Source organism: Oncorhynchus gorbuscha, linkage group LG15 (genome assembly GCF_021184085.1).
Source record: "Oncorhynchus gorbuscha isolate QuinsamMale2020 ecotype Even-year linkage group LG15, OgorEven_v1.0, whole genome shotgun sequence".
Lineage (NCBI taxonomy): Eukaryota > Metazoa > Chordata > Actinopteri > Salmoniformes > Salmonidae > Oncorhynchus > Oncorhynchus gorbuscha.
The window spans coordinates 45,018,049-45,162,227 of NC_060187.1; the positions used below are offsets into that span (position 1 = coordinate 45,018,049).

Consider the following 144,179-nt stretch of genomic DNA (forward strand, 5'->3'; position numbering starts at 1 on the left):
ACGATGGAAGAGGGATGGTCGGAGAGTACAGCCTAATGTAAACAGTTCCACAGTGTCATCAATTGTGCAAACATTCCGCAGGGAAAACAGGTAAACATGTACTCGTCCTTTAATTTTGTTACAGCATTTCATTCACAACAATACGTCAACTATTGTAAAGGTAAATGCAAGTCTGAAAATGACAACGTACCGAAAGATATGTATGCGGAATATACAGTAATAGAGTAATACAGTAATACAGTACAATTTGAATACAATGTACTATCTGCAACATGGTCTATTTGTGAATTCTACATGTCATATATAGGACTGCACAACGACCTCATGCTGGGGGCGGAGCAGCAGTATTCAGCCATCAGCAAGATCAAGACATTTGCAACATGGTCATAGCCAACAATTCCATCAGGCTAAGAGAGATCCAAAGTGCAATCATAAGTGACAACAATATTTTCACAAATATATATATATATTTGTAATATATATATTTCCACATTCTTTTTTTTTGTGCGGAAGAGACTGGGTTCAATCTGGCCAAATTGCAGGAGACGTGGCCGCAATCTCATTGGACGCCGAGCCACAATTGGCACACTGGGCCAATGTGGGGGCAATATTACAATGTGTGCTGCCATTTCTGAGAATGCTGTGAGCACACATATTCCACACATTGGGCCCTATAACACCCAATTTCTCCTGGCCTTCCTAAATACACTTTACAGAGACCTAACACCAGAACACGAAAGAGGTTTAGTTAGACCAGATTTGTCAAATCATGTAACTGTGTGGGATAATGTAAGCTTCCACCGAACCAACATTGTTGGGGAATGGTTTGCTGCGCTTGAAAGGAAAACAATGGACTTCCTTCCACCATCCTCCCCATTCCTGAATCGGAAAGAATCGTTTTTTTCAGCATGGAGGTGGAAAGTATATGGAATGGTCCACAAGATCAGATGTCTCTGTTAGATGCCATGAATGCTGCTTGTGAGGACATCACAGGCGATCATTGCAGGGGATGGTTGTTGTGATGTCCCATAAAACAGTTGTGACAATTGCACTTAGAGTTTAGTTAAGACTGTTTCAAAAAATTAGCCAAAGCGATTGAGAAACTGTAACACTACCTACATGTACATATTACCTCAATACCTTGACACCGGTGCAGATTGACCCGGTACTTTCATCACATACTTTTTGGGGGTATTTTCTTAAAACTGCATTGTTGGTTAAGGGCTTGTAAGTAAGCATTTCACTGTAAGGTCAACACCTGTTGTATTCATCGCATGTGACATCGCATGTGACTTGTCATGCATGCGTGCCTTGAAAGCGTAAAAACCAACCGGTGGCTAAACGGGATCTTCTGACAAATTCAGGAATCCAATTCCCATTTAGGTCTCGTTAGCTCCTTGATGGCTGCTTTTTTTCTTTACTCCCTGAGATATAGAGGAACAATACATTTCAATATTGTAAACAGAATGACACTGTGTGATAATCTGGTAGGCCTAACACTAGGTATTGCCATCTGGGTCTCCAATTCCTCAGCAAGTTCTCTTGCTTCTTGAAGGCCATCCAGCTCGGATGATGCTCTGTTCTCTGAAGCCATTGTCTCCACTTCATGAAAGGTACATTTTTTTTTTTTTATACACAAAATCTAAACATAATATGCAGCACTGCATAAGCATACATTGAGGGAAATAACATAAAAAACTGATGTATCAATCCCCAATAAGTGGAGTTTGTGTACGATCTTTATAGAAAATAATGTTTTCACTTCCATGGCGGCAGTAGGTATGTGGTCAGTTGAAACATACAGACAGAGACAGAGACAGACAGACAGACAGACAGACAGACAGACAGACAGACAGACAGACAGACAGACAGACAGACAGACAGACAGACAGACAGACAGACAGACAGGCAGGCAGGCAGGCAGGCAGACAGGCAGGCAGGCAGGCAGGCAGGCAGGCAGGCAGGCAGGCAGACAGACAGACAGACAGACAGACAGACAGACAGACAGACAGACAGACAGACAGACAGACAGACAGACAGACAGACAGACAGACAGACAGACAGACAGACAGACAGATAGACAGACAGATAGATAGATAGACAGATAGATAGATAGATAGATAGATAGATAGATAGATAGATAGATAGATAGATAGATCTGTAAATGCAATGTGCAAAATCAAATTGAAAGTGACGTTTTTTGTTTTCCAACTACCCAATCAAGAATTTTCTTTTTTCAATTTCCATTTTATAAGTGTATGCAAATTGCTTCTTGGATGTGTGAACCACGAGTGCAACACCACACCCCAGTATTAGGACATTCTATCCATGTCCGACTCTCTGTACATTGATTTTAGACTAGTGTAACTAGTGCTTCGGTGACCACGTGATGAGTAACATTATCTAGTGTTGAGTAACTTTGCCTGAAAAGAGAAAAATGTAATTGCCTATGTTGCTAAGCAGGCTAAAATGTTATTCTGGTGTGCAGGACACCAGATAAGAACCCCATGTGTAAAAATAGTCTCAAATCAAGGCATAGAGAGTGTGATATGACTATGATGTAACACTGCATGTTGGTGTTTTTTTTCTTCAAGTTCACGCCTCCAGGAAATCATTTGCATATACTTTGAAAATGGAAATGAAAAGCGAAAATAGAAAATGCTAAATTGGGCAGTTGGAAAATTAAAGAAGTCACTTTCCATAACACTTTACACATTGCATTGACCATTTTCTGTCAACCATTTGCCATGTTCTGTTTACCATTTATCATTTTCACTTAGAATTTCCGTTTACCGTTTCCAATTTTCAATTAGTCATTTTGGATTTAATTTGAACAATTCAATTTCATTGTGGCATGAATCATGGATTTATTTTATCAACGTTTTATCTGTTTTTTTTTGTAGAACCATCTGCAACTGGACAGACATTTATACACTACATGACCAATAGTATGCGGACAGCTGCTCGTCGAACATCTCATTCCAAAATCATGGACATGGTCCCCCCTTTGCTGCTAAAACAGCCTCCACTATTCTGGGAAGGCTTTGCACTAGATGTTGGAACATTGCTGAAGGGATTTGCTTCCATTCAGCCCCAATATCATTAGTGAGGTCAGGCACTGATGTTGGGCGATTGGGCTTTGCTCTCAATCGCCATTCAAATTCATTCCAAAGGTGTTCAATTGGGTTGAGGTCAGGGCTCTGTGCAGGCCAGTCAAGTTCTTTCATTCCGATCTCGACAAACTGTATGGACTTCGTTTTGTGCTGGGGGCATTGTCATGCTGTAACAGGGAAGAGCCTTTCCCAAACTGTTACCACAAAGTTGGAATCACAGAATCATCTAGAATGTCATTGTATGCTGTAGAGTTAAGATTTCTCTTCGCTGGAACTAAGGGGCCTAGCCCAAACCATGAAAAGGAGCCCCAGTTCATTAGTTCTCCTCCACCAAACTTTACAGTTGGCACTATGCATTGGGGCAGGTAGCTCACACCTGGCATCTGCCAAACCCAGATTTATCCTTTGGAATGCCAGATGATGAAGCCTAATTCATCACTCCAGAGAACGTGTTTCCATTGCTCCAGGGTCCAATGGTGGTGAGCTTTACACCACTCCAGCTGACGCTTGGCATTGCGCATGGTGATCTTAAGCTTGTGTGTGGCTGCTCGGCCATGGAATCCCATTTCATGAAGCTCCCAATGAACAGTTCTTGTGCTGACGTTTGGAACTTGGTAGTCAGTGTTGCAACCGAGAACAGACCATTTTTACATGCTTCATCACTTGGCGGTCCCGTTCTAGGAGCTGCCTAAATAGTGACACCTACTGGTATATGAGGGGTTGTGCATTACATTGAGAACACTTCTACCATCCGAATGCCAAATGTATGGAAGCATTAAAAAACCTCTTACTAAGGAAACAAGTAAACTGACAAATCCCAATGGATTTCGACAATACATTTCATTTGTCATTTTGAGTTCCCTTTACATTAGTTGCCGTGGTCCTTTAGAAGAGTTTCGGCAGCTGTCGAAGTCTACTTAGGTCCAAGAAATTTCCCATCGACCCTTCTGGTTGAGGACACTCCCTCTGCATTTCTCCTAAAGATGGCCGCCATTTGGCGCCATTCTCTTTCTCCAGACTGTGTTTGGCGCCGCGGGCCAAAAGCTGCATTTTAGGACGCAAGTCTCTGAGTAGCTGACTTTGAGAGTCTGCATGCAGCTCCTGGGGGTTGACAGGGTCGGAGTGGGGCAACTCGTTGGTGATGTTCTTCAGAACCCTCACTCTTTGCCCTTCTTGTTCCTGTTGAACATGGAACTGTACAGTGTATCCCATCTCCGATTGCTCCTCCTCACTCCCGCTCCCCTCCTCTATCAGCCCGTACCTCTTCATGTACTTGCGGGTGGCAAAGGACATGTTGTTCGGAGACAGAATACTGCTCAGTCCCATGGCGCTCTTCTCCGTTGGGGGGTTCTCTGAGAGCAGTGTGCAGGGGCTGAGCCTGGGAAGGGCCTTGGGAGGCTGTTGCCCTCCCCCTACAGAGAGCCTGGAGAGCTGCTGGTCGCTCAGGTATCGGAGGGCGATGGCGTTGGCCTCCAGGCTGAGATCCACGCTGCCGCCCCACATGCTGGTCGCCGTCGACTCTGGGAGGGTCAGTCTTCTGATGACCGCCTCCGGGTTGATGCCGGCCAGGGTACTGGGGAGAAGGAAACAGGAGCTGTATTTACAATCAAAGCTACAGGAACACCTTCTGCATAAGGGAATGATGTCAAACTTACATGAGAATGAGCCAGAAAGTATGGGAATCGGCCATTGTAATAGCCCCTATTGTAATGTTAGAATGTCTGTAACCATAATCAAGGATGGAAAAAGTACCCAATTGTCATACTTGAGTAAAAGATACCTAAATAGAAAATGACAAGTAAAGTCACCCAGTAAAATACTACTTGAGTAAAAGTGGAAGTACTTAGTTGTAAATATACTTAAGTATCAAAAGTAAATGTAATTGCTAAAATATAATTGTCAAAAGTAAAAAAATATTTCAAATTCCTTACATTAGGCAAACCAGACGGTGCCATTTTCTTGTTTAACATTTTTTTATTTACAGAGAGCCAGGAGCACACTCCAACTCAGACATCATTTACAAACGAAGCAGGTGTTTAGTGAGCCGCCAGGGATTTTCTCTCGATAATTGGACCATTTTCCTGTCCTGCCAAGCATTCAAAATGTACCGATGTAGCGTAAAAAATAAATTATTTTCTTTAGGAATGCAAACTGGACAGTTTTATCTCAATCTTCATTCAAAGACTCAATCATGGACACTCTCACTGACAGTTGTGGCTACTTTGTGTGATGTATTGTTTTCTCTATGGTCTTGCCCTTTGTGCTGTTGTCTGTGACAATAATGTTTGTACCATGTTGTGCTGCAGCCATGTGTTGCTACCATGCTGTGTGTTGCTACCATACTTCTACCATTCAAATGCCTACTTTGATGTAACCTGCTTACCACTGAAAAGAAGCTGTGTTCTTTTCAGCCGACCTATCATAACAACGGATTTAGACATTGATCAGCTTCAATACTCATTTGCCTAGACTACCTAAATAACATTGAATAGTTGAAAGTAAGTCTAACACAAGCTGTATGTGAAAGTAAATTCATAGTGAGGTTGGTTTGATGAAGGTTATATAAACATCTGATTTGCCCGACAAAGGACACCATAATTTAAATGTGTAGCTAGATATACTATCGTTCATCCATGGTTGACTGGATCGTTGGAAGTTTAGAAATAGTTACCATTAGTCTTATAAATAGGATACTAAATCCATTATATTAATAATACACTTTTATCTTTGGATATTGTCTTGTATATGAAGGTTATCTGATTTCAAATGTAATCTACAAGTTATTAATATGTTGGATTCACATCTGCATCTCAACCAAAAATCTAAGTTGAAGAATAGGACTAAATCAAATCAAACTTTATTTAAAGTGCATTTAAAGTTTGATTTGATTTGGTCCTATTCTTTAACTTGGATTTTTGTTTGAGACGGAGCTGTGAATCCAACCTATCAGTAATCTATTTGAAAACAAACTGCTTGGATTGTATATTTACTCAATTTTATGAATAACATAAATCCAAACGTTAAAGTTTATTATTAACTAAATGAATTTGGCATCCTAATTATACGGCTAGTGGTAACTACTTCTAAACTACCAAAGATCCAATCAACCATGCATCATGTTGAAATGATGGTGTCCTTTGGGCAAATCAGATGTCAATGTAGCCTACATAAACCCAACCTTACTTTGAATTTACTTTCACATACAACTTGTACAAGAACAGTTAGAGGAGTTACTTTCAACTAGGCAATGTTTCAGTAGTCTACTCAACTGAGTATGGAAGTTGAGTAATGTCTAAATGTTGACATGACAGCTCAGCTGAATGAAGCACAGCTTGTTTCCAGATGTAGGCATCTGGATGGTAGACTTGTTATGGCTGAAGTATATATATATATATATGTACCGTGGCTTAGAAAAGTATTCAGACCCCTAGTGTTTTTCCTCATTTTGTTACGTTACAGCCACACAATACCCTATAATGACAAAGCGAAAACAGGATTTTAGAAATGTATGCAAATGTATTACAAATAAAAAACAAGAATACCTTCTCTACATAAGTATTCGGGAACCATTGCTATGAGACTCAAAATTGAGTCCAGTTGCAGCCTATTTCCATTGATAATCCTTGAGATGTTTCTACAACTTGAATTGGAGTCCACCTGTGGTAAATTCAATTGATTGGACATGTTTTGGAAAGGCACACACTTCTGTATAAGGTCCCACAGTTGACAGTGCATGTCAGCGCAAAAAACCAAGCCATAGAGATTATCTGGTCTGATGAAACCAAGACTGAACTCTTTGGCCTGAATGTCAAGTGTCATATCTGGAGGAAACCTGGCACCACACGATGGTGGCATCATCATGCTGTGTGGATATTTCCCACAATTCTATTTGGAATTTCAACATATACATAGTTGATTATGTTGAAATTTGATTGATGTAACAACCTGTGAGCAGTGATGGAATAAGTACCCAATTGTCATACTTGAGTAAAAGTATAGATACCTTAATAGAAAGTTACTCAAGTAAAGTCACCCAGTAAAATACTACTTGAATAAAAGTCTAAAAGTATTTGGGTCAAAATGTACTTAAGTATCAAAGGTAAATGTAATTGCTAAAATATACTTAAGTATCAAAGTAAAAGTATGAATCATTTAAAATTCCTTCTATTAAGCAATGCAGGCGGCACCATTTTCTTGTTTTTAAAATGTAGCAATAGCCAGGGGCGCACTCCAACACTCATACATCATTTAAAAAAGATACATTTGTATTCAGTGAGTCCGCCAGATCAGAGGCAGAAGGGATGACCATGTGTTGTCTCGATAAGTGTGTGAACCGGACCCTTTTCCTGTCCTGCTAAGCATTCAAAATGTAACGAGTAGTTTTGGGTGCCAGTTAAAATGTATGGAGTAAAAAGTACATGATTTTTTTTAGGAATGTAGCGAAGTAAAAGTTGTCAAAAATATAAATAGTAAAGTACAGATACCCCAAAAATATATTTAAGTAGTACTTTAAAGTAATTTTTCTTAAGTACTTTACACCACTGCATGTTAGTCAGGTTAAATCAATGTAATTAGGTTAAGTTTTATCCTAAGCTGGACCAAATGAGATGAAAACAGTACCGATTGATGATTTTAAAAAATCCTATGTATTTTCTGTATTTCCACAATATGCTGACAAATTATGTTTTTTTAAAGTGTCCCGGAGTTGAGAATATTAGAGGCATATCCAGAGACCAAAAAGCTGAACAGAGCTGAACCTTTTTGATTTGCAGGAAGGGGAATTGCATTGAATCAAATGATTAATTTACAATTCTTTAACACCATTAAGCGAGGGGTGCCCTAGTGATGTTGATTATGTCATGATGTCAGATGTGGGGTATCACCTTTGGGGTCTGATTTCAGTGGTACAATATTCAAACAAAACTGCAAGAGGAGAATTCTTTGATTAGAACTTAATGTCAACATATAATTCTAATTCTTATCATATCGATGTCACAAAGGTTAAATGATTTGGAATGTTTACCGTTACCGTGCAAACCTGTTTGTTAGCTCCAATTCTAAAAATTTTATGTAAAATTCTCATTATCCTTTTTGAAAATGAAGAAGGCAATTAAAAAATGGTTTCGAGGTTGGTGTTTTTTTTGCTTTGTGTGCTGCTGTAGCACCAACGAGACCAAAACCAGGACAAGAAATGGAACAAAACAACGAAAGAACAAAGAGACTGAATTTATTGAATTGACAGACCTTGGGAAAAACACTTCAGTCAATGGATCATGCAAACGATCTGGCACAACAAAGAAGGACGCACCTGAAACATTGAAAAATGACACTCCAACATCAACAAGCAGCAAGATCTCAAATAATACCTTGAACAAAGAGTCACCTGGTCACCTTTCTGTTGAGGACTGTAAGGCCCAGCCTTTTTACCCAACCAACCATTCTCCGCAAAACGAGAACCCACTTATTCTCCAGTCTGGTCCATTGCTAGATTGCACAGCTGATCATTGGCCATACTTCCCTCCAAACCTCCTGCCCCCACCACCCCTGGAGCAAAAAACAACCATGAACGAGATCTTTGGAGATCTCGCTCTGCTCCAGCCTGGTCAGTCCATGGGAGATGCCTGGAACACTTCAGACATTAGGTAAATATTATTACAGCTAATACTGCATCATGGTACTTGTATGATCTTTTCATTTAATGACCCAACAGAATTCAATAGTTCTGATTTCATTTACATTTACATTTACATTTAAGTCATTTAGCAGACGCTCTTATCCAGAGCGACTTCCCTTGATGACTAGAAGCAAGGTCCCATACTGTACAATGACAGAAGAGTTAGCTACAGCACATAGTTTGGAACCAAACCAGGAACAGGGTGTTATGTCATGTTGTGTGTATCCTATAGAGCGGAAGACCCTCGTTGTCTGGAGGTTGTGAAAAACCTGACAGGCCTGTGGGGCAGCAGTGTGCAACGCCAGCCTCATCCGACGTCACCAGCCAATCACCTCAGCCCCGCCCTGAGCCAGTATCTGGACTCCACCACCACACCGATGATCTTTGACCTCCAGAAACTGGGCCTGACCTCTGATCTCATGGAGGTGCCTGAGGAGATGCTGTTTATGGAGGTGTGGGACCTTGGTGAGGGCGCAGGGGGACCAGCGCTATAAGGCCAAGTGGGAAATTACCGGGACCAACGGCATTGTGCTAGACGAGGGCACCTGGCTGCAGAACGATGACAACTGGTGAAACCACACATGAAAGACTATCCTGTTGGGTGAACAATTATCTTCATCTTACGATTCATAAGTGTGTGAATACATTAAAAGACTATTCTTGCATTCCTTCTCTTCTTTAATCCCTCCAACCTGCATTACTAAATGGAAGAGCAAAACGTAGATCTGGTAAGCAGACGTGGAGAAAGAAATGTGACAGGTGCAGGTATAGGATGACTAGATCTGAGCTATACTCTTACTCTGTGCTGACATGCTGTTTGCATGTGATTAACCACATTTTCCATTGAGCTCAGGATAGTCCATTCCCCCCACAACATATTTATCCAGAGCCCAGCTCCAGCACAGATTAGCAACATTTCACAATTGAAATCACTAGTATTTGTCTGTTTATTCTAGATATACCTGATGTGTGACATGGCAGATTTTTTTGAAGAGCGGTGAGGCGAGGTTAACAGGGGACGTCTATGTCAGAGGGGTGTGAAATGACTTCAGGGATAGAAGTCTGGGTTGGGGAGGGACAGGAGAGGGCTAACTAAATAGAACACTAAAATGTAAATTCACAAAAGAAAGAAACCCATCTGTAGAAAAAGTACAAAACTTATGAATCAGGTACATATTTATTGAGGCAATTTTAAATAGAAAGTTCAAGTTGAGACACTTGAAATAATGCTCAAGGCATGTCATGTACAAACATAAGAAAAACAATATAGCATGAAGGAAACTTAGATATTTACAACATAAAAAAGAAAGGAAAAAGATTTGGCATGAATTTAGTCTGTTTCACCATGTAATCAGACTTTGAAAAAATCCCAACATTGACTAAAGAAATAGGTACACATCAATTACCAGGAGATTGGGTATAGTGGTTATCAATAAACGGCCAAAACGTAAATTAAATAGCTTCAAATGGTTCAAACAATTGGCATCCATTGCATGTTGAAAATCAAAAGCCCTTTAAATTCAAATAGAGAATATGACCTGGCTGCCACCATTGAAGAGCTAAATCATAACACTACACCCAAGTGGTAGTAGAAGGACAAGAATTTTGCTCATAAGACCAAGAGCACTGTCGTGATTCGCTAACAGTCTCTGTACATCAGTGGTCACAAACAAATGTATACATTACAATGAGCACCATGAAGATTAAAATAGAGGCATTAAAAAATCGAAACGTGTAAACAAAAATGTATGGAAGCATTAAAAAACCTCTTACTAAGGAAACTGACAAATCCCAATGGATTTCGACAATACATTTCATTTGTCATTTTGAGTTCCCTTTACATCAGTTGCCGTGGTCCTTTAGAAGAGTTTCGGCAGCTGTCGAAGTCTACTTAGGTGCAAGAAATTTCCCATCGACCCTTCTGGTTGAGGACACTCCCTCTGCATTTCTCCTAAAGATGGCCGCCATTTGGCGCCATTCTCTTTCTCCAGACTGTGTTTGGCGCCGAGAGCCAAAAGCTGCATTTTAGGACGCAAGTCTCTGAGTAGCTGACTTTGAGAGTCTGCATGCAGCGCCTGGGGGTTGACAGGGTCGGAGTGGGGCAACTCGTTGGTGATGTTCTTCAGAACCCTCACTCTTTGCCCTTCTTGTTCCTGTTGAACATGGAACTGTTTTGTTTTTGTTTTTACCTTTATTTTACTAGGCAAGTCAGTTAAGAACAAATTCTTATTTTCAATGACGGCCTAGGAACAGTGGGTTAACTGCCTGTTCAAGGGGCAGAACGACAGATTTGTACCTTGTCAGCTCGGGGATTTGAACTTGCAACCTTTCGGTAACTAGTCCAACGCTCTAACCACTAGGCTACCCGGCTACACTGTACAGTGTATCCCATCTCCGATTGCTCCTCCTCACTCCCGCTCCCCTCCTCTATCAGCCGGTACCTCTTCATGTACTTACGGGTGGCAAAGGACATGTTGTTCGGAGACAGAATACTGCTCAGTCCCATGGCGCTCTTCTCCGTTGGGGGGTTCTCTGAGAGCAGTGTGCAGGGGCTGAGCCTGGGAAGGGCCTTGGGGGGCTGTTGCCCTCCCCCTACAGAGAGCCTGGAGAGCTGCTGGTCGCTCAGGTATCGGAGGGCGATGGCGTTGGCCTCCAGGCTGAGATCCACGCTGCCGCCCCACATGCTGGTCGCCGTCGACTCTGGGAGGGTCAGTCTTCTGATGACCGCCTCCGGGTTGATGCCGGCCAGGGTACTGGGGAGAAGGAAACAGGAGCTGTATTTACAATCAAAGCTACAGGAACACCTTCTGCATAAGGGAATGATGTCAAACTTACATGAGAATGAGCCAGAAAGTATGGGAATCGGCCATTGTAATAGCCCCTATTGTAATGTTAGAATGGCTGTAACCATAATCAAGGATGTAAAAAGTACCCAATTGTCATACTTGAGTAAAAGATACCTAAATAGAAAATGACAAGTAAAAGTCACCCAGTAAAATACTACTTGACTTCATGACTTCGTCAACCATTTTGAAAAGAAGATCGACGACATCCGATCCTCGTTTGCTAAGTCAAACAACACCGCTGGTTGTGCTCACACTGCCCTACCCTGTGCTCTGACCTCTTTCTCCCCTCTCTCTCCAGATGAAATCTCGCGTCTTGTGACGGCCGGCCGCCCAACAACCTGCCCGCTCGACCCTATCCCCTCCTCTCTTCTCCAGACCATTTCCGGAGACCTTCTCCCTTACCTCACCTCGCTCATCAACTTATCCCTGACCGCTGGCTACGTCCCTTCCGTCTTCAAGAGAGCGAGAGTTGCACCCCTTCTGAAAAAACCTACACTCGATCCCTCCGATGTCAACAACTACAGACCAGTATCCCTTCTTTCTTTTCTCTCCAAAACTCTTGAACGTGCCGTCCTTGGTCAGCTCTCCCGCTATCTCTCTCAGAATGACCTTCTTGATCCAAATCAGTCAGGTTTCAAGACTAGTCATTCAACTGAGACTGCTCTTCTCTGTATCACGGAGGCGCTCCGCACCGCTAAAGCTAACTCTCTCTCCTCTGCTCTCATCCTTCTAGACCTATCGGCTGCCTTCGATACTGTGAACCATCAGATCCTCCTCTCCACCCTCTCCGAGTTGGGCATCTCCGGCGCGGCCCACGCTTGGATTGCGTCCTACCTGACAGGTCGCTCCTACCAGGTGGCGTGGCGAGAATCTGTCTCCTCACCACGCGCTCTCACCACTGGTGTCCCCCAGGGCTCTGTTCTAGGCCCTCTCCTATTCTCGCTATACACCAAGTCACTTGGCTCTGTCATAACCTCACATGGTCTCTCCTATCATTGCTATGCAGACGACACACAATTAATCTTCTCCTTTCCCCCTTCTGATGACCAGGTGGCGAATCGCATCTCTGCATGTCTGGCAGACATATCAGTGTGGATGACGGATCACCACCTCAAGCTGAACTTCGGCAAGACGGAGCTGCTCTTCCTCCCGGGGAAGGACTGCCCGTTCCATGATCTCGCCATCACGGTTGACAACTCCATTGTGTCCTCCTCCCAGAGCGCTAAGAACCTTGGCGTGATCCTGGACAACAAACTGTCGTTCTCAACTAACATCAAGGCGGTGGCCCGTTCCTGTAGGTTCATGCTCTACAACATCCGCAGAGTACGACCCTGCCTCACACAGGAAGCGGCGCAGGTCCTAATCCAGGCACTTGTCATCTCCCGTCTGGATTACTGCAACTCGCTGTTGGCTGGGCTCCCTGCCTGTGCCATTAAACCCCTACAACTCATCCAGAACGCCGCAGCCCGTCTAGTGTTCAACCTTCCCAAGTTCTCTCACGTCACCCCGCTCCTCCGCTCTCTCCACTGGCTTCCAGTTGAAGCTCGCATCCGCTACAAGACCATGGTGCTTGCCTACGGAGCTGTGAGGGGAACGGCACCTCAGTACCTCCAGGCTCTGATCAGGCCCTACACCCAAATAAGGGCACTGCGTTCATCCACCTCTGGCCTGCTCGCCTCCCTACCACTGAGGAAGTACAGTTCCCGCTCAGCTCAGTCAAAACTGTTCGCTGCTCTGGCTCCCCAATGGTGGAACAAACTCCCTCACGACGCCAGGACAGCGGAGTCAATCACCACCTTCCGGAGACACCTGAAACCCCACCTCTTTAAGGAATACCTAGGATAGGATAAAGTAATCATTCTCACCCCCCTCCCCCTTAAAATATTTAGATGCACTATTGTAAAGTGGTTGTTCCACTGGATGTCATAAGGTGAATGCACCAATTTGTAAGTCGCTCTGGATAAGAGCGTCTGCTAAATGACTTAAATGTAAATGTACTTGAGTAAAAGTGGAAGTACTTAGTTGTAAATATACTTAAGTATCAAAAGTAAATGTAATTGCTAAAATATAATTGTCAAAAGTAAAAAAATATTTCAAATTCCTTACATTAGGCAAACCAGACGGTGCCATTTTCTTGTTTAACATTTTTTTATTTACAGAGAGCCAGGAGCACACTTCAACTCAGACATCATTTACAAACGAAGCAGGTGTTTAGTGAGCCGCCAGGGATTTTCTCTCGATAATTGGACCATTTTCCTGTCCTGCCAAGCATTCAAAATGTACCGATGTAGCGTAAAAAATAAATTATTTTCTTTAGGAATGCAAACTGGACAGTTTTATCTCAATCTTCATTCAAAGACTCAATCATGGACACTCTCACTGACAGTTGTGGCTACTTTGTGTGATGTATTGTTTTCTCTATGGTCTTGCCCTTTGTGCTGTTGCCTGTGACAATAATGTTTGTACCATGTTGTGCTGCAGCCATGTGTTGCTACCATGCTGTGTGTTGCTACCATACTTCTACCATTCAAATGCCTACTTTGATGTAACCTGCTTACCACTGAAAAGAAGCTGTGTTCTTTTCAGCCGACCTATCATAACAACGCATTTAGACATTGATCAGCTTCAATACTCATTTGCGTAGACTACCTAAATAACATTGTATAGTTGAAAGTAAGTCTAACACAAGCTGTATGTGAAAGTAAATTCATAGTGAGGTTGGTTTGATGAAGGCTATATAAACATCTGATTTGCCCGACAAAGGACACCATCATTTAAATGTGCAGCTAGATATACTATCGTTCATCCCTGGTTGACTGGATCGTTGGAAGTTTAGAAATAGTTACCATTAGTCTTATAAATAGGATACTAAATCCATTATATTAATAATACACTTTTATCTTTGGATATTGTCTTGTATATGAAGGTTATCTGATTTCAAATGTAATCTACAAGTTATTAATATGTTGGATTCACATCTGCATCTCAACCAAAAATCTAAGTTGAAGAATAGGACTAAATCAAATCAAACTTTATTTAAAGTGCATTTAAAGTTTGATGTGATTTGGTCCTATTCTTTAACTTGGATTTTTGTTTGAGACGGAGCTGTGAATCCAACCTATCAGTAATCTATTTGAAAACAAACTGCTTGGATTGTATATTTACTCAATTTTATGAATAACATAAATCCAAACGTTAAAGTTTATTATTAACTAAATTAATTTGGCATCCTAATTATACGGCTAGTGGTAACTACTTCTAAACTACCAAAGATCCAATCAACCATGCATCATGTTGAAATGATGGTGTACTTTGGGCAAATCAGATGTCAATGTAGCCTACATAAACCCAACCTTACTTTGAATTTACTTTCACATACAACTTGTACAAGAACAGTTAGAGGAGTTACTTTCAACTAGGCAATGTTTCAGTAGTCTACCCAACTGAGTATGGAAGTTGAGTAATGTCTAAATGTTGACATGACAGCTCAGCTGAATGAAGCACAGCTTGTTTCCAGATGTAGGCATCTGGATGGTAGACTTGTTATGGCTGAAGTATATATATATATATATGTACCGTGGCGTAGAAAAGTATTCAGACCCCTAGTGTTTTTCCACATTTTGTTACGTTACAGCCACACAATACCCTATAATGACAAAGCGAAAACAGGATTTTAGAAATGTTTGCAAATGTATTACAAATAAAAAAACAAGAATACCTTATCTACATAGGTATTCGGAACCATTGCTATGAGACTCAAAATTGAGTCCAGTTGCAGCCTATTTCCATTGATAATCCTTGAGATGTTTCTGGCTCTGTTCTAGGCCCTCTCCTATTCTCGCTATACACCAAGTCACTTGGCTCTGTCATAACCTCACATGGTCTCTCCTATCATTGCTATGCAGACGACACACAATTAATCTTCTCCTTTCCCCCTTCTGATGACCAGGTGGCGAATCGCATCTCTGCATGTCTGGCAGACATATCAGTGTGGATGACGGATCACCACCTCAAGCTGAACTTCGGCAAGACGGAGCTGATCTTCCTCCCGGGGAAGGACTGCCCGTTCCATGATCTCGCCATCACGGTTGACAACTCCATTGTGTCCTCCTCCCAGAGCGCTAAGAACCTTGGTGTGATCCTGGACAACACCCTGTCGTTCTCAACTAACATCAAGACGGTGGCACGTTCCTGTAGGTTCATGCTCTACAACATCCGCAGAGTACGACCCTGCCTCACACAGGAAGCGGCGCAGGTCCTAATCCAGGCACTTGTCATCTCCCGTCTGGATTACTGCAACTCGCTGTTGGCTGGGCTCCCTGCCTGTGCCATTAAACCCCTACAACTCATCCAGAACGCCGCAGCCCGTCTAGTGTTCAACCTTCCCAAGTTCTCTCACGTCACCCCGCTCCTCCGCTCTCTCCACTGGCTTCCAGTTGAAGCTCGCATCCGCTACAAGACCATGGTGCTTGCCTACGGAGCTGTGAGGGGAACGGCACCTCAGTACCTCCAGGCTCTGATCAGGCCCTACACCCAAATAAGGGCACTGCGTTCATCCACCTCTGGCCTGCTCGTCTCCCTACCACTGAGGAAGTACAGTTCCCGCTCAGCCCAGTCAAAACTGTTCGCTGCTCTGGCTCCCCAATGGTGGAACAAACTCCCTCACGACGCCAGGACAGCGGAGTCAATCACCACCTTCCGGAGACACCTGAAACCCCACCTCTTTAAGGAATACTTAGGATAGGATAAAGTAATCCTTCTCACCCCCTCCCCCCTTAAAATATTTAGATGCACTATTGTAAAGTGGCTGTTCCACTGGATGTCATAAGGTGAATGCACCAATTTGTAAGTCGCTCTGGATAAGAGCGTCTGCTAAATGACTTAAATGTAAATGTAAATGTAATGTTTCTACAACTTGAATTGGAGTCCATCTGTGGTAAATTCAATTGATTGGACATGTTTTGGAAAGGCACACACTTCTGTATAAGGTCCCACAGTTGACAGTGCATGTCAGCGCAAAAAACCAAGCCATAGAGATTATCTGGTCTGATGAAACCAAGACTGAACTCTTTGGCCTGAATGTCAAGTGTCATATCTGGAGGAAACCTGGCACCACACGATGGTGGCATCATCATGCTGTGTGGATATTTCCCACAATTCTATTTGGAATTTCAACATATACATAGTTGATTATGTTGAAATTTGATTGATGTAACAACCTGTGAGCAGTGATGGAATAAGTACCCAATTGTCATACTTGAGTAAAAGTATAGATACCTTAATAGAAAGTTACACAAGTAAAGTCACCCAGTAAAATACTACTTGAATAAAAGTCTAAAAGTATTTGGGTCAAAATGTACTTAAGTATCAAAAGTAAATGTAATTGCTAAAATATACTTAAGTATCAAAGTAAAAGTATGAATAATTTAAAATTCCTTCTATTAAGCAAAGCAGGCGGCACCATTTTCTTGTTTTTAAAATGTATCAATAGCCAGGGGCGCACTCCAACACTCATACATCATTTACAAAAGATGCATTTGTATTCAGTGAGTCCGCCAGATCAGAGGCAGAAGGGATGACCATGTGTTGTCTCGATAAGTGTGTGAATTGGACTCTTTTCCTGTCCTGCTAAGCATTCAAAATGTAACGAGTAGTTTTGGGTGCCAGTTAAAATGTATGGAGTAAAAAGTACATTATTTTTTTTAGGAATGTAGCGAAGTAAAGGTTGTCAAAAATATAAATAGTATAGTAAAGTACAGATACCCCAAAAAGATATTTAAGTAGTACTTTAAAGTAATTTTTCTTAAGTACTTTACACCACTGCATGTTAGTCAGGTTAAATCAATGTAATTAGGTTAAGTTTTATCCTAAGCTGGACCAAATGAGATGAAAACAGTACCGATTGATGATTTAAAAAAATCCTATGTATTTTCTGTATTTCCACAATATGCTGACAAATTATGTTTTTTTAAAGTGTCCCAGAGTTGAGAATATTAGAGGCATATCCAGAGACCAAAAAGCTGAACAGAGCTGAACCTTTTTGATTTGCAGGAAGGGGAATTGCATTGAATCAAATGATTAATTTACAATTCTTTAACACCATTAAGCGAGGGGTGCCCTAGTGATGTTGATTATGTCATGATGTCAGATGTGGGGTATCACCTTTGGGGTCTGATTTCAGTGGTACAATATTCAAACAAAACTGCAAGAGGAGAATTCTTTGATTAGAACTTAATGTCAACATATAATTCTAATTCTTATCATATCGATGTCACAAAGGTTAAATGATTTGGAATGTTTACCGTTACCGTGCAAACCTGTTTGTTAGCTCCAATTCTAAAATTTCTTATGTAAAATTCTCATTATCCTTTTTGAAAATGAAGAAGGCAATTAAAAAATGGTTTCGAGGTTGGTGTTTTTTTTGCTTTGTGTGCTGCTGTAGCACCAACGAGACCAAAACCAGGACAAGAAATGGAAGAAAACAACGAAAGAACAAAGAGACTGAATTTATTGAATTGACAGACCTTGGGAAAAACACTTCAGTCAATGGATCATGCAAACGATCTGGCACAACAAAGAAGGAAGCACCTGAAACATTGAAAAATGACACTCCAACATCAACAAGCAGCAAGATCTCAAATAATACCTTGAACAAAGAGTCACCTGGTCACCTTTCTGTTGAGGACTGTAAGGCCCAGCCTTTTTACCCAACCAAACATTCTCCGCAAAACGAGAACCCACTTATTCTCCAGTCTGGTCCATTGCTAGATTGCACAGCTGATCATTGGCCATACTTCCCTCCAAACCTCCTGCCCCCACCACCCCTGGAGCAAAAAACAACCATGAACGAGATCTTTGGAGATCTCGCTCTGCTCCAGCCTGGTCAGTCCATGGGAGATGCCTGGAACACTTCAGACATTAGGTAAATATTATTACAGCTAATACTGCATCATGGTACTTGTATGATCTTTTCATTTAATGACCCAACAGAATTCAATAGTTCTGATTTCCCTTGATGACTAGAAGCAAGGTCCCATACTGTACAATGACAAGAGTTAGCTACAGCACATAGTTTGGAACCAAACCAGGAACAGGGTGTTATGTCATGTTGTGTGTATCCTATAGAGCGGAAGACCCTCGTTGTCTGGAGGTTGTGAAAAACCTGACAGGCCTGTGGGGCAGCAGTGTGCAACGCCAGCCTCATCCGACGTCACCAGCCAATCACCTCAGCCCCGCCCTGAGCCAGTATCTGGACTCCACCACCACACCGATGATCTTTGACCTCCAGAAACTGGGCCTGACCTCTGATCTCATGGAGGTGCCTGAGGAGATGCTGTTTATGGAGGTGTGGGACCTCGGTGAGGGCGCAGGGGACCAGCGCTATAAGGCCAAGTGGGAAATTACCGGGACCAACGGCATTGTGCTAGACGAGGGCATCTGGCTGCAGAACGATGACAACTGGTGAAACCACACATGAAAGACTATCCTGTTGGGTGAACAATTCCTCATCTTACGATTCATAAGTGTGTGAATACATTAAAAGACTATTCTTGCATTCCTTCTCTTCTTTAATCCCTCCAACCTGCATTACTAAATGGAAGAGCAAAACGTAGATCTGGTAAGCAGACGTGGAGAAAGAAATGTGACAGGTGCAGGTATAGGATGACTAGATCTGAGCTAATTAAATCAAATCCAATTTTATTTGTCACATACACATGGTTAGCAGATGTTAATGTGAGTGTAGCGAAATGCTTGTGCTTCTAGTTCCGACAATGCAGTAATAACCAACAAGTAATCCAGCTAACAATTCCAAAACTACTGGTCTTATACAGTGTAAGGGGATAAAAAATATGTACATAAAGATATATGAATGAGTGATGGTACAGAGCGGCATAGGCAAGATACAGTAGATGGTATCGAGTACAGTATATACATATGAGATGAGTATGTAAACAAAGTGGCATAGTTAAAGTGGCTAGTGATACATGTATTACATAAGGATGCAGTAGATGATAGAGTACAGTATATACGTATACATATGAGATGAATAATGTGGGGTATGTAAACATTATATTAGGTAGCATTGTTTAAAGTGGCTAGTGATATATTTTACATAATTTCCCATCAATTCCCATTATTAAAGTGGCTGGAGTTGAGTCAGTGTGTTGGCAGCAGCTACTCAATGTTAGTGGTGGCTGTTTAACAGTCTGATGGCCTTGAGATAGAAGCTGTTTTTCAGTCTCTCGGTCCCAGCTTTGATGCACCTGTACTGACCTCGCCTTCTGGATGATAGCGGGGTGAACAGGCAGTGGCTCAGGTGGTTGTTGTCCTTGATGATCTTTATGGCCTTCCTGTGACATCGGGTGGTGTAGGTGTCCTGGAGGGCAGGTAGTTTGCCCCTGGTGATGCGTTGTGCAGACCTCACTACCCTCTGGAGAGCCTTACTCTGTGCCGACATGCTGTTTGCATGTGATTAACCACATTTTCCAGAGCCCAGCTCCAGCACAGATTAGCAACATTTCACAATTGAAAATCACTAGTATGTGTCTGTTTATTCTAGATATGCCTGATGTGTGACATGGCAGATTTTTTTGAAGAGCGGTGAGGAGAGGTTAACAGGGGACGTCTATGTCAGAGGGTTGTGAAATGACTTCAGGGATAGAAGTCTGGGTTGGGGAGGGACAGTAGAGGGCTAACTAAATAGAACACTAAAATGTAAATTCACAAAAGAAAGAAACCCATCTGTAGAAAAAGTACAAAACTTATGAATCAGGTACATATTTATTGAGGCAATTTTAAATAGAAAGTTCAAGTTGAGACACTTGAAATAATGCTCAAGGCATGTCATGTACAAACACAAGAAAAACAATATAGCATGAAGGAAACATAGATATTTACAACATAAAAAAGGAAAATAATTGGCATGAATTTAGTCTGTTTCACCATGTAATCAGACTTTGAAAAAATCCCAACATTGACTAAATAAATAGGTACACATCAATTACCAGGAGATTGGGTATAGTGGTTATCAATAAACGGGCAAAATGTAAATTAAATAGCTTCAAATGGTTCAAACAATTGGCATCCATTGCATGTTAAAAATCAAAAGCCCTTTAAATTCAAATAGAGAAAATGACCTGGCTGCCACCATTGAAGAGCTAAATCATAACACTACTCCCAAGTGGTAGTAGAAGGACAAGAATTTTGCTCATAAGACCAAGAGCACTGTCGTGATTCGCTAACAGTCTCTGTACATCAGTGGTCACAAACAAATGTATACATTACAATGAGCACCATGAAGATTAAAATAGAGGCATTAAAAAATCGAAATGTGTAAACAAAAATGTATGGAAGCATTAAAAAACCTCTTACTAAGGAAACAAAATGGAAATCCCAATGGATTTCGACAATACATTTCATTTGTCATTTTGAGTTCCCTTTACATCAGTTGCCGTGGTCCTTTAGAAGAGTTTCGGCAGCTGTCGAAGTCTACTTAGGTCCAAGAAATTTCCCATTGACCCTTCTGGTTGAGGACACTCCCTCTGCATTTCTCCTAAAGATGGCCGCCATTTGGCGCCATTCTCTTTCTCCAGACTGTGTTTGGCGCCGCGGGCCAAAAGCTGCATTTTAGGACGCAAGTCTCTGAGTAGCTGACTTTGAGAGTCTGCATGCAGTGCCTGGGGGTTGACAGGGTCGGAGTGGGGCAACTCGTTGGTGATGTTCTTCAGAACCCTCACTCTTTGCCCTTCTTGTTCCTGTTGAACATGGAACTGTACAGTGTATCCAATCTCCGATTGCTCCTCCTCACTCCCGCTCCCCTCCTCTATCAGCCCGTACCTCTTCATGTACTTGCGGGTGGCAAAGGACATGTTGTTCGGAGACAGAATACTGCTCAGTCCCATGGCGCTCTTCTCCGTTGGGGGGTTCTCTGAGAGCAGTGTGCAGGGGCTGAGCCTGGGAAGGGCCTTGGGGGGCTGTTGCCCTCCCCCTACAGAGAGCCTGGAGAGCTGCTGGTCGCTCAGGTATCGGAGGGCAATGGCGTTGGCCTCCAGGCTGAGATCCACGCTGCCGCCCCACATGCTGGTCGCCGTCGACTCTGGGAGGGTCAGTCTGCTGATGACCGCCTCCGGGTTGATGCCGGCCAGGGTACTGGGGAGAAGGAAACAGGAGCTGTATTTACAATCAAAGCTACAGGAACACCTTCTGCATAAGGGAATGATGTCGAACTTACATGAGAATGAGCCAGAAAGTATGAGAATCGGCCATTGTAATAGCCCCTGTAATGTTGTAATGTTAGAATGGCTGTAACCATAATCAAGGATGGAAAAAGTACCCAATTGTCATACTTGAGTAAAAGATACCTAAATAGAAAATGACAAGTAAAAGTCACCCAGTAAAATACTACTTGAGTAAAAGTTGAAGTACTTAGTTGTAAATATACTTAAGTATCAAAAGTAAATGTAATTGCTAAAATATAATTATCAAAAGTAAAACTTTATTTCAAATTCCTTACATTAGGCAAACCAGACGGTGCCATTTTCTTGTTTAACATTTTTATTTATTTACAGAGAGCCAGGAGCACACTCCAACTGACATAATTTACAAACGAAGCAGGTGTTTAGTGAGCCGCCAGATTAGAGGCAGGGATAACCAGGGATTTTCTCTCAATAATTGGACCATTTTCCTGTCCTGCCAAGCATTCAAAATGTAACAATGTAGCGTAAAAAAATAAATGATTGTCTTTAGGAATGCAAACTGGACAGTTTTATCTCAATCTTCATTCAAAGACTCAATCATGGACACTCTCACTGACAGTTGTGGCTACTTTGTGTGATGTATTGTTTTCTCTATGGTCTTGCCCTTTGTGCTGTTGTCTGTGCCCAATAATGTTTGTACCATGTTGTGCTGCAGCCATGCGTTGCTACCATGCTGTGTTGTCATATTCTTCTGCCTTGCCATGTTGTCGTCTTACGTCTGTCTCTATGTAGTGTTGTGGAGTCTCTGGTCGTGTCCTATACTTAAAATACTATATTATTTTATTCATTTTTAATCCCAGCTCCCGTCCCCGCAGGAGGCCTTTTGGCAGGTCGATGTAAATAACAATGTTCTTAACTAGCCTAGTTAAATAAAAGTGAATAATTAGTGAAGTTAAAGTTGCCAAAAAATATATACACTAAAAAACGACTTAAGTAAGAAATACTTTAAAATACTACTTAAGTACTTTACACCACTGATAAAAACAGGTCCATGTTCCGTGACTGAAACTTCCTTCCCAGCCCTACTGCTAGGTGGCACTATTGTTACACCATAAGACTACTACATCTATGACCTATGTGCAAAGATAGTCAAGTTACCCTGAAACGTCAAGGAAAACATACCTGGCACTCTCGACAGAGCTGCGCCTGGTCTTTCCCTCAGGGTCAGCAGAGTCCAGGTCCACGTTGACCCCTAGCTGCTGCAGCTGGCGCAGCGTGGCGTGGAGCACCTGGTCCCTTCCTTTTGGCTGCTCCCCTCCTTTGGGCTCCGGCCTCCGGGAGCTGACGGGAACCGGGCTAGGGGACGACTGCTGGGACTGACAGTGGGACACTTGTCTAGGGGACAAGCTGTGGCTCTCCCGCCGTGGGTACGAGGTCCTTTGGTCTTCTTCCTCGTCGACCTCCTCGTTCACTGATCCCTGGAGGCGGCTGTTCACTTGGCCCTGTGGAAGGATGAAGAACGTCAGATCTTTATTGGTAAAAGCACCTCTCGTAAAAGCGACAGAGTCAAAAAAGGGATCTCACAGGACGGAGGCTGGAAACATAACATGTTGGATTAAGCATTTCACTGCAATACTAGATTCTGTTGAAACATTCCCCCAAAATAAAGCATACCAGAATGAAAGACTGTGCAAATACAAACACAGACTAATCACTTGGGGCCGTGCTCATAAGTGTTTCACGGAGAAAGAGCCTATAAAGATGACTCTTACCAGTAGATCCTGATAAAACCGCTGATCGTCCATCGCCCTGGACTCCTCACTCTTAGTGTCGTCTCTCTGTGGAGACTGGGACTGGTAGTACATGCTGGCACTCTCCCCCAACACTGGACTCTGGAAAGAACAGTCTCCAAATGTTGACTGAGTCCTGGAGGAAATGCACAATAAACACAATGCGGTTCATACTCCGGTAAAAATAAATTCACTGAAATGGCCACGAGGTGGCTCCAGTGTTCAGATGGTAAGCCGTCACAGTTGGTGGGATCCCACGTCTGATGCCAGTTGTGAGGGCTCACCCTATCGTGGATATTTTCACATCGCCCATGTTCTTCGTGGCTGGGTTTCAGATTGAAACTCTATTCCTCTCAATCATTAAAGCCACATTCTTGTGAAATGAAGGGAGTAAAAATGGTGTCAAAATCCTCTTTCAGAGTTCTTGGTGGTGAACTACGACCATTACTTTCTTGCATTCATCCAGTCAATTCAAATTGAGGGCTGGGCCAATGTAAAAAAACAAAAACAAAACAAGCGCTCAGTTTGAAATGCAGCCAACAGTTTGCTTACCTCGGGTGCGTTGACTGATTGGCTGGTGAGCCTGGCACCCGTCCCTCCCGGACCCCGCTCTCTTCTTCCGAGCCACCTATGTGCCTGCTGTGGGTAAGGTTGGCACTGCCAGAGCTCCGACTAGAGGAGGCCCTGCTGCCATCAGGAGCGCCAGGCCCTCTGTGCCACTCTGGCCGTGGGCACTCCTCGTCATCGCGAGCGGGGGCATCGACTGGGACGCCCCAGAACAGACTGGCACCTGAAGAGGAGGGAAGAGATGAAGTTAGTCAACTAAGGGTGTGTTCGTAAATTCACTCTGGCCATCTCGTCCAATTTCAGAGCACTCTCGTCTGAGTGTGCCAGAGGGAGAATGCATTTACGAACACACAACACCGGCTGAATATTACCGGGGTCAGTAAATGTTGGTAAAAAATATTTTTAAAAGCGTAATTCAATTGTTGCCAGCAGCAGTTAGTCACTAACACTCTAGATAACCAGCTCTGCTAGGGCAAGTAAAATGGATAGACTAGAGTTTCTCTCATTTATGTCTGGAAGTAGCTAGCCAACATTAGCCAGTTAGCTTGGGTGCCGTTGTGAGGAACGCTCGGATCAACCCTACTCCTCGGCCAGAGCGTCCAGTGGGCGCACCAAACGCAAAACACTGAATTTACGAACGGACAATCTGAAAACACTGAATTTACGAACGCCCAGAACGCACACCAGAGTAAATTTACAAACATACCCTATATGGTATAGTAAAACAAACAAAAAAACTCAAACAGTTACACAACAAAATAGTAATCATAGGTGTATTGACACTGAAGTCCAAATTCACTTTTTCTATTCAGGAAACTTGAAGAGAAAAGAAAAGGCCATGTTCTCAGCAGATCTCGAATTAACCATAAGTGAGAAATACGATTTTCACAGTGTTTCTGGAGACTAGAGCGTCAGTCTCGCAAAAACGAGTGACAGACGTAGTATTGGATCAAAATGCAGTGGATAGACAAACTATGACTATCCACCATGTATAAGCAGTGATGAATGACTCTCGTACCTGTGCCGACAGCAATGCTAACACTTCTCTTGGTCTGTTGTCCAGGGGAGGTCTGTGTCTGGATGACTGCCTGCTGGGTGGATGGAGATGAGCTCCCCCTTTTCCCTTGGGCCTCAAGTAGCTTCTGGATCTGAAATCAACAGGTTAAGAAAGATTGAGAACCCCTGTTCTAAAGCTTTAAGATTGTGTCATTTGATACAGTGTCTGATATCCACAATGACACCGTGGAGAACCTGACCTGGGCCTGCAGTAACTTGAGCTGCCGGTCTTGGTCCACCAGGATTCTATAGGCGTCAGAGGCTAGGAGGTTCATAGGCCCGTCCAGGGGAGAGAGAGAGGGGGTTGCCTGGGCCTGGCAACAATGGTTCTGACAGGCGGGGGCTTGAAGCTCCAAGCGGCCCCTGGGAGAACAGGGCCCCTGAGAGGGGAAGTGGTGTGTGGTGGGGGGGCCACCGGTGAGGCACGCTGGGCTGTAGTGAAGGTTTGTTTGGCGAGAGGTGGGGGGGTTACTTTCAGAGTTGGAGCAGACGTGCCCACCCGGGGTCCCTGAGGCCCCCTGCCAGTGGTTGGGGTGGTACAAGGGGCTATGGTCATGTTGTTGGAAGGAGCAGCACCCGCAAGGCTGGTTCAAGTTGGGATTGGGGGTGCTGTGGAAGTGCTTGGGATGGACTGGGGGCTGTTGGTGAGTGGGCATGAGGGCTGGGGTTGGGGGGGGACCGGGGCTGTGCCTGGGGATGGGTTGTGTCGGGTTTCCGACAGGGGAGGCCCCTCTGTGAGAGGGGTGACCTGGGGTTTGGTGGAACTGCCTGGCCTGATGGACTGATCCGTTAGGAGAGGAGCCAGTCTTTGGAGAGGAGGAGGATGAAGTAGAGGCAGACGACCTCTTCCCAAACTGCGGAGGGGCTGATTTCCTGCTGGAGGAGGGAGGCCAGATTGGTGGTGGCTGCTGCCCGGGGGTGAGGGAAGCTCTTCTGCTGCCTTTGCCCTGGGAGGCCATGGCAGGGGTCAGGGGCCTTCTAATGGGAGGGGGGCCCCCGAGGATGGTGGGACCCTGGTCTGGGGGTCTGGCAGCCCAGGGGTGGAGCTGGTGGGAGGGAGGGGCACTTCCTCTGTGCTGCAGAGCTTGGAGGGGAGGTTGAGGGCGACCCATGGTCTTTCCATCCAGGAAACTGCCGTCCATCACTAGAGAGAGCTCCGGCACAGAGGGGTGGACCTGCTTGGTCTGAAACAAAAAGGTATAACATTTACAACAAACCCTAAAGTATAAATAGACTATGCTTCAAATGACAAATAGAGCAACCTCCTCTGGTTACAGCATTCCAAAGAGGGAAAGGAAGAAAAATAAGGAGACAGACACCAAGAGACAGAGAGAGAGCACTGACCTGCTGGGTGAGAGGGTGTGGGTTTGGGGAGGGCCTGGGGGAGAGGTCCTCATCCTCCACTCCAGAGTCATGGTCGCTGATTGACAGCCTGTCCTGCGGAGAAGCTGCCACTGACGCAGGGCTGAGGGAGAGAAGAGGACAGACACCGTCAAACACTGGTGAGCCCATTGTCTAATCTAACACACAACAATTCCTGTGAAGTCATAAAATCCTGTTAGAGGATCATTCTCATGAGTTTAGTTAGTAGTTAATAACAAAAGACTAATGATTGTCACCCAACACACAGACAAAAAGCCACCACACACACTGAGACGGCATTGAGTCCCAATCCACTGCTCCAGTCGAGGTAATATTGTTACAGCAGATGCTTGAGAGAAGAGCTTGTATACCTTGTTAAGGAGACACGGGACACCAGTTCCCTGAAGAACTCAGCCTCACGGTTCTGGGTCTCGGCACTGAGCTCAAACTTCAGAGTACGGCCCTCGGACATCTCTACATTCTGCACAGACAAGGAACAAAAGAAAATCAAGTCTCATTTTGACGTGGATTATTCACCTTGTATAAATTATGTAATCGCCATCCTTAACACCTGCCAGCTTAACCCGGAAGCCAGCTGCACCAACGTGTCAGAGGAGACATCGTTCAATTGGCAACAGCCTGCAGGCACACGGCACGCCACAAGGAGTCGCTAGGGCGCGATGAGCCAAATAAAGCCCCCCTGTCCAAACCCTCCCCTAACCCGTACGTACGGTGGGCCAATTGTGCACCGCCCTACGGGAGTTCCTGCCACGGCCGGTTATGGCACAGCCCGGGAATGAACCCGGGTCTGTGGTAACGCTTCTAGCATTGCCTTAGACCGCTGCGCCACTCAGGAGGCCCATAAATGACTATTGTTGTAATAGTGGGTAAAGGCCACTAGAGGGCTTGTCATACTACTAAGCTGAGCCAAAACAAGCTGAACTGCACCGACCTCCTTATGCATCGACAATAGTTGTTGGAACCATGTTGGTAAGCTCGATGTGAAAGGGAAATGTCCGAGCATGGTTCAGGTTGGAGCGATAGAGTGAGTCAGGCATAAGTGTGCCTACCTGGTAGAGAGTGAGTGACTCGGTGCTGGTGAGCAGTTGAAAGGTCATGTCCTGCTGCTGCCCACTGCAAGGCTGAACCTGGTAGAACTCTGGCTCCCTGTGGGTCAGTGAGTACAGCACCACAAGGAACGCACCACCCTCAGACATCACCCTGGAACACAACAATAAAATCAGGGGTGTGTTCATTAAAACATTTTGAAGCGAGAAGGTTGCCCAACTGAACCAATAAGAACACTGATTGATGTATTCCATTGAAGTGCAACGGTGTGAAAATGTTGTGTAACGTTGCAGATAGAAATCTCATGAATAGAGCTGTCTGACAAATCCCTATTCTACACATGTACAGTGCATTCAGAAAGTATTCAGACGCCTTGACTTTTCCCACATTTTGTTACATTACAGCCTTATTCTAAAATGGATTACATTGATGGGGGGGGACACATTATACACACACAACATCTGATAACGACAAAGAAAAAGCAAGTTTAGAATCGTTTGCAAATGTATCAAAACACAGATATCACATTTACATGTCTTCAGACCCTTTACATAATACCTTACTGAAGCCCCTTTGGCAGAGATTACAGCCTCGAGTCTTCTTGGGTATGACACTACAAGCTTGGCACACTTGTATTTGGGGAGTTTCCCAGTCTTCTCTGCAGATCCTCTCAAGCTGTTCGGTTGGATGGGGAGCATTGCTGCACAGCTGTTTTCAGGTCTCTCCAGAGGTGTTTGATCGGGTTCAAGTCCGGACTCTGGCTGGACCATTGACGGACATTCAGAGACTTGTCCCAAAGCCACTCCTGCATGATCTTGGCTGTGTGCTTAGGGTCGTTGTCATGTTGGAAAGTGAACCTTCACCCCAGTCGGAGGACCTGAGCGCTCTGGAGCAGGTTTTCATCCAGGATCTTTCTGTAGTTTGCTCTGTTCATCTTTCCCCTCAATCCTGACTAGTCTCCCAATCCCTGCCGCTGAAAAACCATCTCCACAGCATGATGCTGCCACCATGCTTTACCATAGGGATGGGGTCAGGTTTCCTCCAGCTGTGACGCTTGGCATTCAGGCCAAAGAGCTCAATCTTGGTTTCATCAGACCAGAGAATCTGGTTTCTCTCAGTCAGAGTAATTTAGGTGCCATTAGGCAAACTCCAAGCAGGCGGTCATGTGCCTTTTACTGAGGAGTGGCTTCCGTCTGTACACTACCATAAAGGCCTGATTGGTAGAGTGCTGCAGAAATGTTTGTCCTTCTGGAAGGTTCTCCCATCTTCACAGAGGAACTCGGGAGCTCTTTCAGAGTGACTATAGGGTTCTTCGTCACCTCCCTGACCAAGGCCCTTCTCTCCCGATCGCTCAATTTTGCCGGGCATTCAGCTCTAGGAAGAGTCTTGTGCCTCAACACAATCCCGTCTCGGAGCTCTACGGACAATTCCTTGGATAAGATATCCATTATTTATTTGTAATAAATTTGTCATTATGGGGAATTGTGTGTAGATTGATGAGTAAAGAAAATTATATCTTCCATTTTAGAATAAGGCTGTAATGTAACAAAATGTGGGAAATGTCAAGGGGTCTGAAAACTTCGACTGCACTGTACAGCTGAAGCTAACCTTCATGAATAAGCACCGATGGACTAAAAATATTTCATGATTTGGTAAAAAAAAACATCTTAAGCATAGAAACCATAATTCATAAACATTTATAATAATTTAGAAACACTTGAAATAATTTATGCTTATTCATGAACGTTATTACAAAGTGCCTAGCCTGCAGGCCCACATCAGTTGTGCTTCAACCAACGTCTGTGTACGTTGCTGTATGTCTGGGATAACAACCATAAAACAGTTGGCTACAGCACAGTATGGAGCCAGACTACCTTCAGCCAAGTGAGAAATGACAGTCAGTGCTATTTGCAATATCTGAACAGATGGGCATCCCACTCACTTGTCATGGAGGGAGGAGCTGAACAGGTACCTCAGACACCACGCCCACACCTGGGGGTTGTAGATGTGGGTGACCCCACTCAACCATCTGCCACAGACAACACCACAAGCACATCAACCAAACTGTACCCTACTGCTAATGAGGTGGCACACACACACGCCCCCCAACAGCTTGAGTACTATAAGGAAGGATAAATCCTTTTGTGGATCAGATTATCTCCAATGAATGGAGTCCCCCCCAAGCCCGCACATCCAAAATAATAACATATGTTGGCCGAAAAATATAATGTCAATGGAGGGCATTCTCACACTCCAACCAGTGGAAGAGTGTAGGCCTTCGGGTCAGACTCCAGTAGTAGCAGCAGTTTCCGGGTTTGATCCATGGTCAGAAAGCTGAACAAAATGTAGACCAGAGGCATTAATCAATAACACAGCGATAAAATAAATGATTGGCATGATTTGTTTACAATGTTATGGCCTTAATCCTTACCCTTGTTTGCGGCTGGCGCTGCTGTGTAGCGGCTGGGTGAGGCTGGCCGTGCTGCTCAGGTTCCTGGCCAAGGCGGTGGGGATGATGGGCACAGGCCGGACGGGCACAGCGTCCAGCGTGTTGCCGGGGGCAGTGGAGGCCCAGCGCAGGCAGAAGCCCAGGCTGTCACCTTGTTGGAAGCAGCTGAGGTGGGCCCGTAGGGCCAGCAGCTTAGACAGGTCCAGGGACTCCCGGCTGCTGCAGCAGTGCTGGAGCATCTGAACAGGTAGGGTGGGAGGGAGGATGGCGACATGGTTTAGGGCTGTTTAAGTTGAGCACATTCCACGGTCGCAGTTCCAGGGCACTGGATTAAAGGATTCAACTGGTGGCACTGGTGCCACTAACCTTTTCAGTTATATTGGTGGCACTAGCCCATGATTTGGTCGCATAAATAAATAAATAAATATATATATACATATATATATACATATATACATATATACACACACATTTGGTGGCACCACGGAATAGGAAGATGAGTAGTGATCTTATAAAGTCATACACAATGCTTTATTAAAGTGTAATAGATTACTGAGATGTTAGTAACTTATTTATTGAATACAATGTCCAAACAGGAACGCACGATTCAAGATATTTTGATATGCAACCTAATCCAGTGATTGACATGAATTTGGTTGACAATTAGGTTAATATTGTTATACTTTACTGTCAAAATAGGGCTACAGAATATTATTTTTTGTTCAATAGAGGCGAATTTGCCTTCATCTTTATATGTGCACTAATATTAAATACAGGCCTAATTAAATTCATGCCAATTCACCAGCTGCGGAAGTGGGACCTCAAAACACATTAGCTAGTTAGCTCATTTTAAAGTGGGTCGTTCGAGCCCTGAATACTGATATGAGCCATATATCACAGGTATGACGCAAAACTACTTGTTCTAATTACTAGGGCTGACCCCATTTAGTCGACTGGTCGATTGTTTGGTCGACAGGCTGTTTTTCGACAAAGATTTCTTTAGCCGAGCATTTAGCTAAAAAATAGAATCATGGTGTACAAGACACCGGTCTGATTCGCACATGGGGATGGCACAGTCCATCACTAAAACATGCACTACTGAAATTGTACATGGTTATACTACATAAGAACACTAATCAAAATTATATTTTATAACAAATGCACTTTCTCCCGCGTTGGATAGTGGTCTGTCAACAGTTCCAAAACATCAGCGCATTGTTGAATTGCCGCTTTTTCCTAGACCATGTTGCTATGTGCATAATGGCAAAGTTACCCAGCATATTGGTGTTGAGAACAATGTGGCAGAGGCAGCAGTGGAGTTAGGAGATGAGAAAACAGCTCTTGCTTTAATTGTCTAAGAATAGCAAGGAGAGAGGAAACTAACTTAAATACACAGAACAAAAATCTAAAAAAACACAACATGTAAAGGGTTGGGCCCATGTTTCATGAGCTGAAATAAAAGATCCCAGAAATTGTCCATCTATTCCTCGTAGGGTAAGTTGAATACCCCTGCACCGGAGTATCTTTTCAATAGAATGGATCATCTGTGGAATAATGCACTTCACGGTTGGACCAAAACATGGCTTTATGGTTGTTTTGATTGAGGTGACCAGGTAGAAAGTGCAGCTTGCACCAATTTGACCAATTAAAAGCTAAAGTGACTAAATGGTCACAGTCTGGAGCCCTGGGTTCAGTAATAAGCAACACCTGTTGCTGACAGGTTGCAATAACTGCCAACTTAGGAGTAGAGGGAGTATGCTCCTTCTGTTATCCAGGCAACAGAAGAGGTGGGCCATCTCGTTAGGCAGTTAAGAGGGTGGGTTGAACTTAACATACAGTTGGGACCAATGTAAATTCCAGTTAGAAAACACAGCATTGTAAGAAAATACGGTAACTAGTGGTTAGAGCGTTGGGCCAGTAACCGAAAGGTTGCTAAATTGAATCCCCGAGCTGACAAGGTAAAAATCTGTCGTTCTGCCCCTGAACAAGGCAGTTAACCCACTAGGCTATCATTGTAAATAAGAATTTTGTTCTTAACTGACTTGCCTAGTTAAATAAAGGTTAAAGTTTTTTTTTAAGTGTATGGTTATTGCTCGCATTCTGGTAAGCATAACCTTCATTTCATAACATCCTCATAAAACCAACTTCTTCATCATACTATTCACACAATACATAGTTGCACAGTGTTATATGAGTGATAAGAGGACATTTACTTTCAGTGCAGACACGAACATACTCATGTTACCTTAAAAGAGATGTGGAAGACTTCTGCCGAGTGAACCATGGTGTCTGTAGCAGAGAGCCCCTGTGTTTCCAGCACACAGGGCACCAGGACGTCCCCGGGCATCAGGGCAGTGGGCACCTTTCCAGAGGAGCCAGGCTGCCCCCGGCCTGGGTCGAACCGGTCCAGTGTCAAAGTCACACCCTCTTCATCTTGGAGAAAGAGTGGAGAGAGAACAGAGGGGCAGTTTAAATATAAAATAGTCAAACTTAAAGAGTACTTACTTAGCAAGCATATCCATGCAATCATTATCATGAGTAGAAAATAATTATTTTCAAATCTAAAAACGTGTTTGCTCTTCTCTCTCATTTTTTCAATATTTGTCATGAAAAAAAATAATACTTCTCACCAGAATCCACAGCAATAGTCCCCAGCAAGTAACAGCTGAACTCAGGCTTGTTACTCTGTCGAGCATGGCGGTGGGCCAAGCGAAGAGTTTTCTCCACAAGTAGCAGCCGGGGATTTCTGTTCAATAGAAGACAGGTTTTCAAGTAGTGAAGGCAGAACATGACCAAATAACAATCACAGGTTGTGTTTCAATAGTCTCCCTCGTATCCTTTCTTTCAACTGAACTGATTGGAGAGAATTATGCAGATGAAAGCAAGCCAGACATATTGCTTACATCCGGCCAAGATTTCTCAAATCAGTACAGGCTGGAGATGAGAAAGCCACTGTTCACTACTGTGCTGCATCCTAAGTAGTCACTGTCAAAGAGAACCCAGTAGACTACCTGTAATAGGAGAGGTGGAGGCTAACCACATCCCCATTAGGTGTGGGGTCCCATAGAGCTACTTTGGATTTGGGGAAGGTGAGGGCAGCAAGCGCATTCTCTGGTGACCTGTGGTATGGTTAACAATGTCAAATACTGTCAGACAAACTTTCCAGTGGGACATGTAATTGTATTGGAATTATTAGGAAATAAATGAGAAATGTACCAGGTTTGATATATGCAAAGGAAACATGTACATACCTTGTTGCCATCTTCAGATTATCTGGTTTGTAAACATTGTCCAAGACGTGAGATGTTAAGCCTTTCAAATTCACCTGAACACTCGTCTGTGGACAGGAAAGGCGTTGTTCTGTCAACAAGAACTGGCTATGACTCCGAGACCAACACTTTGACATCGTTATGTCAAGGCCAAACACCGGGTGAAATCTAAATGTGTGTGCATGACACCATGCACATTTTCAAGCAATTCACTGACACCAAAATACTAGCTGGCAACGTAACATTAGCTAGCTACTGCAGTTAGTTAGTTAAAAGGACTTTAGCCACCTGGCAAGTTTAGTAAATGGCACAGCTAGCGAACGTTGCTGTAACTACCTAGCTAACGTTAGCTCAAACACCCCGTTACCTATGTCAGTCCAATTTGTGACCATAGCACATAAGGTAATATTATTCACCAAACGTAGCCAGTTAACGAACTAGCGATCTTATGGGTTGGCGTGCCACCGAGTCGTGATGGCTGTCTGAAATGTTCGGAGAACTGTCTTCAAGCCGCTGTCCCTCAACTAAGACTTCCTCGGCGACAACATCAAAGCAGTCATATCCGCGGTAAATCCACACTTTCTCGGTTTTGTTTCGTTTTTTACTTCACCTGGCAGCGACCTAGCGTCGCATCGAATGAATCCCTTTCCGCATTGCTAGCTAAACGCAGAACACAAACGTCCTTTGCGATAAATCAAACGTAATTGATTATGGCGCTGTTTCCAGGTTCCAATGGCGGGGCATGAAATCCAGCCAATAGAAAGCTCCGTTTCATGGCTGCCATGGCTCCAATCAGAGGAGCTGACAATATCACCCGCTCAGCCCATCCAGTCCTTTTATCGTAATGGCGATGCAGTATACGAGTCTTGTTGAGGTCGCAAAGAATATGAAATAGCGATAATGCTATATGCTACACCGTACATCAAGTCTTGCAACGATGAGCTACGTTTTTGATACTGACAGCCATTTGAATTAAACAAAAACAAAAACACAAGGGGGCGCAATTATACCAGGTTATACAGTAATACACACAGGCATTTTGCTATGCCACAAACATCCCAACTTTATTGACAGAAGCACGGCAGGGAAACAAAATTACTATGCCACATCAAATCAACCACAAACATCAGTATCGTTTTCAAACCTAATCTTTCACACAATGCTTTTGATTTGTAGATTAGTACCAGTCACAGAAGGGCTTTTCCAACATGACCACCATTCACAGATGCACAGTGATGCTCCATCCCGCTTGAAGGGTTGTCATGATGGTATTCAGGAAAGAGCAATGTAATATTGACTTTGCACAAGAGCTTGGTCTGGCTATTACAGAATTGGCCGTAAGTAATCCTGCTCCCCTGTACACCCAAACATCAGCTGGAATCAGCAAGGGGTTTGACATGACAGCATCACACATTTGACTCAGTAGAACTCATTTTGACCCTGATAGAAATAATCTCTAGTCCGTCCATGCCTCATTCACTCATGCTGGCTGAGACCAATGGGTTCCAGGTTGAAGTGATTGCAACAGCGTCTAGCCAATGGCTGGCCGTCATGGATTCATTTTTCCCTAATCCATTTCAGTTCAGAGGAGATTAACAATCCAAACCAATTGTTGATATGCCGAGAGAGACTGTGTGACAGAGAGCGGGGGACAGGAAGGAGTGCTGTGAGGAATTTCACATGTGAAGATGATTGAGGTACCCCATTCTGTTTAGTGAGATATTTGGGGAATTTAGACAGTCATGGAGCCTGAGGATTTGAACCTGCATCTCATCAGGGAAATCAGCACACTGAAGAAATGCATAAATAGGTAACTTCTCACTTTTTTCACATTATTAACTGGATGTACAGTATGTATTGCCTCATCCTTTTTTATAACTATTTTATATTTCACTTTGATATTTTTGTCTAGAATTTGGCCTAAATTGCTCAGTGAGTATAAAGAGTATAGTAGATGATTGTTGGGATCCAGAACACCTGTTGTCATCAATGTGTAATGAAAAAGTAAGGATTTGAGAGGTCAGGTTTGTAACAATGTAAGGGGATCCTAGATCTGTGCTCAGGGTCAATCACTTCTTCAGTCTTGATGAAAAGCTCCGATATCAGAGCATCCTCGACTGTCTACTCCCATAGGCATTTTAAGGCTGTCAGATGCATACAGTTATGTCTGGCTAGCAAGGCTTTTAATATCATCTCTGCAAGGCACTGCAATTCTGCTTTTCCTTGAAACCCCCACAATCTGAAAAGCAGTGTTTCAACATGAAAGCTTCAGACACCGTCGACTACTTTTTCTCTGGCTAAACTGGACTATTTCTCCAGCCCACTGGCAGAAATGAGCTCATAGTCTTGCATTACTCAGAGAACCCTGTCAACTCAGGAAACACAGGCATAAACTGTTGCTTTAAAAAAAATACTGAGATAGTCGCCATTACACTACCAGTCCGGTACTCAGACTGACAGTGTGTAAACAAACACCAGACACATATGTTGGCTTTATCCCAAGGTGGAGATTCATCTTTGGGCCATACTTACAGTACTTATGAGGCATAGACATAGCCCTGGGCCAATTCATGGTGGTCCTAGATGTGTATGTTACAAATGGGAGTTACAGCACAATAGAGGTCTTGTTCAAAAGGAGGAAGGGGTGGATTGAGCAAATCACATTTCAGCTCTGAAAATAGGGTAACTTATTTGGGGGGGAAGGAGAGACATTTTTCATACGGCTGTGAGTTTGTGATTACATTCCTCAGTTTCTGAGCTTGACTTTCTCAGGTCTGGGTACTTGGATCTAGCTTGGCTGACGCGACCCACTTGACCGCTCAGCGAGGGCAGAGCTGTGACTCACTGATCTGGACAGGAGGTTGTTTGTTAATACAATATTCGATTAGAAATTGAGCAGACTCATTGATTGGTTCTCTCAAATGTTTTTTCCCTCTGGGGGGGGGGGGTTAACACTTCTTGTTGTTTTGATTTGAAAATCCAACAGCTGTAATGGATGTGTGTGGATGTGCCTGTGAGTGTTTGAGCAGTGGAGGCTGCTGAGGGGAGGACAGCTCATAATAATGGCTGAAATGGAGTGTAATGGCTGGAGACAACATAAAAACAGTCTTTCCAGACTCTGAAGTCAGGAGGACTTCCAGTTAGACTAACTTGGATCTAGCAGTGTATGAAGTTAAATATCTTCCCCAATGTTTCCGATTATTATGGCCCTGTTTCATAACAGGCCTGGGAGACCTTGGGGATTCAAAAATTCCCCATGAAAGAAAAATAAACATGAGAACACAATTATTATCTAGTGAACCTTTTTGCACGTTAAAAGATATCTTTAAATGTCAAAGTATTCCTTTATTATTTTTGTTATCTGACAATCAGTAACATATGAGGTGGAGGGCAGAGAGTGACGAATCAACCGAGTCCAAATCGAGAATCAACAAAGAAAATTCCTGAGCCAGCTGGAATATGAGCCTGGAGACTCGTGCATTTCCTCTGCTCTCTGCATTGCATTTAAGATTCCTTTGCTACCTTTCTTTTTCTCTCTCTCTCTCTCTCTCTCTCTCTCTCAAATTCAAGGGTAAAGTTACTAGACTCCACCCACAGTGGGCAGAGTTTCAGCCCCTCCACCAATAGAGCTACCCTTGTGTTGCGTTTAAGAATGTCTGTGTCCAATCCTCTACCAGCTGCTCAAGACTGTCTCCTGAAGCAACCCTGAGGTTTCCACACATGTGGATCACCTTTTACAGTCAGTTGCTGCCCACTGCCTGCTGTAGATGTTTTATCAGAGGAAGGAGGGGAGAGGAACTGGATACTTGGCAGCAGGGACTGTTGAGGGGAGGAGAAGGTTGGTGAAACTCCCAGATTTGTGTACTTAAAGGGAGAGTGAGTGCTCAGTAGAGACGAGACCCACACTTGAACTGCCCCAACACAGCTGGAGAAGGACAGAGAGGGAGGGAGGGAGGGAAGGGGAAGGTTGTTTCAAAATAGAAGGCGTCGCTGAAATAACAGTGAGAAAATTTTGGGCTGAGCTTTCACAGATTTTAGGATGGCATTTGGGAGAGGAGGCCAGAGCAGGCAGAGCTACCTCAGTCTCTGAACACCAATGGAGGGAGAGAGGTAAGAACTTTTTCCTCTTCACACTCTCAGGGACTATTCTCTCTCTTACCTAAACAAAGGAAGAAACCAACTATAATTATTTCAATGACAATTGGAACTTAAGCATTCAATGTAATTTATTGATCATGGCATCTGGGGTGTCATCTATTGTCCGAATTCAAATACAGGCAGGAGAGGCCAAAATCTATTACATCCTTTGTGGCCACCATATTTGCATGTGAATTAGAAACCTAGTAGCATTTCAGTAGAGGTGAGGTCGGCAGAGGAAATTCAGATAAATTACCGTATTCTAAAACAGCTCCTTATAGAACAAACCCAGTCTCGCAGAAGCAATTGGTTTCCTTCTCCCCTTAGTCTCACATGTTGACCTTGTTGCATTGCGGTTCAGTGACTGCAGGCATTTCAACACAAGCTCAGTGGTTGTGAAGTGCAAAGTTGGTGTGGAAGTGTAGCCTTATAACCTCTAACATGCTCTCTACGTCCCTTAGTCACTCCCTGGAATTTGGAGACAGCAGCTGCATTCCTGACTGAATCTGTGATGATTAAAACCCTACGGCGTAGTATCCATTTCATGAAGTGTCTCTGAGTGCTGATCTAGGATCAAGCCCCCGTCCGTCCGTCCGTGTAATATTATTAATTATGCTCAAAAAGTGAAAACTGATTCTAGATCAGCACTTGTACTCTGAGGCTATATGTGAATATGGGCTCTGGTCTTTCTTGATAGGCAGTAGAGAGTTGAAGGGGTTTAAGACCGGTCTGACAAGACACCTTTAATAAGTTACTATTTTTAAAGACTTTCAACACAATCCCAATCAAAGCTGTGTGTGACTTTTTATGTCAGGTTCCAGTTAATCAAGTGCATGAGGGCATTTCCATGTAAAAAGCCCCATGAGCATTTACATGTGAAGTTTGTGGGGCACAACAAATGGTGTCAAATACAGTCTATCATTTTTTTTTTTCAATTCTTCGGGGTCGGTGTCCTGTCAACGGGACGGTTGAGCTAACGTAGGCCAATGCGATTAGCATGAGGTTGTATGTAACAAGAATGTTTCCCAGGACATGGACATATCTGATATCGTCAGAAAGCTTAAATTCTTGTTATTCTAACCGCACTGTCAAATGTACAGTAGTGATTACAGTGAAAGAATACCATGCCATTGTTTGAGGAGAGTGCACCATTTTGAACATGAGTTATTAATAAAGTTATTGATAAACAAATTAGGCACGTTTGGGCAGTCTTGATACAACATTTTGAACATTAATGCAATGGTTCATTGGATCAGTCTAAAACTTTGCACATACACTTCTGCCATCTGGTGGATACAATCTAAATTGCACCTGGGCTGGAATTATACATTATGACCTTTCTCTTGCATTTCAAAGATGATGGTACAAAAAAATACAAACGAACGGTTGTTTTTTCTTTGTATTATCTTTTACCATATCTATTGTGTTATATTCTCCTACATTCCTTTCACATTTCCACAAACTTCAAAGGGTTTCCATTCAAATGGTACCAAGAATATGCATGTCCTTGCTTCAGGGCCTGAGCTACAGGCAGATAGATTGGGGTATGTCATTTTAGGCGAAAATTGAAAAAAAGGGCGGGATCCTTAAGAGGTTTTAAGGCTTACTGTATATATATTTCCCAACCATTTTCCATCCAAAAAAATAGGAATAAGCAGAGGCCTTGATTTCTGGTCAAACAGATGGAAAAGGGGTCTTAATCATCAAGCATAAAACGTCTTAAAAGGTGTTACATAAAAACACAATCATGTTGAAGCAAAGACCCCTGCCAACTGATATCGACACTTATATTTAGTTTTGCAGAAATTATTGGCCTTCTGTAAAGTTTTAAAGGGGCAATCAGCTGTTGCTACATCTTTCTTTGTACCCATTGATTCTTGAAGAATATAACTTATAAATGCTTCATGAGCTTAGTTCAACATTTGTACCCAGCAGAACCCCAAATATAAGCTTGTTTTACTCCAAAGCATGTAAACAAACACTATACCCTCTAAACATGGTTAAAACTATCATTTTGATATCATGGGTGGTCCGTCCTTACATTAATGGCTCTGTTTTTGAATTTGAGAGTGGTTGCATTTCTCCTGTCCCATCCCTCAGCTTTGTTCAGAAACAGAGGCTGGTACTAACGCTTTGTTATGGTTTCTACTGCTGATTGCCGCTTTAAGAAATATTACTGCAGATATATACAGAAATGATAAAAAATCCTGTCTAGCACCTTTAAGATATATATACGTGTATCACCTTTTACAGTCAATTGCAGCTTTAATAAATAATATCTAGTGTCTTGTTATTCTGTTACCAAAAAACGACATATCTTTAAAGGCACTACACCTAGAATTTATCCCCTACGTGGAAGCTAGATTAATTACAACAGCACTAGGCTGCATTCAAAACTAATTTCCCATTCCCCTGCAACCTTTTTCCTCTTAACATGACGAAGACTCACGCTTGAGCCTTTTACTTTCGGTTGAGGTCAACCAGCTTCAAACCGCTTGAAAAAAACTATATTTTTTGTTGTTGAAAATATATTTCACATCAATTTAGATGGTACAATGATATCCTACACTTTTCAGTGTTTGTTTTCTCACATAAACTGAAATTGAGCCAACAGTGTAGAATTTCAGCAGCAATGAAATGACAGAGCCACTTCTACATTGGCTGCTTGACCCAATTTCCAGTAGATAACACAGCCACAAAGTCAAAACAGCTTTTCACATTTTGAACACAGATGCCACTCTGGCGGGAGAAATCAAGAGGTTAATATCACAGCCAAACACAACACTGGCAGGTAAGTAATATTGTGAAACACTATCATTCCAATATTACTGGAGATATATTATGGACATTTTCTGAAATTACAATACAAAAATTCAATGTGTAGCACCTTGAACATATTTTTGAATTTCTCTCCATCATGAGGAGGGAGGAAATCAAAGTTCACAGAAGTAACAAGTAAAGGTAGACCAACCAAGTTGTTATATTGTATTAATAACAATTTAGTTTATGATTTATTAAGTGATTCAAATGTGTCATTCTGTTAAATCGGTAACAGAAGGACCCCCAAAAAATCTGTAACAGAATGACTGCCACTCAATTTGCTACAATGGGAATTTATAGTATTCACAAACCACAGTTGGGTCTCCCGCTACTGTCCTCCCTCCTTTCCACTGGCATAATGTTGCGTTCAACTCATAACTGTTTTCTGTCTCTTTCTGTCGTCTGGTGGTTAAAGCAAGAGTGTTTAAACAGTCTGGACAACCCCTCCCTCTCTCTCCCTGTCTCTCTCTCTACTGACACCTACCCATGAGCCCCCTCTCTTTCCATTTCCTGTAACCAGCCCTCTCACCCACTGAGCACCAACCGACACCGGATATCCATGGATGTTGAAATTTGGTCAGTCCAAATCTGAACCAATCATTAGACGTCTGTTTCACAAGTTTGGACAGCACCGTACAGTAGAGCATGGTACATTAGAGTTAAGTACAGTGGAGCACACTGGAGTAGAGTATAGTATAATTTACTGTATTGTACTGTACTAAACTATACTCTACTGTGCTGTACTGTACAGAGTTGTATGGTTTGTATAACTTTGCAATCAATGGTTTTTGTTTGGCATACTTTTGTGAAAAATCAGAGTCAGCATCGATCTGTTACCGTGGAATTGCCTATAACAAATATTTTCCTGGTGGTGTTGTACTGTGCTATATGGTATCCTACATTATAGCCTTGTGGCATTGTGTACGGTCCTTCTGTCAAGCTTCCCTAATTCTTCCCTTTCCCTTGATGACTCTCTCGCTCTCTCTCTCTCTCTCTTGCTTTACACGATATTAAATTAAATTAAATGGGTTAATAATAGTGAGTGTGGTTAAGAATGGGGATGTTTGTGAGTACTTGACAGTTGAGGCTTGCGGGTGGTGTTAACTTGGCAGGGAGCCTTCCTTACTAAGCACACACTAATTTAAATCAAATGACTTTCTCTGCAAAGCCCCTCACGAGGAAACCTTTTACATCTGTGTAAACCTCCTTCACCTGGTTTCTCAGTCATAGGGGCAACACAGTGAACTCCAAAAGTTGTTTTGACTCTGTTCTCCAGTGTTTTGGATTTGAAATGATAGAAAAGTATTGGGACAAATTCACTTGTGTATGAAAGTAGTATTAAAGCTTGTGACAGCAAACTTGTTGGATGAATTTTGCTGTTTGCTTTGGTTGTTTCAGATTATGTTGTGTCCAATAGTAATTAATGGTAAGTAATCTATTGTGTCGTTTTGGAGTCACTTTTATTGTAAATAAGAAAAGAAGATGTTTCTAAACGCTTCTACATTAATGTGGATGCTACCATGATTACGGATAGTCCTGAATAAATCGGGAATAATGATGAGTGAGAAAGTTACAGATGCACAAACAGACAGAAAATGCAAGTTTGTAGTCAAAAGCTTGATGTAATCATTGTGTGCTAGGAATATAAACTTTTGACTACTTCAATACACATACTGTATAAGTGAATTTGTCCCAGTACTTATGGTCCTGTTACGATAAATGAGTGAAGAGGTGTGGAGTCAGGCGCAGAGAGCAAAAGATGTGGGAAAAACAACACGCTTTAATGTCCCGGAAACATAACATGTACAAAAGTGGAAACACAAATGAACAGAAATATAAACGGACAGCGTGAAACCCAAATGCCAACAAAAATACACTCAAACAACAAAACAGACAAACAAGCCCGCACGAAACAGAAGCGGGCTGAACAGACTATATATAACCCTATCCTAACAACCAAACTAGAAACAGGTGCTACCAATTAGACAAAACTAAACGAACACAGAACAACGGATCGGCGATAGCTAGTAGACCGGCGACGACGACCGCCGAGCGCCACCCGAACAAGAAGGGGAGTCACCTTCGGTAATATTCGTGACAGTACCCCCCCTCCTGACGCGCAGCTCCCGCAGCGCGCCGACGCCAGCCTCGGGGACGACCCGGAGGCCGAGGCGCTGGGCGATCCGGACGGAGGCGATGGAATTCACTCAACATAGATGGGTCTAGAATATCCCTCACCGGAACCCAGCACCTCTCCTCCGGACCGTACCCCTCCCAGTCAACGAGGTACTGCAAGCCTCTCACCCGGCGTCTCGAGTCCAGAATAGCTCGTATCTTGTACGCCGGGGACCCCTCGATGTCCAGAGGGGGCGGAGGAACCTCCGGTACCTCATTTTCCTGCATGGGACCAGCTACCACCGGCCTGAGAAGAGACACATGAAATGAGGGGTTAATACGATAATACGAAGGAAGTAATAATCGATAACAAACCTCATTTATTCTCCTCAGGACTTTAAATGGCCCTATACACTGCGGACCCAGCTTCCGGCAGGGCAAGCGGAGAGGCAGGTTTCGGGTCGAGAGCCAGACCCTGTCCCCAGGTGCAAACACGGGGGCCTCACTGCGGTGATGGTCTGCGCTCTTCTTCTGCCTTATACTCGCTTGGTGTAATGACTCTTGGACTGCCCTCCAGGTCTCCTTAGAGCGCTGTACCCAGTCCTCCACCGCAGGAGCCTCAGTCTGGCTCTGATGCCACGGTGCCAGGACAGGCTGGTACCCCAACACGCACTCAAATGGTGACATGTTGGTAGAGGAGTGGCTTAGTGAATTCTGGGCTATTTCTGCCCAGGGAATATATCTCGCCCACTCCCCTGGCCGGTGCTGGCAATACGACCGCAGAAACCTACCCACCTCCTGGTTAACTCTCTTCACCTGACCATTACTCTCCGGGTGATACCCTGAGGTAAGGCTGACCGAGACCCCCAGACGTTCCATAAATGCCCTCCAAACACGGGAGATAAATTGGGGGCCCCGATCAGAAACTATATCCTTGGGCACCCCGTAGTGCCGGAAGACATGGGTGAAAAGAGCTTCCGCAGTCTGTAGGGCCGTAGGGAGTGTCATGCAGGTGAATGAGGACCCAAAAGCGACTTGGCGAAAACAGAGTTTTAATCCAATAAAGATACTTTACAAAACAAAAAGCATAATACTACTCGTAAAGACAAGAACAGACTGGAGACTTGATCAAGAACTGCAGGTTGCCTCGGGAAGGCACTTGAACCTAGCAGACTCAGACACCTGCTCACCACGCAGCATCTGAGGGAAACACGACACGACAGGGCAATACATAGACACAGCACGGTGAATATAGACAAGGATCCGACAGGGCAGGTACGGAAAACAAGGAGAGAAATAGGGACTCTAATCAGGGAAAAGGATCGGGAACAGGTGTGGGAAGACTAAATGATTGATTAGGGGAATAGGAACAGCTGGGAGCAGGAACGGAACGATAGAGAGAAGAGAGAGCGAGAGAGTGAGAGAGGGAGGGGAGAGAGAGGATAGAAAGAGGGAAAGAACCTAATAAGACCAGCAGAGGGAAACGAATAGAAGGGGAAGCACAGGGACAAGACATGATAATTAATGACAAAACATGACAGTACCCCCACTCACCGAGCGCCTCCTGGCGCACTCGAGGAGGAACCCTGGCGGCAACGGAGGAAATCATCAATGAGCGAACGGTCCAGCACGTCCCGAGACGGAACCCAACTCCTCTCCTCAGGACCGTAACCCTCCCAATCCACTAAGTATTGGTGACCCCGTCCCGAGAACGTATGTCCATGATCTTACGTACCTTGTAAATAGGTGCGCTCTCGACAAGGACGGGAGGGGGGGAGGGAAGACAAACGGGGGTGCGAAGAAAGGGCTTGACACAGGAGACATGGAAGACAGGATGGACGCGACGAAGATGTCGCGGAAGAAGCAGTCGCACAGCGACAGGATTGACGACCTGGGAGACACGGAACGGACCAATGAACCACGGAGTCAACTTACGAGAAGCTGTCGTAAGAGGAAGGTTGCGAGTGGAAAGCCACACTCTCTGGCCGCAACAATACCTTGGACTCTTAATCCTGCGTTTATTGGCGGCTCTCACAGTCTGTGCCCTGTAACGGCAAAGTGCAGACCTCACCCTCCTCCAGGTGCGCTCACAACGTTGGACAAACGCTTGAGCGGAGGGAACGCTGGACTCGGCAAGCTGGGATGAGAACAGAGGAGGCTGGTAACCCAGACTACTCTGAAACGGAGATAACCCGGTAGCAGAAGAAGGAAGCGAGTTGTGAGCGTATTCTGCCCAGGGGAGCTGTTCTGCCCAAGACGCAGGGTTTCTGAAAGAAAGGCTGCGTAGTATGCGACCAATCGTCTGATTGGCCCTCTCTGCTTGACCGTTAGACTGGGGATGAAACCCGGAAGAGAGACTGACGGACGCACCAATCAAACGACAGAACTCCCTCCAAAACTGTGACGTGAATTGCGGACCTCTGTCTGAAACGGCGTCTAACGGGAGGCCATGAATTCTGAACACATTCTCGATAATGATTTGTGCCGTCTCCTTAGCGGAAGGAAGTTTAGCGAGGGGAATGAAATGTGCCGCCTTAGAGAACCTATCGACAACCGTAAGAATCACAGTCTTCCCCGCAGACAAAGGCAGACCGGTAATGAAGTCTAGGGCGATGTGAGACCATGGTCGAGAAGGAATGGGGAGCGGTCTGAGACCACCGGCAGGAGGAGAGTTACCCGACTTAGTCTGCGCGCAGTCCGAACAAGCAGCCACGAAACGGCGCGTGTCACGCTCCTGAGTCGGCCACCAAAAGCGCTGGCGAATAGACGCAAGAGTGCCTCGAACACCGGGATGACCAGCTAACTTGGCAGAGTGAGCCCACTGAAGAACAGCCAGACGAGTGGAAACAGGAACGAAAAGGAGGTTACTAGGACAAGCGCGCGGCGACGCCGTGTGCGTGAGTGCTTGCTTAACCTGTCTTTCAATTCCCCAGACTGTCAACCCGACAACACGCCCATAAGGAAGAATCCCCTCGGGATCAGTAGAAGCCACAGAAGAACTAAACAGACGGGATAAGGCATCAGGCTTGGTGTTTTTGCTACCCGGACGGTAAGAAATCACAAACTCGAAACGAGCGAAAAACAACGCCCAACGAGCTTGACGGGCATTAAGTCGTTTGGCAGAACGGATGTACTCAAGGTTCTTATGGTCTGTCCAAACGACAAAAGGAACGGTCGCCCCTCCAACCACTGTCGCCATTCGCCTAGGGCTAAGCGGATGGCGAGCAGTTCACGGTTACCCACATCATAGTTGCGCTCAGATGGCGACAGGCGATGAGAAAAATAAGCGCAAGGATGAACCTTATCGTCAGACTGGAAGCGCTGGGATAGAATGGCTCCCACGCCTACCTCTGAAGCGTCAACCTCGACAATGAATTGTCTAGTGACGTCAGGAGTAACGAGGATAGGAGCGGACGTAAACGTTCTTTTAGAAGATCAAAAGCTCCCTGGGCGGAACCGGACCACTTAAAACACGTCTTGACAGAAGTAAGAGCTGTGAGAGGGGCAGCAACTTGACCGAAATTACGAATGAAACGCCGATAGAAATTAGCGAAACCTAAAAAGCGCTGCAACTCGACACGTGACCTTGGAACGGGCCAATCACTGACAGCTTGGACCTTAGCGGAATCCATCTGAATGCCTTCAGCGGAAATAACGGAACCGAGAAAAGTAACGGAGGAGACATGAAAAGAGCTCTTCTCAGCCTTTACGTAGAGACAATTCTCTAAAAGGCGCTGTAGAACACGTCGAACGTGCTGAACATGAATCTCGAGTGACGGTGAAAAAATCAGGATATCGTCAAGATAGACAAAAACAAAGATGTTCAGCATGTCTCTCAGAACATCATTAACTAATGCCTGAAAAACAGCTGGCGCATTGGCGAGACCAAACGGCAGAACCCGGTACTCAAAATGCCCTAACGGAGTGTTAAACGCCGTTTTCCACTCGTCCCCCTCTCTGATGCGCACGAGATGGTGAGCGTTACGAAGGTCCAACTTAGTAAAGCACCTGGCTCCCTGCAGAATCTCGAAGGCTGATGACATAAGGGGAAGCGGATAACGATTCTTAACCGTTATGTCATTCAGCCTCGATAATCCACGCAGGGGCGCAGAGTACCGTCCTTCTTCTTAACAAAAGAACCCCGCCCCGGCCGGAGAGGAAGAAGGCACTATGGTACCGGCGTCAAGAGACACAGATAAATAATCCTCGAGAGCCTTACGTTCGGGAGCCGACAGAGAGTATAGTCTACCCCGAGGAGGAGTGGTCCCCGGAAGGAGATCAATACTACAATCATACGACCGGTGAGGAGGAAGGGAGTTGGCTCGGGACCGACTGAAGACCGTGCGCAGATCATGATATTCCTCCGGCACTCCTGTCAAATCGCCAGGTTCCTCCTGAGAAGTGGGGACAGAAGAAATGGGAGGGATGGCAGACATTAAACACTTCACATGACAAGAAACGTTCCAGGATAGGATAGAATTACTAGACCAATTAATAGAAGGATTATGACATACTAGCCAGGGATGACCCAAAACAACAGGTGTAAAAGGGAACGAAAAATCAAAAAGAAATAGTCTCACTGTGGTTACCAGATACTGTGAGAGTTAAAGGTAGTGTCTCAAATCTGATACTGGGAAGATGACTACCATCTAAGGCAAACATGGGCGTAGGCTTGTCTAACTGTCTGAAAGGAATGTCATGTTTCCGAGCCCATGCTTCGTCCATGAAACAACCCTCAGCCCCAGAGTCAATCAAGGCACTGCATGTAGCACCCGAACCGGTCCAGCGTAGATGGACCGACATAGTAGTACATGATCTAGATGAAGAGACCTGAGTAGTAGCGCTCACCAGTAGCCCTCCGCTTACTGATGAGCTCTGGCCTTTACTGGACATGAATTGACAAAATGTCCATCAAATCCGCAATAGAGGCACAGGCGGTTGGTGATCCTCCGTTCCCTCTCCTTAGTCGAGATGCGAATCCCTCCCAGCTGCATGGGCTCAGTCTCTGAGCCAGAGGAGGGAGATGGTTGCGATGCGGAGCAGGGAAACACCGTTGATGCGAGCTCTCTTCCACGAGCCTGGTGACGAAGATCTACCCGTCGTTCTATGCGGATGGCGAGAGCAATCAAAGAGTCCACATCTGAAGGAACCTCCCGGGAGAGAATCTCATCCTTAACCACTGCGTGGAGTCCCTCCAGAAAACGAGCGAGCAGCGCCGGCTCGTTCCACTCACTAGAGGCAGCAAGAGTGCGAAACTCAATAGAGTAATCCGTTATGGATCGATCACCTTGGCATAGGGAAGCCAGGGCCCTAGAAGCCTCCCTACCAAAAACTGAACGGTCAAAAACCCGAATCATCTCCTCTTTAAAGTTCTGGTATTTGTTAGAGCATTCAGCCCTTGCCTCCCAGATAGCTGTGCCCCACTCTCGAGCCCGGCCAGTAAGGAGTGAAATGACGTAAGCAACCCGAGCTCTCTCTCTAGAGTATGTGTTGGGTTGGAGAGAGAACACAATCTCACACTGGGTGAGAAAGGAGCGGCACTCAGTGGGCTGCCCGGAGTAGCAAGGTGGGTTATTAACCCTAGGTTCTGGAGGCTCGGCAGGCCAGGAAGTAACAGGTGGCACGAGACGAAGACTCTGGAACTGTCCAGAGAGGTCGGAAACCTGAGCGGCCAAGTTCTCCACGGCATGGCGAGCAGCAGACAATTCCTGCTCGTGTCTGCCGAGCATGGCTCCTTGGATCTCGACGGCAGTGTTACGAGCGTCTGTAGTCGCTGGGTCCATTCCTTGGTCGGATCCTTCTGTCATGCAGGTGAATGAGGACCCAAAAGCGACTTGGCGAAAACAGAGTTTTAATCCAATAAAGATACTTTACAAAACAAAAAGCATAATACTACTCGTAAAGACAAGAACAGACTGGAGACTTGATCAAGAACTGCAGGTTGCCTCGGGAAGGCACTTGAACCTAGCAGACTCAGACACCTGCTCACCACGCAGCATCTGAGGGAAACACGACACGACAGGGCAATACATAGACACAGCACGGTGAATATAGACAAGGATCCGACAGGGCAGGTACGGAAAACAAGGAGAGAAATAGGGACTCTAATCAGGAAAAGGATCGGGAACAGGTGTGGGAAGACTAAATGATTGATTAGGGGAATAGGAACAGCTGGGAGCAGGAACGAACGATAGAGAGAAGAGAGAGCGAGAGAGTGAGAGAGGGAGGGGGGAGAGAGAGGGATAGAAAGAGGGAAAGAACCTAATAAGACCAGCAGAGGGAAACGAATAGAAGGGAAGCACAGGGACAAGACATGATAATTAATGACAAAACATGACAGGGAGACCGGGCAATGGGATAAGACGGCAGGACTTAGAGAACCGATCCACAACGACCAGGATAGTAGTGTTACCCTGAGAGGGGGGGAGGTCAGTAAGAAAATCCACTGAAAGATGGGTCCACGGCCGTTGTGGAACGGGAAGAGGTTGTAATTTACCTCTTGGCAGGTGTCTAGAGCCTTACTCTGGGCGCACACCGAACAGGAGGAAACATAGAATCGCACATCCTCCTCAAAGTGGGCCACCAGTACTTCCTCTCAAGACCTCTCACTGTCCTATAAATACCTGGGTGACCCGACGAGGGTAGACAATGAGCCCATCGAATCAATTGATCACGGACAGCCAGCGGCACGTACCTCGACCCTCCGGACACTGTGGAGGCGCAGGTTCCCCCTTAGCGCCCCCCGATGTCAGTGTCCACATCCCATACTACCGGTGCCACCAGCTTAGCTGCCGGAATGATGGGAGTAGGATCGATGGACCTGTCCTCAGTGTCATAGAGTCTTGACAGCGCGTCAGCCTTAGTGTTGAGGGAACCTGGTCTATACGAGATAGTGAAACAAAATCTGGTGAAAAACATGGCCCACCTTGCCTGACGAGGATTCAGTCTCCTAGCTGATCGGATATACTCCAGGTTACGATGGTCAGTCCAGATAAGGAAAGGGTGCTTAGCCCCCTCAAGCCAGTGTCTCCACACCTTCAGGGCCTTAACCATAGCCAACAACTCCCTATCCCCCCACATCATAATTCCGCTCCGCTGGCCAGAGTTTCTTAGAAAAAAAAGGCACAGGGCGGAGCCGGTGGCACACTCGAACGCTGTGAGAGCACCGCTCAACCCCAGCCTCGGATGCGTCCACCTCTACTATAAACGCCAAAGAAGGGTCCGGATGTGCCAACACCGGCGCCTTAGTAAACATCGCCTTCAACTTATGAAAAGCTCCGTTCGCCTCTGCTGACCACTGTAAACGCACCGGCCCCCCTTTCAGCAGTGAGGTAGTAGGGGCAGCTACCTGACCAAAACCCCGGATAAACCTCCGGTAGTAATTTGCAAATCCCAAGAACCGCTGCACCTCCTTTACCGTGGTCGGAGTCGGCCAATTACGCACGGCCTTAATGCGGTCACCCTCCATTACCAAACCAGAGCTGGAAATGCGATAACCCAGGAAGGAAACTGATTGTTTGGAAAACTCACATTTCTCCGCCTTCACATACAGGTCATGCTCCAGCAGTCGTCTAAGAACCTTGCGCACAAGAGATACATGCGCAGTGCGTGTAGCGGAGTAGATCAAAATATCGTCAATATACACCAATACACCCTTTCCGTGCAGGTCTCTGAGTATTTCATCCACTGAAGGATTGAAATATAGCTGGAGCATTCTTTAAACCGTATGGCATGACGAGGTACTCATAATGGCCCGACGTAGTGCTAAATGCAGTTTTCCACTCATCTCCCCTCCCGAATACGCACCAAATTATAAGCACTCCTGAGATCCAGTTTAGTGAAGAACTGCGCTCCGTGAAATGATTCCACTACCGTAGCAATGAGAGGTAGTGGGTAACTAAAACCCACTGTGATGGAATTTAGACCTCTATAATCAATACACGGACGCAAACCACCATCTTTTTTCTTCACAAAAAAAACTTGAAGAGACAGGTGACATGGAGGGCTGAATGTACCCCTGTCTAAGATGGAACAATCTCTCACCCGCCGCTCGACCCTCTGAAGGGTGATCGAACACGGCCCTGAAACGGCGGATGAACTCCGGGTAGTTGTCCTTAGCCGAGTCGGGCCCGTTCCAGACCGCATTAGCCCACTCCAGGGCTCTACCGGTCAGGCAGGTGATGAGGACCCCTACTCTCTCCTCCTCCGAGGGGGGCCGGCCGAACGGTGGCCAGGTAGAGGTCTAATTGCAGCAGGAATCCCTGGCACCCCGTCGCTGCTCCATCGTATTTCCTCGGAGGCGTCATGTGCAGAGCGCTGGAACCGGATCCAGATGGGGGAGATGGTAGAGTTGCTGGTGGGAGGGTCGGTGGGGTAGTAGGGAAACCATTCCTCTCCCAACGATCCATCCTCTCCATCATCTGATCCATCGCTGATCCTAGGCGATGGAGGATGGACGTGTGATGATGGACTCTCTCCTCCATAGTGGGAAGAGGAGTGGTCGCTGCTCCTGCTGACCATATCGTGGTGCGGGCTTCTGTTACGATAAATGAGTGAAGAGGTGTGGAGTCAGGCGCAGAGAGCAAAAGATGTGGGAAAAACAACACGCTTTAATGTCCCGGAAACATAACATGTACAAAAGTGGAAACACAAATGAACAGAAATATAAACGGACAGCGTGAAACCCAAATGCCAACAAAAATACACTCAAACAACAAAACAGACGAACAAGCCCGCACGAAACAGAAGCAGGCTGAACAGACTTTAAATAACCCTATCCTAACAACCAAACTAGAAACAGGTGCTACCAATTAGACAAAACTAAACGAACACAGAACAACGGATCGGCGATAGCTAGTAGACCGGCGACGACGACCGCCGAGCGCCACCCGAACAAGAAGGGGAGTCACCTTCGGTAATATTCGTGACAGGTCCCCTAAAATGGGCGGACTATGTACAAAAAGTGCTGCAATTTCTAAATTGTTGGATGAAAATACCCTCAAATTAAAACTGACAGTCTGCACATTAACCTCGTAGTAATTCAATCAAATCAATCAAATGTATTTATAAAGCCCTTTTTTTTACATCAACCGATGTCACAAAGTGCTGCACAGAAACCCAGCCTGAAACCCCAAACAGCAAGCAATGCAGGTGTAGAAGCACGGTAGCCAGTTTTCTTCTGGCTGTGCCGGGTGGAGATTATAATAGTACATGTCCAAGATGTTCAAATGTTTATAGATGACCAGCAGGGTCAAATAATAATAATCACAGTGGTTGTAGAGGGTGCCACAGGTCAGCACCTCAGGAGTAAATGTCACTTGGCCTTTCATAGCCGATCATTCAGAGTATCTCTACCACTCCTGCTGTCTCTAGAGAGTTGAAAACAGCAGGTCTGGGACAGGTAGCACGTCCGGTGAACAGGTCAGGGTTCCATAGCCGCAGGCAGAACGTTTGAAACTGGAGCAGCAGCACAACCAGGTGGACTGGGGACAGCAAGGTCAGGCCAGGTAGTCCTGAGGCATGGTCCTAGGGCTCAGGTCCTCCGAGAGAAAGAAAGAAAAAGGGAGAGAGAGTTAGAGACAGCACACATAAATTCACACGGGACACCGGATAAGACAGGAGAAATACTCCAGATATAACAGACTGACTCTAGCCCCCCGACACAAATTATTGCAGCATAAATACTGGAGGCTGAGACAGGAGGAGTAATTGTATAATTTCACAACCAAAGTGCTGGAGGACAGAGCAAAAACAAACAAAAAAAGTGTCACTGTGCCAGTACTTTTGGAGCTCACTGTATATCTTGTCAGGTAACAGAACTGTGTTTTTCTCTAATGTGAGCACACTGTCTCGTGAGCTGTCAGTGTTTGCAGGCTACCTGCGTCTTGAGAAGCACGGTACTGTTAGGGTTTGTTTGGTGAACCTGGATTGAATTTCATGATGTCACCTTGCTCACAGTAATAAACACTCCTGTGGACTGAATGCCTAAAAACTGTACACTGAGTGCACAAAACATTATGAACACCTGCTCTTTCCATGACATAGACCACGTGTCCAACTCATTCCATGCAGGGCTGAGTGTCTGTGGGTTTTCGTTCCTACCTTGTTCTTGATTGATTGATTAATTAAGGACACTAATTAGTAAGGAACTCCCCTGACCTTCTTGTCTGAGGCTGAATTGAAAGGAAAAAACAAAAACCAGCAGACACTAGACCTGTTACGTTCGTTTTAAGATGAATGAGACCAAAGCGCAGCGTGGAAAGTGTTCATGATTTTTAATACTGAACTCCGACAAAACAACAAAATACAAAACCGAACGTAAAGTTCTGCAGGACTAGACAGCAACTATGCAAAAACAATATCCCACAATCAAAGGTGGGAAAAAGGGCTGCCTAAGTATGATCCCCAAACAGAGACAACGATATACAGATTGGGAACCATACCTGGCCAACAAAGAAATAGAAAAACTAGAATGCCCACTCAAATCACACCTCGACCTAACCAAATAGAGGAATAAAAAGACTCTCTAAGGTCAGGGCGTGACAGTACCCCCCCGCCCCGAAATAGTGCGGACTTCGGCCGCAAAACCTGACTCCATTGGGGAGGGTCCGAGTGGACATCTAGCCTCGGTGGCGGCTCCGGTTTGGATGTACACCCCGCTCCGCTCGCTGATCCTTCCGCTTCCGTGGAGCCTGACCGTGGATCATCGCCGGAAGAATCAGACCGTGTATTGTTGTGGACTCCGGACCGTAGATCGTTGTCGCTGGAGTCTCCAGGCAGGGGACAGTCGCTGGAGTCTCCGGACTGGGGACCGTCGCTGGAGTCTCCGGACTGGGGACCGTCGCTGGAAGCTCCGGACTGGGGACCGTCGCTGGAGGCTCCGGAGTGGGGACCGTCGCTGGAGTCTCCGGACTGGGGACCGTCGCTGGAAGCTCCGGACTGGGGACCGTCGCTGGAGGCTCCGGAGTGGGGACCGTCGCTGGAGGCTCCCGGACTTGGGACCCTCGCAGGAGGCTCCGGACCGTCGCTGGAGGCTCCGGACTGGGGACCGTCGCTGCAGGCTCCGGACCGTCGCTGCAGGCTCCGGACCGTCGCTGAAGGCTCCGGACTGGGGACCGTCGCTGGAGGCACCAGACTGGAGACCGTCGCTGGAGGCTCTGGACTCTGGACCCTCGCAGGAGGCTCCGGTCTGGGGACCGTTGCAGGAGGCTCTGGACTGGGGACCGTCGCTGGAGGCTCCAGGTCTTGAATCGTCACTGGAGGCTCCGGGCCAAGGATCGCCACTGGAGGCTTCGGGCCATGGATTGCCGCTGGAGGCTTCAGGCCATGGATCACCACTGGAGGCTTCGGGCCATGGATCATCACTGGAGGCTTCGGGCCATGGATCATCACTGGAGGCCGCGTGCGTAGAGCTGGCACAGGACGCACCGGGCTGGAGAAACGCACTGGAGACCTGGTGCGTGGAGCTGGCACAGGGCTTACCAGACTGGGAAGACGCACAGGAGACCAGGTGCGTGGAGCTGGCACAGGATATACTGGGCCGTGGAGACCCGCCTTGGCTGGATGCTCACCCTAGCCCGGCAACTGCGGGGCGCTGGCACAGGACGCACCGGAGACACAGTGCACTGTGCACACTGTGAAGGCGCACCGGAGACACAGTGCACAGAGCCAGCGCAGGATATCCTGGGCCGAAGAGACGCACCGGAGACCAGGAGCGCTGAACCAGCACAATCCTTCCTGGCTGAACAGGCACAATCCGTCCTCACTCTAGCACGGCAAATGTGGGGAGACAGCAACTATGCAAAAACAATATCCCACAATCAAAGGTGGGAAAAAGGGCTGCCTAAGTATGATCCCCAATCGGAGACAACGATAGACAGATTGGGAACCATACCCGGACAACAAAGAAATAGAAAAACTTGAATGCCCACCCAAATCACACCCCGACCTAACCAAATAGAGAAATTAAAAGGCTCTCTAAGTTCAGCGCGTGACAAGACCCATCCACGGAATGTGTTTGACACCCCTGACAGACTGACCAGGTGAATCCACGTGGACGCTATGATCCTTTATTGATGTCACTTGTTAAATCAGTGAGGATGAAGGGGAGGAAACAGGTTAAAGAAGGATTATTAAGCGCTGAGGCAATTAATACATGGATTGTGTATGTGTGCAATTCAGAGGGTAAATGGGCAAGACAATAGATTTAAGTGCCTTTGAACGGGGTATTGGTAGTAGGTGCCAGGCACAACGGTTTGTGCCAAGAACTGCAACACTGCTGTGTTTGTCACACTCAACAGCTTCCCCTGTGTATCAAGAATGATCCACTACTCAATAACTCAATATTAGGAAGGTGTTCTTAATGTTTTGTACACTCAGTGTATGGTTACAGAGAAAGGTAGCTGAATATGGGTATGGTGAGTAGCAAGTAATTTATGTTCCCGGAAAATTGGACATGCCTCTCAGTCCCTTTTTTCATTGGCTAAACTAACCCGAGTTGTTATGAAAAGCTAACACAGCAACGGACACTGTATTTATCAGAACCCACGAGGATGATGTCAGAACACAAGGATGAAATGTTCTGTACAAGTGGCCCCAGCCATTGAGGCCCTCATACTGTTGAAAAGTGTTTTATCAAATATTACTGCAGAAATTTTTTTTTTTAATGTAGTGGTTGCAACACCGTTGACCTCTACCCAGTAATAATAGGATTGAGATGTTTGTTGATGTGTATCTAATTCTGTTTGGCTTTGAGTTAGAGTTAGAGGTCTCCTGTGGATTTGAGGCTGCATAGTAAGTGAGGAAAAACAAGCTGTGAATGCCAATAGAGAACACTCCTCGAGTTGAGAGAACATTTGTCAATCTCTTTTGGAAAGGGGTACTGTAAAACTTTTTTTTTCCCGCAGTTCTCTATAGCTTTGAGTGCCACATAATTTATCTCAATACGACACATTACCCTATTTGATTTCTCTTTTCACAAAAAAACTTTCCACAGTTTCTGGGATGGCGGTCACAATTCACACTGTTCATGTTGTCTAGGTGGTAGTTGTCCTTTGCTCTCGGTCTGTTTTGTGACATCCTTTATTGGTTGCTGGGGCACCTCTTTAAAGATGCTAGCTAGCCTTTGTGCCGCCATTGTTTTTACCCCTATGCGACCAAAGTGGGCTCCTCAACGTGAATATCAGAGAGGGTTGCCAAAGTAATTAGCTGCCAGGCAATGTTGTACGTCTGCCCACCATGATACTTAACAGAAAGGCCCGGTCTGTCTTAAACCTCTAACAAACCTTGTACAAATACAGGAAAAAGACAAGTCCTTTGTGGCGATCTCCTTTTTATTGAGGGATAAGTAAGTTTCCTCTCAGGGTGTATGCCTTTTTGGATTCTAACTTGATTTAACATTTATTTGTCATATGAAAGTACAGATATGATTTTGAAAGGCATTTAGAAAAACTGCCATTTCATGCATCCTTAAAATTACAATTATTGTTCATGAACTATTTATTTGCTCGCTAAAGTCAGCAAAAGAAAATGACACCAAAATCCCTTGTATCTCTTCTCTTGTCTCCTTCACAGCTCTGACGCTCCCCTGACGGTGTGACGTGGCCATGGAGAAAGTAGCCATGGCAGACTCCTTTCTCCCCATGCCCTGTGTGCCACAGAGAGCCAAGCCCCAGACCCTGCAACCTGGCATGGAAGACCAACCCTCCTCCAGCCCCAGCCCGGAGCCTGCCACCTCAACCCCTACCCCCACCTCGCCCTACCCTTGCCCCCTTAGCCAGCTCCTGTTCCAGCAGCAGCCCGGGCCCCCGGGCTCAGCTGTGTCGGCCCTGCAGTCCAAGGTCAAGGCCCTGTCTGAACGCAACAAGGCTGCAGGGAGGGAGGCTTTCAAGGCAGGCATGGATAAGAAGGCCTTTCCTGTGTCCTCTTCCCTACTCGGTCCTGTCCTGGTGAGCTGGGGCTCAAGTAGTAGCGACGAAGATGCAGAGTCCCAGGGTTCCATGCTGCACCCAGTGGTGCCAGACAGCATGATGGAGGGGGTGGGGACGGGTGGGTTGGACTTCAGCCTGCTTGTGCTCCCACATGAACAGGGTGAGGGCTCCAGACTGGAGAACCTGTCTGATGTTAACGCCAACTCTAGTCCCCTGGCGGATAATGTTAGAGCTTCTAATGCGGCTAAACCCTGCGTCTCTCCCAAGGGGTTCTGGAAGGCCACCAGGCCCGAAACGCTACTGTTGAACGGAGACGCGTCTCCGGTCCCAGACAGGTCTTTGGCCGGGGCCCCTGGGGGCCAGCAGAGGAAAGCCAGGGCCCACGGCGGGGTGGGCAGGGAGCTGCTACGCCGTGACAGCCTGGAGGGTCTGAGGCGGTGTATGGGCGAACTGGGTTCCCAGGGGCCAATGGGGGGCCTGTGGAGGGCTGACAGCCTGGAGAGTCTGTGCAGCAGTGGGAGTGCCATGTCTCTAGCAGAGAGAGTGGAGATGAATCGGGGCGTCCTCAAGCAGATGCTGAACAAGAGCCAGGGACCAGAGCCAGTGAGCCTCAGCCCTCTACTCTCTGAAGCCTCGACCCTCTGCTCTCTGGAGAGGGAGCAGAGGGCCGAGGAGGTGACCCAGTGCAATGGGAGAGGTACAGTAAAGAACTCAAAGTGTGAGAAAAACTTGTCAATAATCAACTGACTGGCTTTCTTGATGTCTATAGTATTCTCTCTGGTATGCAATCTGGTTTCCACTCAGGTTATGGATGTGTCACTGCAACCTTAAAGGTCCTAAATGATGTCACCATTGCCCTTGATTGTAAGCAATTGTAACGGTTTTCTAGGTGTGAAGGAGAGTCGGACCAAAACGCAGAGTGTAGATTGCGATCCATGTTTAATGAACAAAACGTAACATGAATCTAAATACAAATACTACAAAACAAAGAACGTAACGAAAACCGAAACAGCCTATACTAGTGTAAACTAACACAGAGACAGGAACAAGGACACTAAGGACAATCACCCACGACAAACTCAAAGAATATGGCTGCCTAAATATGGTTCCCAATCAGAGACAACGATAAACACCTGCCTCTGATTGAGAACCACTCCAGACAGCCATAGACTTTGCTAGATACCCCACTAAGCTACAATCCCAATACCAACACCAAAACCCCAAGACAAAACACACCACAATACAAAAACCCCATGCCACACCCTGGCCTGACCCAATACATGAAGATAAACACAAAATATTCGACCAGGGCGTGACAGAACCCCCCCCCCCCAAGGTGCGGACTCCCGAACGCACCTCAAAACAATAGGGAGGGTCCGGGTGGGCGTCTGTCCATGGTGGCGGCTCCGGCGCGGGACGTGGACCCCACTCAGTCAATGTCTTAGTCCCCTCTCCTCGCGTCCCTGGATAGTCCACCCTCGCCGCCAACCATGGCCTAGTAGTCCTCACCCAGAACCCCACTGGACTGAGGAGCAGATCGGGACTGAAGGACAGCTCGGGACTGAGGCAGCTCGGGACTGAGGGGAAGCTCGGGAGTGAGAGAAAGCTCGGGAGTGAGAGAAAGCTCGGGAGTGAGAGGAAGCTCAGGAGTGAGAGGAAGCTCAGGAGTGAGGGGAAACTCAGGAGTGAGGGGAAACTCAGGAGTGAGAGGAAGCTCAGGCAGGTAGATAGATCTACCAGAGCCTGGCTGGCTGGTGGTCTTAGCAGATCCTGGCTGACTGGCAGATCCTGGCTGACTGGCAGATCCTGGCTGACTGGCGGATCTGGCGGATCCTGGCTGACTGGCGGATCCTAGCCGACTGGCAGATCCTGGCTGACTGGCAGTTCTGGCAGATCTGGAAGAGTCTGGCTGACTGGCGGATCTGGAAGAGTCTGGCTGACTGGCAGATCTGGAAGAGGCTGGCTGACTGGCGGATCCTGGCAGACTGAAAGATCTGGCTGCTCCATGCTGACTGGCGGCTCTGGCTGCTCCACGCTGACTGGCGGCTCTGGCTGCTTCATGCAGACTGACAGCTCTGGCTTCTTCATGCAGACTGAAAGCTCTGGCTGCTCCATGCAGACTGGCAGCTCCTTGCAGACTGACAGCTCTGGCTGCTTCATGCAGACTGACAGCTCTGGCTGCTTCATGCAGACTGACATCTCTGGCTGCTCCATGCAGACTGACAGCTCTGGCTGCTTCATGCAGACTGACAGCTCTGGCTACTTCATGCAGACTGACAGCTCTGGCTGCTCCATGCAGACTGACAGCTCCTTGCAGACTGACAGCTCCTTGCAGACTGGCAGCTCCTTGCAGACTGACAGCTCCGTGCAGACTGGCAGCTCCTTGCAGACTGACAGCTCCTTGCAGACTGACAGCTCTGGCTGCTCCATGTAGACTGACAGCTCCTTGCAGACTGACAGCTCCTTGCAGACTGACAGCTCTGGCTGCTCCATGCAGACTGACAGCTCTGGCTGCTCCATGCAGACTGACAGCTCCTTGCAGACTGACAGCTCCTTGCAGACTGGCAGCTCCTTGCAGACTGACAGCTCCGTGCAGACTGGCAGCTCCTTGCAGACTGACAGCTCCTTGCAGACTGACAGCTCTGGCTGCTCCATGTACACTGACAGCTCCTTGCAGACTGACAGCTCCTTGCAGACTGACAGCTCTGGCTGCTTCATGCAGACTGACAGCTCTGGCTGCTTCATGCAGACTGACATCTCTGGCTGCTTCATGCAGACTGACAGCTCTGGCTGCTTCATGCAGACTGACAGCTCTGGCTGCTCCATGCAGACTGGCAGCTCTGGCTGCTCCATGTAGACTGACGGCTCTGGCTGCTCCATGCAGGCTGGCAGCTCTGGCTGCTCCATGCAGGCTGGCAGCTCTGGCTGCGCTGAACAGGCAGGAGACTCCAGCAGCGCAGTAGAGGAGGAAGGCTCTGGCTGCGCTGAACAGGCAGGAGACTCCAGCAGCGCAGGAGAGGAGAAAGGCTCCGACAGTGCTGGAGAGGCGAGGCGCACTGTAGGCCTGATGCGTGGTGCTGGTACTGGTGGTACTAGACCGAGGACACGCACAGGAAGCCTGGTGCGGGGAGCTGCTACCGGAGGGCTGGGGTGTGGAGGTGGTACTGGATAGACCAGACCGTGCAGGCGCACTGGAGCTCTTGAGCACCGAGCCTGCCCAACCTTACCTGGCTCGATGCCCACTCTAGCCCGGCCGATACGAGGAGCTGGAATATACCGCACCGGGCTATGCACCCGCACTGGGGACACCGTGCGCACCACTGCATAACACTGTGCCTGCCCGGTCTCTCTAGCCCCCCGGTAAGCACAGGGAGTTTGCACAGGTCTCCTACCTGGCGTAGCCCTACTCCCTGTGAGCCCCCCAAAGAAATGTTTGGGGCTGACTCTCGGGCTTCCTTGCCAACCGTGTTCCCTCATATCGCCGGCTCCTCTCTCCGGCTGCCTCTGCTCTCCTCGCTGCCTCCACCTGTTCCCATGGAAGGCGATCCCTTCCCGCCAGGATCTCCTCCCATGTGTAGCAACCCTTGCCATCCAATATATCGTCCCATGTCCAATCCTCATTGCGCCGCTGTTGCTGCCTTTGTTGCTTATCCTGTGGCTCCTGCCTGTTGACACGCTGCTTGGTCCGTTTGTGGTGGGTGATTCTATAACGGTTTTCTAGGTGTGAAGGAGAGTCGGACCAAAACGCAGCGTGTAGATTGCGATCCATGTTTAATGAACAAAACGTAACACGAATCTAAATACAAACACTACAAAACAAAGAACGTAACGAAAACCGAAACAGCCTATACTAGTGTAAACTAACACAGAGACAGGAACAAGGACACTAAGGACAATCACCCACGACAAACTCAAAGAATATGGCTGCCTAAATATGGTTCCCAATCAGAGACAACGATAAACACCTGCCTCTGATTGAGAACCACTCCAGACAGCCATAGACTTTGCTAGATACCCCACTAAGCTACAATCCCAATACCAACACCAAAACCCCAAGGCAAAACACACCACAATACAAAAACCCCATGCCACACCCTGGCCTGACCCAATACATGAAGATAAACACAAAATATTTGACCAGGGCGTGACAGCAATGTTTTTCTGCTATTTTTATTGACTTGTCCAAAGCTTTTGATACGGTGGACCATTCCATCCTCGTGGGCCGGCTAAGGAGTATTGGTGTCTCTGAGGGGTCTTTGGCCTGGTTTGCTAACTACCTCTCTCAAAGAGTTCAGTGTATAAAGTCAGAACATCTGCTGTCTCAGCCACTGCCTGTCACCAAGGGAGTACCCCCAAGGCTCAATCCTAGGCCCCACGCTCTTATCAATTTACATCAACAACATAGCTCAGGCAGTAGGAAGCTCTCCCAGCAGGAGGCCTTTTTGCCTTTTGGTAGGCTTCATTGTATGTAAGAATTTGTTCTTAAACTGACTTGCCTACGCCACCCACTAGACCTAAAACCATGGATTATTTTAGCGAATGTGTGAGCGGTGGTGCAGCTCGGGGTTAGGGTGATAACCGTAGTAAAATCACAGCGTGTAGACCCCTTAAATCCTCAATGATGTAAAGGGGTTTACCTGAGAAGGACCTGTTCTATTAGAGAAGAGTACATTTCCCCAACACTCAGTTCACATTCAACACATAGCTCAAGGTCAAGATGTGTGACGAGTTGGGAAAAAAACGTCAACATAATGTGAGGACGTAAAAAGAAAAATGACAACGGAAAGTAGAGAGAAAATCTTGAGAGGAAAAAGAGGGTAGGGAGATAATAGGCTATTTCTGACTGCTGGCCAGATGTTTAATGAATGTAATGCCTGTCTAATTGCAACTGTCTCACAAACAGAAGTTGTCTTCCGCCTGTGGGTTGCTTTGTCCCTCACTCTCATGGCCTCAAACATCCACAATGCTAAATGAATCATGCTTTATATAAACAAAGGGAAAGTAAACAAATAGTTAAACTTAATACGGTTCTTCCATATATTTTGCTCATGATTTTTTATTGTAGTTTCCAGAGAAATAAGGAAATCAACGCCATTTCAATACTGGAGGGATATTATACTTATGTCTGCCTGGTTACAGTGTCTATTTATGTCCCTATAGGTTCCATTGCGCTGAATGACAGTGACTGGGATTCAGGAATCTCCCTCCAAGACAGCGAGCACAGCCAAAGGTACAGTAGAAACTCCTGGAGAGCTACTGGGTATGCAGCCTTTTGCTCCAGCCCTGCTTTAAAACACCTGATTATTGTGTTAGAGTAAAGCTGGAACTGGGTTTACCAGCTACGCCACTACAGTATAGCTTAAATATGAATGTATCACAAACAAATGTCATTTGGGTACCCAAACCCCCAACCTAAATACTGCCGCTCTAATACATCTAGAAGATACCGCAGATGCTTTCACGACACCAGCAATCACCAATGACTCTACCGCTTTGCTCTTGTATCTCTCCGCGTTAGAGCCCCAAGCTGCAATTAGTGACAGGGACACAGTGTTTATAACAGCTGTTACTAAAAGCTCCACCCTCCTCACCAAAGAGGATTATGATCATATCTCTCTTCTCTGTACCCAGTCACAGACTCAACACAGGAGAAAGGCTTTCCGGTGAGGCACCTAGTATTTGAAACGCACTCATTTGTTTTCCCATTGAGTGCCTGTTAAGCAGGTGTTGTGTTGAAATTGAATGGGCAGCTGTGTGGTTAAAGCTCTGAGCACTGTGGGTAATTGTGTTTTTGGTGGTTGGGAAAATGTAACCCCGCTCACAGATAGGTCTACAGGCAAAGGGACTGCTTCACAGTCCCTCATTCCCGCATTCACAAATACACACAAATAAACACAACCAAAGGCAAACAAGATAATAGCTTATGAAAATATACACTCTCTCACGCACATACACACACACACACACACCAGCTCATTGATTCACACACACCCCTTGTCAGCCTAATTAGTAGTGACTGCCTGCTCGGCCTAATCCCCTTCTCTATGAGCGTCTCTCCCGCACAGGCGCTGACGTGTGCCTCTCTACCATCTCTCCTCCTCCTCCCCCTAACCTGCCCGTGTGTGTGTGTGTGTGTGTGTGTGTGTGCGGCCCGACAGGGCCTTTGTGTCCAGCGAGGACCTGCCGCTGAGTCCGCGCCATGAGCAGGCCAAGCGGCTCCTGGAGAGAGCCCGTATGAAGGCCCGTTCCTTCCCACTCAAGGCCGACCACACCATCCTACCCGTCCAGAGGGACAACCCGTAAGTATGCTGCTCCGCAAGTGGGTGTGTTTATGTGTGTGGGTTTGAGGGCCGTCGGTGTGTGTGCGTGTCTGTTTACCAGCAGAGCTTAGCTGTAGCAGACACCTGTAGCATCATAGCCAACCAAACGAGGCCAAAGAAGAAAACGGTTTTTCGTTATTTTCTTTTCTTCCCTTCTGTTCGGTGGGGCCCAGCAGGGCCTGTGAATCTCTGTGGGCTTTTGTGCTGGAGCAACCGGGAAGGCTGTCTTGTGTTTTGCCGGTTAAAGTGTGCTGCGGCTCTCTCGCGATCTGTCTACTGACCGTGTTCAGCGTAGCAAGCTGCGACAGGTGGTAGTGATATGACACATATTGGATTTACTGCTTTAAATGTAGCATGTTCTATTTGCAGTGCCCTCTATTCATTTTTAAATGCCGATATGTCACATATCTATTATGGGTCACACTTTAGTTACACAGATGCTACATTATGTAGTACTCTGTATGTAATATTTACATTTATCTAACTAGTAACTACACAGTAACTATACGATATGTAGTTGCCGTTTCCATGTACAGCTGGGTAAGTAGTTCTAGCAAAAGTAGCTATAGAGCATGTGTATGTCATTAGCCAACTTAACGTAAGCATTGGCCTATATCTCAAATAGTAGTTTTCGGAAAACTATAGTAGTAATTATGGTGTGATACAGTTAAAATAGTAGTAAACGTCAAAATATAAATAGACACTTTTACATTGCTCTAATTTCAAGGCTTTTTAATTAAGTGTATAATAATAATAATAATAATGGTTTAGGGCAGGCGCGGGCGCGGGCGGATTCAGCTGGGAGCTGATTTGTTGTTGTTGTTGTTGTTAAGCAGATGGTCGGGGAGCCAGAACATACAGTACCAGTCAAAAGTTTGGACACACCTCTTTATTTGGACTATTTTCTACATTTTAGAATAATACATGATTCCATATGTGTTATTTGATAGTTTTGATGTCCTCACTATTATTCTACAATGTAGAAAATAGTAAAAAATAAAGAAATCCCTTGAATGAGATGGCGTGTCCAAACTTTTGACTGGTACTGTAGTTATAAATCATTTGTACACTGCAAATTGACTGCAAGAAGCCCAAACATATATATAGTATTTGACAAAAACAGAATAATTTCAAGCCTTGAGTACATCTATTTATGCGTGGGAACAGATTGGTAACAGATTTCCTAAATTAAAATCACTTACAGCTGATTTGCTGGTGATTTTACAGTCTTATGTCCAACAAAGCAAATTATATAAAATAAATTCTAAAAGGAAAATGAGGGGGTGCACATAAATTTAACCACGGGGAGAATTTGGCCCACGGGCCACCTATTGGGGAATTGGTTTAGGGCATTGGGTTATCTAGGTTGCTATGTCAGGTTCTCTCTCTCTCTCTCTCTCTCTCTCTCTCTCTCTCTCTCTCTCTCTCTCTCTCTCTCTCTCTCTCTCTCTCTCTCTCTCTCTCTCTCTCTCTCACTCACTCACTCACTCACTCACTCACTCACTCACTCACTCACTCACTCACTCACTCACTCACTCACTCACTCACTCACTCACTCACTCACTCACTCTCTCACTCACTCATACGTCTATTTTCACGACACACATTACGCAATCCAGCTGGAATTATACACCTCCCCAATCTCAATCCTAATATCATGGTCCGGGAGCAGTGATTACTGATTACCTCAGCACATTCACATGACCAAGGCAGGATGTTCCCTCATACAGCTGTCAATCACCAGACAGAATCAACATTCGCTCCAGATTAGAATGATTGGATGGGACTTTTTGGATACCGACCAACCACTAGGTGATATGACAGAAATTATGTAATAATGCACCCCCCCCTTCAATGACAGCCAACTATTATCAAAATCCTTCCAATTGGAAGTGATTTGGATTGATGTGATTGTGGTGCCATACGTTGTCTTGTTTATTCATTGGATAAGAACAATTCATTTGGTGTTTCTGTGTTGGGTCTGATTTCATTTGGAAATATCTCTGGTTTGGAGGGAGCTTCCTAGTTGTGATTTGACGCTTGGTAAGACTGATTCCCTCTAATGCTTCGCTACACATCTTCCAGCTGTTACCCTCAGCCCCCCAACCCCCACACACACACACACACACACACACACACACACACACACACACACACACACACACACACACACACACACACACACACACACACACACACACACACACACACACACACACACACACACACACACACACACACACACACCACACAATCCCAGGGGTAGATACCCAGTGTGTGAGGAGTCCATACAAGGAAAGCACAGTACAATACTCCCATCAGCTCCCCAGAGGAATCTTAGCCAGCCATGCAGTATCTTGTTCCCCACCATCCAACAGTGTGGGCTCACAACTGTCAATCACTTTATTTCCATGGTCATTTTTCCAAATGCATTTCTCATTTACGTTTATAGATTAAGTTGTATATGAACAATAGCGTAAATAAATACACTATCTCTTGGATACGACTCAAGATAGCTGTCCATTATTGTGGTAACAGAGGCTATGTGATTGGATACAGACAGAGAGGACGTCCATACTGGGGATGACCTTCCCCTTAGCGAGAGTTGGGAATGTAGCGGCTGGGACAGACAGGGGCCAGAACATAGATAAGAATCCCACAGGCATCCAACCAATCCTCTGTGTTGGGAGGAAAAATGCTGAATGCTTCTTTATGGGGTTTCAGTTTTTTCGGGTTAGGGTTTGTGTGTTACCTTACCACAGTGGTGCCAGTGTGTGTTTGTGTGTCCTTCTGGATGTGTGTGTGTGTGTGCATCCATCCACAGGGAGCAGCTGTCGACGGCTGGAGCTTCCTTGCACCGGGCTCTGCTGGCGGGGAAGGACAGCCAGTCGGTGTCGTCGGCGACGGTTCCTGCAGTTACCTCGTTCTCGGGAAACCTCAGTGACTCCTCCAGCAGCGACTCGGCCTGTGGCCCCCGCCGACGTCCCGGCCAATCACCGACGCGGGTCCGCTTTGAGGACGAGTCGGAGAAAGACGCGGAGGTGCGCTACTTGGAGAGGCTCCGCCAGAGAAGGCGGGCGGGTGAGAGGGCCCAGGGTCTTCTTATATCCAAGCCCAATCTCTCTTCCTATGTCAATGGGCGGAGGGACACTGATCCAGGAACTGGAACAGTGATCGAGCGAGGGCACAAGAAGGACCACAGGGTGCAGGAAGGCCAATTAAACAGTGGCAGCCATTTCAAATCTGTGGTGGCTCAAGAGGAGGCGCTTAACAGGCAATGCAACTCGTGCGGGACGTTCCTTGAAGGAGGGGTCCTGAACCCAGGCCTCCATCCGAACCTTTCACCCCTGAACCTGAACCTCCATCAGAACCCTTCACCCCCAATAGGGCAGAACTACCCGGTGAACAGAGAGGGGGAGGAGAAGGTGCTGATGCCTTGCTGGGTGGCTCCCAGCGAGCCCAGCCGGACAGTTCGTACCGAGCTGATCAAGGAGACATACATTGGGAAGGTAACCCCTGGCGATGTGGCAGATAGCGAAGGGATGGGCCTCGGCTCGGTGGGAGAGACAGACAGCAGCAGTGGTGGTGGTGGAGGTGGTGGGAGTGTTCGAGTGTCGACAATGAAGGTGAAGAGGAGGAGTAGGAGAGGTGAGCTTTTGGGCGCCAATGGGCAAGGAGCACCCATCACGATGACACCAACGCCACCAGCACCCAGGCCCAATCACAGCTTGGCGCCGATGAGCTCAACCAATGGTATTGTGGTGGTGCCACCCAACCCGTACCCCATTGAGCAACCAGAGTCAAAGGTGGTGGGTTTTCCCACTCACTCCCCTGCACCGCCAGATGAACCCACAAACATTCCCCAGTGCCTCAAGGGCACCCCCTTTCCCCCTTCCCCAACGCCCATCAAATCAGCTCTGAAATCGGGACCCAAGAGCCAACCCAATGACCAGCGAGTGGTCAAACTCATGCCTTCACCACAGTACCGCCTTTTGCCCCAGAACTCCTTGGAGGACCAAGGGAGAGGGGCAGCACCTAGCCCCCAGAACAAGCACTCTGTCGGCGCGAACTTCGTGGAGTATGGTTCCTCTTTGGGGCTGACTTCCAGCACCGACACAATGATGCCCTGTATCAGGCCTGCCTCCCTGCTGAAGACCTCCCCATCGCCAGCTAGGACAGCAGTAGAGGAGATGGGGGACCCTGCGTCACCAGGTCAGCTTCAAATACACACGCACACACAGACACACCTAACACTAATTCTACCCTTCACCCTAAATCCCTTAGAAATAACGTTTATCCTTGTGGAGACTATAACAAAATGTCCCTAGTTGGTCAACATTTTTGGTTTACCTGAAGTCTCCACAAGTATAGTTAAACAAGTCCATTGCAATGTACAAACACACACACACACACACACACACACACACACACACACACACACACACACACACACACACACACACACACACACACACACACACACACACACACACACACACACACACACACACACACACACACACACACACACACACACACACACACTATAAAGTAGAGAGCTCTCGTAAAACCGGATATAGAAAGATGGCAACAACCACGAAACAGCGTATGTACACTTGAGTAGATTACGTTGAAAACAATGGGCGTCCATCTTGGATGCTGTCTCTAGTTAAATTATAAATAATGATATCTATTGCATTTAGCAGATGCTTTTGTCTAAAGCGATTTTACAGTCATGCCTGAATGATGGTGGTGCCGGGAATCGAACCAACAACTCTGGCGGGGCAAGCGCCATGCTCTACCAACTTAGTCATACAGGCATAGTTCATATCTTTTTTTTTTATCGTAATTTAACTAGAAAAGTCAGTTAAAGAACAAATTCTTATTTACGATGACGGCCTACCTCAGCCAAACCCGGGTGACGCTGGGCCAATTGTCCGCCGCCCTATGGGACTCCCAATCACGGCAGGTTGTGATGCAGCCTGGAATTGAACCAGGGTCTGTAGTGACACCTCTAGCACTGAGATGCAGTGCCTTAGACCACTGTGCCCTAATATACTGTACCTTTATATACTGCACCTCAGTGTGTGGGACAGCGGATTGGTGACGTGGGTTGCTAATATTCACTGCTCATCTGAATGGCAGAAGTCAACGGTGACTGCATGATCTACATATCAATGGGCGGTGATGGTAAATGCCTTGTTGAGAGCAAAGGAGGCGAATTCCAATGCAGTCGATTCATTCACGACCGTCAGACAACCTTTAAGAACAGTTGTTTCCACGAGTTCATCTGACTCTGGGGAGGTATATAAAGGGCCTCTGTTCCAAAATCTCAAAGTATTCCTTTAAAAATAAAGATTAGACCTGAACTGTACCTGACTACTGACACAGACTCTGATCACAGTCACCGACTCAAATAGTCTAAACAGTATAAGGTACGGGCATCTCAGAGGAAAATTACATTAAAAAAACAAATTCTACAATTGAATATGTTTTCAGTCTTACTCTAGTTCCCTAGTGGCCATTGGTAAATGCACGGCCTCATGGGTAATTAAGTCCATGCTGCTTGTGTCAGTGATGTGTCAGCGTGCATCCATGTGTGTGTGTGTGTGTGTGTGTGTGTGTGTGTGTGTGTGTGTGTGTGTGTGTGTGTGTGTGTGTGTGTGTGTGTGTGTGTGTGTGTGTGTGTGTGTGTGTGTGTGTGTGTGTGTGTGTGTGCTGCATTCAGGTCCCAGCAGGGATTTTGCAGTCAGCACATACACACATCCCCTAGCCCCAGCCCTGTAATCCCACCGAGGCCTGTTCGCCCCGTTTCCACCGGCTGGATGATTGGATATGTGAAGCATCTGATTGTTCCCACTGTGGCCTCTGTCTCTCTCACTCTCCCTGTCTCTGTTTATGTCTCTCTCTCTGTCTCTCTGTCTTTCTCTGACGCTTCCTCCCCTCCTGTCTCTAATTCTCTCTCTGTCTCTATGCATGAGAAATACTCAACATTCCCCCCCCCAAAAAAAATATATATGTAGCTATAAATTCATGTTTCACAAACAACATTCTAGAAAAATGTATAATATCACATGCAAATGCCTCAGTCCTAACAAGGCTCTAACTCAGGAGTGTCAAACTCATTTTGATCCGCAGGCCGCATTCCGTCTTCCTTGAGGTCTGGAGGGGCTGCACATAAAATGCATTATATTTTCTCGATGTCAATTATATAGTGCTCTATCCATCGCTTTTGGAATTTCTGATGCTCCCTGACTGTCAGCTTTCCTTTCTCTGACTGTAAGCAAATGACAGAGTGGAAAAACTAGAAATGTACACTGACTATGCCAAGCATTAGGAACACCTTCCTAATGTTGAAGTCTCTTCACTCTCTCCTCTAGAAGTGAAGCAGCATCATCCAGGGATGGGAGAGCTCTGTCCTGAAGGAACCAGCATCATTACCCCGCCCCCGTACCGCTCCGGGGGTGATGTACGGGTCAGGGGACCAATGAGAGCAGAGCATCAAAGGGAGGACAGCCCTAGTCCAACTCAGTGAGTATTGGTACCTCTCTCCACCACACTCTTATGCTTAGTTCTAAACTGACCCGAAGCCTGTATGACTAGGTTCTTCATGTAGATCGTAAAGGATTGCCTTGCCCTCTGGTAGGCTTGGTGGAATTCTTTGAGCATTATTTCTCCCATCTTTAGTTCTTTCAGATCAAGGTTAAATCGAGAGTTCGGAGCTGGGCTAGAACTCATAGCTGAGTCACTAATATCACTGTTTGTATATGGCAGAATTTGGCATGAAAGCACTTCAGGCCTGCTCATCACAGTACCTTGACTAGTGGAGTTACTGTAGATGTGTTAGGCTGGAACAAAGCACACTCTTAAGAGTTGCCCACACCTGCCCTAGGTGAAGGTTTGACCCAAAATGAACATCTGTCCCTCTCCCTAATACCTTTCCGAGAGAGATGTTAAAGAAAGTTAGTTTTTAGATTCCCCAGATTATGTTCCATTTTACCAAGCTATCATCTAATTTGGAGCTCTGCCTGCCTGTCTGCCTGCCAGCCTGCCTGCCTGCCAGCCTGCCTGCCTGCCAGCCTGCCAGCCTTAGCCCATAGCCATTATTAGTCTTCCACAGACTGTTTTTATAGAAACTAGGTCAAACAATGTGGTTTTAGAGTGGTGGTGCAGACATAAATAGAGCACTTCCTCAGTTGAAGCCTTTTTAAAAACTCAACACTGACCTCCTCTGACCAAATAGTAGTAAGTGAATGGATACACATTGCTCATAAATGGCTCCTGTGTCAGAGGCGTTAAGAATGAGTTCTTTCCATTTTCCTGAATGATTTGATTCGGAGAGAATTTCTAAAAGGTTTTTCCAATTATATTAAAATTAAGTATTTCTAATGGAAAAGTATCACGGAAATGAACCAAGCTTTGACCTAACCAGAGTGCTTTGATGATGTCCAGGTTGCACCTTTCTTTTGTTTACGGACTCACTGCGGGTGTGAATTTTCTTGGACCATCTTGCCAATAGCTAAAGGGCTGAAGGTTCTGCGCATGTTCTGAGATTCTCTACTTTACGCACAGTCTCTGCTCTACTCGTTCGGCTGCCCAGAGAACAGGCTACAGTATTTTGGTGTTGAATGGAGAATGGTGCTCATTCCAATGTCTGCAAGATCACATAATGATAGTATTCTACATAACAGAACTGAACATAATAGCATGGTATAAGGTTAATGTAAGGCAAACACCGCCTCATTTCTTATGAGATTTTAGGATGATTGTGCGAATGGTCACATTTTTTCATCAAAACACTGGTAGGCTACAGCTTGTTAACACCCTCTGCTCTAAAATTCACTCACTGTACATAATTCAAAACAACACTACATCACTTAGAAGATCTACAGTGGGTATAGAAAGTCACCGCCCCCTTTCAAAACGTTCACCTTTTTGTTTCTTAACAACCTGAAATGAAAACGCATGGAATTAGATCATTCCAGCTTTATTTACACAGAGTAACCCACAATATCCTAGTGAGATTATTATTTTTATTTTTTTAAGCTCTGAAACTGAATTACAAGTAAAACAGTAAAATGCCGTATTTGAATAAGTGAACACCCCGCCTTAGAATTGCAAACCTTCTGAGATATAACCAACCACCTTCCAGTTCACAAATCAAGCTAATTGGCTTCCATCTGTGATCAATTGTCGTGACTTTGATTGGTTCAGAATAAAAGCAGTCGTTCATCAAGGACTCCACTATTTAGTACTGCAATTCAAAGCAAATAGTCCACTAAGGAAAGATGTGGAAAGGCACCAAGTCAGGGGATGGATATAAAAAGATTTCAAAGGCTTTGTCTATCCCTCGGCGCACAGTTAATACCATTATTAAGAAGTGGTTAAGTCGTATGGCACCACCCAGACCCTGCATAGATCAAGCCGTTCCTCCAAGCTGGACGATCGGGAAAGGAAGGGACTGATCAGAGGAGGCTACCAAGAAGGCAATGGCGACTTTGAAGGAGCTTCAAGCCTTTATGGCAAAGACTGGTCAATGTGTGCGACCACAATATCACAAGCGGTCCACAAATCTGGCTTCTATGGGAGGGTGGCAAGGGGGGGGGGAGCACTTTACATCTTCCCACCCAAAGAACATCATCATGCCCACAGTAAAGCCTGGCAGTGGCAGCATTCTGTTGTGGGGTGGGGGGTTCTCTGCAGCAGGGACTGGAGCACTTATCAGGATAGAAGGGAAATGGACAGTGTAAAATTCCGACTGATTCTTGAGGAGAACCTGCAGCCCTCTGCCAGGAAGTTGAAACCGGGAAGATGGTTCACGTTTCAGCATGACAATGGCCCAAAGCAAACCGCCCAAAGCAACTGTACAGTGGCTGAAAGACAAGAAGGTTAATGTCTTTGAGTGGCCTAGTCAGAGCCCCGACCTAAATCCCATCGAGAATCTGTGGAATGACTTGAAGAGTGCATTCCATGAGCGGTCACCAAGCAATTTGACTGAGCTTGAAGAATTCTGCAAGGAAGAATGGGCAAATATTGCACAGTCTAGGTGTGCAAAGTTCGTAGAGAAGTATTCAAAGAGACTCATGGCTATAATTCAAGCAAAAGGTGGTTCCACCGAGTATTAACTCAGGGTGTTCACTTATCCAGAGGGTATTTTACTGTTTTAATTGTAGTTAATTTTCACACTTTTTTTTTTCTTCTTCAGTTTGATATTGTGGTTTACTCTGTAAATAAATATATTCCCATGAAACTGATTGAGAACGGTTAACATGCAGATGTTTCACCGGTAAAACTTGAATTGACTGTACGAACTGAATTTACTTTCACGATTGACAGTGAGGGTGACCACATGGCTGTAAAATGTGTCCGTAGAGGGAAAGAAACATGTGCAGAATGTGATATGGACCTTTAGCTCTGGGGAAGATGGTTCCAGGGGAAGGGATGGGGCCGGAACAGGGTGGATGCATTCAGATCCTCTGCCTTTTTGTTTGTTTTTGTGGCGTTGCTCATCTCTCTTTCTTTCTTTTCACAGGAGGGTAAAGGTGGAGACAGAGCAGCGGGAGGGCAGATCCAAGCTCTCTCTGCGTCGTTTCTTCTCCGCCATCGGCCTAAATGGAGTGGGGAAACTGGGTAAAGGGCGCTCCAGTAGCATGGAGCAGCTTAGCTTCCAGCCCCGTGGCCTCCCCCCGGCCTCTCCTGGCCCCACCTCCAACCCCGATCCCAGCCTCGGCACCCCCAAGTGCCCAGACCCCAGCCAGCTGAGGAAAGCACCTTCGCTCCAATCCCTACGCATGGTGACAGAATACCTTCCTTTGTCATGTTAAACGTATCTTTTGAATTATAGGGAATTCTATGGATTTGAACCATGCTTGTAGTCAGAGTGCCACTTTGTCTATCAAACTCTGCTTAATCTATAAGAATATTGAGAGTTTAGTTGACTGGAACATGATGAATAGAAAAGTGTGTAATAGAAGTATAAATATACATGATTTCACACATAAATATGCTATAAAGAGTATATTTGGTAACATTATGCTTTATGAAGAAATCTAAATGCACCAATATTGTGGAAGCTGACAGAGTTACTGTCATGTTAATTTCTCACCACCAGGGGTCACCCTTTATGCAGCTGAGGAAATCGTCATCAGTCCAGAATTTACAGTCGTCAAAGAAGAAAGATCGCTCCAGTGCTTACACACCTGGAGACCAACCCAGCAGCCCTGCTCTCAGGTACAACATAAACAGACATGCACACACACAACATTAGAGCTATGGCATCAGCAATATACACATAACCAACTGTTACAGTAATGTAAGGTCATCTAACATCCAACTATCTGTCACGGTTTAAAACTTACACACTGATTTAATATTATGAATGAAGTCAACGTCGATCCTTCCTGATAGGAGATTACAATGCTGGCATGTGCTCAAGTCTCCGTTGATCTCATATCTATGGTATGCATGGACGGCTGCCGTATGTGTTGTGTAACCGAATAGTTTCCATTTACTGGGTCTGAGGGGGTGTCCGGAGTGAAGAGATAAAAATAGAGTGAATGTGGTGGTGCTGCCAACAACAACAAAAAAAGACATGGAACCCAGTAGACTATCGCAACATCACATCATTATGGACTTAGAAAGGTGGGAGCAGGGGTGAAATTGAACACGGACTGTTCGGGTGATGTTGTTGACACTGTGCGTGCGTGCATGTCTACGTGTGTATGTCTACGTGAGTGCACCGGTAGCTGATCCAGGAGAGACGAGGACATTCCAGCCTCAGCCTTGCGCTTCGATAGCCGTCCTCGAGAGGCAGCCAGAAACCTGATCGGCTAGGGACATGCCAGCCTTGCTATATATGGACCGAGCTACGTGGCTCTCTGGGAAGTGGGCTGGGGAGGGGCTTCTGCCATAAAGACCTTAATGTAGGGAGCAGACCACCCCCCTCCCCCAATACAATGACTTCATTATGTACATTATAAAACAGGAAATGGCACGGGGAGGCAACACACTTTTCTTTGTCTCTCCATTGACCTTCATTGCTTATTACTGAAATAAAATAGCATTTTGTATAGGATGACATAATGTGGAAATGCGTCAGTATACCTTGTTTGAAACCCTAATGGCCATACTGAGCGGGATTAATCTATACAACATTACATGCGCACATCCAGTGGTATTGCAGAGGTGGTATTAGGTCAAATAAATCTGAATGAAGATCTAAGGGTCGACCTATTATTCAGGACACCACCTGGTGTCTGCATGGCGACATCTGAGCCTGTGTCAAAGACTGCAATGTTTGGATTTTGTGGTAATGAATGAATATTTATTGCATGCTACAAATGGTGCCCCATATGTGTCACTGCAACTCTGCTGTCCTGTCTTTCCAGTAGGGGATTTCAGAGGGCTCTGAGTGTGGAGGATGTGGGCTGCCCTAGTGGGGTGCGCTCTGTGGGGAGGGTGGCCCAAGCCTTCCCTGATGGGACCCTTCTGCTGGAGCTTAGCAGACCCCCTGACGGCCCATTCGGCTTCCTCATCTCCCGGGGCAAAGGACGACCAGACTCTGGTACATAAGGACAGGAGAGCTTGGCTCTGCCTGGCCTGGCCTGACCTCAAATCTGTTTGTGCTGTTACCAACTCCTATGGTCATTGTCTCGCCATTGGTCTGGACCAGGCTAGGCCATGAACAGAAACAGTTTGGTACCAGGCTAGGATTTGCCCTGTTGTTTTGGTTGTCTTTTCTAATGTCATGTTCTGTAATCATGTGCTGTTTATTAGAATGTCCCCCTTCTGTGTGCTCGAGGTGTTGTTCATCTTCTTACTTCTCTCCTGTCCTGCAGTTGAATGCGTGTTTGGTGTTGTATTCCTTTGCTGTGTGTGTGTGTGTGTGTGTGTGTGTGTGTGTGTGTGTGTGTGTCATGTTTTCCTCTCCTGTGTCCTAAGGGTGTATTTTATATTAGCCGTGTTTGTGTGTGTGCTCCTCCCCTATGATCCTACCGGTGTAAATGTGTGTAACCAGTAAGGTGTATGTGTTGGTAGTGATGCTCCTCTCCTGTGGTATCACTATTGCCTGTCTGTGTGTTATAAATAAGGTGTGAAAATGTGTGTGTGTTACCAGCAACACGCTCCTGTACTTGATCCTGTCTGTCTTGTAGGTGTGTACGTAGAGGAGATGGGCGACAGCAGCACAGAGAAGCTGTATGCGGGGCTGTTGGGAGTGGGAGACGAGCTGCTGGAGGTGAACGGTGAAAAAGTGGCTGGTCTCAGTCTGGACCTGGTGACTTGCCTAATGACCCAGGACAACATAGCCTCTATCCGCGTGCTCCGACACAGGAGACTCCCCCCTCCTCGCTAGGCAACCTGCGGACCGCCGGTTACAGTGGAGACACCATGGAAACCGGCAATGTCATGGCAACCACAGACGCCATGGCAACCATCGACTCCACAAAAACCACAAACCCCATGGAAACCTGGGGTGTTGGGGGTATGACAGAGGGACAGTGTGTGTGAGATCGGCTTTATGACTGTGGCTATTTCTATGCCTGCTTGCTTTGACAGCAGTAATGTCTTCTCTCTAAATAGAGCATTATTCTTCTAAAGACACATCAAGATGTTTGACACGATTTGCTTTCCTATATGGGTCACATGGAGTTGCTTGCTATAAGAGCAGTAGCTGTCTCATGTCCTGTTATGTTTCCTGTTGTTTTTCCCTTGAGTTCTTCAGCGTCAGGTGCTCCTTACCATACCTCTTTTTAAAACACAGCAGTACAAAACATTTTTTTATTTTTATCATTACAGGTAATGCACAAAGGTTTCAGCAGCTCACATCAATAATACAATCTGGTAGGAGATCCTCTGTTAAATACCTCATAACAATCTCCTACAGTATTGTTCCATGCGTCTTTATGCAATTAAATAGTGTTTTTATTGGTTTAGTCAGAAACCAGATCTGGATTTGTGTGGGTTAGCAACAGAGATGACATGAAGCATCTCAAAAGTGATACCATTTTAAACAAACCTAGCAGTTTTGTAGTCTCTTCGAGTCCAATATGCTATTTTTGCCTAGCCAGCCTTGTGGAGTGAATGGAACTATGGGACATAATCCTAACTGAAAAAGAAGACTTGAGTTTTTCAGTCTTGGACTAATAATAAATAAAGTACGTCTTGGCTATGAACTGAAGCACTATGGAGATGAAGTACTCTGGATAGCACAGAGTAGACGAAGTCTGCCAAGAAATGAAGGAGTCGATGTCTTGAGTTCGGAAGTCTAGTCAAGAATAAGTCACATTTCTCTATAGTATCTTCCAATGGTGTGTCCTGTTTACTGCAATAGTTACAAGGAACTAGCCCGGGTGCCAGTCTAGTTGTGCTTTAACCAGCTTGTCTTTGACCATGTTTGTGTTGTTGAATGCAGAAAAAGTCAGGCACGCAGGCTAAAAAGGTATGACTTACTCCAAAGAATGGGATGAGAATAAGGTGTCACAACTATCTACATTTGGTCAATTGTCTCAGTAATAACGAACTTGAAAATGACAGCGTTTCAAATCCCAACACGCATGGCCTCAAACGTACATTTTGTTTGTCTTCCTCGGCCCTAGTGGATCAACAACACTATTCATGCCGTCTTGATTGTACCGAAGGATCATCCACTTTCCTCTCTGCTTGTGTGCGTTTGCCAAACAAAGTAGAATCAATATTTGTTTACATTTTAACCATATAAATGCGCAGTACCCAAATAGGATTTAAGTTATATCAATCAGAAGGTCACGGTTGTGACTGAAAAGCATCCACTTTTATCAGGAGCCTGGTCCCAGATCTGTTAATACCGTCTTGCCAACTCATACGGTCATTGTCACGCCTGATCTGGGACCAGGCTATCTTATCATCAGTCTTTTTTTTTTTTTTTTTTAGGTCATTCCTGGTTGGTTTTCAGACACCCTGCTGTTGTCAGTCAGGGTTCTGAATTTAGGATTTGTCCGTCAATAGACAAAGACCTTTCCAATGCTGCTGATAGTTTTTTGTTTGTTAATGTCATTACAAGAATGCATTGTACACAAAGCAATAACTGCCAAAGTATTTGGTTGATTGTCTAAAGAAAGACATTGTCAAACCATTGGGTTGTAAACGCTGAGAAAGTAGATCCGAGAAGTAGATGATGAGAATTCAGACAGACCCATTCGGGAAAATGTGTAGTAAATTATTTGGACCTTTCAACAGCAAACACGTGGTACTAGAGGTCATTACGCGCGTGTGACCGTGACGATAGGAAAGCATCGACATTTGAGGAGTCATTCCACATCCGTATTAAAGTGTGCACAGAACAGAGACTTTTCACTGTCATTCAATATATGTATTTTCTTATTTATTTATATCTATGGTTCAAATAAAAGAATGTGAACTACCCGCGTTCTTTCATGCCTTGAATCAGAACATACAATCACTTCTCATTTAATATTGCCCTATTCAAATTACACACAATCTGATATATCAGCATGGTCTGACATGAAGTGTCCTCCTCGATGTAAATGACATCAGCTTCAGTTCAAGAACAAGCAGCATTTTTTTAAAACCTTTATTTATTATTTCTGTATGGACCTTGCTTTGTGCACGCGGGCATTGTCATACTGAAACAGGAAAGGGCCTTCCCTAAACTGTTGCCACAAAGTTGGAAACACAGAATTGTCTAGAATGTTGTATGCTATTGTGTTAAGATTTCCCTTCACTGGAACTAAGGGGCCTAGTCCAAACCATGAAAAACAGCCCAAGATCATTAGTCCTCCACCAAACTGTACATTTGGCACTATGCATCTGGGCAGGTAGCGTTCTTCTGGCATCCGTTGGACTGCCAGATAGTGAAGTGTGATTTAATTAACTAACTTGCTGGAAAGGTGGTATCCTATGACGGTGCCACGTTGAAAGTAGCTGAGTTCTTCAGTAAAGCCACTCTACTGCCAGTGTTTGTCTATGGAGATTGCATGGCGGTGTGCTCTAAATTATACACCTATCAGCAACGGGTGTGGCTGAAACAGCCGAATCCACTCATTTGAAAGGGTGTCCACATACTTCTGTATATACAGTGTAAATAGAATGCGGGCTTATTGTGACTCATTGGATTTGTCCATTTAGAATTCAGCAAAGGAAACAACTCGACTGCCTTTCTCTTGTATGTCAATATTCACAATGTTGTTGTTCAGTGATGACATGACCATAATGACCATCATCCATTTCTTAATGTATTTGATCATGTGTTCTGACTCTATTTTGGTAAAATAGTGTTATTCTATCATGTATGTAGTCAAATAGCTACAGTCTTCTTAAAAACTGAACATGTCTAATTGAGAAGAGCCAAATAAAACCCTATGACTGAACCTAGATTGACATTTCAGAGCCATACGGTTCTATCTGCAATTGCACCCCCTTGAAAAACAAATTTATAAATGTCTCAAGATTGGAAGCACAGGTACCTTTAAGTTGAGGACCTTAAAGGGTTATGAACAAACAATTCACTACAAAACAGTTCTGAGATCTGGGATGTGAAAACTGATGTTCTATATCTCAGAACTATGCTTAGTGCAGATAGAGCCTTATAGTCTCAAGGTCCCAAAATCTGAAATGTGTATATTTATTGAGACGACCAGACAGACCCTTTCATTATTTTGTCTACCACACATGTTGATTATGTAATAATTTATTTAGACAATAAATTCCAAATGCAAGCTTCATAACTCCATTATCAACAGCACATCGATTGCGCAACCAGGGGTGGAAAAACCTTGGATCATTGTTACTCTAACTTCCGCAACGCATATAAGGCCCTGCCCCGCCCCCCTTTCGGAAAAGCTGACCACGACTCCATTTTGTTGATCCCTGCCTACAGACAGAAACTAAAACAAGAGGCTCCCACGCTGAGGTCTGTCCAACGCTGGTCCGACCAAGCTGACTCCACACTCCAAGACTGCTTCCATCACGTGGACTGGGATATGTTTCGTATTGCGTCAGATAACAATATTGACGAATACGCTGATTCGGTGTGCGAGTTCGTTAGAACGTGCGTTGAAGATGTCGTTCCCATAGCAACGATTAAAACAATCCCTAACCAGAAACCGTGGATTGATGGCAGCATTCGCGTGAAACTGAAAGCGCGAACCACTGCTTTTAATCAGGGCAAGGTGTCTGGTAACATGACCGAATACAAACAGTGCAGCTATTCCCTCCGCAAGGCTATCAAACAAGCTAAGCGTCAGTACAGAGACAAAGTAGAATTTCAATTCAACGGCTCAGACACAAGAGGCATGTGGCAGGGTCTACAGTCAATCACAGACTACAGGAAGAAATCCAGCCCAGTCACGGACCAGGATGTCTTGCTCCCAGGCAGACTAAATAACTTTTTTGCCCGCTTTGAGGACTGAAGCATGCGGTCTCTCCTTCACTGCAGCCGAGGTGAGTAAGACATTTAAACGTGTTAACCCTCGCAAGGCTGCAGGCCCAGACAGCATCCCCAGCCGCACCCTCAGAGCATGCGCAGACCAGCTGGCCGGTGTGTTTACGGACATATTCAATCAATCCCTATACCAGTCTGCTGTTCCCACATGCTTCAAGAGGGCCACCATTGTTCCTGTTCCCAAGAAAGCTAAGGTAACTGAGCTAAACAACTACCGCCACGTAGCACTCACTTCCGTCATCATGAAGTGCTTTGAGAGACTAGTCAAGGACCATATCACCTCCACCCTACCTGACACCCTAGACCCACTCCAATTTGCTTACTGTCCAAATAGGTCCACAGACGATGCAATCTCAACCACACTGCACACTGCCCTAACCCATCTGGACAAGAGGAATACCTATGTGAGAATGCGACTACAGCTCGGCATTCAACACCATAGTACCCTCCAAGCTTGTTATCAAGCTCGAGACCCTGGGTCTCGACCCCGCCCTGTGCAACTGGGTACTGGACTTCCTGACGAGCCGCCCCCAGATGGTGAGGGTAGGCAACAACATCTCCTCCCCGCTGATCCTCAACACTGGGGCCCCACAAGGGTGCGTTCTGAGCCCTCTCCTGTACTCCCTGTTCACCCACGACTGTGTGGCCACGCACGCCTCCAACTCAATCATCAAGTTTGCGGACGACACAACAGTGGTAGGCTTGATTACCAACAACGACGAGACGGCCTACAGGGAGGAGGTGAGGGCCCTCGGAGTGTGGTGTCAGGAAAGTAAACCTCACACTCAACGTCAACAAAACTAAGGAGATGATTGTGGACTTCAGGAAACAGCAGAGGGAACACCCCCCTATCCACATCAATGGAACAGTAGTGGAGAGGGTAGCAAGTTTTAAGTTCCTCGGCATACACATAGACAAACTGAATTGGTTCACTCACACAGACAGCATCGTGAAGAAGGCGCAGCAGCGCCTCTTCAACCTCAGGAGGAAAAAGAAATTCGGCTTGTCACCAAAAGCACTCACAAACTTCTACAGATGCACAAACGAGAGCATCCTGGCGGGCTGTATCACCGCCTGGTACGGCAACTGCTCCGCCCTCAACCGTAAGGCTCTCCAGAGGGTAGTGAGGTTTGCACAACGCATCACCGGGGGCAAACTATCTGCCCTCCAGGACACCTACACCACCCGATGTTACAGGAAGGCCATAAAGATCATCAAGGACATCAACCACCCGAGCCACTGCCTGTTCACCCCGCTATCATCCAGAAGGCGAGGTCAGTACAGGTGCATCAAAGCTGGGACCGAGAGACTGAAAAACAGCTTCTATCTCAAGGCCATCAGACTGTTAAACAGCCACCACTAACATTGAGTGGCTGCTGCCAACACACTGACACTGACTCAACTCCAGCCACTTTAATATTGGGAATTGATGGGAAATTATGTAAATATATCACTAGCCACTTTAAACAATGCTACCTTATATAATGTTACTTACCCTACATTATTCATCTCATATGAATACGTATATACTGTACTCTATATCATTGACTGCATCCTTATGTAATACATGTATCACTAGCCACTTTAACTATGCCACTTTGTTTACATACTCATCTCATATCTATATACTGTACTCGATACCATCTACTGTATCTTGCCTATGCTGCTCTGTACCATCACTCATTCATATATCCTTATGTACATATTCTTTATCCCCTTACACCAGTGGTTCTTAACCTGGGTTCGATCGAACACCAGGGGTTCGGTGAGTCAGTCTCAGGGGTTCGGCGGAGGTCAAGACACACATCGGACTCATATGATTCGTGTTGACACGCCCTGCTTGGCCATCATTGGCTGCAGGTGATCACGCTACATCGCTTGGCCTATCTGCAGGGAATTTGGTGCGCTAAGTAGTCGACTTGTGACTGTCGTGATGGTACGTCTTGTGATTTCTTTCTTAATATTTTAATCCCTTCATACTTACTATGTCGAGCAAAAAAAGAAAGTGGTCGGACGAATATGTACAATATGGATTCACATGTATAACAGAACGTGATGGGAGTCAGCGTCCTAACTGCATGATTTGCAATGCCAAGTTGAGCAATTCTATCTAGCACCAGCAAAACTAAGAGAACACTTCCTTAAGCTGCATGGAGATGGAAATACAAGAACACAATGCTCGCTGAATTCAAGGTGAAGAGAGCCAGATTCGATGAAAAGGCTACTCTGCCTGTTCTCTGCTTTGTACCTATCAACAAACTGATCCTCACAGCATCGTTCGAAGTTGCTTACCTGATTGCAAAGCAGGGCAAACCACACACCATTGGTGAAACACTCATAAAACCAGCTGTGTTGAAGATGGCGAATATCATGCTGGGAAAAGAGGCTGAAGTTAAGTTATCCCAAATTCCTCTTTAAAATGACACCATCAGCGACAGAATAGAGGACATGAGCAAAGACATCTTGGCTCAAGTAGTTGCAGATCTGATTTCAAGCCCGGCAAAATTCAGCCTTCAACTCGACGAGACCACAGACGTTTCCAATCTAAGCCAGCTTGCTGTATTCGTGCGCTATGTGAAAGACGACATGATAAAGGAATATTTTTTATTTTGTAAGCCTCTTACAACAGCAACTAAGGCAGCCGATGTGAAGAAACTTGTGGATGACTTCTTCAAAGACAACAATCTTTTGTGGGATATGGTTTCTGCAGTTTGTTCGGACGGAGCTCCAGTCATGCTGGGAAGAAAGACTGGTTTTGGTGCGCTAGTGAAAGCCGATGCACCACACATCATTGTTACGCATTGTATTCTGCACAGGCATGCGTTGGCAACAAAAACCTTGCCTCCAAAACTGGCAGAAGTATTAAAAATTGTAGTGGAATGCATGAACTATGTGCGAACTAGTGCTCTGAGGCACCGCATCTTCAGTGAGCTGTGTAAAGAAATGGGCTCTGAATTCGAGGTACTTCTGTACCATTCTAACGTTCGGTGGTTATCCCGGGGACAGGTGCTGCGTCGTGTTTTTGCCGTGTGTGTGTGTAATTAGCCCTGTTTTTGCAAGAGCACCAACATTGTCATGCAGATTGCAGAATGCAGTTCATTCTCATTTTAGCGTACATGGCTGATATCTTCGCAGCTCTCAATCATCTCAATCAAAAGATGCAGGGCGGTGGAGTCAACATCATCGAAGCGGAGGAAAACTTGCACCAGTAGAATGCACCAATTTGTAAGTCGCTCTGGATAAGAGCGTCTGCTAAATGACTTAAATGTAAATGTAAATGTAAAATATATACCTATGTTTTGAATTTGAAAAAATAATATTTTATTTTTCCCAATTAAGAAGGGTTCAGTGAATGCGCATATGAAACTGGTGGGGTTCAGTACCTCCAACAAGGTTAAGAACCACTGCCTTACACTGTGTATAAGACAGTAGTTTTGGAATTGTTAGTTAGAATACTTGTTGGTTATTACTGCATTGTCGGAACTAGAAGCACAAGCATTTCGCTACACTTGCATTAACATCTGCTAACCATGTATCCTTATCATTTATCGCCCTCCAGGTCCCCTCGGAGAGTTCATCAATGAGCTTGATGCCTTGATAAGCTCCTTTCCTGAGGACGGCTCACCTCTCACAGTTCTGGGCGACTTTAACCTCCCCACGTCTACCTTTGACTCATTCCTCTCTGCCTCCTTCTTTCCACTCCTCTCCTCTTTTGACCTCACCCTCTCACCTTCCCCCCTACTCACAAGGCAGGCAATACGCTCGACCTCATCTTTACTAGATGCTGTTTTTTCACTAACCTCATTGCAACTCCCCTCCAAGTCTCTGACCACTACCTTGTATCCTTTTCCCTCTCGCTCTCATCCAACACTTCCCACACTGCCCCTACTCGGATGGTATCGCGCCGTCCCAACCTTCGCTCTCTCTCCCCCGCTACTCTCTCCTCTTCCATCCTATCATCTCTTCCCTCTGCTCAAACCTTCTCCAACCTATCTCCTGATTCTGCCTCCTCAACCCTCCTCTCCTCCCTTTCTGCATCCTTTGACTCTCTATGTCCCCTATCTTCCAGGCCGGCTCGGTCCTCCCCTCCCGCTCCGTGGCTTGACGACTCATTGCGAGCTCACAGAACAGGGCTCCGGGCAGCCGAGCGGAAATGGAGGAAAACTCGCCTCCCTGCGGACCTGGCATCCTTTCACTCCCTCCTCTCTACATTTTCCTCCTCTGTCTCTGCTGCTAAAGCCACTTTCTACCACTCTAAATTCCAAGCATCTGCCTCTAACCCTAGTAAGCTCTTTGCCACCTTCTCCTCCCTCCTGAATCCTCCTCCCCCTCCCCCCCTCCTCCCTCTCTGCAGATGACTTCGTCAACCATTTTGAAAAGAAGGTCGACGACATCCGATCCTCGTTTGCTAAGTCAAACGACACCGCTGGTTCTGCTCACACTGCCCTACCCTGTGCTCTGACCTCTTTCTCCCCTCTCTCTCCAGATGAAATCTTGCGTCTTGTGACGGCCAGCCGCCCAACAACCTGCCTGCTCGACCCTATCCCCTCCTCTCTTCTCCAGACCATTTCCGGAGACCTTCTCCCTTACCTCACCTCGCTCATCAACTTATCCCTGACCGCTGGCTACGTCCCTTCCGTCTTCAAGAGAGCGAGAGTTGCACCCCTTCTGAAAAAACCTACACTCGATCCCTCCGATGTCAACAACTACAGACCAGTATCCCTTCTTTCTTTTCTCTCCAAAACTCTTGAACGTGCCGTCCTTGGTCAGCTCTCCCGCTATCTCTCTCAGAATGACCTTCTTGATCCAAATCAGTCAGGTTTCAAGACTAGTCATTCAACTGAGACTGTTCTTCTCTGTATCACGGAGGCGCTCCGCACCGCTAAAGCTAACTCTCTCTCCTCTGCTCTCATCCTTCTAGACCTATCGGCTGCCTTCGATACTGTGAACCATCAGATCCTTCTCTCCACCCTCTCCGAGTTGGGCATCTCCGGCGCGGCCCACGCTTGGATTGCGTCCTACCTGACAGGTCGCTCCTACCAGGTGGCGTGGCGAGAATCTGTCTCCTCACCACTCGCTTTCACCACTGGTGTCCCCCAGGGCTCTGTTCTAGGCCCTCTCCTATTCTCGCTATACACCAAGTCACTTGGCTCTGTCATAACCTCACATGGTCTCTCCTATCATTGCTATGCAGACGACACACAATTAATCTTCTCCTTTCCACCTTCTGATGACCAGGTGGCGAATCGTATCTCTGCATGTCTGGCAGACATATCAGTGTGGATGACGGATCACCACCTCAAGCTGAACTTCGGCAAGACGGAGCTGCTCTTCCTCCCGGGGAAGGACTGCCCGTTCCATGATCTCGCCATCACGGTTGACAACTCCATTGTGTCCTCCTCCCAGAGCGCTAAGAACCTTGGCGTGATCCTGGACAACACCCTGTCGTTCTCAACTAACATCAAGGCGGTGGCCCGTTCCTGTAGGTTCATGCTCTACAACATCCGCAGAGTACGACCCTGCCTCACACAGGAAGCGGCGCAGGTCCTAATCCAGGCACTTGTCATCTCCCGTCTGGATTATTGCAACTCGCTGTTGGCTGGGCTCCCTGCCTGTGCCATTAAACCCCTACAACTCATCCAGAACGCCGCAGCCCGTCTAGTGTTCAACCTTCCCAAGTTCTCTCACGTCACCCCGCTCCTCCGCTCTCTCCACTGGCTTCCAGTTGAAGCTCGCATCCACTACAAGACCATGGTGCTTGCCTACGGAGCTGTGAGGGGAACGGCACCTCAGTACCTCCAGGCTCTGATCAGGCCCTACACCCAAATAAGGGCACTGCGTTCATCCACCTCTGGCCTGCTCGCCTCCCTACCACTGAGGAAGTACAGTTCCCGCTCAGCCCAGTCAAAACTGTTCGCTGCTCTGGCTCCCCAATGGTGGAACAAACTCCCTCACGACGCCAGGACAGCGGAGTCAATCACCACCTTCCGGAGACACCTGAAACCCCACCTCTTTAAGGAATACCTAGGATAGGATAAAGTAATCCTTCTCACCCCCCCCTTAAAATATTTAGATGCACTATTGTAAAGTGGCTGTTCCACTGGATGTCATAAGGTGAATGCACCAATTTGTAAGTCGCTCTGGATAAGAGCGTCTGCTAAATGACTTAAATGTAATGTAATGTAATGTGTATGTGACAAATAAAATTTGATTTGATTTGATCAACTTCCAAAAGACCAGTATGCCTATGCTAGTAATTGTTGCGTGATGCCCCATTGCTGGTGAGCATGCAAAATAAACAGTTTCTTATTCTTGATCACCAAACTATTTTTGCATACAGCGCTTTCGGAAAGTATTCAGACCCTTTGACCTTTTCCACATTTTGTTACGTTCGTCTTATTTTAATAAAATAGATTACATCTTTTTTTCCTTAATCAATCTACACACCATTCCCCATGATGACAAAGAAAAATAGGTTTTTAGACATTTTTTTGCCCATTTAAAAAATAAATAAATAATAGAAATACCTTATTTACCTAAGTATTCAGACTCGAAATTGAGCTCAGGTGCATCCGTGATGTTTCGACAACTTGATTGGAGTCCACCTGTGGTAAATTCAATTGATTGGACATGATTTGGAAAGGCACGCACCTGTCTATATAAGGTCCCACAGTGGACGGTGCAGTGCAGAGCAAAAACCAAGCCGTGAGGTCGAAGGAATTGTCCGTAGAACGTCGAGACAAGATTAGTCCGTAGCAGATTGCCACACTGAATGTTATATTGATAATATTAACATAGGTATGCTACTCTGTTTTTGCCAGGCAAAACAGGAGAAAATTAAACAAGTGCTTTTTGATCACGAATCTGTACACGTGCGCACGCCTTTGCGCGCCAATGCTGATGACCGTAGGCCTATGTCAGTAACCTGATCGAATAAACAAAAGTATAAATATAAAATACAGATGGTAGGCTATATCTATCCAATTAAAATATGCATTACTTTTTTTTTCGCTAAATGAGAAGTTATGAGTTTTTTTTAAATGTATTTTTTCCCATTCAGTTTGACACTCATGACCCACCCAAAACTTTCTCACTGCACTACTGTAGGTAAACTGATCTGTTTTGATTGACAGTTTGCTGGTCCAATCAAAGGCTGAGAGTGCGTTTTACTAGCTAATCTGTTGTCCAGTGGCAAAATGTTACAATATCTGGCAAGATAATTGAAGTCATCAGTCTCAAGTCTAAATTGAGTCTTGAGGCTCCAAGTCCAAGGCAAGTCTCAAGTTGTTTTATTTTCTATCAAGTCATCAAATTTGTGACTCTGGTCCACACCTCTGGCTCCTACTATACAAACACAACACATGTTCACATAGCCAGGCACATATGAATGCACACACACACATTCAGCAATTTCCCTCTTTTTATATGGAGATTTGCACATCATATTAGTGACTTCTAAACATCTCATAGCAGTCTCGATCCCTTCCTGGATCCTATGAAGCTCCTGCCCTTAGTGGTACATGGGGGTGTAAACATCACAATGTCAGGAGGAAAAACATGGTGTCAGCGTTATATTATACTTGTCTGGCTTAATGAAAACCATTGTCTTTCCAAAAGATACTGAGTGTTGTATTTTCAGGGTTGAGGACTGTATTTGTGTAGGGTACCCAGGTGTAGATGACTAATCATTTCCTCTCCGGACAAAGGAAAAACAGGGAGGGAGGGGAAACATGAGAGGAAAGGGCCATCTGTCATTTGACCTGAGTTCACCCACTGCTCAGTGGTGTTCAACGAGAAGCTCTCTGTTGGCTGTCTGAATCAATAGACAACGTCTCAAACTCAAACTGCCACTGCCGGCCGACAGCTGGCCCAGCTCTCATTTTCCTCGTACAACCATAACATACCTCCTATTCAACCAAGATATCCCATGAAAATATGGAGACACTTGGAGTAGAAAGGTTGTGATCGGGACACCATCGTATATATTAAATCAGGATTTGATTCATCAGGAAGAATCACATTCCTGAGTAGGAACAAGGTCAGATAATTTATTATCCTGCTAAATGGTTAAGATCAGGTAAAGTCATTCTGATTCTAGATCTGTGACTAGTACCAATTTCTATCTTGAGCTAGGCCTATATACCCTTAAAGTCAAATCAAGCAAATTGATCACATTTTATTGGAATAAGCTGAAACAGAGTGAATCTTTGCACCATCCTTTAATTTTCAGGACTCTTCAGCTACATATGCTCAGCCATGATGACATGGAGGTCAAGGGGAACAGTTCAAGGGTAAAAAGTATTTTCACACACTCCAGGAGCATGAACACAGTTTCACACAAACAAAAACACACCATGACTTACAATGCAATGGACTGTACCCATTCTCCACAAACAACTTGTCCACCTGTCACCAGTGACTTGGTTGCGCAATAAGTACAGTATTTAATGCTAAAGGTACTTTGTATCGTAATACAGCATTGCAAAAGGATTCGCAAAGTTTACACACACTTTGTTTTTGTGACACAAACAAGTGATTTTGAGATGGTACATAATTGTCTAGGTCACCATCATGCTTCAAATTGTCCATAATCTGAAATAAATGCAAATATTGTAAACTCCAAGTCAAACTCTTCCTACCAGACAAAACACTTCCGATAAGTAAAAAAATGAAAACATTTAAGTAAACTGAGAAACAAGTTGTTAAAATGTTTTCTACCTCTAATGACACACTAATGAAATACTGTATTTCTCGTACAGTGAACGTGTAGTGTTAACTCATAAAAACAAACCATACACATACAATATATTTTTCTAACTTTATAAGACCTTTGAAAGGAGTGTTTTCAGAACTTTTGAGACTCACAGGTTGCATTTACACAGGCAGTCCAGTTAAGATTTTTTGCTCTACCAATTGGTCTTTGACCACTCACTTTAGATCCTTTTCCAAAAATCATCTGATCAGTCAAGACCGATTCGTGAAAAACGATCAGAATTAGAATGCCATAGAGAAAACCTTGATCACTAGTGTCCATTATATTTCATACAGTAGTACAATCACAATACCCTTATTCCTCTTATGTATGGTTTTACTGTCTTGATTTCCCATAAAGACTTCAGGGTCTGTGGATTGATATGACATTCACCCTAAAATAGTGAATTAATGTATTATGTTCACATTAAGTCCTCAAACGAGTGGGGACCTATTGAATCAAAGTCTGTAACCAGGTTTCTACAATAATTAACATAACACCAGTCTGTTTGGCCATTTTTCCACTCCTGTCATGCTAAACATACATCTTTGGCATATGACACAGAGTACAAGGAGTGGAACATTAGCTAAACAGACTGGTAACCAGGCTAACACAACAGTATCATTCTCCTTGAACTGTATAGGAACACACTGAAAACAGAAGAAAAAAAAACATGCCTGCATATTCAGTCAACCCTTGACTTACGACTCATCCTGGAACTCTGGTTACCGTTTTGAAATGTAATTTCAAGGTAGGGGGCAGGAACTGGGAAGCGAGACCAAAATGAACCATTCTAGACCCAGCATAACATACATACAGTATCAGCCTAAGGCACTGGCTATGCAGAGCACAGCAACTACCAGGGCCATATTCATTACGCAACAAACAGAAAACTGACTTAAACAGGGACTACCTTGAACATCTCCAATACATCTCCAATACACATTTTTTTTGCAAAATGTTTTGCTACGGTGTGCCCTAATGAATATAGCCCAGGTGTGACTCAGTCAGTCCCTTCCCCTTATTCCAACATCATGTTCCTGTAACACTGATAAACCTTAACACTAATTCCTGGCAGGGGGAAAGCAGGTCAGGCTTCTCAATTAGCATTTCATTTGAACACTTAACACTTTGCTATAAGGGCCTTGTAAAAACTGCATAACACATTCAAAAACAAATGCATGATGCTTAGTAGCTTAGATAAACAACTTAAGGTCTGTTGACACTAGCTTGCCAATTGAATTGTACCACATATTTATGAAGTGCCTGGGGGCGTATCATATACTGATTATAAGCATGTTATGAAGTCTTTAGAAGGGCTGAAACACTGGCTGAAAGACACCAGACATATGAAGACATGCACGCAAAGACATCTTGAGGAAAACTTTTTCGCACAAAATTAAGAGTGCTCACATTGAGACATTAAAATCAAGCTTGAGCCCGGTTCGAGATACAAAAGTATATGGTTTTGCTCCTTTCCATTTTGTATTGCAGGAAGTGACTTGATTTCACAGGCGGGTGTTAAACACCTGTTGATAGTGTATAAGCAAATACCAAAAATACATTAAGTACAAAATGAAAGAACATAAATGAATTAAAAACAATAACATTAACTTCATCCATTTTAGTGTGGTTAGTGATACGTCTACCCGCTTAGCAATATATATATAATTTTCCTTGTTACGTCAGTGTTTTGTTTTAACTATGACCAACTACGATTATATATATATATATATATTATATATATATATATATATATATATAAAGTTTAATATACTTGTATAAACCTGTTACACAGTCAGTGCACGACAAAACAAAATATATTTAAAAAAAAAACTATGACCATGGTAGCCGTAGGAGTTTTCAGTGAGAAACGACAGACAAGGCCCTCTAAATACACTAATGATTAGTCTTCTTCATACATAATATTCAGAATATTAACACTAAAATGCCACAAGGAGTTTGAACTACTCTGGTTTACCTCAAACAGGTTTATGTAAAACATTTTCAGGATTAGTATTCACATCCTACCTAAAATTGTGCATGCACAGAAACTAAATCTTTCACGCCAAGGGAGGTATAAGTTGAATGCAGGTATCTGAAACGACGATTGAGAACGTTGCTTGAGAGGAAACTGCAGCAGCCACAGAAGCATCACTGTATATACAGCGTATGTAGTAAAAAGGGGGTCGGAGTTAGATAGCCATCTCCCTATGTCAATGGAAACCTTGGATGTTTCCCCAACACCATGTAAAGTCCATCCCTATGGTCAAACGGAGACAGGGGTGAGGGGGGTCAGTGGGAGTGTGTCGTGGTGGACGGTCTGGTCATCACAGGATGAAGAAGAGAATGACGACCACAAACAGAATGGCCAGTAGAATACCAATAGCACACCACTGTCGCCGGTCTGCAAGAGAAAGAGAGAAAAACAGAGCGAGCAGAAAAGAATGCGGGTGAACTGTATCAAACAATGTGAGGAGCAATTGACCTTTTTCTTGCTTTCAGACATGTTCAGACATGAGAGGTCCAACTACTAGGAATTCATGTTCTATGGAGAATACCATGTCTTTCGACCTGAAATATTCAACTTTAAAGTTGCAACTTGAAGATTGCAAAGAAAACTAGCAAAATGCAGCAGGAAAAAAATAATACAATAAAGTAAAAATATAAAACCCTAAGCGCAGGTAGCACTAGTGGGGCGGAAGGTAGCCTAGTGGTTAGTGCGTTGGGCCAGTAACCGAAAGGTTGCTAGATCAAATCCCTGAGCTAACAAGGGAAAAATCTGTTTTTCTGCCCTTGAATAAGGCAGTTCCTAGGCTGTCATTGTAAATAATAATTTATTCTTAACCGACTTGCCTAGTTAAAGGTTAAGTAAGTCGCTTTGGATAAAAGCGTCTGCTAAATGGCATATATTATTATTATTATTAAATAAAAAAAATGTATTACATTGTCTAGGGCAGTGTTTCCCAACTCCATGCCCTCGAGGACCCCCAACAGTACAGATTTTTGTTGTGGCCCGGACAAGCACACCTAATTCTACTTGTTAACTAATCATCAAGCCCTTGACAAGTTGAATCAGGTGTTTTTGTCCGGGGCCACAACATGAATGTGTGCTGTTGGGGGTACTTGAGGACCGGAGTCTAGGGGCCAGGGAAAAGTACCGACTGGATATCCTGACATTTGAAAAAAAAAATGACCCCGATTTCATTTGACTCCTTGTCTCCTGAGTTCTTCCTGTTGGAAGCTTCCTGAAAAGGTTTCCTTATAAAGAGGTGCCACCATTTTTTGGAGGTGGGTGGGGTGGGGTCCTATCCTTCCTCTTCAGCTGCTGATCCTGGCTGACTCAAAGTTGTCTTGCACAGACATTCCCTTAAACAGGAAGCTAATGACTGGGCCTTCTCTCTCAATTCAAGCATATATCATATTTAATGACCACCCATACATAAGTGGCTTGGCATATTAGGGCAACTCAAAAGACATCCACAACAATACTACACTTAAGTAACCTCTGTAACTCACATCTCCAAAAGTTGCAGACTTTGATAACCTGCATTAGTGGAGATGGTTCCTGAATTTTGAAGTGTATTTTTAACCAAGGTAGAAAGGTGGTGAATAAAGAGGCTATGCTGCGTTACTTACCAGTGGTCATGTTGGAGACCTTGGCCAGCTTCTTCATGACGTTGTCCAGTCTGGAGTGGGTACTTTCCATCTCATGGGAGAAGTCATCCAGCATACTACAAGAGAGAAGACATGGTGCTTTGTAGATACCAGGAAAAATATAAACCCGTATTGACAAAGTGTCTCAGAGTAGGAATGCTGATCTAGGATCAGGTACCCCTGTCCATATAATCTTATTCATTATCATCCACAAGTCTAAACTGAGCCTAAATCAGCACTCCTAGTCTGAGACGCTTGATACATATGGCACCTGATGATCTGTGTAGACCTGAAACTCTAATACTCATGTCATTGATTAATGTTGCTGTGGTTGTGTATCAGTGGATATTTACATACACTGTCTGTTCGTCCAACTCCATGCCAATCCTCTCAGACATGTTCTTCAGCACCCCGATGGACCCAGACACCAGCTCCAGCTGGTCATCCTGCTGCTCTGCCATGAGCTGACACACACACACACACGTCAACGTCGCTGACTTATGTCACATCATTCATTTCACAAAGTATGTTGCAACTGATACAACTGTAAAAATATAAATACAATTATTCCATCTCAAAATAATGTAAAATACGGCACCTAGTAAGTACAGCAATCAACAGGGGTGTGTACATAGGCATGAAACATTTTTATTAGCTATACCTGCTGCTGGGTTTGCTGCTCCTCGATGAACTGGGAGTTGGCCGTCTGTAGCTCTTGGTCCAGACGGGTGTATTTGTCGAGTCCCGGTTGCCAGATTGGGCCTTGAGACCCACTGTCCCCTAACAGAGCCTGAGGGAGAAGTGGCGCAGCAATGATTACATAGGAGATCTGCTGAAGTATGTGGACATGGTCACTCAACTGAAATGGTGAGGAGGATCCTGTCAATACCAATTGCACTTACTCTCTGACAAACGCTAACGGAGGCTGTTTGCAGTGTCAACGATCAGATAAAGCAGTACGCAACCTGCTGATCTAAAACGCGCTACACGTTTGAGAAGTGCATTCCGTCATACTGCATCATTACATGCAGAGTAACAAACAGTAAAAAAAAATATATAGCTTCAGTAAGATCTTAGCCCAATAGTTACATAGAGCTACACACCTGTCTGTTTTTCTTGTCGGACATGGCTAAGGCTGTCGGACTGGACATGTGGTCTTTCATTTCCTGAAATGGAACACAGCATTGAGATTAAACACAGTATGATCAATAACAGGATGTAATAATAAAGGCATGCACCAGCCATCATATCCAGATTGGCTGATCTCTAATTATTAGGGGTCCTAGCACTGAAGGTTCAGGAACCCTATTATTTTTGATAGGGTTACTGCTGCTTCAAGTTAAACTAGAGTCCTTCCGGGCCTGTGTGCCTTAGGCCTGACTCACCTTAACAGTTTGTCTGGTGCTTGTGATGAAGCCTTTCCGTTTAGACAGCTCCACTGTGTCCAGATTGAACTTCTTAGGGTTCGATTCAACAATACTTGCATTTACTGTTAAGGAATAGCCTATTCAACAAAGACATGATAAATAATCAAATCGTTTTACTCTCTATGAAGAATAAACTACTTCACTTGCAGCATGCTGTACTCTTTAAAGTACTGTATTCTAATTCACAGATGAAGCACGGTTCACAATGTTTTGATAAACCAGTATATATGCAAGTTAAACTAAGAGTTATTTTATGTTGAAAGGATATTGATGGTCTCATCGAGATCTTCCAGGTCCCAGTCGATGGACCGCAGACTGTTTCTCAACTCATTGGTGGTCCAATCCACCTCCTCCTTGGAAGCACCACTGGGATCCAGCAGCAGCTCGCTCCATCTATGGTACAGCTCTTGAGCAGTGTTCACCGCCTTCTGGACCTCACTGGAGATTTGTTGAATAGAAAAAGTCTATCATAAAAAGTACATCTACAGTATTGAGCTACCTGAAGCACATAGAAATGCAATACTAAGAGGTAGCCCAATATTGAACTAAAGGAGCCGAACGTTATTCCTTATAGTCCAAGGACCTGACATGGTCTGTCTAGAAGCAAATTTGCTTGGGCAGACAAAATAGTCAAATACACCCATCTTTATTTTTTATTTAACTAGGCAAGTCAGTTTTAAGAACAAATTCTTATTTACAATGACGGCCTATTCAGAATTGCGGTAAGGTTCTAGAAATATAAAGTCCTTTACTTTAATGTAACAAATGCAAAATATACAGTTACTATACACTGTTTTAACACAGTTGCAGCCGACAGTATTTTTCAATGACAACGTTAGTGACGTCCATCTTCCGTTTACACACAGGTGTTCCGTTTACACACAGGAGACGCAGATAGCCATTTAGCACAGGTAGTAATATGTAATAATAATATGTCTTCCGTCTGTTTTCCGTAAACACGTGGCGATATGGCCATGTGGGAACACTAACCTTAGGAAGGTGTATATCAATTTAACCGTTTTATTTTAGTATCACCGATATGAAAGATAAGGTCCTTATGCTTCCAAACCTGTAGCGCAATCGATCTGTTTTAATGTTAAGACCACGCGTCATGGCTCTTAACAAAATACAGTACTTACAGAACTAAACGTTTTCGTCCAATGACTTAAGTTAGTTAATTTGGCTACTGTATGTGTAATGTATTGGAACTGAGATTCATGATCAAGGCGGGATAGCTAAGCAGTAGCTGGCAAGACATTGAAGTTGACATAACGTTATTCACAAAGGCATATTAATATAACCACACATGCACTATTACATTAACCAATATATGTATTTTTTAAAGTAAATTAGAATATTTGCCATAGCTGTCGATCTTATATTAATCATCTAACATTGTAACTAGCTAACGTTACCTCAGTCAGTCGGGCAAGTTAAACGTTAGTTAAACGTGGACAATAAACAACAAGCGCCACAAAAATGCAAATTGCTATCCATGCCTCTCGCCATTGTGACAGCTGGGTTGTGAAACACGAACGTAATTTGCTAACTGACTAAACAGATAGCTTTCTCGCTAGCAAGCTTAGCGAACTACAACAATTCCCCTTTGTTCCAAGCTAACGTTAGCCATCCTTGCTAAAGCCAGACTTGATGGCAAACTTGATACTAGTAACAAGCTGACGTTATCTGGTGAAGCCTTGGCTACTTACCCTTTGACGACGAAGAACGGATCTTCCATAGACATATTGCTAAATAATTTACTGCACTACTAATGTCTAAAACTCCTAAACACCTTCGAGAGACATGCCTGACTTGTTGACTGTCCAAAACGAAGAGCCCTGTGCTCTGTTTACATAGGCGTTAAAGCCATGTTTACATGCGGGCAATCCGACTGCAAGTGAGGGAGTTCTATTAACCTAAACCGTGGTGCACCGGTCTATGGCCCGTGACGGGCAAAAGCGGCAAGGGAGGAGCGCCATTCTCAAATCGAACAATCCTAGCTATGGCTTTAGTGGTAAGGCTAAATAAAGCAAAGCAACCAACCAACTGCAGACGAAAGTGGAGGAGTGAAATCGGGGGAGTTGCATCAGCTTCAGCCGAAAGTCAGACACTGATGTGGTTTTCCAACAGCAAGACTCAGTGCAACATGGCAGTGTTTCCATAGTTTGAAATGTCGAAATATTTTGTTTATCCAAACCCCATATCACACACCCACAAACTGTAAATATACAGAATGTGTGTACTAGCAATTGGCGAGAGAGAGACTCATATTACATTAATTTGTACATTTGAGTTGTGGCAATATTGCTTCATTTTTCCATAATGCATGCGATGGCCGCAGGTTGCAGCTGGTGAGGAACAACTACAGAAAATTGCAGTTGAAACTTCATGACCTTTAATCACATGGTTGTTGTAAAGTTCGTGCAGTCGACATGTAGGCGCAAATCGGACAACTTTTATCCCCATAATGCAATACACGTTGAAAGGCGATTTAACCAAATCTGCGCCACTTGGTCATGTTGTCAACAGTGCAGTATCGTGCATCATACAGAAACATACATCGCTTTTACATAAAATACGTTTTCGAATGTTCTTTTGGAAGACAGATAAAGCGTTTTTATCAAAAGCAATCACCTTTACATGTGAAAACACTGAATCATGCTGATTATATTTTGTTTTTATTTAATTGTGTTTTATTTTGTATATGTTTTCCATTGCCAAATACTTTAATTAATTCATTCGTCTCCCTCGCCTCAGTCACGTCTGTCCTTTTTAAATTTGTTTTATGTCAAAATATTTATATATATTTTTTTGCCTCACTCAGCTCTCTCCTTTAAATTATTCCTAGTCATTACTCCACAGTTTAAAGGTAGACTCAGCATTATAACTTATATGCAGAAAGTCAACAACATGAGTAAATGTCCTCAACAACTATAGGCGTTCACATGCTTACCATCCGAAAACAGTTTTGAACAGTTTGTGCATATATTATGAGAGCATTTTGTGAAGTTTTTGTTAGTTTTGATAGGCAATATTAGACAATGTTATTTTGGCTGTTTGTGCATACAAAACATTTTCTACAGGCAAGGCGAAGTTGGTAGTTGAAGTCTATGCCCCTTTGTCGGGGATTGGTCAACAGTAGGGATCCTTCAATGAAGTGTTTGTTGTCATTCAAGGAGAGACGAATAGTTTTCATGCATATTTTTTCACTTGAGATATACTGCACCAAACATCTTAGTTAGATGTACAATTGCGTGACAAAGTTCTCCTTGGCAAAAACGTCAAAATTAATGACCGATTTTTTAATTTTCTTCTCATTTTCAAGTGAAGGTCTTAAGAGAGTATGCAAGCACACTCTTTCGGGGACGGCAAGGCGCGAGCCAAACCGAAGCATGCTGATGTCTTAAGAGCGTTGAAGCATGAGGCTCAACTTCTCCACTGTTTTTGGTGCCCCTGGCTACCATGCTATAACAGTGTGAAGCGAACCCATGCATATGTGCAGATACTGTGTGTGACTGTGTGAGAGTGTTGCATCTTGCTCATCTCAGTGGGCTCATTCGACATTGCAGCCGGCTTTATCGGCGAGTCGAGACTGACTGATCTAGAATCACCTTGCAGCATAAATCACTTCTGAATATTATTTGTAGATCAGTCAGTCAGTCAAAATGTACCCATAAAACACGGTGCTGCTCGTAGGAATGTAATTTAACTGAGTCTACCTTTAATCTAGCCTGGGCTGTGTTACTTTTGTTGTGAGCTGACTTCACAGTGTGTTGTGAAGGTCAGTTTGTAAGGGACTGGCAACTGAAATATTTAGATATGTAATGTTAATGTTAGCTAGAAGTATTTATCTTTAAAGCCTAGCTATCAAATTACTCATTACACTGGACATTATTCTTGTCATAAATAGACTTGGTCTTTTACCAAATAGGGCTATCTTCTTTATACCACCTCTACCTTGTCACAACACAACTGATTGGCTCAAACGCTTCAAGAAGGAAAGAAATTCCACAAATGAACTTTTAACAAGGCACACCTGTTAATTGAAATGCATTCCAGGTGACTACCTCATGAAGCTGGTTGAGAGAATGCCATGAGTGTGCAAAGCTTCCATCAAGGCTTAAATACAACATATATTTTGAAATGTTGAACGCTTTTTTGGTTGCTACATGATTCCATATGTGTTATTTCATAGTTTTGATGTCTTCACTATTATTCTACAATGTAGAAAATAGTACAAATAAAGAAAAATGTGTGTCCAAACTTTTGACTGGAACTGTACGTACGGTCACTGTGGGGCCAACGTCATCGATGCACTTATTGATGAAGCCAGTAACTGATCTGGTATACTCCTCAATGCCATCGGATGAGTCCTGGAACATATTCCAGTCTGTGATAGCAAAACAATCCTGTAGCTTAGCATCTGCATTATCTGACCACTTCCGTATTGAGTGAGCCACTGGTACTTCCTGTTTTAGTGTTTAGTTGTAAGCAGGAATAAGGAGGATAGAATTATGGTCAGATTTGCCAAATGTAGGGTGGGGGAGAGCTTTGTATGTGTCTCTGTGTGTGGGGTAAACGTGGTCTATAGTTTTTCTTCCTCTTGTTGCACATGTAACATGCTGGCAGAAATGAGGCAAAACAGTTTCCCTGCATTAAAGTGTCCGGCCAATAGGAGCGCCGGCTCTGGATGAGCATTTTCTTGTTTGCTTATGGCTTTATACAGCTCGTTGAGTGAGAGTTTCGTCTTAGTGCCAGCATCAGTTTGTGGTGGTAAATAGACAGCTACGAAAAATATAGATGAAAGCGCTCATGATAAATAGTGTGGTCTACAGCTTATCATGAGATACTCTACCTCAGGCTAGAAAAATCTTGAGACTTCCTTCATTTTTGATTTTGCGATTCAGCTGTTATTGACAAATAGACACAGACCACCACCCCTTGTATTACCGGTGCACGGAAAAACCAGCCAACTGTATATTATCCATGTCGTCGTTCAGCCAAGACTCGGTGAAACACAAGATATTACAGTTTTTAATGTCTCGTTGTTAGTATGGTCTTGAACAAAACTCATCCAGTTTATTCTCCAATGATTGCACATTGGCCAATAGGACGGATGGCAGAGACGGGTTATTCTCACCTTGCCAACGAGTTCTCACAAGGAACCCGGACCTGTGTCCCCTGTATCTGCATCTTCTCTTCACGCGAATGATGGCGATTTGTGCCTTGTCGGGTATCTGGAGTAAATCCTTTGCGACTAACTAATTAAAGAAAATGTTTTCATCCAGACTCATTAAAGAAAATGTTTTCGTCCAGTTCGAGGTGAGTAATCGCTGTTCTGATATCCAGAAGCTCTTTTCGGTCATAAGAGACAGTGGCAGAAACATTATGTACAAAATAAGTCACAAATAATGCAGAAAAAACACTACTCCCTCCACAAGGCTATCAAACAAGCTAAGCGTCAGTACAGAGACAAAGTAGAATCTCAATTCAACGGCTCAGACACAATAGGCATGTGGCAGGGTCTACAGTCAATCACGGACTACAGGAAGAAATCCAGCCCAGTCACGGACCAGGATGTCTTGCTCCCAGGCAGACTAAATAACTTTTTTGCCCGCTTTGAGGACAATACAGTGCCACTGACACGGCCTGCAACGGAAGCATGCGGTCTCTCCTTCACTGCAACCGAGGTGAGTAAGACATTTAAACGTGTTAACCCTCGCAAGGCTGCAGGCCCAGACGGCATCCCCAGCCGCACCCTCAGAGCATGCACAGACCAGCTGGCCGGTGTGTTTACGGACATATTCAATCAATCCCTATACCAGTCTGCTGTTCCCACATGCTTCAAGAGGGCCACCATTGTTCCTGTTCCCAAGAAAGCTAAGGTAACTGAGCTAAACGACTACCGCCCCGTAGCACTCAGTTCCGTCATCATGAAGTGCTTTGAGAGACTAGTCAAGGACCATATCACCTCCACCCTACCTGACACCCTAGACCCACTCCAATTTGCTTACCGCCCAAATAGGTCCACAGACGATGCTATCTCAACCACACTGCACACTGCCCTAACCCATCTGGACAAGAGGAATACCTATGTGAGAATGTGACTACAGCTCGGCATTCAACACCATAGTACCCTCCAAGCTCGTCATCAAGCTCGAGACCCTGGGTCTCGACCCCGCCCTGTGCAACTGGGTACTGGACTTCCTGACGGGCCGCCCCCAGGTGGTGAGGGTAGGCAACAACATCTCCTCCCCGCTGATCCTCAACACGGGGGCCCCACGAGGGTGCGTTCTGAACCCTCTCCTGTACTCCCTGTTCACCCACGACTGAGTGGCCACGCACGCCTCCAACTCAATCATCAAGTTTGCGGACGACACAACAGTGGTAGGCTTGATTACCAACAACGACGAGACGGCCTACAGGGAGGAGGTGAGGGCCCTCGGAGTGTGGTGTCAGGAAAATAACCTCACACTCAACGTCAACAAAACTAAGGAGATGATTGTGGACTTCAGGAAACAGCAGAGAGAACACCCCCCTATCCACATCGATGGAACAGTAGTGGAGAGGGTAGCAAGTTTTAAGTTCCTCGGCATACACATCACAGACAAACTGAATTGGTCCACTCACACAGACAGCATCGTGAAGAAGGCGCAGCAGTGCCTCTTCAACCTCAGGAGGCTGAAGAAATTCGGCTTGTCACCAAAAGCACTCACAAACTTCTACAGATGCACAATCGAGAGCATCCTGGCGGGCTGTATCATCGCCTGGTACGGCAACTGCTCCGCCCTCAACCGTAAGGCTCTCCAGAGGGTAGTGAGGTCTGCACAACGCATCACCGGGGGCAAACTACCTGCCCTCCAGGACACCTACACCACCCGATGTTACAGGAAGGCCATAAAGATCATCAAGGACATCAACCACCCGAGCCACTGCCTGTTCACCCCGCTATCATCCAGAAGGCGAGGTCAGTACAGGTGCATCAAAGCTGGGACCGAGAGACTGAAAAACAGCTTCTATCTCAAGGCCATCAGACTGTTAAACAGCCACCACTAACATTGAGTGGCTGCTGCCAACACACTGACACTGACACTGACACTGACACTGACTCAACTCCAGCCACTTTAATAATGGAAATTACATTTACATTTAAGTCATTTAGCAGACGCTCTTATCCAGAGCGACTTACAAATTGGTGCATTCACCTTATAATTGATGGGTGATGGGAAATGATGTAAATATATCACTAGCCACTTTAAACAATGCTACCTTATATAATGTTACTTACCCTACATTATTAATCTCATATGCATATGTATATACTGTACTCTATATCATCTACTGCATCCATTACATTTAAGACATCCTTATGTAATACATGTATCACTAGCCACTTTAACTATGCCACTTTGTTTACATACTCATCTCATATGTATATACTGTATTCGATACCATCTACTGTATCTTGCCTATGCTGCTCTGTACCATCACTCATTCATATATCCTTATGTACATATTCTTTATCCCCTTACACTGTGTATAAGACAGTAGTTTTGGAATTGTTATTTAGATTACTTGTTGGTTATTACTGCATTGTCGGAACTAGAAGCACAAGCATTTCGCTACACTCGCATTAACATCTGCTAAAAATACAATTTGATTTGATTTGATTTGATATTGGTTAGGAGCCTGTACAATTGCAGCCATCTCCTCCGGTGCCATTATTGACCTTGCATCCTAATCACTACTCATTATAATTTATGGATCAGTCAATTTGCCCACTGCAGTAGCCGATCTATACGGTCTTAACAGGGTCCTTTATGTTCAATATTTGTGATAAATTAAAAAGCATTAATGCAAATAAACAATCCTCAATCAATTAGATAATTATTCAACCTGGGAGCATTTGATGGTCAGCCAGGTCACATCCCTTTTTTATCGCATACATGGATTGGATTTTAGTTTAATCCAAGGACTACTTCAGGTTAAGAATTGGATTGTGTTTCTACGATATTATAAATATATTTTTGGATTGAATTGAACCCTATGAGCATAATACCATATGCCTATAATAGGGTATTTAAATATGTGATATATAGACCCACAAACTGTTTATCTTGTTACCAACAATTGAGGTAAGTGTTATAGGCATGTTTTTTTTAAATCACAAAAATTGTGCAAATTATGACCCACACATGTCCAGACAATGACTTGACAATCACCACATTTTATACTGAGCTATAGGCTCAAGAGACACTTATTTTCCATTAAGATTAGAGTACATTTCAACACACCCTCCCCCCACATAACTAATGCATACCTAATGCTGCGTTCATAGCCCAGTGGGAAGAAGGTTTACCCGTTCTGAAGTTGTAAATACCAGTTGGATGCATTCATGTGCTTTTAACTTGTTGAGAAATGTTGATTGGCTAATGGCTGCGTCAACCTAACTAAAAGTACACCTATCACGCTTGTAAACAAATTAGTCTTAAAATATATATATATTTATTGTTATAATAATGTTTTGTTGTTGCCGAAAAAGGTAGTATTGAGGTATTTTCCAAGGGTTTGCACGTGGGAGAAGATGGAGCTCAGAGATGATAGACGAATTTCCCACCAGTTGTAGGGGCGTTCGAGTGGATTATTCTCAGTCGTATGTGGTAATAGCACCTTCCCACTTGGTTATGAATGCAGCATAACAGTCTCCTGAAACGAAACACCACTACCCCTCCCCCTCCTAACTGTTCATTCACTAGAATTTGCCTTTGCCAGGACACCGCACAAAGGCATCATGTGACCTGGCTGAAAACAGTCAAGGCATTACATCAGCTCAGGAAGTCAGCAATCAAATAGAAAATATACCGTACTCTAAAAGGGGACACAGCATGGCATCAGAAAAGAGCTGTATTTATGTATTAGTGTTGTTCTCGCGAAAAGACTAGACTAACATTTTGGTTCGGGAGATAATAATAATAATATAATAATAACAGTAAGGGGAAATCTAAACATTACTGATATTAAAAGTATGATTATCAGAAACATTTTGGACTAATGTAAAATAGCACAAATAAATGGATAAAATGTATTTTTTTTTTAAATCTAAAACTATCAAATAAGCTCATTCATAATGTGAAATCACATTAGAACCTACAATATAATAAGCTATAGCCTATGTCTTGGGTGTTATACTTTATTATGTGCACTTTTATATATATTTTTACAAGGCTATTTCCAACTGCGTTTATCCCTTTAAAACACTCTCAGGTTTGTATTTAAATCTGATTTATATTTTTAGCGCACGCCCATTGGTCCATATGGATTTGGCGGGGCAGTATTCGTAGTGATTGTAAAGACGACACGTATTTTCATTGGCTGGCCTGGTTGTTACGTTAGGGTATAAAGCTGTGTTAAAAATAGATACAGCCCCATTCCTCTTAATGCTCAGCTGTTGATTGAAGCTAAAGGTGTAAGAATTTAATGAAAGCCTTTAATTTCTTCACCCATGCACCAATTTGATTCTGCTCAGGAGAACGATGAAACACATCTTGCAGTCATCAAATGCCCGTTTCTAAAATATATATATATATATACATTTACGTCACTGTTGAATTCAGTGTGATTTGTAAGCGAATCGCGTGCAGTCGTTAGCTGGACAAACAAACTCGAATAGCCTACATTTACACCCGAGATTTTAGGATTACCTTTCTAACCAGTTGTTTCGACGTGGACTGAAGCACAATTAAGACCGTGGGTGCTTTTGCTTACCAAGCTAATAGTTTTTAATCATGGAGTTTAAAGTTGAGGCGCATCGGATTATGAGTATTTCACTTGGAAAAATTTATAATTCCCGAGTGCAACGTGGTGGTATCAAACTACACAAAAATCTACTGGTCTCCCTCGTTCTACGGAGTGCCCGGCAAGTATACCTGAGTGACTACTACGGCGGCATATGCCTGAGCGCCCAGCAAGCAAGAGAGTGGTGTGAGGGGGAGTACATGGCTTCAAAACAAGGCAAATTGGTCCCCGGTTCGACAGAGAGCCTGTCTGAATCGGACGAGCAAAGCGAAGTGGCGGTGGACAAACAGGAGCCCAGAGATGTGGTTGAATCCCCGGCGGGACTCCACGTAGAAACTCAAGCGAGTGGTGATCAAGACAGCGCCGAAAATGGAGTTTCGGATTCAGGATGTAGCGACATCAAAACCCCGGAAGAGAGTCCAGAGGCTACTCAGACCTGTGAGGTCGCCAGTGTTGTTACTGCCATCTCATCCAGCTGTATCAGTGCTCCCTCTCCGAGTGATCCAAAAGAGGAAACGGAGACGCCGACAGACTGCCAGACGGACAACAGTGAATCAGCGGAGAAACATTCGTACGAGCCCAAAGCTCCCCAGGCTTACACTAACAGGAAACGGACTGCCGATGACTTTGAACTCACAGACTCACCAACGAAAAGAACGAAACTAACTTCCACATCTCTACCTTCTACAAACGACGAGAATAAAGGGGAAACTGAAGAAATGGACACTAGCAATGTATCGAGTTTGATAACAATATTCGGTTCCAGTTTTTCTGGACTCCTGAGTAACAAAGAGGGAGAGCAGCCTGACTCCGAGGCAGAGAACAGTGACTCTGGGCAAATCTGTTGTGAGCAAATGCTCAAAAACCTCAACCCTTGGAGTACTGCAATTGTTGCTTTTTAAACTTTGAAACAGTGATTATGATATCCTACTTGGGGGATTTTAATAGGGATAGAACGGGAGGTTTCATCGACCTTTGCAGTTCTAATCCCCACGTGGTGGAACGTGGAAGACAGTAGTAAATTGGAATTCCCCAAAAGATCACAATGAAAGTAGGCCTACTGTTGTAGCTATTTACATGGAATTTCTGTTGAAAGCATGTGAGCAAGGTGGCATTTAGACGAGTAATACTAATGTAACCAGTGGCTTATGACAGTTAACGCTGTAACCTGCTCCGACACAAGTCAGCTACAGTATTCCAAAAGCTGAGTATCATTTATTAAAATGTATCCTTAAACAAGGGTAATATTACAGGAATGAATGTGACCGCTCAATGCTGACGTCATCTGACGTCTGTCAGTCACTGTTTTCTAACGTCTTTGTTTTATAAAGACTTGTACATTTGTAATATTGTGCCTGTAAATCCTGTTTTCCCATGTCCTATTCTGAGTCTATGTATTTTGGTATCTGCCATGGATTATGATTGCGTGATGCTCACGTATTAAAGCATTTTGTTTAACAATTCACTTTTCTTTGCTCTCCTTTTTTCCATTGGGTTGGTTTGTACATAATGCACTAAGTGCTGCGACGGTGTCACCTGGTAGGGGTGGTTGGCAGATGTGGTAGGTAGGACACCATTTGCACAGTAGCTAACTTCACAGCATAAATGCAATGCTAAATTAAAATATAGCTGTATGGTATGACACTTAGTAATTCTAATCATCACATTTTATGTTCTCCGTTAAAGGGATATTCTTTCTTCAAGCAAATACAATATGTTGCAACTTGTCGCCCCTACTAATCCTCAGTCAATTCAGGCTTGTTCCATTGTGCCTATTCTTACATCAATTATAGTGTTATTGCTAAATGCTAATCTTGGCCTAATGTTTCTAAAGACCAGTACTTTTTTTTGTTGTGACCTTGATAGAGCAGCTGTTGCTTTGCGTCATGTGGCTGTGTACAGAAGACGCCATGCCAGTAACAACCAGCATGTTTCTCTGGTCCAATCATTTTGCAACTTCCACCACAAATTTTTATTGCTCAACAAGGAAAGCCAACCTATTTATCAAGATAAGGAAATGTTTTCAGGAATTATTTCTAGCCCATTCACCATTCCAGATAGTCGGGAAACTTGTCAGGCCTCGAACCAGTTTCTTTTTTCCTACTCTCTGGTACCATTTTCATTGTGCTTACAGGCATGTCCACCATGCAGCCTTAGGTTTCTACTCTAGCCTCTATGTTGAAGCTAACCCTGGTCTGTACTGTTCAACATGTAGGCTAATGGGTAAACTACGAGCTGTGCTCCAATAACCTGGTGCTTTTAACCTAATGGACTTACGGGCTAATTATACATTTGGTAATTCTAGTGTCACCTGAACCATTCTCTTACCAACTTGAACTATCTAAACCATACCATTGCTTGTTCAACCTTAACACATATTTACACGTCTATGTCAGTGAGGTAACAACCTCATTCTTTTCACAGGGAAGCCCAAGTCAAGAAACCAATCTACATGAAAACGGTTTCCATAGACCCACTATAGTACTGTACACCTGGGGAAGTAAACATAGACTCCGTCTAAAAATGTGCAACATTGTGGGTATTAATGGAGAAAATCCTTATATCCATGTAACATCTCAATGAATACTGTTACTAAATGGTACTACATTTTAAAAAACAGGGTGTAGGCGTTCAATTGATACTACATACATGTACTATGTATACAAAACATTAAGGACACCTGCTCTTTCCATGACATAGACTGAACAGGTGAATCCGGGTGAAAGCTATGATCCCTTATTGATGTCACTTGTTAAATCCACTTCTGTCAGTGTAGACAAAGGGGAGTAGACAGGTTAAAAGAAGGATGTTTAAGTCTTGAGACAATTGAGATATGGATTGTGTCATGTGCCATTCAGAGGGCGAATAGGCAAGACAAAAGATTTAAGTGCCTTTGAACGGGGTATGGTAGTAAGTGCCAGGCGCACCGGTTCATGCCAAAAACTGCAACGCTGCTGGGTTTTTCACTCTCAACAGTATTCCGTGTGTATAAAGAATGGTCCACCTCCCAAAGGACATCCAGCCAACTTGACAGAACGCTTTTGACTCGTAGAGCCCATGACCTACAAATTGAGGCTGTTAAGTGCAACTCAATGTTAGGAAGGCGCTCCTAATGTTAAGTATACTCAGTGTAACCCTAATGTAATTCCTTGGATGTCTTTGCACCATCCGAACATATTTCCAACACCAAATTGGTCCAATGCGGCTATGCAGGCAATGCAGCGTGGGCTTAAATGGGATTTAGCCTGCTGTGTCCTGCATGGCCACATGTCTTCACACGGTCACAGCTGGGTATTAATAGCCGGCGCTCCCTGGAGATGCAGCAGAAGGCGCGGCTAAAGCCGGCTGGATCCCGGCTAGGCAGGCTACCACATAGAATGTGGGTCACGACGGTCCCAGGACAAGCGCTCTCACCAGCAGAACACAAACAGAGAGAGAGAAAATGGAGGAGGAGAGCAGTGTACTTGAATCCTGGTTCCTGGGGATGCACAGGATGTGCAGGATTTGATTAGAGCCAGTTGCTACTGTACCCCACCGGACTCAACTTATCATCAAGCCCTTGATCAGTTGCAGGGTTGGATTATTGCAGGGTTGGAACGAAACCTTGCCCACCCTGTAGATCCCAATGGCTAGGTTTGAAGAACACTGGAGGGGAGCTTGTTTTATAATGTGTGGTCCTTTTTCTAAAGGGATACATTGGCTTGGTTATATTTGCTTAATAAGATGGTAGGAATTTATGGACAGGGTTAGGTATTATACGTATCACCTTATTCTCATGAAAAGTAGTGCAAGTGTATGCATGAGAGAGACAGAGAGAGGGACGGGGAGAGTGACTGGGTTTAAAGGATCTCCACAGGTGTGGGAATGGTTTTATTGTCTGATCATGTTTTATGTTGCATGACTAATCTACATGTGATGCAATTACTAAGCGCCCATCCTCTCTCCACTCCCAGTATTGGGACAGACAGAAGGCTGCACACATGAGAGTACAGTGCCTTCAGAAAGTATTCATACCCCTTGACTTATTCCACATTTGGTTGTGTTACAGCCTGATATCAAAATTGATCAAATATATTGTTTGGTGAAAACATGCTTTTAGAAATGTGTGTACATTTATTGAAAATGAAATACAGAAATATCTAATTTTCATAAGTATTCACACCCCTGAGTCAATACTTTGTAGAAGCACCTTTGGCAGCAATTTCAGCTGTTCGTCTTTCTGGGTACGTCTCTAAGAGCTTTCCACACCTAGATAGGGCAACATTTGCCCATTATTCTTTTCTAAATTCTTCAAGCTTGAGTTGGTTGTTGATCATTGCTAAACATTTTCAGGTCTTGCCATAGATTTTCAAGTAGATTTAAGTCAAAACTGTGACTCGGGCCACTCAGGACTGACTTCTTGGGAAGTCAGTCCTGCTGAAAGGTTAATTAATCTCCCACACTTTATATTCAGGACAAAAAATGTATTGCTTTGCCACATTTGTTGCAGTATTACTTTAGTGCTTTGTTGCCAACAGGATGCATGTTTTGGAATATGTTTTATTCTGTACAGGCTTCCTTCTTTTCACTCTGACATTTAGATTAGTATTGTGGAGTAACTACAATGTTGTTCATCCCTCCTCAGTTTTCTCCTATCACAGCCATTAAACTCTGTAACTGTTTTTAAAGTCTCTATTGGCCTCATGGTGAAATCACTGCCCAGTTCCCTTCCTCTCTGGCAACTGAGTAAGGGAGGACACCTGTACACCATCCAAAGGTTCATTAATAACTTCACCATGCTCAAAGTGATATTCAATGGCTTTTCGTTTTTTTCGCTTCTATCTACAAATAGGTACCTTTCTTTGCGCTGCAATGGAAAACCTCCCTGGTCTTTGTGGTTGAATCTATGTTTGAAATTCAGTGCTTGACTGAGGGCCCTTACAGATAATTGTATGTGTGGGGTACAGAAATGAGGTCGTCATTCAAAAATCACGTTATCACTATTATTGCACACAGAGGGAATCCATGCAACTTATTATGTGACTTGTTAAGCACATTTGTACTCCTGAACTTATTATTTTTGTCTCGCCATAACAAGAGGGTTGAATACTCATTGATTCAAGACATTTCAGCTTTTCATTTTGAATTCATTTGTAAAAATGTTGAAAAACATAATTCCACATTGACATCATGGGGTATTGTGTGTCGGTCAGTGACAACAACAAAAATCTACATTTAATAAATGTTAAATTCAGGCTGTAACACAACAAAATGCAGAAATAAATCAAGGGATGTGAATACTTTCTGAAGGCCCTGTAGATGCCTGGCTCCTTCCGAGCTAAACGCATGCAGCTGTCCATCCCATCACCCTCCGAAACTGTTGGCCCCTCTTCCAGAATGCCAGATTCCTGGAAAAAAAGACAGAGTAAGATGAAGTGAGAGAGAGGAGAGAAGTGAGTTGCGAAACCATTTCCTGCTGAGCCACTGTGTGTGGGTGTGAGAAAGAAAGAGAGAATGGAATGTATAGGCTAAACATGAGGAATTTAAGGGAAATATTGGTTTGATTAAATGTACTCGTTGAGATACTAAGCGGAAGCCACAGTTGGCCCAATGCCAACATGCAGGCTCTGTGACCAAGCTTTTAGTGTGTGAGGGCCAGTGAAAAAGGACTGCACAAAGTGTACCCTCTACATTCTTACAATGAGAATAGCCAACATATTATTTATGAAAATATATGGTACTGTAATACCTCACTTTACAAAGGCTTTGTACTGGAAATATACACATACTGTAACTGAACAAACTAAGTATTTTAACTTCACTTTCGATATTGACTGCAAAGTAACCAAATATTTACAGGCTACAACATACAGGTAACTGCCAACATAAAGGAAACACCAACATAGTGTCTTAATAGGGTGTTGGAGCACCACAAGCCGACAGAACAGCTTCAGTGCGCCTTGGCATATCTTCTACGAGTGTCTGGAACTCTATTGGAGGGATGTGACACCATTCTTCCACGAAAAGTTCCATAATTTGGTGTTTTGTTCATGGTGGTGGAAAACACTGTCTCAGGCAACGCTCCTGAATCTCCCATAAGTGTTCATTAGGGTTGAGATCTAGTGGCTGAGACAAACACACACACTTCAAACCACCTTTGCTCCTTTGAGACCCCTCTTTCAAAGTCACAGATATCTCTTCTTCTAGCCAGGGTAATCAAAATAATGGGCAACTAGGCTTTTTCATACATAACCCTAAGAATGATGGGATGTCAATTGCATAATTAATTCAGGAACCACACCTGTGTGTAAGCGCCTGCTTCTATGTATTTTGTATCCCTCATTTACTCATGTTTCCTTGATGTTCGCACTTACCTGTAGATAAGCCATGCCATAAGAAGATAGATGGATTTTGACCAAGGTGTTTTGACCCCTGACATGTAAGGTTAGAGGTCACTGTCCCTCTGTGGCCTACATCTCTCTAGTTCATCTGAAAGCTCTCCAGAGCAGTAGCCAAACAGCTCAATCACCACTCCTGAAACATGTCCAGACAAGTTATGCTACAATAACCCCTTTGTTACCAAGAAGTGAGGAAAGCCAACAAACTCTAGTCTAGATTTTCTCAACAAGATGAATATACAGTGGGGCAAAAAAGTATTTAGTCAGCCACCAATTGTGCAAGTTCTCCCACTTAAAAAGATGAGAGAGACCTGTGAAGATGAGGGAAAAAAAATCCAGAAAATCACATTGTAGGATTTTTAATGAATTTATTTGCAAATTATGGTGGAAAATAAGTATTTGGTCACCTACAAACAAGCAAGATTTCTGGCTCTCACAGACCTGTAACTTCTTCTTTAAGAGGCTCCTCTGTCCTCCACTCGTTACCTGTATTAACGGCACCTGTTTGAACTTGTTATCAGTATAATAGACACCTGTCCACAACCTCAAACAGTCACACTCCAAACTCCACTATGGCCAAGACCAAAGAGCTGTCAAAGGACACCAGAAACAAAATTGTAGACCTGCACCAGGCTGGGAAGACTGAATCTGCAATAGGTAAGCAGCTTGGTTTGAAGAAATCAACTATGGGTGCATTTATTAGGAAATTGAAGACATACAAGACCACTGATAATCTCCCTCGATCTGGGGCTCCACGCAAGATCTCACCCCATGGGGTCAAAATGATCACAAGAACAGTGAGCAAAAATCCCAGAACCACATGGGGGGACCTAGTGAATGACCTGCAGAGAGCTGGGACCAACGTAACAAAGCCTACCATCAGTAACACACTACGCCGCCAGGGACTCAAATCCTGCAGTGCCAGACGTGTCCCCCTGCTTAAGCCAGTACATGTCCAGGCCCGTCTGAAGTTTGCTAGAGAGCATTTGGATGATCCAGAAGAAGATTGGGAGAATGTCATATGGTCAGATGAAACCAAAATATAACTTTTTGGTAAAAACTCAACTCGTCGTGTTTGGAGGACTAAGAATGCTGAGTTGCAATCAAAGAACACCATACCTACTGTGAAGCATGGGGGTGGAAACATCATGCTTTGGGGCTGTTTTTTTGCAAAGGGACCAAGACGACTGATCCGTGTAAAGGAAAGAATGAATGGGGACATGTATCGTGAGATTTTGAGTGAAAACCTCCTTCCATCAGCAAGGGCATTGAAGATGAAACGTGGCTGGGTCTTTCAGCATGACAATGATCCCAAACACACTGCCCGGGCAACGAAGGAGTGGCTTCGTAAGAAGCATTTCAAGGTCCTGGAGTGGCCTAGCCAGTCTCCAGATCTCAACCCCATAGAACATCTTTGGAGGGAGTTGAAAGTCCATGTTGCCCAGCAACAGCCCCAAAACATCACTGCTCTACAGGAGATCTGTATGGAGGAATGGGCCAAAATACCAGCAACAGTGTGTGAAAACCTTGTGAACACTTACAGAAAACGTTTGACCTCTGTCATTTCCAACAATGACAGAGGCAACAATGACATTTTCCACCATAATTTGCAAATAAATTCATTAAAAATCCTACAATGTGATTTTCTGGATTTTTTTCTAATTTTGTCTGTCATAGTTGAAGTGTACCTATGATGAAAATTACAGGCCTCTCTCATCTTTTTAAGTGGGAGATCTTGCACAATTGGAGGCTGACTAAATACTTGTTTGCCCCACTGTATCTTCTTAATGAAGCCAAAACACAATAGGCCAATAATCTATTTATCAAGCTATCCATCTGACTATTTCAGCTTTGATGAATATTTGTAAATCTCATCACTTGTTCACTATGTTTTCTATTTTAACTTTGTTTGACAGACAAAAAGTTCAGCTGACACTTGTGCAGCTTGTTCTAACAAACCCCTTGAGAATGAAAGCATGTGACTACTTAGCCTGAGGGGTTGACTACTAGATTGCACACACACACACACACACACACACACACACACACACACACACACACACACACACACACACACACACACACACACACACACACACACACACACACACACACACACACACACACACACACACACACACACACACACACACACACACACACACACACACACACACACACACACACACACACACACACACACACACACACAGAGAGAAGGAGAAATCCCTCTCATTTTCAAAGCTCCTTGTTCAATTGAATCAGCACTGTGCGCTGGAATTGTTAAAGCTCTATTCTGAGAATGCTCTCCCACAAGCTGTCGAGTTATTGAAATACCAGCGATAAACCAGTTACACCACATACATTCGTGCCCTTATCTCCTGGCTCATTCGGATAGATCTGTGACAGCCTACTGAATGTGTCTATCATCTCACATTTCTTACCGACACAATCTCGGAAGGTAATTGACATTTCATACTTAGCACCACATATCCTTAAAATGCTGAAACAAATAAAATAGAGATTCGATTATTTTTTACATGTTTTACTTGGCATTGAAAGCCAAATAGTAAACAGACACAACTTAAAGCTAAAGTTTGCAGGTATACAATACAACCATGTCCAACCCCCTTTGGGCCATCACAAAAACAACTCTGCCATTCCTCCTTTTCTTATAAAAAGAGAGAAGGAGCCCCCTCAATTTGGCCCCTCCATTCATGGTTATGTGACCCCCGTTGGAGCCCAGACAAACTGAGGTCTTTGTTTATCTTGGGAACTGGTGGAGGACAGGAGGACAGGGTGGGGTGGGGGAGGGCAGTGGAAGGGGGATGTCAGAGTGGGGGTGGGGTAAAAAGGGGATCGGGGGAGGGGTATCCTGGGAAAAATGCCAGTGTGGGATCAATTCCAGGGTTGGGCTTCCTGAGAGGGAGGAAGAGGGAAAAAGGGAAAGAGAGAGGAGTAGGGGGAGGGGGTGTTGGTTGGCTGGCTGGCGGCAGGGTGAAATCTGATAGCTTCTAACAAGATAGAACCATCTCACGAATAGATACAACCAAATATGTGAGTGTTGTTTATATGTAAATACATACACTATTTATTCAGACAGAAATGTATGCTGGAAACACCAATGTAGTCCATAAAAGGAAAGACAAAGAGTTCCTCATGAACGAACACACACACACACACACACACACACACACACACACACACACACACACACACACACACACACACACACACACACACACACACACACACACACACACACACACACACACACACACACACACACACACACACACACACACACACACACACACACACACACACACACACACACACACACACAGTCTAAATGTGTCTAAACCCTTATGAGACACACTCATTCATGGCCAGCCCTAAGTGCAGTGTATTGACTGCATGTTCTGTTCTCTGTCTACAGTGGTCTCAAGTTTCCTGTTAAAGAGAAACTCCTCCAGTTTGTGTCTGGCCCCGCTCTCTCCACAAGCTCAGACTTGTTCAGAGAGGGAAATGAAGAGAGAGGGGAAAGAGAGGGAAATAATAAAATGGAGGACATGACAGATGGGTACAAATGAAAGACAAGGAGATGCACCTGTTTCACATTTTCTTTTTTTCTTTGGGGGGGGTGGATATGTGTGTAATCAGGTTAAGCATATATGTCCACATAGCACAAACTGGCAGGCCAGACAGACACGGCTCTCTGCATTGTCAGACTGGGTTTACAGGGTTTGTCCCTCAAATAGAAACGACAACTGTTTGTCTTTGTTCTGACTCATTTACACACAACTTGCTCCCTAATTAACTTGACCACTGAAAAAAAACAGAGAACAACCTTATGTATGAATACATTTAGCTAATGCAAGTGCAGCATCACATGAAGTTTATGAACCACGAGTATAGCTACATACATCAGCAATGTAAACACTCAAACAGACAGACAGACACACACACACACACACACACACACACACACACACACACACACACACACACACACACACACACACACACACACACACACACACACACACACACACACACACACACACACACACACACACACACACACACACACACACACACACACACACACACACACACACACACACACACACACACACGTATTACAAGACTTGGGTGGTTAAAAGATGAGAATGTTTCCCCTGTGGCTATACTATGTTGGAACTGGCTTTGGATGCTAGTGGAGAAAAGCTCCTTAATTGGTATTTAGTAATTACTTGGTTAAACCTCTTGTGTTTGATGTGGCTGTAGAGGACTGTCTAAGACTGGGGCAATCCCTCTCTGTGAAACTCCAATCCCCCGGATTGATTTCTAACCCTAAATATTGTTTTCTTTATATAGGAAATAAATCATATCTAAATATCATTTCCACACGTAAAATTAACATGATTTAATATACATCAAAACCTCCATCCCTAAAACCCTGTGAATGTTTAGTTGGACATTGGAAGAACAGTTGTGGACATAAGAACGTATATAGGTCTTTATGCACCGCTTATAACTCTGTTATTTAAGAGCTGCTTCATTTACTGTTATGAAGCTGTTACCTATAGCCCCTATAGCCCCTATAGCCCCTATAGCCCCGCGTCGCAGCATAATTATCCAAACAATCCATTACAGAAACAAGCGGTAGTGCAGTAGCCTTATCCAGTTAGCATCGATTTGTCTTCCACTGGATTGCTTCACACTGTTTGTGTACATTCTCTGTCACTCAGCATGGATCCCCTGTCGGATGACACAATTGACCTTTTGAATGAGAGGCAGAGGCCAGAGAGTGAGGGTCATTCTGGTAAAAAAAAAGGGCAGACACCTATTCCCACAACTAGACCCCTATTCCCACAACTAAAGTACATGTAGTGTTTTTATTTGGGTAGTACTGCTACCCAAGACACAAGCTGCCAACAGGGGTCAAATGGGACACTTTGTTACTGTCTCGTGTCTTGCTACCATCGTTGCTAATGAGGAACAATAGCGACCGGTTTCCCGCGAGAGGATCCCGTCCGCTGTGTTAAAACAGAGGGGGAAGGAGTCAAGGTTGGCCCGGCTGTTTCTAACGTGGTCAATGAAGTGTTTAAGAGCCGGAGTGTTGCTAAGGAGACATAACAAGCCGCGAGCGGGAGGGAGGGAGTACGGCGTGGCCTAGTAACGAACGGCAGCAGCTGCCCTGACAACAAACACAGGCGGTCCCTTTCAAATGCTTCCCGTACCTCTCGATCTCTCACACATTCAGAAGTGTTTTTCTGTCTGCACAAATCACATGGAGTTTGACATCCCTAACATATACAGTAGAATATGCTACTGTTACAGTTATATTCCTTTCATTCATCTTCCAATTGCAAACACACACTCTACATCTGTGGTTAAAAATGATTTGTTTTTGTTTCAAATAATGTTGACATATACATATTAGCTCAATATCTAACATTAAGTGAACGTCCAGTTTGCTAGAGCAGCCCACATTGTTTCTCAGCTTGAGATCCTCGAGCTTTGTCTCTCTTTGCCAAAACACAAAACCAAAACAGTGCTATGGCACTTAGCAACAGTGAGGTAATGCTTGTCCTGCCCTGCCTCTGGTCCTATGCCTCTGGTCCAGTGTGTTTGCTTGCATGCACTTGTGTATGTGTAATATGCAACCCTTGGACCAAAACCATCCTGCAAGCAATCTCTTTATGCCCCTTCCAAAGATTTGTTATAAAAAAACTCAAATCATCAGGAAATCAGCTACAACAAAAAACAAATGTTGAAAATCTGTTCCTAACTACTCCCACAAATAATAAAAGAGACATATGTAATTCAGGTATGAAATGATTGTTATTTTTAAAAAAAATACAACCTCTATCTGGGCTTAGTTGTGGTCTATTTGCAGTGTATTTGTGGTATATTTGCAGTGTATCAATATGTTCCGGACCCCCGACCATCCGTCCCGTAAAAAATCGTCTCGCAGCTGAATCTAGTTGCCTATCAATGCCATATGGAGATTAGTGAATATGACTGGAATACAGCTGTTAAATCATTTACAACAACACTTCCTAAGATACAGTACTATCTGTACCTCCAAATCTCTAACTATTTACTCTAGTGAACTACTGCTATTGTTGTCCCTATCTACTATGGTATTTGTCAAAACAGATTAGATGAGAGAGAGAGAGAGAGAGAGAGAGAGAGAGAGAGAGAGAGAGAGAGAGAGAGAGAGAGAGAGAGAGAGAGAGAGAGAGAGAGAGAGGGATAGTCATGACATTCATTCAGTATGATGTATGTCGATAATCTATTGTCATAGTTAAAGAACTATGGAGCAGCATTTCTCGACTGCTGGCTCCTACAGTTAAATATAAACACACGCACGCACGCACGCACGCACGCACGCACGCACGCACGCACGCACGCACGCACGCACGCACGCACGCACGCACGCACGCACACACACACACACACACACACACACACACACACACACACACACACACACACACACACACACAGACAGACAGACAGACAGACAGACAGACAGACAGACAGACAGACACACACACACACACACACACACACACACACACACACACACACACACACACACACACACACACACACACACACACACACACACACACACACACACACACACACACACACACACACACACACACACACACACACACACACACACTTAGTCTACCCTCATGGTGACCTAAAATGTATTTCCATTTCTCAAATCCTATTTTCCCTAACTCCCTAACCTTAACCCTAAACCTAACCTTAACATGTAATCCTAACCCTAACCCTAAACCTAAGTCTTAAACCTAACCACTAACCCCTAACCCTAATTCTACCCCAACCAAAATCCTAACCTTAACCCTAAACTTAAACCTAATTCTTAACCCTAACCACTAACCCTAATTCTAACCCTAACCAGGATTCTAACCCTAACCCTAAACCTAACCCCTAAACTTAAAATAGCCTTTTCCTTGTTTTACTATCCTTGTGGGGACTTTGGGGAATTTTAGAACCCCACAAGGATAAACGAACCACATATGCACACGCACTTATCTCAAGGGGCACCTGCTGGAGACGTTGACAACGAGTAACTCTAAACTGCACCACCCTGTTAACCGTCGTGTCCAAACTGTCATGAACACCACACTGTGATACGTGAGCTCTATACACGGGTGTGAGTGTGTGTATGTGTGTGTATATACAGTATGTGCAAGCTTTTCCACCCTCTCTCTTCCACTCCTTTCCTAGAAGGTATATAACTGCCTTATGTGTGTGTGTGTGTGTGTGTGTGTGTGTGTGTGTGTGTGTGTGTGTGTGTGTGTGTGTGTGTGTGTGTGTGTGTGTGTGTGTGTGTGTGTGTGTGTGTGTGTGTGTGTGTGTGTGTGTGTGTGTTTGAACCATTGTTTCAGAAAGTATTCATACCCATTGAATTATTCCATATTTTGCTGCCTGAATTCAAAATGTATTATTTATTAAATAGATTTTTTTTCTCACCCATCTACTCACAATACCCCATATTGACAAATACAATTTTTGGAAATGTATTGAAAATGAAATACAGAAATATATTCACACACACCCCTGAGCCAATACATATTAGAATCATATTTGACAGCAATTACAGCTGTGAGTCTTTCTGGGTAAGTCTCTAAGAGCCTGACATACCTGGATTTTACAATATTTGGCCATTTATTTTTTTCAAAATTCTTCAAGAGCTGTCAAATTGGTTGTTGATCATTGCTAGAAAACCATTTTCAGGACTTGCCATGGATTGTTAAGCAGATTTAAGTCAAAACTTAAACTCGGCCATTCGGGATCATTCATTGTCTTCTTGGTAAGCAACTCCAGTGTATATTTGGCCTTGTGTTTTAGGTTATTGTCCTGCTGAAAGTTGAATTAATGTCAGAGTGTCTGGTGGAAAGCAGTCTGAACCAGGTGGAGATGGACTCAATCTCCCCCTCAGGACAACCCTCCCAATCCACTAAGTATTTAGATGGAGAGACTTGAGTCTTATGTCACTTGTAAATGAGCCTGAAATAGACGGCTCTCATCAGTCTGGTGATCCCTGTTCCCTCTCACAAACCTAACGAGGAAGGTTGCAACGCCTCCCAGCTTGGACTCTTAATCCTGCGTGGCGGCTCAGAACGTGAGGACCTCAAGGTGCGCTATGGTTTCCTCTAGGATTTTGCCTGTGCTTAGTTCCATTCCATTTTTAAAATCTTGAAAATCTCCCTAGTCCTTGCTGACGACAAGCATACCCATAACATGATGCAGCCACCACTATGCTTGAAAATATGGAGAGTGGTTCTCAGTAGTGTGTGGCATTGGATTTACCTCGAACAAAACACTTTGTATTCATAAGTAAAAGTTAATTGCTTTGCCAAATGTTTTGCAGTATTACTTTATTGCCTTGTTGCCAACAGAATACATGTTTTGGAATATGTTTTATTCTGTACAGGCTTCCTTTTCACTCTGTCAATTAGGTTAGTATTGTGGAGTAACTGCAATATTGTTGATCCCTCCTCAGTTTTCTCCTATCACAGCCATTAAACTCGGTAACTGAAACTCGGTAAAGTCAACATTGGCCTAATGGTGAAATCCCTGAGCGTTTTCCTTCCTATCCGACAACTGAGCCTTTATCTTTGTAGTGACTGGGTATATTGATACACAATCCAAAGTGTAATTAATAACTTCACCATGCTCAAAGGGATATTCAATGTCTGCTTTCTTTTAACCCATCTAACAATAGGTGCCCTTCTTTGCGAGGCACTTGAAAACCTCCCTCGTCTTTGTGGTTGAATCAGTGTTTGAAATCCACTGCTCGACTGAGGTACCTTACAGTCATTCCAAAATAATGTAAAACACTATTACTGCAACAAATGTGACTTGTTAATTAAGCAAAATCTTACTCCTGAACTTATTTAGGCTTGCCATAACAAAGGGGTTGAATACTTCTTGACAAAAGACATTTCAGCTTTTCATTTTTAATTCATTAGTAAAAATGTTGAAAAACATAATTCTACTTTGACATTATGGCAGCGTTTTCCAAACTCGGTCCTGGGGATCCCAAGGGATGCATGTTTTTTTTTGCCCTAGCACTACACAGCTGATTCAAATAATCAACTAATCATTAAGCTTTGATTATTTGAATCAGCTGTGTAGTGCTAGGGCAAAAACCAAAACGTGCACCCCTTGGGGTCCCCAGGACCGAGTTTGGGAAACACTGCATGATCGGGTATTGTGTGTAGGCCAGTGACACAAAAGAAATCTACATTTACTCCATTTTAAATTCCGGCTGTAAACACACACTCACACACACACACACACAAAGTCAAGGGTTGTGAATAGTTTCTGAAGGCACTGTATCTTGTTCTGATTCCCACAGAGCTTGGAAGGGCCACCGGGTCAGTGCACTGTTCTAGACTCAGTTGAGACAGCCTGTCAGTCACAAACACACACATCCTGCCCCAGTGACCTCATAAGGAATGGCACGGTGTGTTTGTGTGTGTGCTCCAATCCCTGCCTCTCTCCTGCTCAAGATGCCAAGCTAACAGATGCTTAAGGAGACTATAGGATTTTGCAGGGAAGAAAAAGACTCAGACAGAGAGAGCTAGAGAGAGAGCGAGAGAGAGAGAGAGAGAGAGAGAGAGAGAGAGAGAGAGAGAGAGAGAGAGAGGGAGAGAGAGAGAGGGAATGGGGGAGGGACAAGGAAGGAGGAGTAATCCAAGCAGGAGCTAAATCCAAAAGCTGCTCATAGTGATGGGATCTCAGACCACCAAGTGAGCCCAGATAGGAAGGCTTACATCAGAGATGCAACTCTCTGATCCAAAACAGTCAACTGACTAACCCTTCCATGACCCAGCATACTACACTATAACGGAAAACTGTAATTTATACGGTAATTTTGGCTATTATCAATATCTAAAATACGCTGTTGTGTGTTGAAATCCATCCAACAAAATACGGTACTGTACCTTATCTTTGGAGCGCAAAATCTTTTGATCACTTGTGGGTGCATGCTGTTTCTGGCTCATTAACATATTTTGAGGCGTTCCTTGTAAGAGGCTATATTTGTTGCATCCATGAGTGAGAATGCTGTAACTATTTAACTTGTATGTGGTTATCGTGCCCTATCAATTTCAAATGTATAGGGGACAAATATAAGTGCCCCTATTTCACCTGATTGGAGTGGCAGCAAGTCTTAACCTTAAATGGTTGAGTACTTAGCTAAGTTGGCTCCCGAGTGGCGTAGCGGTCTAAGGCACTGCATGTCAGTTCTAGAGGCATCACTATAGACCCTGATTCTATTCCAGGTTGTATTATATCAGTCTGTGATTGAGAGTGTCATGTTCTGACCTTTATTTCCTTTGTTTTGTCTTTATTTAGTATGGTCAGGGCGTGAGTTGGGGTGGGCAGTCTATGTTTTGTGTTTCTATGTTTTTCTATTTCTGTGTTTTGCCAGATATGGTTCTCAATCAGAGGTAGCTGTTTATCGTTGTCCCTGATTGAGAAACATATTTAGGTAGCCTGGTTTTCACTGTTGGTTTGTGGGTGTTTGTTTCCGTGTCTGTCACCACACGAGACTGTTTCGGTTTGGTTTTCGTTCATGTTCACATTTATTGTTTTGTATTTCTTAGTGTTCAGTTTATGTTTTATAATAAACGATATGGAGACTTACCACGCTGTGTTTTGGTCCGATCCCTGCTACACCTCTTCAGACGAAGAGGAGGAGGGAGTCCCATAGGGCTGTGCACAAATGGCCCAGCGTCGTCTGGGTTAGAGTATTGCTGGGGCAGGCTTTGTCTGAAGAGGAGATCTGCCGTTACAGAAACACCCACCAACAGAGGACCAAGCGGCGTGGTAATGGGCAGCCGCAACAGCGGCCGAAGACACATGACTCATGGACTTGGGAGGAAATCCTAGACGGGAGAGGACCCTGGGCACAGCCAGGGGAATATCGCCGCCCCCAAAGCAGAGCTGGATCGAGCCAGGTGCCATGAAGCCGGCTCTACGCATCTGGTCTCCAGTAAGTCTCCTTGGGCCGGCGTACATGGCACCAGCCTTACGCATGGTGTCCCCGGTTCACCAGCACAGCCCAGTGCGGCCTATTCCACCTCACCGCACTGGTCGGGCTACTGGGAGTATTCAACCAGGTAAGGTTGGGCAGGCTCGGTGCTCAAGAGCTCCAGTGTGCCTGCACGGTCCGGTCTATCCAGTGCCACCTCCATGCACCAGCCCTCCGGTGGCAGCCCCCCGCACCAGGCTGTCTCTCCGTCTTCTGCCTACAGGGTCTTCTGCCTGTCCAGCACTGCCAAAGCCTTCCTCCTCTCCATCGCTGCCAGAGTCTCCCGTCTGTCCAGAGCTGCCAGAGTCTCCCGTCTGTCCAGAGCTGCCAGAGTCTCCCGTCTGTCCAGAGCTGCCAGAGTCTCCCGTCTGTCCAGAGCTGCCAGAGTCTCCCGTCTGTCCAGAGCTGCCAGAGTCTCCCGTCTGTCCAGAGCTGCCAGAGTCTCCCGTCTGTCCAGAGCTGCCAGAGTCTCCCGTCTGTCCAGAGCTGCCAGAGTTCCCGTCTGTCCAGAGCTGCCAGAGTCTCGCGCCAGAGCCGCCACCGCGGACAGACGCCCACCCAGACCCTCCCCTATAGGTTCAGGTTTTGCGGCCGGAGTCCGCACCTTTGAGGGGGGTGAACTGTCACTTTCTGACCTTTATTTCCTTTGTTTTGTCTTTATTTAGTATGGTCAGGGCGTGAGTTGGGGTGGGCAGTCTATGTTTTGTTACTTTGTTTTTCTATTTCTGTGTTTGGCCAGATATGGTTCTCAATCAGAGGCAGCTGTTTATCGTTGTGCCTGATTGAGAACCATATTTAGGTAGCCTGGTTTTCACTGTTGGTTTGTGGGTGTTTGTTTCTGTGTCTGTCACCACACGGGACTGTTTCTTTGGTTTTCGTTCATGTTCACATTTATTGTTTTGTATTTCTTAGTGTTCAGTTTATGTTTTATAATAAACGATATGGAGACTTACCACGCTGTGTTTTGGTCCGATCCCTGCTACACCTCTTCAGACTAAGAGGAGGAGGGAGTCCCATAGGGCTGTGCACAAATGGCCCAGCGTCGTCTGGGTTAGAGTATTGCTGGGGCAGGCTTTGTTCATAACAAAACATTTTTCTTAACTTACTTGCCTTGTTAAATAAAGGTTGAATGAAAATAAAAAAAATGTCCCTTTGGTCTGTTTTGCCCTGTAGTCACTGCCACTTTGAAACCCTTTGATAATTCCTTTTTTTTAACTACTCCACAAATGTCTTAACAAACGATAGCTTTGGCAAGTCGGTTGGGACATCTACTTTGTGCATGACACAAGTCATTTTTCCAACAATTGTTTACAGACGGATTATTTCACTTATAATTCACTGTATCACAATTCCAGTGGGTGAGAAGTTTACATACGCTAAGTTGACGGTGCCTCTAAACCAGTGGTTCTTAACCTTGTTGGAGGTACTGAACCCCACCAGTTTCATATGCGCATTCACTGAACCCTTCTTAATTGGGAAAAATAAAGTATTATTTTTTCAAATTCAAAACATAGGTATATATTTTACTGGTGGAAGTTTTCCTCCGCTTCGATGATGTTGACTCCACCGCCCTGCATCTTTTGATTGAGATGATTGAGAGCTGCGAAGATATCAGCCATGTACGCTAAAATGAGAATGAACTGCATTCTGCAATCTGCATGACAATGTTGGTGCTCTTGCAAAAACAAGGCTAATTACACACACACACGGCAAAAACACGACGCAGCACCTGTCCCCGGGATAACCACCGACCGTTAGAATGGTACAGAAGTACCTCGAATTCAGAGCCCATTTCTTTACACAGCTCACTGAAGATGCGGTGCCTCAGAGCACTAGTTCGCACATAGTTCATGCATTCCACTACAATTTTTAATACTTCTGCCAGTTTTGGAGGCAAGGTTTTTGTTGCCAACGCATGCCTGTGCAGAATACAATGCGTAACAATGATGTGTGGTGCATCGGCTTTCACTAGCGCACCAAAACCAGTCTTTCTTCCCAGCATGACTGGAGCTCCGTCAGAACAAACTGCAGAAACCATATCCCACGAAAGATTGTTGTCTTTGAAGAAGTCATCCACAAGTTTCTTCACATCGGCTGCCTTAGTTGCTGTTGTAAGAGGCTTACAAAATAAAAAATCTTCCTTTATCACGTCGTCTTTCACATAGCGCACGAATACAGCAAGCTGGCTTAGATTGGAAACGTCTGTGGTCTCGTCGAGTTGAAGGCTGAATTTTGCCGGGCTTGAAATCAGATCTGCAACTACTTGAGCCAAGATGTCTTTGCTCATGTCCTCTATTCTGTCGCTGATGGTGTCATTTGAAAGAGGAATTTGGGATAACTTAACTTCAGCCTCTTTTCCCAGCATGATATTCGCCATCTTCGACACAGCTGGTTTTATGAGTGTTTCACCAATGGTGTGTGGTTTGCCCTGCTTTGCAATCAGGTAAGCAACTTCGAACGATGCTGTGAGGATCAGTTTGTTGATAGGTACAAAGCAGAGAACAGGCAGAGTAGCCTTTTCATCGAATCTGGCTCTCTTCACCTTGAATTCAGCGAGCGTTGTGTTCTTTTATTTCCATCTCCATGCAGCTTAAGGAAGTGTTCTCTTAGTTTTGCTGGTGCTAGATAGAATTGCTCAACTTGGCATTGCAAATCATGCAGTTAGGACGCTGACTCCCATCACGTTCTGTTATACATGTGAATCCATATTGTACATATTCGTCTGACCACTTTCTTTTTTTGCTCGACATAGTAAGTATGAAGGGATTAAAATATTAAGAAAGAAATCACAAGACGTACCATCACGACAGTCACAAGTCGACTACTTAGCGCACCAAATTCCCTGCAGATAGGCCAAGCGATGTAGCGTGATCACCTGCAGCCAATGATGGCCAAGCGGGGCGTGTCAACACGAATCATATGAGTCCGATGTGTGTCTTGACCTCCGCCGAACCCCTGAGACTGACTCACCGAAACCCTGGGGTTCGATTGAACCCAGGTTAAGAACCACTGCTCTAAACAGCTTGGAAAATTCAAGAAAATTATGTCATGGCTTTAGAAGCTTCTGATAGGCTAACCGACATCATTTGAGTCAACTGGAGGTATGGCTGTATTTCAAGGCCTATCTTTGAACTCAGTGCCTCTTTGCTTGACATGGGAAAATCAAAAGAAATCAGCCAAGTCCTCAGAAAAAGGATTGTAGACCAAGTCTGGTTCGTCCTTGGGAGTAATTTCCAAACACCTGAAGGTACCACGTTCATCTGTACAAACAATAGTACGCAAGTATAAACACCATGGGACCACGCAGCCGTCATAACGCTCAGGAAGGAGACACGTTCTGTCTCCTAGAGATGAACGTACTGAGGTGCGAAAAGTGCAAATCAATCCGAGAACAACAGCAAAGGACCTTGTGAAGATGCTGAAGGAAACCGTCCTCTGGTCTGATGAAACAGAAATATAACTGTTTGGCCCCAATGACCATCGTTATGTTTGGAGGAAAAAGGGGGAGGCTTGCAAGCCGAAGAACACAATCCCAACCGTGAAGCACAGGGATGGCAGCATCATGTTGTGGGGTTGCTTTGCTGCAGGAGGGACTGGTGGTCTTCACAAAATAGATGGCTTCATGAGGAAGGAACATTATGTGGATATATTGAAGCTTGGTTGAAAATGGGTCTTCCAAATGGACAATGACCCCAAGCATACTTCCAAAGTTGTGGCAAAATGGCTTAAGGACAACAAAGTCAAGGTATTGGAGTGGCCATCACAAAGCCCTGACCTCAATCCCATAGAAAATGTGTGGACAGAACTGAAAAAGTGTGTGCGAGAAAGGAGGCCTACAAACCTGACTCAGTTACACCAGCTCTGTCAGGACGAATGGGCCAAACTTCACCCAGCTTATTGTGGGAAGCTTGTGGAAGGCTACCCGAAACGTTTGACCCAAGTTAAACAATTTAAAGGCAATGCTACAAAATACTAATTGAGTGTATGTAAACTTCTGACCCACTGGGAATGTAATGAAAGTAATAAAAGCTCAAATAAATCATTCTCTCTACTATTATTCTGACATTTCACATTGTTAAAATAAAGTGGTCATCCTAAATGACCTAAGACAGGGAATTTTTACTTGGATTAAATGTCAGCAATTGTGAAAAACTGAGTTTAAATGTATTGGCTGTATGTCCTCAGGTGTATGTAAACTTCTGACTTCAACTGTATTTTACAGTGGATCTACAGCATTTCACTTGCCACGAGTTGCCTGTAAGCTACTTTCAAATTCACGGCAACCCCTTTACAATGTAGTGTTGCCCTCAGATATTAGCTCGTCGTGGTTCGTATAGCATTGCACTGTGACATTGCTTTCCTGAGACCTGGGTTCATGGCTATGTTGGGAGAGTGTAATATTGTGCTACACTACCATTAAGACCAGGGAATGCAAAAGAACTGATTCAGTACGTAACATAACAAATGTTTTCACATTAATGTTATATGGGAATAAATCATCAATATTTTTGATTAGATACCACCAATCATCAAATATGAGCTGTGAAAAATTCTGTGTACTGTAGATGACATACTAACTCTGGATAGACAGACAGTCAGAAGCAAATTGGATATATTGTGAGAAGAGGACACACTGTGAATAATAAAAGGTGGATCTTAGCATGAGGGAGAACAAAGGGGGATGGGGTGTGTTTGTGCGTGCGTGCGTAGGGTGACAGATGCCATCTCAGCATGACTTCAGTGAATCTGGGCAGACTGCGGGGGGGGGGGGGGGTGGACCATGGCCCGATTTGACATCAACAGCCGAGTGTTGCCTGGATGCATGTGTGCATTCTGTTGTTTATGCATCATGCCAGTGGGTTGGAACATCCGTGTAAGTCAATGCAGGCGTGAACGAGCTGGAGGAGTGTTTATCTGTGTTGTTTTAGTGTGTGTGTGTGCGTGATTATAGCACCTCCAGCAGTGTGCATGCATGGTCACTCCTCCTTCAGTGTAGATGTCATGTTGAATTTGTCCAGGTCATTTAGTCTATGTTTGTGTGTGCATGTCAGCATCAGAAGCTTAGAGACAAGCAATTATCTGGAGTGTTTGTCTGGGTTATTTTGAGGTTTGTCTGTGTGTGTTAGAATAGAGGGAGTCTCAGTTCATTAATAAAACAAATCCAGACTGTACACTCCAGGATCCATAAGCATAACTGATCTTAGTATACTGTACTATACCATTTCTTAGGAATTGTACTTGAATCTCAGTCCAGGCAGAAATGATTTGCTTTGTGAATGAATGTGGTTTATGTTGCTGCTAGCAAAGCCAAGGTACGTTGACTTCACCAGCAATCCTTGGCAGATGCATTTGCCAAACATCACCTCATTGATTTAGAAGTGACATCAAACCATTGTGTTATAGAGTATGTTAACTATGTTGAACTGTTATGAGAGGTGCAAAACAAGACAATTCATTTGATATCCTGGTGTGTGTGTGTGTGTGTAATCCCCTGTTTCTTGGGGACACTGCTCCCCATTCATCATCCACAACATATCGACCCCGTTCACCCTGGCAGGCCTCTCCCTCTCTCCTCCTCCGTCTCTCTCTTGTCCTCTCTCCCCCTCCTTCACTCAGTTGTAGGTCAGACATGAAGATCTAGGACATGCTGTCCTATATTGGCCAATGTTGAAGTTACATAACAATGATGAGAATGAGAGAATGTTACGGGACTCCTGTTACTCATGTAGATGTGGGTTGTTCACTTGACGATGGCGGTAACAGGGGGAAATGTTATTTACAGTGCCTTGCGAAAGTATTCGGCCCCCTTGAACTTTGCGACCTTTTGCCACATTTCAGGCTTCAAACAAAGATATAAAACTGTATTTTTTTGTGAAGAATCAACAACAAGTGGGACACAATCATGAAGTGGAACGACATTTATTGGATATTTCAAACTTTTTTAACAAATCAAAAACTGAAAAATTGGGCGTGCGAAATTATTCAGCCCCCTTAAGTTAATACTTTGTAGCGCCACCTTTTGCTGCGATTACAGCTGTAAGTCGCTTGGGGTATGTCTCTATCAGTTTTGCACATCGAGAGACTGAATGTTTTCCCCATTCCTCCTTGCAAAACAGCTTGAGCTCAGTGAGGTTGGATGGAGAGCATTTGTGAACAGCAGTTTTCAGTTCTTTCCACAGATTCTCGATTGGATTCAGGTCTGGACTTTGACTTGGCCATTCTAACACCTGGATATGTTTATTTTTGAACCATTCCATTGTAGATTTTGCTTTATGTTTTGGATCATTGTCTTGTTGGAAGACAAATCTCCGTCCCAGTCTCAGGTCTTTTGCAGACTCCATCAGGTTTTCTTCCAGAATGGTCCTGTATTTGGCTCCATCCATCTTCCTATCAATTATAACCATCTTCCCTGTCCCTGCTGAAGAAAAGCAGGCCCAAACCATGATGCTGCCACCACCATGTTTGACCGTGGGGATGGTGTGTTCAGGTTGATGAGCTGTGTTGCTTTTACGCCAAACATAACGTTTTGCATTGTTGCCAAAAAGTTCAATTTTGGTTTCATCTGACCAGAGCACCTTCTTCCACATGTTTGGTGTGTCTCCCAGGTGGCTTGTGGCAAACTTTAAAAGACACTTTTTATGGATATCTTTAAGAAATGGCTTTCTTCTTGCCACTCTTCCATAAAGGACAGATTTGTGCAATATACGACTGATTGTTGTCCTATGGACAGAGTCTCCCACCTCAGCTGTAGATCTCTGCAGTTCATCCAGAGTGATCATGGGCCTCTTGGCTGCATCTCTGATCAGTCTTCTCCTTGTATGAGCTGAAAGTTTAGAGGGACGGCCAGGTCTTGGTAGATTTGCAGTGGTCTGATACTCCTTCCATTTCAATATTATCGCTTGCACAGTGCTCCTTGGGATGTTTAAAGCTTGGGAAATCTTTTTGTATCCAAATCCGGCTTTAAACTTCTTCACAACAGTATCTCGGACCTGCCTGGTGTGTTCCTTGTTCTTCATGATGCTCTCTGCGCTTTTAACGGACCTCTGAGACTATCACAGTGCAGGTGCATTTATACGGAGACTTGATTACACACAGGTGGATTTTATTTATCATCATTAGTCATTTAGGTCAACATTGGATCATTCAGAGATCCTCACTGAACTTCTGGAGAGAGTTTGCTGCACTGAAAGTAAAGGGGCTGAATAATTTTGCACGCCCAATATTTCAGTTTTTGATTTGTTAAAAAAGTTTGAAATATCCAATAAATGTCGTTCCACTTCATGATTGTGTCCCACTTATTGTTGATTCTTCACAAAAAAATGTTTGTTTGAAGCCTGAAATGTGGCAAAAGGTCGCAAAGTTCAAGGGGGCCAAATACTTTCGCAAGGCACTGTAACAAGAATAATTGGGTACAAAAACCCGTTGCGCACCAAACAACACGTACACAAGTACTTACAATAAACAATCCCACACAAAGACATGGGGGGAACAGAGGGTTAAATACACAACAAATGATTAAGGGAATTGAAAACAGGTGTGAGGAAAAACTAGACAAAACAAATGGAAAATGAAAAGTGGATCGAGCGCCGCCCGAACAAGGAGAGGACCCGACTTTGGTGGAAGTCGTGACAGCGCTCCACCACTGTGATTATAGTCAACTGCCCACGTATTAAGCATGTATTAAGTTCTGTGGTGTGAGGTACAGAGAGACTGTCATGCAGGTGAATGAGGACCCAAAAGCGACTTGGCGAAAACAGAGTCTTTAATCCAGTAACGTAATTCTACAAACATAAGACATAATTCCACTCGTAATGACGAGAACAGACTGGAGACTCGATCAAGAACTGCAGGTTGCCTCGGGAAGGCACTTGAACCTAGCAGACTCAGACACCTGCTCTCCACGCAGCATCTGAGGGAAACACGACACGACAGGGCGATACACAGACACAGCACGGTGAACAATAGACAAGGATCCGACAGGACAGGAACGGAAAACAAGGGAAGAAATAGGGACTCTAATCAGGGGGAAAAGATAAGGAACAGGTGTGGGAAGACTAAATGATTGATTAGGGGAATAGGAACAGCTGGGAGCAGGAACGGAACGATAGAGAGAAGAGAGAGAGGAAGGGAGAGAGAGAAAGGGGAACGAACCTAAAAAGACCAGCAGGGGGAAAATGAACAGAGGGAAAAGCAAAATGACAAGACAATCTAAGACAAAACATGACAGAGACAGAGGAAAATTAGAGATTGATGTGGTGGTGAAGTGAGCCCCTCAGCCCTCAGTTTTAGTCAGCTTTGCGAGTGTACAATTATGTTCACTCCGAGCCCTGAAACTCTCCATAATTCAATTTGCGACGATTGTACATCCGCTAAGAAAAGTCTGCAAAAACATTTAAACAACATCAACCTAGAAGTCAACATACAAGTGTAAGTAAAAACTAATGCGAATAAGTTAGACATTTTGCTACTACGTAAAAAGTACATATGTTTTTGTTTGGTTAACTTTTGAAAATTGTATAAACAAAACATTTTCCTTCTTCAGAAGTTCCAGCTAGGCAGTTAGTTGGCTAATTAATTTTCTATCTATTATACAGTAGGCATTTATTAATAATTATATAGTTAATATAAGTAGACATGCACTCCTAATTGACTGTAGCGCATTTATAGCACCCATGAACGAGTGACTAATTTCCGGCCAAGCGTGGTCCATTTAAAAATCATCCATTCCTCCCTCGCCCCTTGCCCTGCAAGTGTATACTTGTCAGACGTCATGATACGTCATCAGAAGTGTCCACTTAATTTGAGGACTGAGGGGATAGAGTGTGTCTTTTAAGTGTTTGGACCGCACATTAGTCTACACCTGTTGTTTAAAAATCATGTGACAAATAACATTTGATTTGCCAATTTTGCCTAAACAAACCCATAACACAAAGTGTCCCATAGATGACACAGGAGATAGCTGGTTCTGAAGCAGGGTGGGGACACGCTAAAGCTTACTGTATGCTTCCCGGTCAAAACAGTTTTTGCATATATTTGGACAAAAAAAAGGTTTTGTTCGTTTTGGTGTTCAGCAGGATTTTTTCGGCTGTTCGAGCACACAGCGTCTTTTATTGAGACTTGTCGAAGTTGGGTAGCTGAAGTCTACGCACCTTTATCAGTGTTTGGTCGACAGTAGAGATTCTTCAACAAAGTGTTTGTTGTCATTCAACAACAGACGGCTAGTTTTCATGCACATTTTTTCACTTGAGAAATGTTGCACCAAATATCTTAGTTCGATGTAAAAGTCTGCGACTAAGAGCTCTGCAAAAATGCCAAAATGAATGACAGGTATCTTGATTTATCAGATTGATTCTGACAATTTTGAGGAAGTGTTACCATATGTTGTTCCTACGGGGTCTCAAGATGGACAAACAGTAATATTGCAATTTTTAAAAATTGTTTTTCAAGCTAATGTCTTTTTAAGGGAGCATGCGAGGCACACATTTTTGCTTCTACTAGCTAAGTTCTGTTAGGAGCAAACTGAACTTGGTATAAGGATTCCTTTATGCCGGCGGTCTGTCCTCATGGCCTGAGTCATGTCACCTTAGTTTGTGTGACAAGACAGTGTAATCATTAGTGTTCCTTATGCGTCATAACAGACCAGCCAGCTAAGCCTGTTTGATACCGAAACACACATACACTTAGACAAAACACACAAACACAAATGTCAATGGATTGTGTCAACATCCTTGGCATTTCCTTGTTAAACAACTCTGTGACAGGTTTTCCCCCTCCAGCTATGTGATAATCATTGTCACCTTTGGTATTGTTCCACAAAGTAAGCAGTTTAAATATCTTCATTCATACCAATCATAAAAAGTAATGACAAGCCGTAACAGTGTCATGATATATTCAAGCAAAACAGTTGAACGCTTTTAACATTGAAAGTTTAAATATGGTTTCAATGAATTAGTTCATTGTACCATGATGCATTAGAGTTAAGGGTTTGATTCCTGCATTGGCCACTTACAAGATACTGATTATTTATGACGATATTAAAGACATTATTACTATTTATTATTATATCTTTATTTCATACGTTATGACTGTTTTGTTATAAAGTGTCTTTTCATGCTAGGACAGTGATGATGTCATTCTTGTGACAGTGTTATGACCATGTTTTGCCAGTATACTAGAAATAACCATTCACCATGTCTCCCATTCTCTCCCAGCATGAAGTGAGCCGACGCAGCTGCGATTCTCCTGGGTCAGACACAGTCGCATTAGAATCCCCTTGCTAATGATGCAACTGTCTCCTTGACCCTGCCATGCTGTGTCAAAAGCTCCATCACTGTGTTTATCATAACAACCATGCTGATATGGGATCAGAGACAGTGCTGCATATGCAGTTCTCTTTGTTTGTGGATCCAATGGTCCAGACAGGAGTATCTCTTCAGAATAAGGGTCAACGTACAGTACATGGCAATAAATAGTACTACTACTATCATGACGCTGGCCTGATGGGGGGGAGGTTTATGATCCCCACGAATACCTTCCCCCTTTTCTCTCTCCCTACTCTACAGAGTGACTCTTAGAAAGTCCTTTGTTAACATAGAGAGAGAGTCTTACAACATCAAAAGGGTGGGGAAAGGAACCATATTTCGGTAATCCAACCAGCTGAAAATATGCGTTGGTACTTAAAGAATATGATGCCAGATCAGTTGTCATCTGAGACATTATTACTAATGTTAGGATGACATAAACTGTATCTTGGAAAGTGTACACATTATAGTTATCAGATTCACATGGAATTGTTGTGCAATTTAAATGTTTAAATATGAAACTATTTGTGAAAAGATGAAATGTCATTTAGCTTCTTAATGAGAGAACGGTTTGTCATAGATTAAACTCTGCCAACTCCGTGGCCCCGCCCATGTGAACAGACAGTGGTTGTAAACTCTGCCAACTCAGTTGCCCCGCCCATGTGAACAGACAGTGGTTGTAAACTATGAAACATGGCCCTCTCTCCCAATCCTATATAAGCCCTGTCACAAAAATGTAACTTTCTGTTCAGCGTGAGGACTTACCATCCCCACGTTGAAAGGACAAAGAACAACTACAGAACTAAGCCAACCTCAGCAAGAATCTAACGAAATTGGCATCGAATTTCAATGTGAAGGTGACGACCTACACACCGGAAGGATGAATTTCGACTATACCAGCCAGAATATAGCATGACCTTAAAGTATGGCAACTTGGTATGAACTTTGAACTCTTATTCACCAAAGAATTGATACCTCCTTGCCCGTCGCATTAGTGCAGCAACTGTAGAGGTGGGCTACCTGTCTACCACACGACCATGGTACTACCAAGTATCCATCCTACCACCAGACATTCTTCAAATGTTAACTCGGCCTCCCATCTATGACCAACCGATCGAAGCGCAGCTCAGAGTAAATATTTACTGCATTTTCCTTTTTCAAATGGGCGGTAATTTAGAATGCATAATATACTGTATTTATGATAGAGTAGCTTCCTATGGTCCGATAGACATAGCTTCTCCCGTTGTTCCTCAGTCTTCCCGCTCTTTCATTCAAAACCCCACCCTCTTTCTTTGTGTAACCAGCTGTCATATCTGTTCCGTCCGCTAGGGACGTTTTCCTGTATGACATAATTTATCAATGTATGATACATTCAAGGTAAATAAATAATTAAACCAAATTTTGTATTGCTGATTCAACTTGTTAGCCAGGGTTCGTGAAGATAACCAAGAATTTACAATTTTCAGATGTGACTAAACAAGTGACGATGAAATATTGACTGCTATTGATGTAAAAGATTATTAGGTCTTTCAGAGTTTATTCGGAAGACATCAGCTCTATAAACATTCTTTCATGGTGCCCCGACTTTCTAGTTAAGTATTTACCTGATTAGCTTAATCAGGTAATATGAATTAGAGAAATTATTTTATAGAATAGCATGTCATATCACTTAATCCGGCATAGCCAAAGACACGACACTACATAGTACTCCGAGCCATTACATGACCGAGCAATCTGAGCCAGCTCAGAAACATTCAGGGGTTAAAGGTGCTTTATACAGTGCCTTGCGAAAGTATTCGGCCCCCTTGAACTTTGCGACCTTTTGCCACATTTCAGGCTTCAAACATAAAGATATAAAACTGTATTTTTTGTGAAGAATCAACAACAAGTGGGAGACAATCATAAAGTGGAACAACATTTTTGGATATTTCAAACTTTTCTAACAAATCAAAAACTGAAAAATTGGGTGTACAAAATTATTCAGCCCCTTTACTTTCAGTGCAGCAAACTCTCTCCAGAAGTTCAGTGAGGATCTCTGAATGATCCAATGTTGACCTAAATGACTAATGATGATAAATACAATCCACCTGTGTGTAATCAAGTCTCCGTATAAATGCACCTGCACTGTGATAGTCTCAGAAGTCCGTTAAAAACGCAGAGAGCATCATGAAGAACAAGGAACACACCAGGCAGGTCCTAGATACTGTTGTGAAGAAGTTTAAAGCCGGATTTGGATACAAAAAGATTTCCCAAGCTTTAAACATCCCAAGGAGCACTGTGCAAGCGATCATATTGAAATGGAAGGAGTATCAGACCACTGCAAATCTACCAAGACCTGGCCGTCCCTCTAAACTTTCAGCTCATACAAGGAGAAGACTGATCAGAGATGCAGCCAAGAGGCCCATGATCACTCTGGATGAACTGCAGAGATCTACAGCTGAGGTGGGAGACTCTGTCCATAGGACAACAATCAGTCGTATATTGCACAAATCTGGCCTTTATGGAAGAGTGTCAAGATGAAAGCCATTTCTTAAAGATATCCATAAAAAGTGTCGTTTAAAGTTTGCCACAAGCCACCTGGGAGACACACCAAACATGTGGAAGAAGGTGCTCTGGTCAGATGAAACCAAAATTGAACTTTTTGGCAACAATGCAAAACGTTATGTTTGGCGTAAAAGCAACACAGCTCATCACCCTGAACACACCATCCCCACTGTCAAATATGGTGGTGGCAGCATCATGGTTTGGGCCTGCTTTTCTTCAGCAGGGACAGGGAAGATGGTTAAAATTGATGGGAAGATGGATGGAGCCAAATACAGGACAATTCTGGAAGAAAACCTGATGGAGTCTGCAAAAGACCTGAGACTGGGACTGAGATTTGTCTTCCAACAAGACAATGATCCAAAACATAAAGCAAAATCTACAATGGAATGGTTCAAAAATAAACATATCCAGGTGTTAGAATGGCCAAGTCAAAGTCCAGACCTGAATCCAATCGAGATTCTGTGGAAAGAACTGAAAACTGCTGTTCACAAATGCTCTCCATCCAACCTCACAGAGCTCGAGCTGTTTTGCAAGGAGGAATGGGAAAAAATTTCAGTCTCTCGATGTGCAAAACTGATAGAGACATACCCCAAGCGACTTACAGCTGTAATCGCAGCAAAAGGTGGCACTACAAAGTATTAACTTAAGGGGGCTGAATAATTTTGCACGCCCAATTTTTCAGTTTTTGATTTGTTAAAAAAGTTTGAAATATCCAATAAATGTCGTTCCACTTCATGATTGTGTCCCATTTGTTGTTGATTCTTCACAAAACAATACAGTTTTATATATTTATGTTTAAAGCCTGAAATGTGGCAAAAGGTCGCAAAGTTCAAGGGGGCCAAATACTTTCGCAAGGCACTGTATTTTTATTTATTTATTTATCCATTATTTTACCAGGTAAGTTGACTGAGAACACATTCTCATTATCAGCAACAACCTGGGGAATAGTTACAGGGGAGAGGAGGGGGATGAATGAGCCAATTGTAAACTGGGGATTATTAGTTGACCGTGATGGTTTGAGGGCCAGATTGGGAATTTAGCCAGGACACCGGGGTTAACACCCCTACTCTTACAATTAAGTGCCATGGGATCTTTAATGACCTCAGAGAGTCAGGACACCCGTTTAACGTCCCATCCGAAAGATGGCACCCTACACAGGGCAGTGTTCCCAATCACTGCCCTGGGGCATTGGGATATTTCTTTTAGACCAGAGGAAAGAGTGCCTCCTACTGGCCCTTTATGCCGTGGGTTTTGCTATTAAACTGCTCCGGCTATTACCAAGTTCTGCTGTCCTGCATCTAACTTCCCTGCCACTGATTACGCACCCCTTACAAGCACGTTATGGTAGGAGGCACTCATTATTCGCACATTAGTTAATGAAGTCGGAAGATTACATACACCTTAGCCAAATACATTTACACTCAGTTTTTCACAATTCCTGACATTTAATCCTAGTAAAAAGTCCCTGTCTTAGGGCAGATAGGATCATCACATTATTAGTATATATACACTGCTCAAAAAATAAAGGGAACACTAAAATAACACATCCTAGATCTGAATGAATGAAATATTCTTAAATACTTTTTTCTTTACATAGTTGAATGTGCTGACAACAAAATCATACAAAAATGATCAATGGAAATCAAATTTATCAACCCATGGAGCTCTGGATTTGGAGTCACACTCAAAATTAAAGTGGAAAACCACACTACAGGCTGATCCAACTTTGATGTAATGTCCTTAAAACAAGTCAAAATGAGGCTCAGTAGTGTGTGTGGCCTCCACGTGCCTGTATGACCTCCATGTAACGCCTGTGCATGCTCCTGATGAGGTGGCAAATGCCAAACGTCCTGCACAGTGTTGGGCTGTAAGCACAACCCCCACCTATGGACGTTGGGCCCTCATACCACCCTCAGGCGGAGGTAGCGGTCCTGCTGCTGGGTTGTTGCCCTCCTACGGCCTCCTCCACATCTCCTGATGTACTGGCCTGTCTCCTAGGTAGCGCTTCCATGCTCTGGACACTACACTGACAGACACAGCAAACCTTCTTGCCACAGCTCGCATTGATGTGCCATCCTGGATGAGCTGCACTACCTGAGCCACTTGTGTGGGTTGTAGACTCCGTCTCATGCTACCACTAGAGAGAAAGCACCGCCAGCATTCAAAAGTGACCAAAACATCAGCCAGGAAGCATAGGAACTGAGAAGTGGTCTGTGGTCACCACCCGCAGAACCACTCCGTTATTGGGGGTGTCTTGCTAATTGCCTATAATTTCCACCTGTTGTCTATTCCATTTGCACAACAGCATGTGAAATTTATTGTCAATCAGTGTTGCTTCCTAAGTGGACAGTTTCATTTCACAGAAGTGTGATTGACTTCAAGTTACATTGTGTTGTTTAAGTGTTCCCTTTCTTTTTTGAGCAGTGTATTTTTTACCCCTTTTTTCTCCCCAATTGGTAGTAGTTACAGTCTTGTCTCATCGCTGCAACTCCCGTATGGACTCGGGAGAGGCGAAGGTTGAGAGCCATGCATCCTCCGAAACACAAACCAACCAAGCCGCACTGCTTCTTGACACAATGCCCATCCAACCCAGAAGCCAGCCGCACACCTCCAATTGACTCAAATGATGTCAATTCGCCTATCAGAAGCTTCTAAAGCCATGACATCATTTTCTGGAATTTTCCAAGCTGTTTAAAGGTACAGTCAACTTAGTGTATGTAAACTTCTGACCCTCTGGAATTGTGATACAGTGAATTATAAGTGAAATAATCTGTCTGTAAACAATTGTTGAAATGTCCTAACTGACTTGGCAAAACTATAGTTTGTTGACAAGAAATTTGTGGAGTGGTTGAAAAACTAGTTTTAATTACTCCAACCTAAGTGTATGTAAACTTCCGACTTCAACTGTAAATCACATAAACAGTGTGATGTGAAATTCTGTGTTTAGTCGCACAGAAATACCATTGGGAGTGTTTAGCCTCGGTTGTTCGACACAACAGTACAGCAAGGTGCTCATATGTTTCCTAAACAAACATGGCTAAATGGGGTCAGTGTCATGTGTTCAGGGCGCACACCCTCTTTATTGGTTTAGTGGTGCAGGTGAGCAGAGGTGTGGGGTTTGCATGCTGACTGATGCTAATATCATGGCTTTCTCTCACCAGTCAATGGGGTTTAGCACGAAATCCAATTATATTCATCCCCTGGACAATACGGTTTTATTACAGTTGCGTAAATGTTTAATATGTCAGACCTAGTAATGTTGAATTTAGGGTTGCATAAGGTATCACAATATTGTTCTCGAGACTTCACATGGGTGTTGTGCTTTTGTTAACATAACTGTGGTGAGTGTGTCTCTCTCTGCAAAAGAACATCTGCTAAATGATTCAATTATAATGTTACATCAGCATCTTTTTATAGACATGACGCACAGGCTTTAGTCAACCCATGTTTTTTCTCTCGTCCTCTGAAGAGGTGATGCGTGGACGTAGGGGAGTGGGTGGATGAGAGGAGATAGAGATGAAGAGGGGAGGCGTCTGTAGACGTGCGCTCTCTCCTTCCCTCTCCTGTTCTAGGAGGATGATTCATCATCGCCTACTCTCTCTCTCTCCCCATCTCTGTCTCTCTCTGTTTCTCTCCCCCTCCCCCCCTCCTCCCTGTCTCTCTCTCTCTCCATCGCTGTCGCTCTATCTCTGTCTCTCTCTCTGTTTCTCTCCCCCTCCATGTTTCTCCCCCTCCCTATTTCTCTCCCTCCTCCGTCTCTCTCTCCCCATCTCTCTCTATCTCTGTTTCTCTCCCCTCCCTGTCTCTCTCTCCCCATCTCTCTCTATCTCTGTTTCTCTCCCCCTCCCTGTCTCTCTCTCTGTTTCTCTCCCTCTCCCTGTTTCTCCCCCTCCTCCCTGTCTCTCTCTCCCCATCTCTGTCTCTCTCTCTCTCCCCCTCCCTGTTTCTCTACCCCTCCCTGTCTCTCTCCCCCTCCCTCCCCTCCCCCTGTCTCTCTGTCTCACTCTCATAACACTCTCTGTTACTCTCTTCTCTCTCCATTTCTCTCTCTCTCTGTGTTTCTCTCTCAGGGCACTGTCTGCTCCTCTCCTTTTGTGCTATAAATATCCTACAGCCCACACTGGATCTGGTGCGGGGATGCAGCCGTCCTCACCACTGAGCCGCTGTTACCTCATGTGTGTGTGTGTGTGTGTGTGTGTGTGTGTGTGTGTGTGTGTGTGTGTGTGTGTGTGTGTGTGTGTGTGTGTGTGTGTGTGTGTGTGTGTGTGTGTGTGTGTGTGTGTGTGTGTGTGTGTGTGTGTGTGTGTGTGTGTGTGTGTGTGTGTGTGTGTGTGTGTGTGTGTGTGTGTGTGATCAGTGGTATTATAACATAGAGATTGACAGACATTCACAGACACTAGGCCAATTGAAATTCCCAGAGTTTAGCCATTGTGTTTACATAAACAGTGGCATGAGGCAGGGGGAAGGGGGTGTTTGTGTCTGTGAGTGTGTGTACCTCAGGTGTGGAACTATGACCCTCCTGGCTCTCAGTCCCGTCGCCCTCAGGGGAGTATGTCTGAGCGGGGGGAGGTGTGGTGTGTGTGTCTGACTGAGGGTTCTGTGGGGAGATGGATGTGTAAGGAGTGTATTTTGACAGGCGTGGAGTTAGTTAGTCTTTCGGGGGGAAGTGCCATCATCTGTGTTCCACACTGTGACAAACATGGAGACACAGGCAACGGCGCCATGCTCACAACACACACATACACACACGTGCGCCCCACAACCCACAGACACGGAAACACAGAAAAAAACACACACTAATGACTAAAACACACACTAATGACACACAATGACAAACATACTCATGCATATCTGACACACACCCCCCTCCCACATACACTCACAGGGGATGTGTAACGACAGGCTGTGTTGGTACCTGGCAGTCAGACATGCTAATGTGATCCATGTCACAGATCATTCCCTCCATTAGTATGTAGAGGAACAGCTGTGCAGGGGAGTATTCGCTCACACACACTGGGATTACATGCTGTTTATGGCGTTATGAAAATGCAGACCGAACCATGCCGCTATGCAGTGGACACAAACAAACACACTTTGTGCATAGACACACTGCGTGACTTCATGTTCGTTCACTTCAAACCTATAGCACTTACTGGGACATTTGTGGCTTTGAACATCATTAGCCAAGTGATTTTGTGTAAATCCTTTTAGCTTAATATTGATTAAAGATGAAAACGTGTTTAGGAAGGATTCTATCACAGAGAGGCTAATATTAGCTTTCATGGAAATACAAGACCCTATTATGCTGTGTTTGTGTATGTTAACATTCCCTGCTAATGTGGCTGCGTTTGAACAATAGAGACAGCCTGCTGGCAGGAGGTTGGCCCCTGTGCCCTGGGGGGCTGGTGTGTGTGTGTGGTTGTGTGTACTTTAGCATGTGTTTGTGTGTAACAGACTAGTGTGTGGGGGTTGGGGTCCATTCAAGGTCTTGAAAGGACAAGGGGGAGGAGTGTCCATACATTTGGGGAGGTGATGTGTGACAGTGTGTGTGCGTGTCCGTGTGTCTGTGCATGCATTCATGTTTGTGTGCGTGCATGCTTGTGTGTGTGTGTGTGTGTGTGTGTGTGTGTGTGTGTGTGTGTGTACACTTCATGTCTGTGCTTGCATGAGTGTTTGTCACACACAGGGCTTCAGGGGGTTGCCAAAAACTATTCCCTAAGGAATGTGTTGATCTCACCCATCCTCCACTCCTTCTACCTTCACACCCGACCCCCACCAGAGTTCCCAGGGTAGGGGTCCTCATCTAGGGGAGGGTCCTTTCAGATGGCCCCCTTTGTCTCCCAGTTTGTCACACCACCGGTCACCACTTGACTCCTTGATGAGTTTGACACTAGGAATAGTTAGGTTTGTGTGTTAAGACAAGATTCACTTGACCAACACTGATAGTCCATAGTCTTCCATTCATCACTGAGTACTTACTCACCTGAGTGGAGGCTTTGGGGTTTTAGGGTGACGTGTGACATTGTCTAGCAATTTGTTGTTTAAAGGGGCATTTTTACAATCTGTGTAATGAGTCGGATAAACAGTTGTAGAAAATGTATTGGCCACAAGTGTTTCTCTTTGCACTTGACATAACACGTCAAATCCCTCCCACAATCGCAAAATACATGTTCAAAAACTGAACTGAGCTTGACATTAATACTGTATCATTGTTTACCAGTGATCGTTTCTTCAGCTTCATGTTGGGGAGGTGTGTATCGGTTGTATCTTAGGAGTAAACAGTGCCGGATTTGACTTCATATCATTGACACAACATTCCCCTGTGAACCTCGGGGCTCTGCTGACAACATTTAAATAAAATTGAGGTGATTAGGATGATAACACGCTCCTTGAAGAACACACAGAGACACTGATGGATGCAGCGTCTAGGACATCCGTGACGACACTTCCCCCACACTCACAGACATGTACAGTAAATAGACACAACCCCCCACCATCACCACACACACACACACACACACACACACACACACACACACACACACACACTTCTACCCCTGGTTGTCGTGCCGCATTCAACTGAAGGAGCGAGATGCTGCTTATAAACATGGCAAGGTGAACAGGGACAATAGTATGGTTACACAGATCGATCAAGATGGCAAAATACATTATAGGAACTAAGTGGAGGCGCAATTTAAGGGCTTGGACATGAGGCGTATGTTGCAGGGGATCCTAACGATCACGGATCACAAAAATAAAGCTAGCCATATCACGGACACCATCGCCGCACCTACTGGAGGAGCTAAACACCTTTTTCTCTCGCGTCGAGCACATTGACGACTCTGAGCGGCCGAGGAGAGGCCCTGAGGACCTTACGGTCTCCACGGAGGACGTGTGTAAGTCATTCAAATGTGTTAACACTCGCAAGGCTGGCCGCCCAAACGGTATCCCTAGCCGCGCCCTCAGAGCATGTGCAGACCAGCTGGCTGTTGTGTTTTTGGACATTTTCAATCACTGTCTAGCTCAGGCTGCTATCCCGAACTGCTTCAAGATGTCCACTATCATCCTCGGGCCCAAGAAAGGGAAAGTAACTGAACTGAATTACTACCGACCTGTAGCGCTCACTTCCGTCATCATGAAGTGCTCCGAGAGGCTAGTCAACTCCTCCCTCCCTCCCCTCTCCAATTCACATACCGCCCTGAAAGATCCACGGACTACACACTGCCCTCACCCACCTGAACAAAAGGAATGCATATGTGAGAATGCTGTTCAGCGACTACAGCTCGGCCTTCAACACCATAGCGCCCTCGAAGCTCATCACTAAACTCGAACCCTGGGTCTGTACACCTCCCTATGCAACTGGGCACTGGACTTCCTGACGGGCCGCCACCCAGGTGGTGAAGGTAGACAACATTACATCCTCAACACTGATTCTCAACACGGCGTACTCAGTCCCCTCCTGTACTCTCTGTATACCCACGACTACGCCATCAATTTCGTTGATGACACAACATTAGTAGGCCTGATTACCAACGACGACGAGACGTCCTACAGGAAGGGGGCAGGCACTCTGAGGGTGTGGTGCCAGGTAAACAACCTTTCCCTCAACGTCAGAAAAACAAATGAGCCGATGGTGGACTTCAGGAGTAACCAAGGTTGGGCACGCCCCCCCATCCTCATCAACGGGGCCGCCGTGGAGATGGTCCAAAAAGGTCAAGTTCCTCTCTGAGGAGCTGAAATGGTCAAACCACACAGACACCATGGTGAAGAAGGCACAGCAGCAACTCTGAAGAAATCTGGTCTGTCCCCGAGGGGTAGGGGGTCTTCACGGGTTTCAACAGACCCCAACTTCTGAGATCCGACACAGGACCCAAGCAGGTCCTAAATTCAGACTTTTGTCTCGGCTTTGGGTATGTGCAATGAAAATCGATTTATCGACTGGACACGATTGGACCTGTCCTCTGTTAATTGAGTGTTTGTGTGATGAGAACTGTGTAAAGCTTGTTATCTGTGTTAGCCAATTGCAACTCAATAAAAGTATAGATGATGTCCAGCTGAAACAGGTTCCATCTGCTCACCTCACGTGCGCCTGATGCGTAGAAGAGAGAGAGAGAGCGAGCGAGTAAAAGGGGCCTTGACCTAGGCTACTGTTTATTGCGAAGATGTAGTCCTTTTTCATTGAAGTGAAATGAAAGTTAGAAAATAAAGAGTATGGTGAAAAGACACCGACAAGGGGAATGTATCCGGGGACAGGTTTTTACATTGTTGTGGACAAAGTTGGTGCGACCAAATGGACTGTGTGCAACTCACTATTCAGGTTTTATACCTTTCATGTATTTATTTTTATATTCATCATCAGTTTAGTCTATTATTATCATTATTTTAAATCGCCATCATTATTATTAGTAGTATTATTGTAGGCCTATTTAATAATCGAAACCAGTTCTTTAAATAGTTGTTTTCCTTCTTTTTTGTTGGCTAAATGAAGTTGTAACAGTCTTTAATTTTGTGCTCTGTATTTAGCTTAAGGTTAAAAGTAAGCCTGTTGTAAAATAAATAGCATTAGCCTATTGCTGTCATTTGTTGGGTAGGCAGGCCTATGGTAAGCAATCAGCTTTGTTAGCAGAGGTGTGGACCCGAGTCACAAATATGATGACTTGCAACTCGACTTTGACTTTAACACCAATGACTCGTGACTTGACTTGGGACTCGACCTGACTTTTTATTTTATTTATTTTATTAGGCAAGTCAGTTAAGAACAAATTCTTATTTTCAATGACGGCCTAGGAACAGTGGGTTAACTGCCTGTTCAGGGGCAGAATGACAGATTTGTACCTTGTCAGCTCGGGGATTCGAACTTGCAACCTTTCGGTTACTAATCCAACGTTCTAACCACCAGGCTACCCTGCCGCCCCAAACTTGCTGTCTTGATACCCTCCCCAAGCCCAAATATTAATTTGGCTCACAGGCAAACAGGCAAGGGAATAAAACAAATATTGCTAGAACCTATATCTTGAATTCTAAATATCAGACATTTGAAAGCTCTAGATTTCACCATCATAATTCCTCTGATGATGGCAGTAACTTTACAAGCACTAATTATTGTCAATTTAGACTGAGAATAGTATCTAGTTATAGTAATGGGGGAAATAAGTATAGTTAGAATTGTAACAGTTTAGCAGATAATTTAAAAAAGAAGATCCGTCTTTACATGGTCAAAGAAAAGGAATATAACATAACATGTTTACAGGAAACTCACTCTACATCCTTAGATGAAGTTGCGTGGAAAAAGGAATGGGGTGGTGAAATAAGTTTCTGTCATCGACAAAGGAACTTAAAAGGTGTGATGATATTAATTAACAAAAATTTCGATCTGAATGTGAAAATAGTCAGAAGTGATTCGCAAGGAAGGTGGATCCTTTTGAATATGAAAAATGGACAAAAAAGAGATTTGGCTCATTAATCTACAGTGCCTTGCGAAAGTATTCGGCCCCCTTGAACTTTGCGACCTTTTGCCACATTTCAGGCTTCAAACATAAAGATATAAAACTGTATTTTTTTGTGAAGAATCAACAACAAGTGGGACACAAATTACAGTGGAAGAACTTTTTGAGGTTATTAAATCCTATCAGTCTGGAAAACCCCCAGAGCTTGATGGCATACCGGTAGAGGTATATCAAGCCTTTTTGATATACTAAAAGCTCCATTGTTAGATTGTTTTAACTACTCCTATAGAAATAAACAAAGAATAAAAAGAAACATCCCTTTTTCAGGACCCTGTCTTTCAAAGATCATTCGTAAAAATCCAATTAACTTCACAGATCTTCATCCTAAATTAATGAACATGCACCTGTAGAACGGTCGTTAAGACACTAACAGCTTACAGACAGTAGGCAATTAAGGTCACAGTTATGAAAACTTAGGACACTAAAGAGGCCTTCCTACTGACTCTGAAAAACACCAAAAGAAAGATGCCCAGGATCCCTGCTCATCTGCGTGAACGTTACTTAGGCATGCTGCAAGGGGGCATGGGGACTGCAGATGTGACCAGGGCAATAAATTGCGATGTCCGTACTGTGAGGCCTAAAACAGTGCTACAGGGAGACAGGATGGACAGCTGATCATCCTCGCAGTGGCAGACCACGTGTAACAACACCTGCACAGGATCGGTACATCCGAACATCACACCTGCGGGACAGGTACAGGATAGCAACAACAAACTGCCCGAGTTACACCAGGAACGCACAATCCCTCCATCAGTGCTCAGACTGTCCGCAATAGGCTGTGAGAGCCTGGACTGAGGGCTTGTAGGCCTGTTGTAGTAAGGCAGGTCCTCACCAGACATCACCGGCAACAACATCGCCTATGGGCACAAACCCACCGTCACTGGACCAGACAGGACTGGCAAAAAGTGCTCTTCACTGACGAGTTGCGGTTTTGTCTCACCAGGGGTGATGGTCGGATTCGCATTTATCATCAAAGGAATGAGCATTACACCGAGGCCTGAACTCTGTAGCGGGATCGATTTGGAGGTGGAGGGTCCGCCATGGTCTGGGGCGGTGTGTCACAACCTCATCGGACTGAGCTTGTTGTCATTGCAGGCAATCTCAACGCTGGGTTACAGGGAAGACATCCTCCTCCCTCATGTGGTACCCTTCCTGCAGGCTCATCCTAACATGTCCCTCCAGCATGACAATGCCACCAGCCATACTGCTCGTTCTGTGCGTGATTTCCTGCAAGACAGGAATGTCAGAAATCTGCCATGGCTCCCATTGAGCACCGTCTGGGACCTGTTGGATACTGACTGTTACTTTTGATTTTGACCCCCTCCCCCCTTTGTTCAAGGACACATTATTCAATTTCTGTTAGTCACATGTCTGTGGAACTTGTTCAGTTTATGTCTCAGTTGTTTAATCTTCTTATGTTCATACAAATATTACAAAATAAATGCAGTTGACAGTGAGAGGACATTTCCTTTTTTAGTAGTCAGTCAGGTACTCAGCAGGAAGGTCTGATTTCTCGATCATTAAAACAAGACCCAGATGGCAAATATAAAGACCCAGTCTATCTAAAAAACTGGAGG

At 44.5% G+C, this 144,179-nt stretch overlaps 5 protein-coding genes across 8 annotated transcripts; 3 read left to right on the forward strand and 2 right to left on the reverse strand.

Annotated features, from left to right (window-relative positions):
• The first annotated feature begins 17,992 nt into the window (after window positions 1–17,992).
• LOC123996429 lies at window positions 17,993–19,187 on the forward strand. The gene is made up of 2 exons (XM_046299803.1): window positions 17,993–18,555; window positions 18,759–19,187. The coding sequence occupies exons 1-2, from the start codon at window positions 18,011–18,013 to the stop codon at window positions 19,096–19,098; spliced, it is 885 nt and encodes a 294-aa protein (XP_046155759.1). The 5' UTR covers window positions 17,993–18,010; the 3' UTR covers window positions 19,099–19,187.
• Window positions 19,188–20,379: 1,192 nt separating this feature from the next.
• Window positions 20,380–34,116, reverse strand: LOC123998058 (SCL-interrupting locus protein homolog). The gene is made up of 17 exons (XM_046302898.1): window positions 33,807–34,116; window positions 33,373–33,458; window positions 33,133–33,240; window positions 32,752–32,867; window positions 32,367–32,554; window positions 30,104–30,360; window positions 29,923–30,006; window positions 29,615–29,701; window positions 27,675–27,825; window positions 26,976–27,085; window positions 26,587–26,707; window positions 25,443–26,426; window positions 25,205–25,334; window positions 24,172–24,409; window positions 23,602–23,755; window positions 23,012–23,331; window positions 20,380–21,782 (listed from the first exon to the last, which is right to left on the reverse strand). Exons 2-17 carry the CDS (start codon window positions 33,381–33,383, stop codon window positions 21,095–21,097), a joined length of 3,747 nt encoding a protein of 1,248 aa, XP_046158854.1. The 5' UTR covers window positions 33,384–33,458; window positions 33,807–34,116; the 3' UTR covers window positions 20,380–21,094.
• A 926-nt stretch (window positions 34,117–35,042) lies between these two features.
• On the forward strand, window positions 35,043–77,110 carry si:dkey-121a11.3 (uncharacterized protein KIAA1614). 4 transcript variants are annotated; one of them, XM_046301520.1, is made up of 10 exons: window positions 35,043–35,200; window positions 56,035–57,087; window positions 61,551–61,620; window positions 62,549–62,689; window positions 65,535–66,922; window positions 69,091–69,241; window positions 72,243–72,504; window positions 72,822–72,940; window positions 74,098–74,273; window positions 74,863–77,110. In XM_046301520.1, exons 2-10 carry the CDS (start codon window positions 56,067–56,069, stop codon window positions 75,060–75,062), a joined length of 3,528 nt encoding a protein of 1,175 aa, XP_046157476.1. In that variant the 5' UTR covers window positions 35,043–35,200; window positions 56,035–56,066; the 3' UTR covers window positions 75,063–77,110. The 4 variants fall into 4 exon arrangements, with proteins under 4 accessions (XP_046157476.1, XP_046157477.1, XP_046157475.1 ...); XM_046301521.1 differs by lacking the exon at window positions 35,043–35,200 and adding an exon at window positions 37,188–37,228; XM_046301519.1 differs by lacking the exon at window positions 35,043–35,200 and adding an exon at window positions 37,343–37,500.
• A 10,238-nt stretch (window positions 77,111–87,348) lies between these two features.
• On the reverse strand, window positions 87,349–94,914 carry LOC123997372 (syntaxin-6-like). Its single transcript, XM_046301525.1, has 8 exons — window positions 94,694–94,914; window positions 93,253–93,422; window positions 92,943–93,037; window positions 92,661–92,723; window positions 92,219–92,347; window positions 91,915–92,021; window positions 91,540–91,634; window positions 87,349–90,307 (listed from the first exon to the last, which is right to left on the reverse strand). Exons 1-8 carry the CDS (start codon window positions 94,726–94,728, stop codon window positions 90,231–90,233), a joined length of 771 nt encoding a protein of 256 aa, XP_046157481.1. The 5' UTR covers window positions 94,729–94,914; the 3' UTR covers window positions 87,349–90,230.
• A 7,500-nt stretch (window positions 94,915–102,414) lies between these two features.
• On the forward strand, window positions 102,415–104,242 carry LOC123996561 (immediate early response gene 5 protein-like). Its single transcript, XM_046299993.1, has one exon. It carries the CDS (start codon window positions 102,770–102,772, stop codon window positions 103,679–103,681), a length of 912 nt encoding a protein of 303 aa, XP_046155949.1. The 5' UTR covers window positions 102,415–102,769; the 3' UTR covers window positions 103,682–104,242.
• The last annotated feature ends 39,937 nt before the right edge of the window (window positions 104,243–144,179 follow it).

Excerpts from the sequence above, each read along its gene's own strand:
- LOC123998058 (XM_046302898.1), bottom strand. Across the intron at positions 26,708-26,975 it reads TCCCGTGTCTCCTTAACAAG|CCCTGCGTCAGTGGCAGCTT; the intron begins GTATACAAGCTC and ends TCTCTCCCTCAG. Across the intron at positions 21,783-23,011 it reads AGCTCTGTCGAGAGTGCCAG|TACCCTGGCCGGCATCAACC; the intron begins GTATGTTTTCCT and ends CCTTCTCCCCAG.
- si:dkey-121a11.3 (XM_046301520.1), top strand. The coding sequence starts at position 56,067 with ATGGAGAAAGTAGCCATGGCAGACTCCTTTCTCCCCATGCCCTGTGTG. Across the intron at positions 57,088-61,550 it reads GACCCAGTGCAATGGGAGAG|GTTCCATTGCGCTGAATGAC; the intron begins GTACAGTAAAGA and ends ATGTCCCTATAG. Across the intron at positions 72,505-72,821 it reads CGCTCCAATCCCTACGCATG|GGGTCACCCTTTATGCAGCT; the intron begins GTGACAGAATAC and ends TCTCACCACCAG.
- LOC123996429 (XM_046299803.1), top strand. The coding sequence starts at position 18,011 with ATGAAGAAGGCAATTAAAAAATGGTTTCGAGGTTGGTGTTTTTTTTGC. Across the intron at positions 18,556-18,758 it reads TGGAACACTTCAGACATTAG|AGCGGAAGACCCTCGTTGTC; the intron begins GTAAATATTATT and ends TGTATCCTATAG.
- LOC123997372 (XM_046301525.1), bottom strand. The coding sequence starts at position 94,728 with ATGTCTATGGAAGATCCGTTCTTCGTCGTCAAAGG. Across the intron at positions 93,423-94,693 it reads CCGTTCTTCGTCGTCAAAGG|TGAGGTCCAGAAGGCGGTGA; the intron begins GTAAGTAGCCAA and ends ACAAATCTCCAG. Across the intron at positions 92,348-92,660 it reads CCGACAAGAAAAACAGACAG|GCTCTGTTAGGGGACAGTGG; the intron begins GTGTGTAGCTCT and ends CTTCTCCCTCAG.
- LOC123996561 (XM_046299993.1), top strand. The coding sequence starts at position 102,770 with ATGGAGTTTAAAGTTGAGGCGCATCGGATTATGAGTATTTCACTTGGA.